General features: G+C 32.0%; 10 protein-coding genes and 1 long non-coding RNA gene across 24 annotated transcripts; 6 read left to right on the top strand and 5 right to left on the bottom strand.

The window, feature by feature from the left end:
- Positions 1-858: 858 nt before the first annotated feature.
- Positions 859-3,161, top strand: LOC126661515 (zinc finger BED domain-containing protein RICESLEEPER 2-like). Its single transcript, XM_050355366.2, has 2 exons — positions 859-3,061; positions 3,148-3,161. The coding sequence occupies exons 1-2, from the start codon at positions 859-861 to the stop codon at positions 3,159-3,161; spliced, it is 2,217 nt and encodes a 738-aa protein (XP_050211323.1).
- Positions 3,162-6,470: 3,309 nt separating this feature from the next.
- Positions 6,471-10,896, top strand: LOC126660297 (pentatricopeptide repeat-containing protein At1g10270). Its single transcript, XM_050353711.2, has 3 exons — positions 6,471-9,349; positions 10,229-10,344; positions 10,688-10,896. Exons 1-2 carry the CDS (start codon positions 6,572-6,574, stop codon positions 10,328-10,330), a joined length of 2,880 nt encoding a protein of 959 aa, XP_050209668.1. The 5' UTR covers positions 6,471-6,571; the 3' UTR covers positions 10,331-10,344; positions 10,688-10,896.
- A 3,721-nt stretch (positions 10,897-14,617) lies between these two features.
- On the bottom strand, positions 14,618-17,755 carry LOC126659446 (glycosyltransferase BC10). The gene is made up of 2 exons (XM_050352736.2): positions 16,526-17,755; positions 14,618-15,570 (listed from the first exon to the last, which is right to left on the bottom strand). The coding sequence occupies exons 1-2, from the start codon at positions 17,060-17,062 to the stop codon at positions 14,929-14,931; spliced, it is 1,179 nt and encodes a 392-aa protein (XP_050208693.1). The 5' UTR covers positions 17,063-17,755; the 3' UTR covers positions 14,618-14,928.
- A 42,934-nt stretch (positions 17,756-60,689) lies between these two features.
- Positions 60,690-64,882, bottom strand: LOC126660899 (uncharacterized). 4 transcript variants are annotated; one of them, XM_050354606.2, is made up of 6 exons: positions 64,791-64,882; positions 62,739-64,065; positions 62,322-62,652; positions 62,228-62,251; positions 61,465-61,558; positions 60,690-61,100 (listed from the first exon to the last, which is right to left on the bottom strand). In XM_050354606.2, the coding sequence occupies exons 2-5, from the start codon at positions 63,008-63,010 to the stop codon at positions 61,472-61,474; spliced, it is 714 nt and encodes a 237-aa protein (XP_050210563.1). In that variant the 5' UTR covers positions 63,011-64,065; positions 64,791-64,882; the 3' UTR covers positions 60,690-61,100; positions 61,465-61,471. The 4 variants fall into 4 exon arrangements, with proteins under 4 accessions (XP_050210563.1, XP_050210564.1, XP_050210566.1 ...); XM_050354607.1 differs by having other exon boundaries at positions 62,739-64,201; positions 64,791-64,877; XM_050354609.2 differs by lacking the exons at positions 61,465-61,558; positions 62,228-62,251.
- Positions 64,883-65,305: 423 nt separating this feature from the next.
- Positions 65,306-68,010, top strand: LOC126660901 (growth-regulating factor 6-like). Of its 3 annotated transcripts, none has more exons than XR_007635461.2 (5): positions 65,306-65,442; positions 66,011-66,086; positions 66,600-66,978; positions 67,196-67,607; positions 67,688-67,800. XR_007635461.2 is itself a non-coding variant. In XM_050354611.2 (5 exons), the coding sequence occupies exons 3-5, from the start codon at positions 66,680-66,682 to the stop codon at positions 67,855-67,857; spliced, it is 519 nt and encodes a 172-aa protein (XP_050210568.1). In that variant the 5' UTR covers positions 65,306-65,442; positions 66,011-66,086; positions 66,600-66,679; the 3' UTR covers positions 67,858-68,010. The 3 variants fall into 3 exon arrangements, 2 of the variants coding, with proteins under 2 accessions (XP_050210568.1, XP_050210569.1); XM_050354611.2 differs by having other exon boundaries at positions 67,196-67,245; positions 67,688-68,010; XM_050354612.2 differs by having other exon boundaries at positions 65,351-65,442; positions 66,036-66,086; positions 67,196-67,245; positions 67,688-68,010.
- Positions 68,011-70,265: 2,255 nt separating this feature from the next.
- On the bottom strand, positions 70,266-75,561 carry LOC126661015 (calmodulin-binding protein 60 D-like). 6 transcript variants are annotated; one of them, XR_007635484.2, is made up of 9 exons: positions 75,193-75,560; positions 75,014-75,087; positions 74,790-74,929; positions 73,954-74,160; positions 73,504-73,606; positions 72,371-72,450; positions 72,115-72,228; positions 71,567-71,762; positions 70,266-70,684 (listed from the first exon to the last, which is right to left on the bottom strand). XR_007635484.2 is itself a non-coding variant. In XM_050354769.2 (8 exons), exons 4-7 carry the CDS (start codon positions 74,143-74,145, stop codon positions 72,154-72,156), a joined length of 450 nt encoding a protein of 149 aa, XP_050210726.1. In that variant the 5' UTR covers positions 74,146-74,193; positions 74,790-74,929; positions 75,014-75,087; positions 75,193-75,561; the 3' UTR covers positions 71,355-71,762; positions 72,115-72,153. The 6 variants fall into 6 exon arrangements, 4 of the variants coding, with proteins under 4 accessions (XP_050210726.1, XP_050210724.1, XP_050210725.1 ...); XR_007635485.2 differs by having other exon boundaries at positions 70,266-70,604; XM_050354769.2 differs by lacking the exon at positions 70,266-70,684 and having other exon boundaries at positions 71,355-71,762; positions 73,954-74,193; positions 75,193-75,561.
- Positions 75,562-77,657: 2,096 nt separating this feature from the next.
- Positions 77,658-81,246, bottom strand: LOC126659932 (uncharacterized). 4 transcript variants are annotated; one of them, XR_007635142.2, is made up of 5 exons: positions 80,829-81,242; positions 80,170-80,272; positions 79,759-80,082; positions 78,807-78,914; positions 77,658-77,878 (listed from the first exon to the last, which is right to left on the bottom strand). It is a non-coding gene; the product is annotated as an uncharacterized LOC126659932 (long non-coding RNA). The 4 variants fall into 4 exon arrangements; XR_007635145.2 differs by having other exon boundaries at positions 79,759-79,912; positions 79,984-80,272; positions 80,829-81,241; XR_007635143.2 differs by having other exon boundaries at positions 79,759-80,275; positions 80,829-81,246.
- A 16,391-nt stretch (positions 81,247-97,637) lies between these two features.
- On the top strand, positions 97,638-103,720 carry LOC126660485 (chloride channel protein CLC-c). Its single transcript, XM_050354024.2, has 7 exons — positions 97,638-98,094; positions 98,886-99,086; positions 99,566-99,743; positions 100,791-101,053; positions 101,365-101,634; positions 102,026-103,154; positions 103,321-103,720. Exons 1-7 carry the CDS (start codon positions 97,904-97,906, stop codon positions 103,408-103,410), a joined length of 2,322 nt encoding a protein of 773 aa, XP_050209981.1. The 5' UTR covers positions 97,638-97,903; the 3' UTR covers positions 103,411-103,720.
- Positions 103,721-110,599: 6,879 nt separating this feature from the next.
- Positions 110,600-121,597, top strand: LOC126660384 (dynamin-2A). Its single transcript, XM_050353855.2, has 22 exons — positions 110,600-110,981; positions 111,648-111,698; positions 111,779-111,899; positions 112,076-112,168; positions 113,021-113,082; positions 113,278-113,395; positions 113,546-113,888; positions 114,009-114,156; positions 114,704-114,805; positions 114,894-115,013; positions 115,504-115,587; positions 115,677-115,804; positions 116,606-116,690; positions 116,791-116,920; positions 117,269-117,345; positions 118,266-118,322; positions 118,734-118,875; positions 118,977-119,125; positions 119,335-119,448; positions 119,544-119,611; positions 120,119-120,294; positions 120,972-121,597. The coding sequence occupies exons 1-22, from the start codon at positions 110,823-110,825 to the stop codon at positions 121,181-121,183; spliced, it is 2,739 nt and encodes a 912-aa protein (XP_050209812.1). The 5' UTR covers positions 110,600-110,822; the 3' UTR covers positions 121,184-121,597.
- Positions 121,598-122,506: 909 nt separating this feature from the next.
- Positions 122,507-127,979, bottom strand: LOC126660273 (uncharacterized). Its single transcript, XM_050353680.2, has 12 exons — positions 127,851-127,979; positions 126,875-127,021; positions 126,599-126,781; positions 126,156-126,238; positions 125,834-126,032; positions 125,625-125,746; positions 125,374-125,440; positions 124,596-124,646; positions 124,351-124,403; positions 124,003-124,213; positions 123,287-123,457; positions 122,507-122,752 (listed from the first exon to the last, which is right to left on the bottom strand). The coding sequence occupies exons 1-12, from the start codon at positions 127,905-127,907 to the stop codon at positions 122,675-122,677; spliced, it is 1,422 nt and encodes a 473-aa protein (XP_050209637.1). The 5' UTR covers positions 127,908-127,979; the 3' UTR covers positions 122,507-122,674.
- Positions 127,980-128,244: 265 nt separating this feature from the next.
- Positions 128,245-128,888, top strand: LOC126660275 (40S ribosomal protein S16). Its single transcript, XM_050353681.1, has one exon. The coding sequence runs from the start codon at positions 128,302-128,304 to the stop codon at positions 128,758-128,760; it is 459 nt and encodes a 152-aa protein (XP_050209638.1). The 5' UTR covers positions 128,245-128,301; the 3' UTR covers positions 128,761-128,888.
- The last annotated feature ends 538 nt before the right edge of the window (positions 128,889-129,426 follow it).

The following is a 129,426-nucleotide window of genomic DNA, read 5'->3' as shown; positions in this document are numbered from 1 at the left end:
TTGAGATCCAACCTAGCCTTCGTTTTCATGTTTAATCGATCCTCTGCTTCTATAATAGTGAGTTTGGTTTATTGTTCTCTGTGTTTCTCTTTCGTTTCTGAGTTACTAGAAGTTGATTAATGATTCTGATGATGATCGTTTCTTATTCTTCCCTTGCATGTTGTTTCTGTATTTAAAAAATTGAGGCTTGATGCAAAAGGTGGAAGCCTGAGTGAAGAAAAGGTATGAAATTGATGGTTTCTGGGTTTAAAGATCTGTATTTGTTTCTTATGTTATTTTCTTTATTTGATGGTTTCTTTCTTCTGATTTTCATATTTATTTTGAAAAAATGGAGGCTTGCTGGTGGAAGCCCTAATCTGGATCTTAATCGATTCAAACAAGGTAATCTCTTTTCTATTGGATCTGTATTATTTCAAGTTCTTGAGACTTGATAGTCTCTTTTACATTTGTGCTTCACTGTTTGATGGTTTTCTGTCTATCCTTTGGTTTTCATGTTTCATTTTGGATGTGGAGGCTTGGTGGAAGCCCTGAACTTGATCTTTGCGTTCATAGATTCATTTAAAGGTAATTTTTTGATAGTTATTTGTTTGTTAATCTTTGTGTTTCTGTCTGTTTCATTTGAATGTGATTTCACTGATTGTTTTGCCCTGTTTGTGTCTGTGATCAGTGGAAGCATAAACTATACCTGGGTCCCTTAGTCACTATCTGCTTTCAAATTTGAAGCTTGGTGGTTGCATCTGTAATCCTTGGTAAGTTATCAAATTCTCACTTCTGATCTTTGTTTTTTTTATTTTGTTTATTCTTTTACATTTTGTTTGTTCTTTGGGGTTGTTAATAATTTGGTTTCTTCTTTTGCAGATGGCTGATTCTGGGCAACATGGGGTTGCTGCCACTGCTTCTGACGATCCCCTGTATGGCCTGCTTGATCCATTGCCATTCATTAGAGAGGAGCAGGAGCAGCAACCTCTTGGTCCTGGTGATAATACTTCACCTCATCCCAATCAGCAGCAGGAGAAGGATGCAACTGAGACTGCCACTGCCACTGGCAATAAGCCAGTGGATAAAAAGAGGAAGCAGATAGTGGTAAGATCTAAGGTTTGGGATCACTTTGAACGTATTGTTGATGAAAATTCTGGGAAATTGCTTATGGCTAAGTGTTTGTATTGTGCTAGAGTCTATCATTCTGACACTAAATTGAATGGAACTTCAACACTTAGAGCACATAGCATTGCATGTTTAAAAAACCCACACAGTAAAGACACTAGACAAGCCCTACTTACTTTGCAACCTGTTGTGAAATGTGAAGAGGGGAATGAGGGTCAGGGGCAGTTAGGAACCTGGAAATTTTCACAGGAAGCTGTTAGAAACGCTGTTGCTTACATGATAATAGTTGATGAACTCCCTTTTAGATTTGTAGAGGGAATGGGGTTTAAAAGATTGATGAATGTTGCATGCCCTAGGTTTAACATCCCATCTAGATGGACTGTTAATAGAGATTGTTACCAAATGTATTTAGATGAGAAGTTGAAGTTGAAAACAATTTTAAAAAACCAAAGTCAAAGAGTCTCTATAACCACTGACACTTGGACTAGCATTCAAAGAGTCAATTACATGTGTGTCACATGTCATTGGATTGACAATGAGTGGAAGCTGCATAAGAGAATTCTGTCCCTTGTCCCTGTTTGTGGTCATAAAGGTGATTATATTAGTAAGACTTTGGAAAATTGTTTGCTTGCTTGGGGTTTGAAAAACATTTTCACTGTGACAATGGATAATGCTGGAAATAATAATACTGCAATTGCTGCTTTTAAGAAGAAAATGATTTCATGGGGCACTGATGTATCTAAATGTCAGTATTTGCATATGAGATGTATTGCACATGTAATTAATCTGGTGGTTTCTGATGGCTTAAAAGAAATGAATGCATCTGTTAAAAAGATTAGGGATTGCATTAGATATATTAGAAACAGTCCCTCTAGGCTTAAACAATTCAATGATCTTGCCCATGAGGCTAAACTTGGTACTAAAAAGTCTCTATGTCTTGATGTTGCCACTAGATGGAATTCCACATATTTGATGCTAGACACTGCTTGTTTGTTTAAGTCTGTGTTTGATTCTTATGAGGAGGTGAATGAATCTTTTAGGAATGACATGATTGAAAATATTCCTAATATTCTTGATTGGCAAACTGCAAAAAAATTTGCTACTTGTTTGTCTTACTTTTACATCACCACTCTTCGCATATCTGGCTCATTATATGTGACCTCAAACGTGCATTTTTTGGAGATATGTGATTTGTCAATTATGTTGGATGAAATGATTGCTAGTGAGGATGTAGAGATAAAACATATGGGTAAAAAAATGAGAGAAAAGTTCAATAAGTATTGGGGTGATCCCCTTAAGATAAACAAACTGATTTTCTTCTCTTATGTACTTGACCCAACTTCCAAGTTCAATGATTTGCTGTTTTCCCTTAGCAATTTGTTTGGCCAAGATCATGGTAAAGTTGTATTTGAAAATGTTAAATCTGAATTGAATGCCTTGTTTGATGAGTACCAAAATGCATACTTGTCTGGTGTTAGTGGGTCTGGCTTTCAATTTAGTTCTAGTCAGCCAATAGAGGGACTTGTTTCTAATCAAATGCCAATTCTGACTATGCCCCCACCTGCTAAGAGGCATACTTCTTTAATGAAAGCCAAATTTGCTGAGCATAATAAGGGGCATGCTGAAACTGGGCCAAGGAAATCTGAGCTGGAAACTTATTTGAATGAGGCCCCTGTTGAGAGTGATGAGGATTTTAATATCCTTAAGTGGTGGAAGCTTAATGCTGGAAGATTTCCAATCCTTTCGAGGATGGCTCGAGATATCCTTGCTGTCCCAATTTCTACAGTAGCCTCTGAATCTGCATTCAGCACTTCTGGCAGAGTGCTTGACTGTTTTAGGAGTTCATTAACTCCAAGAATTGTGGAAGCCTTAGTATGCACTCAGGACTGGCTCAGAGCTGAAAATATTCCTCTTGTCATTGAAGAATGTCTTGATGAGCTTGAGCCTTTTGAACAAGGTTATGAATTCTTACTATTCTATTTATTTTGATTTTTTGTTATTAACTTAGTTTGGTTGCTAATTTCAAATGTTTTTTTGATCCAGATTTGCCAAAATGAAGTGCCTATTCAATTTGGTTTTTTGGTGGAAGCAAACTGTTGCAGTGTTGCTCTGATTTGTGCCTGAATTTTTGGTCCCTACACTGAGTTAACAATTTTTGCCCCTTCTGAAGTATATTTATGGTCCCTGACCCTTCTGAAGTACATTTTTGATCCCTGACCCTTCTGAAGCACATTCTTGATCCCATTCTGAGGCTGAGGACTTAATGCAATCTGAACAAGGTGGAAGCCTTATACTTTTCTTTGTTTATTAACTGTTTTCTACACTTTCTTCTACACTTTTCAAGCTTTCTACACTTTTCAAGCTTTCTACACTTTCTACACTTTTTCATACTTTCTGTTTTTAATAAATCATTAAAAACTTCAACTCTTTAAATTTGAACTTATGAATCTGTTTTGTTGAAGTTTGAACTAATAAATATAGTTTTGAGTTTGAACTTGTCATTTTGTTTGAGGTTTGAACTACTGGCTTTAGTTTTGAGTTTGAACTTGTGATTTTGTTTGAATTTAGAACATGTTTGAACTTGAAACTACTGCTTCTGTTAGTTTGAACTTTGAACTAATGAACTTGTTTGAACTTTTAACATTTGCATTAGTTTGAACTTGTTTTTGGGCAATGATGATGCTTCCACCTAATCAATCACATAAGGCCTTTTGATTTGCATGATGAGGCTAATTGCAACCGTGCGAATTGGATCGCCTTATTTTGATTTGAAAATCTTATTTCTGAGCCCCTTTTTATTAAATATTTTTAGTTTCTTTGCATTGATTACACTTCTGTTATTTTGTTAATTAAATAAACTTGAAAAGAACAATTTTTTTTAAATTTCAGTTGCTGCTGCTGATTGCCTATTCCTGATGCCTTCAGTTGATCAATCTGATTTTTGGATGCTACATTTTACAAGTATGAAACTGATGATTTTTATATCAGTTTATATTTTTTTGCATATAAGTTAACTTCTAACTTTTATTAATTCAGGACACAAATCTTTTGTAATAGTTAGACCTATTATTTTTGCATATAAGTTTGAATGTTTAGCTTGTATAATTGTATTAAAACAGGGTTCAATTTCAGGATACAAAGTGTATCCATAATTCCATATAGTATTTTATATATTGTATGTGATTTAGTATGTGTAATTTGCCAATTTGTAATAGAATAGGGCTTTTAATTCTGTTTATCAATCATTTGATATGTAAATTGTAATAGAATAGATTATCTTTTTTGTATTTGTATAATTGTATATAAATTGTAAGGTCTTGTAATTTAATCAGTTTAAATGTCTTTTAAAACTGATTTTTTGTTAAAATTTTTGTTAAGATTTGAAATTGGACTTTTATTAAAATTTGGGCTTTTGTTAAAATTTGGGCTTTTGCAAATGGGCTTCGGTACAAGCCCAAACCGATTAATTAAACCGAAACCGAACCGAACCGAAATTAATTTTCGGTGAAAATTAATTTCGGTTTTTGATAAATATTAGCACGGTTCGGTCCCCAATATTAATAAGTTTGAAACCGACGGTTTCTACATTTTCAAAACCGAACCGAACCGAACCGACCGATGCTCTGCCCTAACTATATTAGTTCGAATATGGATTCACTTGAATTAGGATACCAAATTTGTAATTATATATCTACCACTAATAGTATGCCCATACAATTGCACGAGCTCAACGTGATATTATTTTTCTTGATTATTTTAGTTTAATAAATTGTATCGAAATGCATTAAAATTCTTGTGTAATTAAAATAATTAGAACTTAAGGAAAAAAATTTAAGTAATTAATTTTTTGACTATGCAAAATAGTATAATATCTTTAGTTGTTAGAGTGGTGTGGAGTGAGATACTATTATTTGCATTTTGTTTAAATGAAGTGAAAATAAATTAGAATTTTATATGAAAAAAATTAAATAAATAATATCCATAAATTAAATTGTATTAATATTAAATAGAATAATTAGTTTATATAAATAACACATAAATTGAAAATTTATTAGAACAATAAAATTTAAATAAATGGTTTAAAATTTAAATAAAATAAATAATTCATACAGATAGGAGTTTATATAAAAACTCAGTAAAAAATTAAAATTAAAAATGTAGTTTGAAAAAAATAAAAACTCGTGAGATTAGTGTGTTTCTCTTCTCAATTACACACACATAACGATTCATAGATATATATAAAAAAAGGCAAAATGTACTTACATGCAAATAAATGTATATTTTAAAATTTAAATTCAGCATAGTAGGAATTTTAAACTTACAAAATCAACACAAATTAGCATATTTTCTTTCAACTAATTCTTTGAATTTGATAAACTTACATCCTTAAAGTGTATAATTCAATACAATTTTTTCCTTAGAATAATAAAATTGATACAAACCAGTTCTTTAGACAACTTAATCTATATTGCTACCGTTCGTTTAACAAATTATCTATATATGGATACTTTAATTTATTAAATGAATGTGTATTTGTATGGCTTAATAAGTGGCTGCTGAGTCCATTTTTATTTTCTTCGCTTAAGAATGGTTCATCATTTTTCATAAGAGAAAAGATTGATTCTATAAATTCTATAAATCTAAGAACTAAATTGCACCGATTTAAAATTTTGAGTATACATATTCTTTTCATTAATAATCTAAGAGCGTCTCCAATGGGATGCTACTTTTTATGCTAAATTTAGCATGAAAAAGTGGTAAAATGCTATAGATAGCATAACATTTTAAATTTTACTCCAATGCACAAAGTTAAAAAGAAATGTTATAATTATTTATTAAGATAATTATCTCTTAATTTTATTAATTGTTAATTATTTAATAATTTTTTTAATTAAATATTTTAAACTAAAATTTATGTAATTTTTTTTTAATTTAATAATGAGCTTCTCAAAAGATATAACTAAAAGAATCGATGAATTATATAAAAATAAATTATTTATTTTTTTTATTATATTGATGTATGGTCTACTATTAAAAAATCAAATCGATGTTGTAAAATTAAATAGAAGCACAAAATTTAAAATGAAAAAAGTTAAAAAAATAAAAAAGTAGGTTAAAATAATAAATGCAAAAAATGACCGTGGTAAAATTGTAATTAATAGTGAATTGTTATTGGTTGTTGAATTTTAGCATATGCTATTGTCTGTGCTAAATTTAGCACGTGATATAGCATATGCTAAATTTAACATAAATTATAGTATTGCATTGGAGATATATTTTAAAATTAAATGCTAAATTATAACATTAGCACTTCATTTTAGCATTGCATTGGAGATGCTCGAAGGATGTAAAGTTAGCCTTTGGCTGGAAAAAATAAGATTAAAACAAACAAGCTTGTTACTCCACTTCGTTAAATCCTACTCTAGGGTTTAAGACTCTCTTTGATTAACTCCGTCCACCGCTGAAAATGTCCATCCACCGCCTCCTCCGCCGCACCACTACCACCACCACCTATCAACCCCTCCTCCGTACCCTCCACTACCTCACTCTCTCGCCCACCACCGCACAAACCCCAAACCTAAACTCCAATTCTAACTTCATTTCCCCGCCCTTTTCTCGCACCTACGCCTTCTCCTCCGCCGAAGAAGCCGCCGCAGAACGCCGAAGACGCAAACGCCGTCTCCGAATTGAACCTCCGCTCCACGCTCTTCAACGGAACCCTAACCCTCCTCAACGTGATCCAAACGCGCCACGATTGCCAGATTCTACCAATGCATTGGTTGGCCCGCGGCTCAATCTGCATAACCGCGTCCAGTCACTGATTCGAGCTTTTGATCTCGATAACGCGTCTTTATTAGCTCGAAATGCGGTATATTCTAGAACTCGGCCTACTGTTTTCACTTGTAATGCTATAATTGCTGCTATGTATAGAGCTAAACGGTATAATGATGCTATTACTTTGTTTAAGTTTTTCTTTGAGCAGCATAATATTGTTCCAAATGTTGTTTCGTATAATAATTTGATTAATGCACACTGCGATGAGGGTAGAGTTGATACGGGTATGGAGATTTATAGACATATAATTGCAAATGCTCCGTTTAGTCCTTCGCCCGTTACTTATAGGCATTTGACTAAGGGGTTGATTGATGTTGGTAGAGTTGAGGATGCAGTTGATTTGTTGAGGGAAATGTTGAATAAAGGCCATGGTGCGGATTCTTTAGTGTATAACAATTTGATCAAGGCATTTTTGGAACTGGGGAATTTAGAGAAGGCGAATGAGTTTTTCACTGAATTGACTGATAGGTGTTTATGGTATGATGGTACGATTAATGCTTCCTATATGGATTGGTGGTTTAAGCAAGGGAAGGATAAGGAGGCTATGGACAATTATAAGTCGTATTTAGATAGAAAATTGAAGATTCCACCTCCAACTGGAAATGCCCTTTTGGAGGTTTTGCTGAAGTATGGAAAGAAGGAGGCAGCAGATGCTATGTTTGAGCTTTTGTTAGATAATCATACGCCACCAACCAATCAAGGTGTGAATTCAGAGACTATTAGTATTATGGTGAACCATTGTTTTAAGGAAGGGAAGTTTGATGAGGTAATTAGTACATTCAGGAAGGTAGGGACAAAGGCTGGGTCAAAGCCTTTTCAAATGGATGTTGCTGGCTATAATAATATAATTGTAAGGTTTTGTGAGAATGAGATGCTATCAGAAGCAGAGAACTTTTTTACAGAGCTTTGTTCAAAGTCCTTGTCTCCAGATGTTACGTGTTATAGATCATTGATCGATGCTTATCTGAAGGTAGAGAGGATTGATGATGCTTTAAGGCTGTTAAATAAAATGGTTCATGAAAATTTGTGGGTGGTAGCAAGTTATGCGACAAAGGTATTTGGTGAGTTGATTAAGAATGGAAAGGCAGTGGAGTGTGCCCAATTATTGACGAAAATGGGAGAGAGAGACCCAAAACCAGACCCTTCTGTCTATGATGTCGTGGTCAGAGGTCTTTGTGATGCAGGTGCTTTTGATACGGGCAGTGATATGTTGGAGCAAATGATGAAATATCGTGTTGTGGTTCCTCCTTCACTAAAGAAAGTTGTAACTGAGGCTTTTACAAGTATTGGAAAGAGTCAAGATATTGAGAGAGTTTTTGATGAAAATAGGTGGAGAAACACATCACCCCCCCCTAGAGTTCAAAGACAGCCTCAAATGCCATGGGGGCCTCCTCAAATGGCAAGAGAGCAATCACCTTCATATCCTGAACAGCAGCCATTTGGTAACCAGCAGATGGCAGGACCGGTGCCATCAGGGTCACCTCAAATTGTTGGACAGCAACCATTAGGTTCCTATAATCATGCAGGTCAACAGTCTTCGTGGTTTTCTCCAATTAGGCAACAGTCATCGAGCCCTCATCAATCTGCAGGGCAGCAATCATCGGGGCCTCATCAATCTGCAGGGCTGCAATCATCAGGGCCTCATCAATCTGGAGGGCAGCAATCATCGGGGCCTCATCAATCTGCTGGGCAGCAATCATCGGGGCCTCATCAATTTGCTGGGCAGCAATCATCATGGTCTTCCCAAATAGGTCTACAGCAGGTGGCAGGACCAACACCATCAGGATCATCTCAAATAGCTGAGAAGCAGCTGTTAGGATCTCATAGTCACAGTGCTGCAGAACAACATTCATGGTGGTCCTCTCCTACAGGACAACAGTCAACAGGGTCTCATCAATATGCAGGGCAGCAATCATCATGGTCATCTCAAGTAGGTCAGCAGCAGATGACAGAACCAATGACATCAAGATCGTCTCAATTTTCTGGGCAGCAGCAATCAGGACCTATTAATACCGCAAGACAACATCCATCTTGGTCCCATCCTATAGGACAAGAGTCATCAAGGTCTCATCAACCTGCAGGGCAGCAACCATCATGGTCTTCTCAAGTAGGTCAACAGCCATCACATTCCTTTCAGATAGGACAGCAGCCACCAATGTACTCGCAAGGTGCAGGACAACATTCATCATGGTCCTCTGAAATGGAAGGACAACATTCATCATGGTCCTCTGAAATGGGAGGACAGCAGTCTACATGGTCTTCTCGTGCTGAAGGACAACCGCCTTTATGGTCCTCTCAAATTGGAGGACAGCAACCATCCCCAGGTTCTCAAATGAGAATTGAACAGGCCTCTGGAATTACAAATATGGTCAGACATCAGCCAAATGAATCTCGTCAAATGTCGGGACAGGTACCATCTTAAACTTAGCAAATTTCAGACCTTTCATTTCTAAAAAATCCTTAAACAGCTATGATCTGAAGAAGTCGTCTTAGAGTAATTTATCTTTAAAAAATGAGATACCTATTCGGTAGTAGGAGTCCTACCTCATTTGTAAGAATGTTTTGCAGTTTATAAGCCTCATTCTTCTTTTCGAAGTGTGTAACCTGCTGCTTATTTCTTTAAACACAAACATTATTTGCCATTCTTCATACTCCCATTCTCCTGCATTGTGGTCAATCGAAGTGCTCAAAGAGAGAGCTTTTGTTAGAGCATTCTAGATATAGTTTTATTCTGTCATGTTTATGGCTATATACTATGCAAATTCTTTAAGTGGGCACTCTTATGAGATATAAGTATGTTCACATATAATAACTTATTCAAGATGGCTATAGCTATTGAAGGTAACATGTTAGTTTACTTGTCAATTTTTGCACTTATCTTCCATTTCATGTTCTTTCTATAACCTATTTTGTTTAGGGATATCTTTAAGTCTTTGGAGTACTCTATATACATCGCAGAAGTGATTTAAACTGGTATACATTGTTGATCACCTGTTAAGGTTCCTTAACAGTTTATAGAGGAATGTTTTATGTTGCAAATGGGAAAAATTTGGATGCTTTGAGGTGTTATAATTCATTGGATAAAAATTTGCATGCAAGTTTTCTTCAAATTTTAAATTTTAATTTACTTTTTCTGTTTCTGTATTCATGGGTTGGGAGACATTGTCGATTAAATTGTAAATTATCTTTTTGTTCATGACTTTTAGACTATGATTATTTGTAATTGTAAACATAATGATTATTGAATTGCTATCAGTTCCCGACTTTCACTCTTTCATGTATGATGTAGTTTGATTCCATGGTGGGACAACAACCAAATGGACCCCAAGAAATGGCAGGACAAAGTTCACCAGAACCTATTGAATGGCAAGCCCGGCAGGCAGCAGTTTGATTCTTTCATTTCAAGTAAATTATTAGATGTTCTCCTCTGAGCTCATTTTTTGAATTGAGCACCCAAACTGCTTAAATCTTTTTACTATATGTGTACTGTGTCTTGATTTATCTCAATTCATTAAAGTACGGAAATGAGGTAATATTTAGGATTCTGATAAACATGGAGCAACTCTTCCACATATTTTTTGCACGACTCTATAAGAATATACAATAATATAATCGTTTTGTACTTTGACAGCCATAATGTCCTTATTTATACATAAAATTACTGCAGAAGTCAGTTTGAATTTATTTAACGGGATACCAAGGCTCTCCTGTGTGTTAGCAATTGCTTGACATTTTGTTGTTTTTACAGTGGAACCATTGTTATCTCTTGCTGGAAGAATGAAGCATAGGATTGTTGAAACAAGAAGTAGGTAATTTATTATAGTAGTAACTTGAAGCTGTAAGCTTCATTCAATGTAAGAATAAGAACTGTTACGTTTTTGTATTTGAGTATTGAATCAACTATTGATGATTATAGTGGTAAATGAAATTATGATAAGATCCAGATGTTTTTGGTAATTCTTACAAGCCTCTCGAGGTTTGATCTATGATGCTAGTTAGTCGCTCTGCTCTATTTAAATTAGTTTGATTATGAATTTCAGTGTAATTTACTTAAATTGATTATGCGTGGTTTATTTATAAGACTAAATGCGAGTTAGTACTTTAATGGTGGATATATGGTTAAATCAGGCTATAGAGTTTTGTCTATTTATGGAGTTGATGATATTCTATGGCGTGCTAGTCGGGATTGCTTGCCCACATGATCAAAGTTGGTGCAACGAGGTCTTGATGTTGTTAAATAGATGCTTTTTGTGTGACCACAGAGATGTATATCACGTACTCTCTTCTTTGGTCTTTTGCTAGTTAATATTGGTTAGAATGTAGAGTTCGGTTTTTTAATATTCATAATTATTATTTTTGTGATTGGTTTTTATACTATTATTCAAAGTTCAGATGGAATGAGCGAAATGGTCACATTGAAATTCCAAGTATCGGTATTTATTATTTTAGAACGTTGCTCGTGTTAGTGATAAGCATAAACTGATGGAACAACCATCTGATGTATCAGCTGACCAGCTAATGGGTAGTTTATAATGCAATCTTAATGCTGTAATTTTTTCATCTGTTTCGGCAGTAGGCGTTGGATTTGTTCTTTGTTATTGCATTCAGTATGTTACAAATAAATGTTAAATTTATGTCGAGTTCTTCAAAGTTTTGATAGTGAGAAGCTTTCAACTGTTTTAGTTGAAGTTTTGTTTTGTTGTATGTAATCAGTTGTATGATGTGATCCCCCCGGATTACTTACAAAGAAAGACACCATGAAAGCTAAGAAGATAGAACACTATAATGGCGAAACTTTGTTTTTTCTAACTGAACAAAATAATGAGCGTCTTTATTTGTTTCCCTGTATAATCCATTGGATTAGGCAACGATCAAAGGAGATTAAGGTTAGCTATATATCCTGGTAGAGACCTTAAGCTGCTGTCAACCGACAAGTGTCTGAATTGACGGAATTGGAGATCAGAATGGCATCTCCTTCAAAAATCATCTTTCTCCATCCCTTCCTCCTGGCCCAACATATTGCTTCTCGAAGGGCCAAATGTTTAGCTATCCCAGGATCCCAAATTTCTCTAACGGTATTTGCAAATTTTCCCAACACCATTCCATCACTAGCCTTAGCAATGCCCGCTAGTGATCCCGATTTAAGCGAGGAGTTGATCCCTCCATTATAGGAAATAAAAATGCAGTCTATACAAGACCGTTTCTTCAATAGACCAAGGAGATTCCTTAATTCTTCGCTTTCCAAATTGACCAAAGGGTGATTACCGTCCCGTAAGAAATTGAAAGTATACTTGGAAATGGCGGCCATAGGCTGGTCTAGGATCAAATTAGAGTTTAGTTGTAATTCAGAAACGAACCACACTCTCCTAGCAAACCAACATCGGAAGAAGAGATGGTGGAGAGATTCCTGCTTTTGACAATGAGAACAAACCAACTCATTCTTGAGGCGGAGGATGAGAGCTTCTGCGACTAGGATTCCTTTATGAAATGTTTCCATAAGAAAATTTTGATTTATAACGGCCACAACTGTTGCCAGTCACTTCTCTTAAGGTGCAGCGGGACAGTCTCATGTTCATATTTTTTGATGATGGCAAATTTTGTATATATAAATGTGTATAAAAATAATATGAGGTTTTATTAAAATTATAATGGTTATATGTCTAAATTAATGTGGGGTATAATTGTCCCCAAAACAAAATCTCAAACAAAAAAATTGTCCCAAAAATAAATATAAAAAGTAATGTCTAGGGTGTTTTTCTTATTAAGTATGAGGTTTTATTTTTGTACTTCCTTACATATATTATAATGGAGTTATATCTCCATTAGCATCTAACTTTGTTATCTGTACCAAAAGAATGATTATAACTGCAGCGAAAAGTAGTTAGATTTTTCAAATTTTATGTGGATTTGAATATAAAATTAAAAATAAAGGGGGGGGGGATACAAAAAATGGAACAAAATTATAAAAATATGTATTTTAAAATAAAATTACATTTAATATCCAATTTTTTTTTTATCAAAGGCTAGTCTTCATTATATCAATATGATCAATACAATGATGAATATGAATGACTCCTCAACAAGTACGACTGAGTCATTCCAAAATGAAATATATTTAAGTAAAATGTTTAAGTAAAATGTTGCCATAAAGTCTTTTTTTTTATTTAGTGCTTATTGATGACTTAATGTACTATTAAATAATTATGTATAAGTGATATGTGTTTTAGTAAAACATAAAATAATAGTTATAATAGCCATTTTTATAAAATAACTATAGAATAGCATAAAATATTAATTTATCGTTATTTTAGTTCTAAATATTGAGATAGTATAAATTTTGAATAGATGCATTCCATGTAAAAGAATAATGTTTTTTTTAAAGAATATAAGTGTTAAAAATGGTAACTTCATGTAAAAGAATAATGTCAAAGTAGTGATATAAAATCACGCCAAAATAGCAAATATAATGATATAAAATCACGCCAAAAACTAGGCAGCACGGACACAGAAAAGACATAAAATGGGTATGGTCAAATGACATTTAAAACATAAAACAAAACAAAAGACACGAAACATGGAAAGAGTGTGTTAATAATATAAATATCAGGCATATTTATAAATATTTAAAGTTACAAATTTATATATACCAGATTTAATATATATTTATGACAATTACTGAAATATATCATTAAAATAGTTTCGAAATTTAAGTTTATATATAACAAATAAAAAATCTTCAAATTTTATGGAAAAAAATGAAGTTTTTAAGTATTTTATAAATACTAGTTTTGTTTTACGTGTTTCACACGTGGCTTGTCAAATTATCAAACATAATTTAAAATAGTAGTTAATTTGTAATAGTTTATCTTGTTATTTTGAATTAATACCCAAATTTTATAATTATATTATATTTTAATAAAAATATAAAATAATAATTAAAATAATAATTTATCGGGATAGTTTGTCTTATTTTGAATTCTATATGATTTAAAAATAATTAGAATATTTTTTTTAGATAGTCAAAATAGTATATTTTAATTAGAAAGTGATTGCTGAAATTCGGGCGGGAACATACACTTTGAATTTTAAAGAGAAGGTTCGAAAACCTACTAGATTATTATCTTAACACAGTAGTTTATTTTTGTTAGGTTTCTAACTTATCTTAACATAGTATTCTATTTTAGTTAGTACTCTAACTCTAATAATTATCTTAATAGTTTTTAATTAATAATTAAATTTATAATGAAAAGGACATTAACTTAAATGTGCCTTCCCCCCATCCGTGCTTTTATATATAGTATAGATAGATTATGAAAATAATAATATGCAATAGGTTTTTATTTTTTACGTACTATATCAAGAGATGTATTGATAATCTATCAAAATATATATCACAAACGTATTTTTTTATAGTAAAAAAGTACGTAAAATTTGTAAAGTTTTTAATTTTAGGTAAAATTGATTATTTTTGACACATATTTTGAAAATTAAGTGATTTTTTTGGGGTAGTTTTGCAGTTATCCCAAACTAAAGAGACTACCTATTAAATAGATATTTTTTAAGAATGTTATAATAATATAGTCTACAACAACATTTGCCTTCAAATTCAGAAATAAATTTACAATATAAAAGACATAAAACACAATGAAGGAATAAGTAAATATTTTAGACAAATAGATAAAAGAATTGATTTCTATTTTAATATTTTTTAAAAATGATTCAGAGAATCATAAGCAGCAGAAAACTATGCATCTGCAAAAAAGTTCTTAAACTAAATACAAAATGAAGACATCAAAAAATGATTTCTGAAACTTTCTGCTTCTCCCTTCTCTTCCAAAATCTTTGCCAATACTCAAAATTTGTTTGACAAAATAGCAAATTCCCTAAGAGGTCAAGAATCTCAATGATGGCCTATGAAAACTAGCTGTACAATGTTCCCAAACAAAAATTTCTTATAGAAATTTCACAGCAGCCCCAGCAAAATGAAGATCAAAATTCCATTACCGTCGATGTGAGGTTCAACAAGGGCTCCAGCGCGCTTGGATGAAACTTCCGAGCGAAAAGGTAACAAATCGATGTCAACTCAGAATTATAAGAGCATAGTGTTCTGTTATTTCTAATATTTTGAATGAAGCTTTCTGTAACATTAATATCCATATATGTTGCTGGATGCGGGCCCCCTATCGACCAATCCACCCAAGTCACAGTACGATTTGCATTAAGCGATCCGTGAAACATGTTCAAATAAGTAGGAATATAGTGCTCGTCGGGGTAGCAGGCAGGCCGGCAAAACTTTTTGAAGATAGAGTAATATGTTGTGTCTGAAAGCATATAAATTGCCAAAGTCCGTTGGATTTCGAACCATTGAGATCCTTTCCTCCATTGATAGAGCTTAATATCAGGAAGCATTTTACGGTTGTAGCGGCCACGTCCATAACGGGTGGGATCATCATATGAGTCAACAAAACTATATTCAGAATGAACAAGGTACCGGTAGACTGTAGGGAAATTATAGACTGGGATGCAGCTTTCGGAGAGGAGAACAAATCGCTCATTGGAGAAGTCTAATAGGGCATTAGCCAGAAGGCGCTTCTCAGCATCAACCAGTGACACTGTTCCCCATTCGACATCCTGCAGAAGATTGTACAAAAAGAAAATAAAAAAGATATATATGAAATAATAGAAACACTACTTCAAATGCTCATCTTTTCCTAATAAAAGACGTAAAGCTGAAAGGTGCAACAAGTTCTCTTTTGCAGGGAGTACCGGAAAATATTGTGTTTTTTAAGAAAGTTCAAATCAAAAGTCAAAACTTTGAGTGACTATACCATTTTTAAAGTAGCAGACCATTTTTCATAAACTATATTGATTGTTAACAAATATTTATTAGTTTACAATACTTGGCAATGTAGCTAGTCCCATTGTTTAACCAGTTTAAATTGTATCAGACATTGTAAATTTCTTCATTACATCGAGCTTCTGAGTCTTATCACAATTAACTCATCAAGTAGACATTCATATATCGAGATTTTAAGTATGTTATCCAATTCAAATGCTCATTTCAACAAAGAACCAAATTCAATCTAGTCGGATGACCTGCAGAGTCTCCATACAAACTAGAACTCGGCTTGATGATGGATAGCAATTCTTAAAACATCAATGATTTTCAAAAATGCGTAGAAATCTTAACATAAATATAACATAAAAGGATCTCTTCCTCCAGCTAGCAAGTACACACCGTTCTCAAAGCATATAACTAAATATCAGAAGCAACCTTTATAAAGAGAAACATGCTGTATTTCATTTTGTCAACAACAAGATAACCACATCTATCCCTTCCTGTAGTTCACAAATTTATTCATTCCTACGAAAATCATAACGGAATATTATTCTACAAAGCAATCATATTGCTAGCTGTACCGATAATCAAACCATGAAGTAAGCCAAATTCAATTCAATCTAGAAAATAGCATATCTAACACACCGAAAACATGTCAACTTCAACTACATTACATATAAACAAACCATACTGTTTATTACTCAAAATTATCACAATCAACCTGAACAACACAGCTAAAACACATACCTGACTTGGAATTTGTCTTCCATAGAATGGAGAATCTCTCGAAACATTAAACACATAATCCCGCGGTGTATGAATATAAATACCAAAATACTTCTCATGACCTCTAAAAAACCTCTCCCACAACGGCAACATAGGCAACGGCCCTCTAGTCAAAAACATAAAAGCCACCTTAGGCACTCGACTATACGGATACTCATCTTTATACGGAATCAACGAAGCCCTCCAAAAAAGCTCCTCATCACTCATTTTATGAGTCAAATTCTTGGGATGAAGAAAAGTATTCAAACTCAAACAATCAACACTCTTACAAGTCTTCAAAATTGTACAATTATCACCAGGAATCTTAGTTGCTGCTATATTGTTAGTAAAAAATAGCCTTGCTTGAGAAGTAAAATACTGATTTATATGAGAACTTGCTGCTAATCCTAAAATAATACCAGCAACAAAAATAACCAAAAAAGATAGAATTTGAACCAGTTTAAGTAAACCCATATGCCTATCTGGTCCATCTTCTTTGTCTCCTCTATACCTTGCCATTACACTTTAAAACAAAACTAAATTCTGATCAAAAGATTATAACAAAAATTAAGAGAAAACCCATAAAATTAATAATTTTTTTGAAAGTGGGTAACAATGGAAATATGAAAAAGTTTAGATCCTTCGCGAAATCAAAAGGATTGAGCGAAAAAAACAGTCAAAATCGATCAAAAATTAGGGCAAAATTTGAATTTGATTTAAACTCCATTACTAAAATATAAATAAAAAAAATAGAAATAGAAATTGGAATCACATAGTGAAATCACGTCACTGACCTACTACAAGTGAACGTGACATCTAACACGACGTCGTTTAATGTTCTTTTTGATTCGCATAGAATCAGAAAAAAATGAAGATGATGATGAAAGTTCAGATTTTGACGCAGTGGGGTTGGGAATCGGCGGGTGACACTTGTAACCCAGTTGGGAATTTGTGTGAAATTGAAAGTTGGAGGAATAAAAAAATTGAGAATGTGTGTGCGTGTGATGATGATGACGATGGAATTTTGATTCTGTGATTTTGTTGTTTTGCTGTGTTATAGATTTGTTTGGTAGTGTGTGTGAGGAATTGGTCTAATGACAATGTGAGAAATCGGGCGTGGGATTTGTGTTGTCATTTTGGGATTGGTGGCATCAAGAAATTGTGTTTTATGGATTAATGCCTATTTTTGGGTTTTCAATTTTGTAAATATGGTGGTTGGGTTCTAAGAATCGAGACGGATTGGTCGGTTTTATTGGTTTTATCGAGAATCGAACGTCGGTATGGTTTGGTAGTTTTCTAAGAATCGAAAATATGAATTAACCTTTATTACAACGAAGAACTCAAAAAACATGAAAATTTATCAACCGAGAAATTGTTTCGTTATTTCTAAATCAAATAAATATGATGGTGTTTATGTTTATTGGTTTTTGGTTAGATCAATAATAAATGCGGATTACGGGTGTGTAAGTAAGGAAGCATTTTTGAATAATAAGCTTGTAATCTTAACTTCATTCAAGCAATTTGTGAGGTTGGTTAATTTTATTACAAATAATCCAATATATGTGGTTAAAGTTAAAAGCTGAATATTGGATTCAAACTCATAAAATTATTTATAAGATGAAAATAAAAATGTACAATAATTTTAAACGTTTTTGCCATTAGGCTGTGTTCCAAACAAATTAGTTCGGAATTTGTCTAGTAGCTATCACATGGTTTTTGTAATACCTACATTGCTAGTTGAAACTTGAGAAAACCTCAAGCAATTACTTCTTTAACCTCAAGCAAATTGACTTAAATAGCAATTTGTCCCCTTAATTTGTAAGCAATGAACAATTAACACATAATTTAATTTTGTTGGCAGATCAATATACGAATTTGGTAATTATGGGCAATTAGCCCATTTTGAAAAATTAACTTATAAGTTAAGGGGACAATTGCCAATTGAAGGAACTAGTAAAATTGAGGGGGCTAATTATCAAAATGGGATAACTTGCCCATAATCACCAAGTTTATGTATTAATTTGCACACAAAATTAATTTATATGTTAATTTTCCATTATTTACAAGTTGAAGGAGCATGTTATCACTGAAGTCCAAGCAAATTTGTTCGGTATTTGTCTAGTAAATGGGCCTTTGATGGAAACTTGGCCCATTTTCAATAGCCTAATTAAAAATATAAAGGTGGGTTTAATAATCACTAATTATTAGTTGTGGTGTTTGATATAGGGATGTACAAAAACGGACCACCAAAAAATTAAAACGGATTGAACTGAAAATATAGACTTGGTTCGGTTCTAATAAAATTCGGTTTATTTTAGAATAGTGGAAGAATTAAACCGACTAAATTATATAATATATATTAAATAGATTTTAATAATCCTCTTAAGGTCTCATGTTCGACTTCAGACAGTCTCACTCTTTATTTTTATTTTTCATTAATTTTAAAATATAGCAAATGACAAGAGTATGTTTTAAACTAGGGACCATCAATAATATTAACTTTAAAATATAGCAAATGACAAGAGTAGGATCATGCCCGGTCTTAAGCATAGGCCACTAAGGCCTATGCCTAGGGCCACAAATATTAGACGGCCTCATATTTATATGGGATCCATTAAAAAAATAAATGTTATATTAAATATTTTAAATATTTTATTAATCTTTTATGTGATAGATGTAATTTTTAGTTTAAAATTTAATTAGATATTCTAGTAATTAGAAAATAAATTTTAAAGAATCCCTTTTTGGTGATAGGTGTTGTAGTTTAGTAATTAAACTATTGAGTAATAACTAGTAATACAAATGAAAATAATATATAATTTTATATTTTTTAATCGTTTAGGACGTATTCTGTCTATGATATCAAATAGAAAGAACAGTAAATACACTGAATATATAGTTTTTTTTATAATATATTTTATATAAAGAAATATTATGAAAATCTACTAACAATTTACCAAACATGCATTTACTAAAAATCTATTAACGATCTACTAAAAAATATAAAAAATTTACTGAGAGTGGACCTTTATAAAAACAAAGTGAAAAAACGTGTTTTGTGAAAAAAAATAAAAAGAGCTTATTTTTACAAATAAATTTATGAATAGATATTATTATAAAAAAAACTAAAAAATTCGCCTAGAGCTTCAGTTCATCTAAGGTCGGCCTTGAGTAGAATTCGAACTAACGACCATCAACAATATTAACTTTAAAATATAGCAAATGACAAGAGTAGGATTTGAACCTCCACTATGCCAAAGAACATGTTTGTATGATTTCATTAAATATGTTATATATTCAGTTACTGACCGAACTGAACCGAAATTTCTTCTTAATTCAGTTCAGGTTCAGTTCAAATTTTAGCTGGATAAAAAACCGACCGGTTTTGATTTTAGGTCGATTTACAAACTAAATCGGCCAATGCACAACTTTAATTTAATAAAATTTAAAAATAAATATGGAATCTTAAATGTTGATTTTAATAATTTATTTGATAACTTTCATTATTAAAAAATATTAATGTTTTGCATTAAATACGTATTTTTGTTTTAACTTTTAACCATTATAATAATATTTGCATTAAAATATTAAGGAAATTATTGAAAAAAAAATCATTCTTTCTTATGATAGACAAATCAAACATTACATGCAAAATAAACCTTAATGTTTGCAATGTGACCAACATGTAATTGCAAAGGTGTTCCTCGAACTATCTTCATTGTGCAAGCTCTTTCTTTGTAAGTACTTCCTCCATTCCATTTAAAAAGTTTTATTGTTATTTTTTAATATCTCACTTAAGAAGTCTCATTATATCTTTTTAGTATAATTTTTTATTTTATCTTTTATCTTATATTAATAACAAATTCCATTTATAAAATCAGTAATGGCATGCATAATTTCAAAACACAATTAATGAAATCGAAATAAAAAAAATAAATTATATTTTATCTCCTCTTAATATGTGAAAAAACAACAACAATGAGATTTTCTAAATGGGACAGAAGAAGTATAAAAGAACCAAATATTAAAAGGTAAGCTGACAATTTATGATTATTGCTAAGATTTGAGGAAAGAATTTTCATCCAAACTCCCCTCGCAAAAATGCAGGAACGCAAGATATGATCCATGTCTTCGATACGGTTGCCACATATAGCACAAGACTCATCATTGGTCATATGATGCCTACAACGCTGGCTATTCATCAAAAGACTGATCTTTTTTGTGAACCAAAGCATGGTACGAATTCTTTAGGCTCCCGTCCAATTCCAAGTAATATTCCATTTAGTGTTTAGTTCCTCTAAATAAGGGGTGCGCTGAAGATTATAAGATGAGCTTATGTTGAAAGTATCAGAGCTAGTAAGGCCCTAATAAATATAGTCAGAAACATCTAAAACTGTAGGAGGTTTCACAGCTGTAATATGAAGAAGCATATAACATGAAACACGACTAGATAAAAAACCCAAATCCCAGGTCTCATTATCCACCCCGTCTTTAACTTTCTTAAGAAGCTCATCGTAACTTAAAAGAGAGGATGCCAACATCTTTAGAGGGCCAAGATCGCCAATCTAATTTTCATTCCAAAAGTTGATTCTATCACCATTACCAAGAGCCCAATGAGTACTAGAGACGACATTTTCCCAAAGGCATGCAAGGCTTCTCCAAATAATATAACAATGATCTTTCAATTTGGCAGGAATGTGGAAGTTGATCTATCTATATTTGCTCCGCAAAACTTGTACCCAAAGAAAATCAAGTTTGGAGATGATAATGAACCCCAATTTCAGCAAAAACACATTATTTTGATTCTTTAAATCCCGAATGTCGTTGCTTTCATTATTGCATGGAGAGCACAAATCTCGCAAACTGATAATGCTTGGTTTACGTGAACCATCTTTAGTTACCCGAAAACAATTGCTCATAAGTCGGTCAACTTTGTCGCATAAACATTTAGGGAGGGAAGTGGTCCCATTCGTGTAACCCTGGATAGACATCAAGACAAATTTTGTCAAGGTTAGCCTGTCGGCCAAAGAGAGAAGGCTAGCGTTCCAACCTAATAGCTTGTTTTAAATTTTATCCAGGATGTATGAGTATGTTGCTTTAAAAATACGAAAATAGGTACTTTCCTAAGTCTTGCAATTTTTTGAAACCCATAATATTACAAATATCATCGGTAGTTTGAGACTCCACATTTAGAAAAAATAAAACTTGAATTTTTCTTAAACTAATATTAAGAATGACGATGTTTGAAAAGTCATTCATAATAGTCTTGATAAATGATGCCATGGTTAGCCTTGGATTTTCCAAAAAAAGAACAAGATCATCTGCAAAAAAAAGTGAGAAAGATTAGTTCCAAATTTATTCAATTAAGTAGGAAACCACTCTTCGCTACGAATTGCCAACCCAATTCAATGGAAAAATTGTTCTATACATAAATTAAATAAATACGAAGAGAGAGGATCCCCGATGGATACCCATAGAAAGATTAAATTCTTAAGATGTCGAACCATTCCTTAACAAACTCATATGGGAAGATAAAATTGAATGCATAATAACATAGATAAGGTTATGTGGAATTATGACATCTAAAAGGATATTCTCAATAAATTCCAGCTCAATCTATCATAGGCTTTCTCCAGGTCAACTTTAATAGCAAAGCAATCTTTCTTCCATTTTTTGTTATTATAGAATGAATGACATCTTGAGCAATGATGATGTTGTATGTAATGTTGCGACCTGCAACAAAGCTCACTTAAATAAGGCTAACAATGTGAGGCATGATAGTCTTGAACTGGTTATTGATAATCTTGTGCAAAGGCTAATGGATCGTAGTCTTTAATAGTAACATGCTTAGCATATTTAGGAATGGGGGATATTAAAGTTTTATTAGTATCACTTTCCATCACACTCCTTCGCTGAAAATTTGATGAATCAATTTGCAAACGGAGGAGCCCACAACCATTCACTGATATCGATAGAAGGTTGTCAGAATACCGTCGATACCTAGGGCTGTCCAAGGATTCATTTGAAAGAAAGCATGGTGGGGGTTCTCTATCCTTTATAGGGATGCTCAGCGAGGTCACCATATGAGAATCAAGAATTAAAATAAAGCTACGGTAAGGATGAATAGACATGTTATTGTTATCCTCCGTATAAAGGTTAATAAAGAACGAAACAACCATGCTTTGCAAGTAACACTCGTCCTAGCACCGGCTGCGATTGTCAATTTTCAAAGTGACAATACGGTTTTTTCTTCTCCTTGCAATGGTTTTAGCGTGAAAAAGTAGGACGTGTTTCTGTCACCAAATGTAATCCAATTGTTTCTTGATTTTTGTAGCCAAATGGATTCCTCACGAAGAAGGATTTCGTCAAGATCTTTACGAAGCTCAATATCCAGATTAATAAGAAAATTGGGGGACCGAATCCCTAGGTCTTTTTGAATGCCGCTAAGTCGAGCCATGGGAATCTTCTTCAATTTAAAAAACATTGCCAACAATGTTAGAATTCCAATATTTAAGTCTGTTAAAGAAAGAACACAAGTTATCTTTAAAAAAATTATTATTATTCCAACAATTCTTAACAAAAAAATAGGGAAATCATGGTGAGTAAGCCATAGAGCTACAAACTGAAAGGGTCTTTGGGTAGGATCAATGTGATTGCTAGTATTGGTCTTGATAAGAATGGTTCTGTGGTCATAATGAATTCTCGAGAAATGGTTAGTAATATCATAGTGGTAATTTTGCATCCAAGTGTTATTGCAATGATCTCTATTAAGACGGTGAAAAGTATTTCCTCGTCTCTAAGAGAAACATGGACCAAAAAAATCAAAATGGGTGAGAGTATTGTCATAAAAAACGATTAAATAAAAGACAAATCAAAATTTCTAAAACCGGAACCCCCCCCCCCCCCCCCCCCTTAATTTGCGCTGAGAATCGCATTGAAATCTTTGCCAAGTGACAAGGACCAGTATTACCACAGTCCAAAGTAGAGAGTTCCCTCCTAAGAATTCTAATGGCGTAATTGACTGAAACATGGATGTATTGACGATGATTATGAAGCACCCTTAAATGGATATCAGAATTCCAAAACAATCAAACGCCACTAGAGAAACCTTGAGCTTCAACGTGATGAGAAAAAGTAAAACCAGATCGCTTAATAATTTTGTTCGCTTGTATACATGCAATTTTAGGTTCAACTAAGACAATCAAGAAGGGGTTATAATAATAATGAAAATATAGCAAGGTACGAAGAAAGCCGATACTAACTTCACCTTGGCAGTTTCAAATAAACAAGTTTAAATTCATAAAAATACATATTAAAAGGGAACAAAATCATACCACCATTAAGTGGAAACAATAGTATCATCGGCAAAGATGCATCTCCATAGCTGAGAACTAGATAGTTTTTTCAATCGGAGAAAGATTGTTAACTCAAACATGGTTGCCCACTTACCATGAAATTTCAGTTTTATAAACTTAATATTAATTAGTAATAATATAAATTCACCAATATCATATTGATATTCTATAGTTTTTTCATCTTCACAAAAATAATGTTAGATATATTTGGCTTCTGTTTTTTTATTTCTTTTATCCTGTTATTCCTTTGAAAATAACAGGGTTGACAAATTCAAATCCTTTAATATCAAGGTAGAAATGCTACTATTCATATTTTCTATCTATTTTGAATGTGGTTAGCCTAACTTGATGGATCTCCTAAAATTTGCTACTTCATCTGGAAATATGCTTCCAATGTCTTGGTTGTCCAAGCAAATCCCAACGCTAGAAACATCCCCTTTTTAACACTTGTAACATTTACAATTTTGAAATTGAAGATATTATCCACATGCTTCTCCATTTCCCCCACTCTCAAAGAACTCAGTTTGCATCTTCTCTGAAAGTTATCTCCTAGAATATGAATTTTTTATCTTTTACAGATTGGTGGTTGCATTGTTTATTATGTTCTTACGAGTGCTAACTTAAAAGATTGGATTTTGCTAGTTTCTTAATATTGATGGAATATTTGGCTATCCATGAACTCATTTATTTCCAGCAAAAGGTCATAGTCACGGAAGAAATCTCCAAAAAAACAATAACCGTTTTTTGCATTTTTACATCACCCCCCCACCCCACCCGAATTTGCTGCTACTCCTAAGAAGTGGCTTTTACCACCTTCTGACAGATTAAAGATGAACTGTGCTGCCTCATTTGACAAAAAAGCACAAGGATGCACAACTCTTGCTTGTAGGAACCATTTTGGTATCCTTCTTTTTGTAGGGCCTCTAGATACTACTGCAGATTATCTCTTGCACCTGAGGCATTTTTTCTCCAAAATGCAATTAGAACTACAATTAACTTAAATTGATCTCAAGTTGATTGCTAATTTGATTCCTCAGTTGTGATTCATCAATGTAAATATAATAACAAAGTTATTCCATGGATTATTCAGTCTGTAGTGGATGAGATTATAACACTTGCTAAGTCTATTTAATCTTGTAAGTTTGAACATATTAGCAGAATCCAAAACAATGATGCAGATTAGGTTAGTAAGAACAGTTCTTTATTGGATAATATATCCACCTCTTGAGTTTAACTGCATTTTGTTCTCGATCAATCTTCTAATAAATGAATTTTTATTTTGATAAAAAAAGTGGTTAGCCTTGTAATTTTGCGGATTTTCTTTCAAGTAGAAATTAAAAACTATCACTGAGCTTATCCTTTTTGAAATTTACTTTGTTGTAATCTATGCTGCATTTTTTTAGGTCATATTTAGTTCATGTAATGCAATAGTATGGAATAGAATATCTATTCCATGAAGAATGAAATACATATTCATTACTTTTTAAGAGGAATAACCAGCGCTAGGGTATGGGTATGGTTGTACCAAAACTCGTAGCTAGCCTTGCGGATAACCAATAAATACATAAACCTGCAAGAAAATCAATGCTCGGGGGCAACCGAGACTTCAGTCTAATTCTATTAGTTCATATTATTCAACATAATTTAATAAATACGCGTACATCTACGAGTCTACAAGATGGCATATATATAAACCACAATAAAAGTATAACATGCCCAAGCAATATATATCCAGTCGAACCAAATCCGACAACCCACTAGAATCATAATAAAGACTTCTAGTTACTACTGCGGTCTAAGAATAAAGCAGTTTAATAACTTTATTAAAATAAATGGAACCTCCGAGGAAAGTAAAAATCGGAGTTCAACTGACTCTCTCCAATTATAACCCTGAAAAAATTGGAATAACAACGGGGTCAGATATACTGAGATGAGTTTATACCACTATTTACATTTATTAAGTGGAAAACTTTTAAAACTCTTTTAAAACATTTATAACAGCATTACGTTTAATAGTTGGAACCTTAATTCATAATACTAGTATAACAGTAATCCAATAGGCCTGGTCCCGAGAGCTGAGTTACACCGAGTTACCACCGACCACTCTTAATTCATAACCAGAATCTCGAGAGATGAGCTACACCGAGTTACTCTACTGGTCCCGAGAGCTATGCTCACACCGAGTTACCACTACATATCACATACCTTGTCTACATCAATACCGGTTCGCACGCAGTCCTAATGATGCCCATTAGGTAGCATGTTCCAACTAGAAGCCATAATGATAAAACAGTTCGAAATATACATACAATATATATTTATATATTAAAATAATAATTTACTTAATAAAGCGGTAAATAGTAAGTACAAACTCATAACTTGCTAATACACGTGATAACTCATGACAAGGAACCTAAACTCGGTTCGCCTCAAAAGCACGAACAGTCGACGAGTCTAAACAATATAAATAATAATTATTAAAACGACCTTAACTCTACAGAGTACTAGACACCACATAGGACTAGCACAAATAACACGTCGGAATAAATCAATTCAAAGCAACACTAAAAATACCCACTAGGTAATAACGTCCAATTAATACAAGTCTATTGAGTTCATACTTTAAAATCCATTTAGAAAATATTATTTAAATAATAATTAATTTCCAAGTAGTGGGTTAGCCGAGTTACCAATAACTACCAAGCTAACCTTACTTGTCGGGTGATCCAAGTCTAACCCGACTCAAACGTTTATCAAATATAAACCCGAATTTATATTTATAAAAATAATTCGATAAAATAATAATTCATTTTAAAAGCAGAACTCAGTAACTTCAATTTCAAGTAACCCAAGTTACAAGTCAAAAACTTAACCATTTTAAGTTCATAAAAGTTTAGGGACTAAACTGTACTTTAACTAATTTAGGGACTAAAGAGTACTTTAGCCAATTTGATATTCGAAATCAATTTAATTATTTTTATTTATAATTAACACAAAATATAAAGCTATTAACCAAAAACTTACTTAAATAAGTTATAAAGACGTTCAAGGGATAAATTGTAATTTATCCAATTTTATGCCAAATTGATATTCGAAATTATATATAGTCATTATAAATCAAAATGAATATAAAGTTATGACCAACAATTTAATCAACTAAGTTTAAAATGTTCAAGAGCTAAATTGTAATTTAGCCATTTTGATATTCGAAAACAAATATAATTATCCGAGTAATTATACTAACCTAAATTTGTAAAACACTTATCGCTTACAATATATTACTTATAAGTTATAATGAAAAGGTAAATAAACTTTAAGTATTTATTTGATTTAAGCAAAACAATTTGCTGATCAAAACTGATAATTAACCATCTTCATTCTTTTAAACAGCAAACACCCCGTCTAGCCATGAACAAGGAATTATTCAATGAAATCTTAATCAAAATCATACTTACAAACCAATTCCAAAAATCCACAACTAAACATTCATGGACATCAAGCTTTCTAATTAAACCCAAGGCAATAATCAATCAATCAACTTAATAATAATCAAACTCAAAATTTTATATTGGCGTAAATCTTCTTCTCGGGGAAAATGAAAACAATGAACGACGTACGGACCGAGGAGACATACCTTAAAACAGAGCTTAAACGATATCAACTAATCATACAAGAATATTTATAATCATAACAATCAAGATCATGGCCAAAGGAACAGAAAACATTCGGTAGAAACTTCAAAACCAGTAATAGTGTTTATAAAATTAAAACGATAAACCGTACGGCGATTAAAACGAGGTCGATTACATACCGTTAAACGAAAACAGGTAGGGAATCGAAGGTACGCGAATCTATAATCTCTTAGATGAAACGGAATTGATTTCGATCTAGAAACGAGAGACAACGATAAAAAAATAATGAATGTCGTTCATAAGCTTAAACTGAATATAACTAAAACGATAAAACGGCTGTGATTGAAACGAAATGGTTTATGTACTGTTCAGCGTAATCAAGATGGGGAATCGTAGATGAATGAGTCTACAATTTTCGGGACAAAACAAAACTGATTTCGATCTAAGAACGACGGAGAACGAATCAATTTACGGAGATGTCATTTTTAAACTAAAACTGAAATAAGGTACAAAACTTACCTCAATTTTCAAAAACAGGATGAAGATTGTGAATGTAAGGTTTGATGAATCTTGAGGGTAAAGAGTCGGCTAGGATTTTGCAATTAAACGTTTGGAGAATGAAAAAGAAATAGAATAGAAGTCATATATATATATAGATATATATATAGGCTGAAAAGAAAACAGAAATAACGCTGAAGCGTTATAGCACGTTTATGCTTGATTAAGTACAAACGTGAAAACCAAAAGTGTAGGGCTTCGTTCGAGACTTACTGTCACGACCCAATTTCATGGATCGGGACCGGCGCTAGGGTATGGGTATGGTCGTACCAAAATCCGTAGCAAACCTTGCGGAAAACAATTAAATATTTAAACCTGCAGAAAACTGCTCGGGGGCAACCGAGACTCCAACCTAAGTATAGCAATTTATATTACAGGTCTAATATAAATAACTTAATTATCCAAAAATGTTCAACAACATGCCTTAACTATAATATTAAAGTAATCCAGGGTAAACATGCTAATAATAAATAATCGATCAAATCGATAATCCCAGAGTGTAATATCAATGTAATATATAATAAACTAGTTCTACTGCGGTCTAAGAGTTTGAAAACAGTAACTAGTTAAAATAACATAAAAACCTCCGAAGAATCAAAAGGATCGGAGTGGACCAGCTTTCAAATCATAAACCTGGAAAATTTGGGAAAACAACGGGGTCAGATATACTGAGATGAGTTCGCAATACTATTTACATTTATTAAGTTTAAAACCCTTAAATCAAAACATTTTATACTAATATAATATGATTATGGAAATACAGTATTGAAATGATCCCAGCGTGAGTATGACATATCATACCGAAAAATATAAACCCAAAGTGGACGGGAACAAATCCTCGTCATATATATATACCAGCGTAAGCAAGACTTTAGTCTGCCGATTCCCAGAGTACTTACCGGTGCACACAGTCTCGATACAAGCCTATCGAGTAGCTCGTTTCAATCCAGATCCACAATCGTTTAAAACAATTCAAAAGCATTTATAATATTAAAATAAATTGCGGTACTTAATAAAGCGGTAAATAGCACTACAAACTCACTGCTTGCTTATCCACGTGAATCTTGACAAACAGCTAACACTGCGTAGACTCCGAAGCACGAGCAGTCGACGGGTCTAAAACAATATATAAGTTAAAAATCCAACCCTAACTCTAAGAATACTAGACACCACATAGGACTAGCACAATACCAAGTCTCACACAAGCATAGCCAAAACAGAATGGACAATTAATCACGTAATGACCCGAGTCAAAAACGAACCACATCGAGTAATGCATTAGTTAAAAAATAAATAAGCCAAGTCTATTGGGTTTCCGCTTTAAAATCCACTCCAGAAAATATTACTTAAATAATATTTAAATAATAACTTAAATCTTTATTTCCTCAAATATTGGGTTAGCCGAGTTACCAATAACTACCAAGCTATCTCTCATGTCGGGTGACCCAAGTCTAACCCGACCCAAAATATTTTATCAAAATATAAACCAGAGTTTATAATACTTAAATAATACTTTTTGATAAAATAATAATTACTACTTAAAATCGAAACTCAATAACTTGAAATAGAAGTAACCAATAGTTACCGGCAATTACTTAACTAAACTAAGTTAAGAAAATAAATTAAAAGATAATCTATAAATTAATCAATTTGGCACACTTAGCCAAAATTTCCAAAATAATAATTATCACCCGAGTAATTATAAAATTATAGGTTAAATAGTAAATATTTAATTTTCATTCATAATAATTAAAATAATTTAAATTATAAATAAAATTAACATTATTTTTAGATTTAAAATAATACTATCAAATTGCCAAATTATAAATCGAAACGAAATCCGAAAGTTAAGTCAAAAACAAATAGCGGTAGATAAAATGTGATTAATTGGTGATTAACTTAGAGAATTCAATTGATTAAAACAAAATAAATCAGTGACTAATTAACCCTTTAGCCATCACTTCCATTTCAAACAACCACTGCCACCAACATACAAATGAAAAATTGACAGGTTATCAAACTTATAACCAAAACAAATTTCCATGTTATAACATATAGAAATAGTTCATCACCATGCCAACCTCACTTTTGAAAATATTAATCCCGCCAACTATTTATCATGAAAACTAAAAATCATGAAATCACCTTAACGTTTTATTTCTCTAATAATGAACAAAACACATGCAGTCGCTACTCTTGAATAAAAAAACAATGGCCAACATTTGAAAGAAGCTATATCGATAGAAGAGTAAGCAAACAACCCATTAATGAATTAAATACAAAACCCGCCAAGAAGCCATAGACATAACCAAAAAAAACATGAACAGCTATAACTCCAAAGCCATACCGCAATATGTTTGAACCCAATCACATGGATCATAAACAAAAGAAGGAACCCCATAAAAGTTATCATAACACTCCTTATTCTTAAGAAATGAATATCAGATGGTCGCTTCTTCAAAACCAAAAAAACGACATTAAGAAATAACACTAAAGCAATTTACTAAACAACAATCTTAATCAGTTTATAGCTTAAGAACATCATAATCAGCCCAAATAGAGAAAGAAAACAATCAGCAGAAAGGAACAAGTAACATCAACCAAAAGTAACAAAAGCGGTGAAACGACGGCGACTAGAACGGACAGAATAACGTACCAAATTCGATTCCGAAGCTTTGGGATTGTAGAGGATTGTGTCTACTACTGCTAAGACGAGACAGATCTCAATTTGATGCTAAAACGAAGAAGAACGAGTCAAGAACCAAAGTATCGATTAAAGAACAAAAACTGAGAATGATCAAATATCTTACCGAGATTTTCCAGAAAAAAAATGGGTGAAGGATGAATGATTTTGGAGGGCTTTGATGATGTATGTGACGGCTAGGTTAAAAAAATGATAAGAATCAATTAGGGTTTAAAACACATGTAAAGTCTTATATAATTAAGGAAGGAAAAGGAATGTTGCAGCACGCAACAACTGAAGTAACCGGGTCACGATGACCAAACAATTCAGCTAGTTGAATCAAGTTTGGTTCAACCGCAACATGGTTGAATCAAAGTTTAGTTCAACCACAACTTGGTTGAACCACAACCCAAAAATCGATCCAAACCCAAGATCAAAAACAACCGGAATCGCAAATCCGCAAACGACCCCAAAAATTACCGGAAACTGGTTGGATTTTTTTTTTAAAAAAAAACGGGATATTACATTCTCCCCAACTTATTTAAATTTCGTCCTCGAAATTACTACAAAACCACAAAAAAAAAAAAAACAAAAAAAAATTGGCAACAACGCGCACCAAACACCACTCCTAACACGCAAATTAAAAATTAACGAATCCCAAGAAGATAGAAAGAACACACAATCGCACTCTCGACAGATTTCTCGCGAATGATAACTTTCACAGCACTGCTCACATACTTCAAGTACTAACCAAACTTGAAAAAAAAAAAAAAAAACTAACTTTTTCTTAACACTACCGATAAAACCCACATTAGGAAAATTCCTAAGGAAAACAAAATCTCGCCAAACGAAAAACTTACCACAACGAAATCTGGGGAAATTCCAAACGAAACAAAACATAAATCAACCGAAAAAAAATACGCCGAAACTATATAGGGTGTAACATTCTTCCCAACTTAGAGAAATTTGACCTCGAATCTAAAACTGAATTGAAATTCAAATAATCACCACACGCATACGCGAAAAATTCTAAATTCAACAATTTGGTACCTCAAACGTCTCTCCAAACACCACGTGTGAATGAATAAGAATTTATTCCCAACCGGAAATATAACCAACACGCTAACTAGGAAAATATTTTAAAATAACATGCTCAAGTTTCAAAGACTACCAAAGTAACACTACAATGTAGGAATAAATCTCAAAATTCACATCGTGATCTTACTAAGCGAAACTCCAATGCTACAAACCGAAACATACAGACACTCTCACTGGAAATAATCTTACATTCCTTAACGCCTACGCACTATATCACTTATTGTGGTCACAACACCAAACACCGCATATCAGAAAATACTTAACAACTATTCAAAATGTCATCGTGATCAAATACGCTCTCACAAAATAACGGTTGTAAACTAACACCATTAGAATCGTTTCGGTTCCACCAACTAAGATCAACTCGATAGTACCATCAACTTTTCGAACCCAGTCGTAAGAAGCACACCAATTTGTAAGGAATACATAATTTAAACTCCTGACAACAAAATTTTTCATTCTCAATTTTTTTTATCGATCATTATAATCTCGAATCCTACAGAAGATCATATAAATCAAATCGCAATTTAATCAGATTATTGGTTATGCTCAAAACAATTTTCCTTAGAAAAACGCTTCTCGTAAAAATAATATATAATAACACCGCCCCCCTTTATTTTGAAATCACTAGTTTCTCAAGTTTAATTTCATTTTCAACCAAAGATAATTGACCTGTTGAAAAATCTTCTAGTTTTGTAAACGCATCAACATAATAATACACTTTCAATTTGAAATCACAACCGAACCTTACTTTCAAAATAAATTCACGATTTCATAAAATCGTTCATTTAAAAAAATCTTTAAAATCCACTTTTAGTCAAAACTAACAAAATTTCACTTCTTTCTCAAAAAATAAAATTTTGCAAATAAGAATCCCTTAGTTTACAGAATATTCCCTTACTGGTACCAAAACTTATTAAACAGAATTTGAATTTGTAAAAGTAAAATTCCTTTTAAATCTTTCAGTGTAAATGAACACGTAGAGCATAACCAATTTTCTTTAAAACTAAAATCCTCAAATTATATACTCTAAGCTGACACAATTCTTTAATCCGAAAATTTTTCCGCACTTACAACAACTAAACCTCGAGTGTAACTTTATAAGCATAGCTTCTATTTACAAAACACAGATACTCCAACAATATAAAACAATTCCTTACGATGCAATTCCTCCTAAATCACCACCGTCGTCACAGAGTATTTGTCTAGATACTAACCGGATAAAAATTTCAAAACCGTTTGAAATTTAACAACCTTTTAAACACTATTTTCAAAATATAACTCGCGAGTTTATAACAAAATATTTTTCTTGAAAAGTCTCACTGATAAAATTTATTTTACATAATTGTGCGCCAGGGTGATGACAGCTCTCATCCCCAAAGAGTTGCATTCAACCCTAATAATTTAATGTCGTGATGAATGTTCTAAATGCATGTATCAATTATTTATTTCTCTTTTAATTAGTGCTCATGCTCAATGCTCAATGCAGTTTTCTATTCGTGACATTTCAAAATGCATGTTCATGACATGTCTGGGCACAATTACGTGATAAAAACATTTCAATTACTTTAACAAGTTAACATTTGAAATCAATTTTCCCTCGAAAGATTTTCTAAACATTACACTCTGTGAGACGTGAAATCGACCATCTTGACATATTTGCCCATTTCCTTTATCCTAGTCCACCAATTTGAATGTCAAAAAAAACGAAATAACCCAAAATCAACAACGAAACTAAAAATTTACCTAACAACAAGTTCCCCCTCAAAATTTTCCAAAGGCAACAAATAACACGACCGCCTTCACAGCTCCACTATCAGTTTCGGTGTTTCACCGATCTACCTAAAGAAAACACCAGTGTATTACTGCACTGATCTACCTCGATTCACAAATTCCATATCTAATTCTAGAATGCTAACAATCATAAATTTCGATACAGCAAATCGTCACAAACGAGCCCGACCTAGAAACGCATAACGTTCAAAATTCCACGCACGAGACAAACACTCACGAGAAGAATTATTCCACGGTACTGAGTAATATAACTCAAATCGCCTTTTTCTGACAAGGACAGATTTTGAAATCGAATGTGAAAACAAATCTTGAGAATCGCTCCTCAAATTTCCTGATAACAAAATTAATCACTTCGATTTCCAGGGTCAAACGCTAGATCCGGCTAATACAATTATAACATCAAAACTAATCGCAGGGTAAAAGAAAACGAAGGTTCAAATCGCACATCGATACCAATACCAAAATTAAGCCAAAGAAAACTAGCGAGAAGTATCCTCACGTGATACTTCACAAAATGAGGCAAACGAGCACAAAACTACCATGGCATAACTTAATGAGAGACACAAATATCGACTTAGTAATATAGGTCAATACTTGTTCACCCATCCGAAAAGCACTTAAGTATCTTGTAGTAAAATATTTACTCATTAGGGTAGCTAACCAATATAATTCCAAAAGATTAAGCATGCAACATTTTATATGGTCAACAAATTCTTACCGACATGGTGACAACTCAAAACAACCCGTAATTGATGAAAATTTAAATCATACAATAACATTTTCAACACATCAACTTCAATCAAAATAATAAAGATATTGGTTAAAAAGTACTTATCAAAATAAAATTTACAAAATAGTTTTCAAGTTCATGTCGAACCCCACAGTTTTAAAAATCATTTTCCGGAAAACCCTTTTTTTTTTTTTATAAAACAATAGATATAATTGTTCCCAAACACCTCAATTTAAAATCATCGAGTTAGCCGAGTGATTACCACTTCCAAACTCAACTCCAAATTTGGGTGACCCAAGTCAAACCCATAATATCCATTTATAAAACGTATGCAACACATTTTCAAATCTGAAAAAAAAAACGCCTTTTGAAAATAAATCTCAATATTTTCAAAATAGGTAGCTCGACGTTACCCAAAGTAATAACATCAACTCATCGCTCAAGTGGAAAAACAATTATTATTATTTTTTAACAATCTTTTCAAAAATACTGGCTTCAATCAAAATTAGTAAATCAAGCATAAGACCAACAACACTAAAGTGTTGACAAATCGAAATATGGTAAAATTACAAAATTATGTTAAATTATCAAATCGGTATCGCCTTTAAAAATTATTTCAAAACAATCATTTTGAAAACACCAAGCTAGACGTAACATTTTAATTTTTAAAATACAAGAATTTCATTTTATTTCAAAATAACAACCCTTTTTCAATCCTTAGTCAAATGTAAGACTTTAAAATAAACAGATTTCATTTTACTGACAAGATATTGAAAATAATATTTTAGGGTGTCGTGTCCAGACTAACCATTTGACCTTTTTGAGTCAAACACCAGTTAGGCAAAAATAATATCCTTAAGGTAATTTAAAACCAATAAGTGGCCAACAACGTAATTCACAAAATGTGAAAAAGATTTTTTTTTTTTTTTCGGTCAAAAATCATTTAACCCAAAACAATTTCAAAGCCTAACAAATATAAATTTTTGAAATCGAAGTTCACGGCAATAACCAGAAGTACCGACAAAATATTTTAACATCAACAACATCCTTAAAGTATAACAGCCAAAATGTATTATCCAAATGAAAAGCAACATCACAAAGATAAGGCAATTTACATCATACTCAAGTATGACATAAAGAAAATTACCAACATAAGATTTCCCGAGAAATCATAAGCAATTAATTCACCCAAGTGAAATAACATCAATATAGTAAAATAAAAACATCAAATCAAAGCATAATTAATGACTGACTTGACGCAATCCTATCGGTGCAGGCAGAAAGTTTTAAAATCAAAAGATGACGTTTCAATGACAAGACGTGAACCTAATTCCGCAGTAGTTCCTATGACTCTATAACAACTTAACAGAGTACACACATAGCAAGCAATGGCCTTGGTTTGAACCAAAGCTCTGATACCAACTTTGTCACGACCCAATTTCATGGATCGGGACCGGCGCTAGGGTATGGGTATGGTCGTACCAAAACCCGTAGCAAACCTTGCGGAAAACAATTAAATATTTAAACCTGCAGAAAACTGCTCGGGGGCAACCGAGACTCCAACCTAAGTATAGCAATTTATATTACAGGTCTAATATAAATAACTTAATTATCCAAAAATGTTCAACAACATGCCTTAACTATAATATTAAAGTAATCCAGGGTAAACATGCTAATAATAAATAATCGATCAAATCGATAATCCCAGAGTGTAATATCAATGTAATATATAATAAACTAGTTCTACTGCGGTCTAAGAGTTTGAAAACAGTAACTAGTTAAAATAACATAAAAACCTCCGAAGAATCAAAAGGATCGGAGTGGACCAGCTTTCAAATCATAAACCTGGAAAATTTGGGAAAACAACGGGGTCAGATATACTGAGATGAGTTCGCAATACTATTTACATTTATTAAGTTTAAAACCCTTAAATCAAAACATTTTATACTAATATAATATGATTATGGAAATACAGTATTGAAATGATCCCAGCGTGAGTATGACATATCATACCGAAAAATATAAACCCAAAGTGGACGGGAACAAATCCTCGTCATATATATATACCAGCGTAAGCAAGACTTTAGTCTGCCGATTCCCAGAGTACTTACCGGTGCACACAGTCTCGATACAAGCCTATCGAGTAGCTCGTTTCAATCCAGATCCACAATCGTTTAAAACAATTCAAAAGCATTTATAATATTAAAATAAATTGCGGTACTTAATAAAGCGGTAAATAGCACTACAAACTCACTGCTTGCTTATCCACGTGAATCTTGACAAACAGCTAACACTGCGTAGACTCCGAAGCACGAGCAGTCGACGGGTCTAAAACAATATATAAGTTAAAAATCCAACCCTAACTCTAAGAATACTAGACACCACATAGGACTAGCACAATACCAAGTCTCACACAAGCATAGCCAAAACAGAATGGACAATTAATCACGTAATGACCCGAGTCAAAAACGAACCACATCGAGTAATGCATTAGTTAAAAAATAAATAAGCCAAGTCTATTGGGTTTCCGCTTTAAAATCCACTCCAGAAAATATTACTTAAATAATATTTAAATAATAACTTAAATCTTTATTTCCTCAAATATTGGGTTAGCCGAGTTACCAATAACTACCAAGCTATCTCTCATGTCGGGTGACCCAAGTCTAACCCGACCCAAAATATTTTATCAAAATATAAACCAGAGTTTATAATACTTAAATAATACTTTTTGATAAAATAATAATTACTACTTAAAATCGAAACTCAATAACTTGAAATAGAAGTAACCAATAGTTACCGGCAATTACTTAACTAAACTAAGTTAAGAAAATAAATTAAAAGATAATCTATAAATTAATCAATTTGGCACACTTAGCCAAAATTTCCAAAATAATAATTATCACCCGAGTAATTATAAAATTATAGGTTAAATAGTAAATATTTACTTTTCATTCATAATAATTAAAATAATTTAAATTATAAATAAAATTAACATTATTTTTAGATTTAAAATAATACTATCAAATTGCCAAATTATAAATCGAAACGAAATCCGAAAGTTAAGTCAAAAACAAATAGCGGTAGATAAAATGTGATTAATTGGTGATTAACTTAGAGAATTCAATTGATTAAAACAAAATAAATCAGTGACTAATTAACCCTTTAGCCATCACTTCCATTTCAAACAACCACTGCCACCAACATACAAATGAAAAATTGACAGGTTATCAAACTTATAACCAAAACAAATTTCCATGTTATAACATATAGAAATAGTTCATCACCATGCCAACCTCACTTTTGAAAATATTAATCCCGCCAACTATTTATCATGAAAACTAAAAATCATGAAATCACCTTAACGTTTTATTTCTCTAATAATGAACAAAACACATGCAGTCGCTACTCTTGAATAAAAAAACAATGGCCAACATTTGAAAGAAGCTATATCGATAGAACAGTAAGCAAACAACCCATTAATGAATTAAATACAAAACCCGCCAAGAAGCCATAGACATAACCAAAAAAAACATGAACAGCTATAACTCCAAAGCCATACCGCAATATGTTCGAACCCAATCACATGGATCATAAACAAAAGAAGGAACCCCATAAAAGTTATCATAACACTCCTTATTCTTAAGAAATGAATATCAGATGGTCGCTTCTTCAAAACCAAAAAAACGACATTAAGAAATAACACTAAAGCAATTTACTAAACAACAATCTTAATCAGTTTATAGCTTAAGAACATCATAATCAGCCCAAATAGAGAAAGAAAACAATCAGCAGAAAGGAACAAGTAACATCAACCAAAAGTAACAAAAGCGGTGAAACGACGGCGACTAGAACGGACAGAATAACGTACCAAATTCGATTCCGAAGCTTTGGGATTGTAGAGGATTGTGTCTACTACTGCTAAGACGAGACAGATCTCAATTTGATGCTAAAACGAAGAAGAACGAGTCAAGAACCAAAGTATCGATTAAAGAACAAAAACTGAGAATGATCAAATATCTTACCGAGATTTTCCAGAAAAAAAATGGGTGAAGGATGAATGATTTTGGAGGGCTTTGATGATGTATGTGACGGCTAGGTTAAAAAAATGATAAGAATCAATTAGGGTTTAAAACACATGTAAAGTCTTATATAATTAAGGAAGGAAAAGGAATGTTGCAGCACGCAACAACTGAAGTAACCGGGTCACGATGACCAAACAATTCAGCTAGTTGAATCAAGTTTGGTTCAACCGCAACATGGTTGAATCAAAGTTTAGTTCAACCACAACTTGGTTGAACCACAACCCAAAAATCGATCCAAACCCAAGATCAAAAACAACCGGAATCGCAAATCCGCAAACGACCCCAAAAATTACCGGAAACTGGTTGGATTTTTTTTTTAAAAAAAAACGGGATATTACACTTACAGTCTCGAACGAGACCAGACACAAATCTCAGGTCTCGTACGAGACCTGAGTTGGATCCCTTTTGGTTCAACCATTATGGTTGAACCATAATTTGATTAGCCCCACAAAATTGAACCTTGACCCAAATCCAAAATATTTAAATGACTCCAAAATGAACTAAGAATCCGCAACAATCATTTTTATTTTCGGAACTCATCGAAAACATTTAACAAAAATTTACGGAATATTACATTCTCCCCAACTTATTAAAAATTCGTCCTCGAATTTCAAATAAAATTACTGACGTAAAACTCAACGAAATGTTTTTATAACAAGTTGAACAAAACGCATCTAACCGTCGTGAAACCTCCAAATATTCTTCCACTAAACAATCACAAAAGCAAAACCATTAAATAAGTTAAACACTATTAAGTTCCATTTAGAACTACAATTAACTTAAATTGGTCTTAAGTTGATTGTTAATTTGATTCCTCAGTTGTGATTCATCAATGTAACCGTAATAACAAAGTTATTCCAAGAATTATTCAGCCTGTAGTGGATGAGATTATAACACTTGTTAAGTCTATTCAATCTTGTAAGTTTGAACATATTAGCAGAATCCAAAACAATGTTGCAGATTGGGTTAGTAAGAACAGTTCTTTATTGGATAATAAGAAAAAGGTATCTATATCCACCTCTTGAGTTTAACTGCATTTTGTTCTCGAATAATCTTCTAATCAATGAATTTTTATTTTAATAAAAAAAAGTGGATAGCCTTGTAATTTTGCGGATTTTCTTTCAAGTAAAAATTAAAAACTATCACTGAGCTTGTCCTTTTTGAAATTTACTTTGTTGTAATCTATGCTGCATTTTCTTTTAGGTCATGTTTAGTTCATATAATGGAATATTATGAAATATAATATCTATTCCATGAGAAATGAAATACATATTCACTACTTTTTAAGAGGAATAGTTAATCCACAAAATCATAAAATAACAATCACGAAGTTATTATTTTATGAATCAAAGTGAGAAATAACTATTCAATATGGAATATTTATTCTATTTCGAATATATTTCATGAATCAAACATGGTCACTTGAGTAAAAAAAATTCCTTTTACCATTCATTTACACGTGTCATATTTTTGAACTTAACCATCAAAGTGTAGATAATCTCATGTCTGTCTCATGTCTGTATTTCGAGTTATCACACCTTATTTTTAGTACATCAAGTAAAGAGAATATTTTTAAAATTAAATGAGTAAATTTCATAAAAAGTCACGACCTTTACACGAATTTTCATTCTAATCACCACTTTTAAAAATTGCCATATAAAACTATGACCTTTCATTTTTTTTCAAATCTATCACCGACTATTTTTCCGGTGAATTTTAGCTTTCAGTTTTTTTCAAATCTATCGGATTATGGTGGCCACGTCATCAAAAATACACTAAAAATTGGTTTGATGATAGATTTAAAAAAAATGAAAGGTCGTGGTTTTATATGTTAACTTTTAAAAGTCGTGATTAAAATGAAAATTCGTGCAAAGGTCGTGACTTTTATGTAACTAACCCAAATTAAATCAAGAGCATATTACTCATATGTCTTAAATATATAATACTTCATATGTCCCATAAAAATAGACAAAATAAAATTTGCACAAAAAAAAACAATGATCAAAGTAGTTATATTTTATTAACTTCCATTTTATTTAAATACTTTAAATATTATTAATTTATATTATAAAAAATATAATTATTGTATTGAAATTATAATTAAATTTTCGACACATTAATTTATTATTAATTATTGTATTGTATAAAATGATAACTAATGCTGATTTATGGAATATAAAAAAGTGGTTGAAATAAATGAAGGTTAACATTAATATTTGATGTTGATTATTCAAATTAGTATAGTAACTTTACTTATATTTTAGATCGCCCAAAAAATAGTCATTTTGCTTATATTGGTGGGACGGAAGGAGTAATATGTAGTGCTTTTTTTTCTTAAATCAAACTATGTGGAAGAATTTTATACCTTAACTAACATATAATATCACTCTTATTTCTAGCTATTAAGATGAGAGTGCTCTAACCGACCGTCTCAATGGAAGGAGAGAGACCTGTAACGGCAGAGACTTCTGATTGTAAGTGAGCAAATGTGTGCAAATCCACTCAAACATGATTGTCGTTCATTTTTATTTTTCAAATAATATTTTAGTCGTTTCTTTCATTTTTAGTATTCGTCACTAAATAAAAAAAATTAATTAAAAAATTCAAGTTTAATTTAGTTTTAAAATTTATTTTTATTATTATAAAATCTAATAATTTGATGACTTTAATTAAACATATTTATTGATGTTTTAATTTTTTGGGAAATATCTTTTACTTTTTATTTTAAAAAGCAAATGAAATAAGAAAATTTTAACAAATAAAAATGAAATTAAAGTAGATTTATTAAACAATCTTATAAAAATATATTTTTTATTTGTATTTGTGTGAAAAATAAGTTTAAGGATGAGATTGAAATTTAATTTTTAGTTAAGTCTTATGACTTAGTTGATTAACATTTAAAATAAAAAAAAGTTATTAACAAAACTAATAATAAAAAACCATATTATTTAATTATTAAATAAAAAAATAAAAGTGTGAATAAGAATATATGTAAAGAGTCTGAGAGCAATTTATTATTAAATCCAATGGGTTTGTCGGTCACCCATTAGTTTTCTTGTTTGAACTTTGAAGTACAGATTATGATAATAAATTAGCTAGGGCATGTATTGTATTACAAGGCCTTGGTGAGAGGACCTACAAATAAATAATTATGGTGCTAAATTAATTGAAGTGGCAGGCCATACTTTTTTGTCATATGGTTGCCAATGGCCATAAGATTATCCTTTTATGCAATTGTAGAGCCCAAATTTAATGGAAACTGAACTGAATGGAAATCAGATTATGAATCTGATCCACCTGAAGATATTTTTAGTGTCTATATTCGGTCTAAGCACAGATAAATCTCCTTTAAATAAATAATTAAATGACCGATCTTAAATTTTGAGACGACATACTATATACCCGGTTCAGATTATAATAGAAATATCAAAAAGTCTGAGGCGACAGATTATATGCACGTCCCAAGAAAAGTCTGAGGCGACGGATCACGATATGCACGGCCAAAATTATAATAGAGATATCATAAAGTATGAGGCGACGGACTATATGTATGGTCCAGATACTGTAATTGATGGTTGTTGATGTTTATGAATTGAGGGTCCAAAGTGATTGAATTTGCATATGAATTCAATATTGTGATCTTTATATCTAATTTATGCGAACTCGTTTAGATTTTGTCTGATCAGTAGTTTCCTTCTATTTTCCAGAAAAAGTGGAGTTGATATTAAAATTACACTCTTAAATGTTTATTTCTCAAAAGTCTTATTGTAAAGAGTATGTGATTTAAAGATTTCATATTACATTATGCAGTATTCTTAGCATTTGACTTTGTATAGGATATGGTGATTTATATATAGGTCTGGCCTATTATTATTGCTATAGTATGGCTTGAGATGAATAAAAAGTTGATTGTTTTAACGGTCGAGCAATATATATATAATTATTTTGAGAAAAGATATTTGTTGCCAGCTTGCACCTTTAAAAAAGAAATATAATGAAATATAGATATATTACGGGTTCAGAGCTATCATTCTCATTTTCTAGTACCGATCTCAGTCTAAATTTTAGGTTGTGACATGCATATTGTTTGATTAAATTTATTAACTTTTTCTGTATATCTTCATATTTCATAAATGCTTAATATTGTTTTTCAAAAATATTCTTCTAAATGCATCAATTAGAGAGGAAAAAAGAAAAAAAATCAGTGTAAAATATTCTATAACTAGAAATTATCAAATAAAATAGGACACTCAAAATAGAAATTAAATTCTCTTATATAAAATGTGACGCAACGAGTAATTTTTATTTATAATACAGTATTTAAAAGAACATTAGAAACACCAGAAAAATATCAAAATTATATAATGTCGGAGTCCAATGGCCGGTCGCCAGAATTTGCAAACAATTTTCAGATCATAGGCGGTCAATAGAGGTCAACACATGGTATGCTTAATGTTGACCATCACATTGTATTTTATGGATGTTTTATTAAAAAAATTAGTGTTTTCAATATAATTTCAGTTTATGTTGATGTATATTTGATTTTTTTTACTGTGATGTATATGTGTCTTTAAGTGTTTATTAGATTTCTTTTAATTATTTTTTGGGTGTTTTTTCATTAAATTAATATCAAAAAATAAATCAAAGTTAATCCTTTTGTTATAAATGATCGGTAAATTAGCTCGATCACAAAATGTGAAAGACAAAAACGCAAACGGACTACAAGACTTTCAGCGGAAAGTAGCAATATTAATGTCTAACAAAGAATTCTAAATTCAAAAAACATCATTCCCATTATAAAAGAAATTAGAATTCTAAAATTTATAGTGATTAATGCCACTTGTAAGATAGAGAAAAGTTAAGTCCAAATAGTCTGTTTTTTCATATTTGAAGATTCTTTTGTTTCTCTCCTTCTAAATCTTCCAAATACAAAAACATTCAAATTGTATTCCAAAAATCTTAAAGTATCATGATTTTCTCATAAAATTTGCTCTTATAACTTTATTTTTTAACCACATGATGCTACTGAACAATTTTAATCAAGCACTTTTCATCATCAGAAGCAACTGGATTTCCGACTTTTTGTATTGCATTAACTCCATATAGGTCTCTAGTCAGTATGTCATACTGTTAAAATTAATCAAATAACAAAAAATAGCAACGTGATTTTTTTTTGAAAAGAAGCATGAACACTTAAGTTATTAAATAAAGACAACTGGAATACAGATTAAAATTAATAAAAAAATCAAGAAGAGAACAGCAGTACTAGGACAATAATAAAATTATCCTATCTTTAACTTTTTTTTAAGAAAGCCTTTAAATAAAGTAAAATTTAATTAGTTGATATTGTTAGTATTTTTTTTATTTGGGTTGACTTTTGATTCAACTTATACTTTTTTTTATCATTAAATCCAACTTGAATTAAAAAAAACAACATTTTTTCCATTTCAAAATCAATAGTAATTATTCATAAAAATCATTTAAAATTGTAAATACTCAGTTATTATCTAAATGGTTAATTGTTATATATTTAATATAAAATTATAACTACATAAAATAGAAGTAAATATGGTACGTTTTTATATTAAATAATTAATTTTTAGTTATTTTAAGGGTTTTATTAAATATTGTCCCTAATTATTAGGTAAAGCCCCTTTTTTTTTTTATCTTTTTATCCTTTTTATGGGAACGTTTCATTTTGTATTTTCTCACAAGGAAAGATGTTCTCAGTTTACATCTCCTCCTCTTCCAAAAAACGTCTCACTAGAGGGGGCGTTGTCTTCCAGGAGAGACGATTTTGGAAGACGTCTTCCTCTCTGGGGAGATGTAAACTGAGAACGTCCCCATAAATTAAAAAAATTATTTATCGGTTTTTTTGAAATATAAACAAAAAAATATATTTGACAATTAAATAAAATTTTAAAATTAAATGAAAAAATTTAAAAATTAGATGAAAGATATTTTTAAAATTAAATAATTTTATTTTTAAAGATAAACAAATTTTTTGTTGAAATTAAATGAAAAAAACTTTTTAAATTAAACGGAATAAATTTTTAAAATTAAATTAAACGAGGTTTTTGTTATTTATTTTTAATATTTAAATGTGAGTTGAGAGGATTTAAATATGATTTTAAAATTAAACAAAAAAAGAGAAAAGGGCAAAAACATAATGTGTGAGAGCGGTGCATAGTAAAAAGAGACGGTTTTTAATAATCCAGTATCTTAATTATTAGTTCGAACTTTTTCGATATAAATAAAAGACCAAATGTCTTAAAAAGATCAAACCTTTTATAAAAGTTTCACAAAAGTCTCGACCTTTCAGTTTTGTCGATTTTGGCCAAAAATAAATTATTTGATTTCAATTATGGCCAACTCTCATATTGATTTCAAGTTGCCTATGTGGCGCCTATGTGACATACTAAATATTGAAAAGTCAAAACTTTTGTGAAACAAATAATTCATTTTGTCCAAAATCGACAAAATTGAAAAATTGGGATTTTTGTGAAATCAAATAATTAATTTTTGGTTAAAATCGATAAAATTAAAAAGTCGAGATTTTTGTTAAATTTTTGTGAAAAGTTTAGTCTTTTTACAACATTTGGTCTGATAAAATAAGCAGAAATCCACCGACTGCAGAAGTCCCGAGTTCGGATGAAGTTGGCTAGGCCCACATTTGCGTCAATAGCATTAGTTCACCCACATATGAAGTATAGTCTTCGCATTGACTTGTATAAAATATGGGTCGGGTCGGTGATGAATGTAATATCCCGTATTTTAAAAAAAAAGTTAATTATAATTTTTGCATTCCGATAAGTTTTAGGTAATTTATTATTATTATTATATATTTTTATTTAATTTTTATTTGAGTTACTCGTTAATTCGATCGTGATTCGATTCGTGTTTAGTGTGTATTATTAAATTTTAAAAGAAAAAAAGGAAAAAGAAAAGGCAAAAGAAAAAGAGATATTAAATTGAAATGTAAATATGCATAGTAAGCCATTACGTTGGCTTTTAATTCAAATGCATGATAAGCCCATATTTTTATCAAGCCCACCACTTTTCTATTATATGAATACATCATATTTTTGTTGCATTTTTAATGCAGCAGATGAAGCCTTTCCTTTCCCCCTATATATTGTTTTCTGCATCACGTTTAACCTAAAATTTCATTCTCTTTTACATAAAACATCAGCCGACATTCCTCCTTGACATCTGAAACTCCATCATCAATCATCAAATTCCTTCATTCGTTAGTATCGGTAAGTTCACGGTTAACTTGTTCGTCGTTTCGATATCGTCAATATACGGTTCTTGAATTCTAACTTATTGTTTTAGATTTAACTTGATTGTTCTTCGACGATTCACATCGACTCAACGATCTCTTTGAATCTCACATATTAGAATCGATAAAGGTGCGTAAAGATTTCTCCATTTATCGCCGTTTCGTATCGTCGTCACTACGTTTATAGTTGCTGCCGTATTCTCGAGTTGTCGCTGCCATTGTTCGTTTTCTGTTTCCTATTAGTTTAGCTTATATGAAACTCTAATTTGATATCCACCGTCAGTCGTATACCATGCCCGATGTCGACTCGGATCCATCGTTGATTGTTGTTCTCGATTTCGTTGGTTCCGTGTTGTTCTTGTTTTTGGTATGTGGAATATGATATTATTAGCATGGGTTGTTAAGAATCAAGAAGTTTGTTATTTGAAAAGCTTAAGATTGAAGTTGCTTATGGTTTGATTTTGTCATGAATTAAAGGTTCTGTTTGTTACTTTTGTTCTTTCAAATTGAATGGTGGCGGGAAATTGTTAATGATTAATGGGGAAGATGGCCAATTGGCAAAATAGTCATTGGATGTTTTAATTGAAGTCATTTGAATTCCTTAAGTTGTGTTATCTATGTTATTATTTTAATTTAAACTTTTGAAATTGGAATTTGATAATTAACAATAGGTATTTTACAACTTAAATTATAATTACTCGGGTGATTATATTAAATTTCGACTAATATGCCAATTTGGCTAATTTACAATTTAGCCCCTAAAGTTTTAAAAAAGAAAAAAAAACTTATTCAAGATAAGTTTTATCTTTGGATCTTTGTTTTGATTTGTAATTTAGTAAATTGAGAATAAATAATTAAATTAATTTCGAATATCGAATTGTCATGGATTTGGCTAAATTACAATTTAACCCCTGAACGTTTTTTATAACTTAATTAAGTAAGTTTTTGGGTTAGTAACTTTATACCTTGTTTTAATTATAACAAAAGTTATTAATTTGATTTCGGGTATCAATTTGGCTAAAGTACAGTTTAGTCCCTAATTGGCTAAAGTACAGTTTAGTCCCTAATTGGCTAAAGTACAGTTTAGTCCCTAAACTTTATAAGACTTATTTGATCAAGTTTTGGTTTGTAACTTAGGTTACTTAATTTGCAAGATATTGAATTCTATTTTAAAATGGATAATTATTTTATTAAATTATGTTAATCTATAAACTCGGGTTTATAAATGTAATAAGTTTTATTTTGGGTTAGACTGTGGTCGCCCGACAAGTGGGAAGAAGCTTGGTAGTTTTTAATAACTCGGCTGACTCACTGGTATGGATTTTAACTTGAGTAAAATTAAATTGTTTAATAAATTACTTGAATTGTAATTTAATATATATAACTTATATGGTTTGATTTCTATAACTCGGGTTATAGTTTTAATACGTTTTAATCTTATGTGTTTGATTATACATTGGCGTGTTGTTGTGTGTACTAGTCCTATGTGGTGTCTATCTTTAGAGTTAGGGTCTGATTTTAATTATGATTTTAATATTTTATTTAGACCCGTCGACTGTTCGTACTTCAGAGGCGAATCAGAGTTAGGTGCTTGTCAAGGTCACGTGGATTTAGCAAGCAGTGAGTTTATATCTCTATTTACCTCTTTATTAAGAAAGTATTATATTTTGTATATATATATATATGTGTATAAACAGCTTTTGAACTGTTTTCGGCATTGTGGATTTGATTTGGAACGTGCTACTCGATGGGCATCATCGGGACTGCGTGCGCACCGGTAATGATTATGGTATTGAGGTAGGTTTGAGATACGTCTCACCTTAGTGAGGGCACCGGTGGAAGATACGTCTCCTGGGCTCACTATTTATTAAGTAATAGTCGGGGATCGGTTATTGAGATACGTCTCACCGACACGACAATGGATTTAGAATTGTGGTTTAGGGTTTCATTGATAATCCATAATGAAAATGTTTTATTAAACGTTTTTAAAGGTTTTTAACTTAATAAATGTAAATGGTTATATAAACTCTACTCAGTAAATCTGACCCCGTTGTTTTCCCAAATTTTCCAGGTTTATGATTTGAGCTTTGGTCGATCTCTGTTTCTTCATTCTCGGAGGTTTTTATTTTATTTTCAGAATAAAAGAGTCGAACTGTTTTAAACTCTTAGACCGCAGTAGTAGTATCAGTTATTCATGTCTTAGTCTTTTATTTATATTTTAGACTATTGTTTGTTGGATTGTCCAACTATTATTTTATCAGATTTGGCATGATTACACTGTTTATGGAATTATATATATTACCATGCTGTTAGACATTATTTTGAAATAAGCGTACTTCAAATATATGTTGTTATATTGTACTGCTAGATTAGGTTGAAGTCTCGGTTGCCCCCGAGCATGTGATTTTCTGCAGGTTTATTGTTTTAAATGTTATAAGTTGGTTATCCGCAAGGCTAGCTACGGGTTTTGGTACAACCATACCCATACCCTAGCGCCGGTCACGATTCATGAAAATGGGTCGTGACAATAATATTGATACATAAGTACTATTGTGCTAAATATTTTTATTTTTGGCTTAAGATTATGCAACAACATTATTTTGGACGGCCAATTCATGTGAAATTTGTTAATCTTTTCAACTCTAATGTGTAGTCTCCTAGTAGGAGTGTAGATTAATATGAATCTAAATGATTTTAAATCTTAATTCAAGTTGAATTTGATGGAATTAGATTTCTAAAATTAATTTTAATTTTAAAATGATAATAAAATATATAGACCAAGTTTGACATTACTCAATCATCAAGAAAGTTATCGTTCAATGTAAAGATTGCAAGAGCCCTTTGTGACGGAAGATCATTTTTAAAGAATTTTTATCATGGTTAAGAAATTGGCTACGCACAATGTCCGTTTTGAAACATATGTTTTACTTCTAGTTTAAGTTTTCTATTCTTCGTTCAAGTTTTCTATTCTTCGCAAGAGAATCGTTTTTATGTTAGTGTCATTGTCAACGAGTGCAAAATTCTTTTTAAAACCCATATTGATAGTTCGTTACATATGTTATATTCAAAAATTAGCGAATATATATAGTTGCTTATAGTCTTATTAGGGCGTCTATTTATATGTTTGATATTTCGGTTTGAGATTCCAATGTACCAAACTTTTTATCTTTACCTTTGTATCCCGATATTTCTAATTAATACAATATAGTTTTCTTTTTAAAATAAATGGATGAATAATAAATAAAACACTTATATAATGAAGGCTATCGACATCGTCTATAACATTATTCCGTGAGGATGACGAAATTATAATAATGTATAAACCGTAAACAATATAAAAGATTACAAATTATAATTTATAAATAATTTATATTTTATTCTATTTTGAAAAGAATAATAAAGTTTTATCTAAATGAAGGCCATCTCCTTCATTTCTTTCTTCAGAAAGAAAAGAATTGAGCTGCTAAGCTCTGAAGACTTCGGCGATTTAGGGTTTCGCGCCGCTTCGTCCGTTTCTCGATTCTAACTCCATTTCTTCAACGATTACTCACGTAATCGAGGTATTATATCCGTATTAAATGTTTATTTTGATTTATTTCGAATATAAACTCGTTTATAAACGGTTACCGTATCGAACTATCGATTTATATGTCCGAATTGTGATTGGATTGAGTATTTGTGAAATTGGACATTTAATAACACGTTTACAGCGTTCCGGGCGTTCCGAGCACGTCGGAAACGCCCCGGAAATCGTGTTTCCGGGGCTGGAAACACGGCTGCACGAACGTGCAGCCATGAGCTGCACGAACGTGCAGCTCGGTAGCTGCACGAACGTGCAGCTGAAGCTGCACGGTCGTGCAGCGACCCGCTGTGCCATGCACAGCAGGTCTGATGCCAAGGGGGAGGAGGACTTTTTGGGGCTCTTTGCCCTAAGAACTTGATATAGTTTCGTTGATTCGAAAATGTTTTAAAACGATAACTTGTGTTGGAAGAAAGTGAAAAGGTTTTATATATTAAACCTAAAGACTTTTAAAAGGAGATTTTAAAAGTAAAGTTAAACGTTTATAATGGACTTTAAAAGAGTTAAAGTCAACGTTTAAACGGTTTTAAAGATTTAGCAATCGGTTTTGCTAAATACTTAGTATATGACCGAGAATTGTTTTGACAATTAGGTCTATACTATAAATGGTTTTCTTTAGGTATTGTGATACCTAAAATAACTTCTAGAGAGAAGTTAGAACGTTTTCTCAAAACGAGAATTTATAATATGGTTTTAAAGAAAACAGACCATAAGTGTTACATGTTTATATGATTATATGTTTGACCTAGAACTGGGTTTATGGACCTAGAAGTGTTATAGAAAATATATATTGATATGTTTTATCTTGTTTGCTTTGTGTGTTTAGTCCGACCAGCTAGCCAGCAGTCTGACCACAACCACAGGATTAAATTCCAGACCTAGCGGTGTTTGTGAGTTCATTTGTTTACTTTTGAATATTAGTTTTCAATTGTTTTTAAATCCATAAATCGCACTAAGTATGATCTTAGCCAAGGAAGATCCACTGAAACGAGCTATCTATTGGGCAACAATAGGACTGTGTGATCACCGGTGTTAATGAAATAGATGAGAGGTAAATATTATAAGCATACATACTGAGATTAAGTTTTAAGCCAGATGCTTGCAAAGCGGCTTAAACCTATTGGGTAGTCCTGAGGTGGCAGTGATTTAAGTTCCGGCCCAGCAACCCTATACAGAGATAAGATGGCTGTGATACATATGTATACAGCTCATCCTGTATTAAACAAGAGTTGTGCATATGCATTATATATATGATAGCATTATAACGTAATCAGGACTAGGGTTTCATTTGGATCGAGGACTGGCAATATTTTGATATTCCGATATTTTATCTATATGCGATTTTGGTATTTAACTGTAAACCTATTTACTCACTCAGAAATATTTATATTTCTGACCCCGTTGTTGTTTATAATTTTCAGGTACCTAGCTACCGGGTCTGGTCGAGCTTCCACCCTTTTTCCATCAAGGAAGCTTCTTCGGTCGTTATGTAAATAACACTTTAAACTCTTAGATGCTGCAATAGTGTATATATGTTTGATATGCCTGTGGCCACGTTATGGTTCCTCTGTCTATATACTCTGATAGGAACCTAACTTTGTCTAGCTCTACTAAGTGGCTACTTAATAGGCATATGGTGTTTTATGGTGTCCCCTACGGGTGGGCCTAGTTTCGTGTCTTTGGTCTGCAAAGACACTTTGTGTAGTGTAGCTGGCCTTACGTCTGTGTGCTTGCTGTGCATGTCTTTAATATGTTTAATATAACGCTTTGAAAATGAAAGCGTTCGATATATTTTATTAAACATATTGTTCGGGTGCGAGGTTTGAGACAGGGCTGCCTGCGAGGCAAGGCACATGAGCCAAGTCCCTGTGCCACCGCACCGGTTTTCAGAAATGCGCGTGGGTCAGAATAACTAGGGTTATTCAACCAGCATTTCTGAAAACGCGATTTCGCCTATATAAATATTTTCAGAATGTGTTTTCCACGTTAAACGGAAAAAAAATTTAACGATGTTTTCTGAAAACGGGTCGTACGCGAGGTACGATCTAGATTTATATTTTGGGTAGCGAAAAATTTATAGAGGTTTTAGACTTGCTACGGGTTTCGGAACAACCATTCCCATTCCCTAGCGCCGGTCTCGACTCGAGTTTCGAGGCGGGAAATCGGGTCGTGACAAATTTTTGTGTTCTAATTCATAATTTAATTAGGATCCAATTTATAATTTAATTAACTCGCAAAAAAGTTAAATGAAAATAAATATCAAAAAAGTGAAAATAAATGACAAATAGTTTACATCTTTTTCATGGGAATAAAAAATTATATCTTGTGAGGGGTTGATTTTTAAAATGAAAAATCATAGAAAAAAAATCCAAAAAGTGGCACACAGTTGGAAAAAAAAAGAATTGTTGGCCGGCCATGTGACTTCCACCTCACAAAAGGAATAGAAGCTATATATATGTAAGAAGATGGAACAGTTAATGAGGGTGGAGGTTTGGACACATGTAAGTTTGAGAAAGATGGCATTAAATGAAAACTAAATGAGTTTTGTACTATTAATTGAAATAATAATGGTAACAAAGAAATATCTCTATCTAAGATGACAATTGGTGAAAAGCGATTGTGATTTATGAGTTTTTTTGTTATTTTTTTTTTTAATGAATAAAGTAGTTTTATTGTGATAATTATTTTACATTTTTGTATGTAATAATGGACAATAATGCATTATGGATAACAGTAATTCGCGTCATATTATAAACTTTTCTCTATATTAAAAATTGTTAGTAAATTCTACTGTTTGGTTGAATCAAAAATATATCTGCTTAAAAAAGTATTTTTCGTGGGAAATATGAATTTTGAAGTAGTAATTTTATTCTATTACAGATTTCACTAATATGTTCATTTTAAAATTGTGTAAATATAATTTATATTAATAGTAACTAAATAAGTGATAATGTTCTTATATAGAAAGATAATCATATTAAAAAACAGGATATTTTATATTATTTGAAAAAGACAACCACCAAATTTTTGATGACAGCTAAGAAATATTTGGAATAACTATTGGTTATTAATTTTTGTTTGTTGCCTACAGAATTCCAAAAATAACTCACAAACTTCTTTTTATATGTATAATTATTAATCATAAAGATTTTTTTTGAAATAAAAATAAAAATACCACCTATTGTACATTTAAAAAGTGGAAAAGTAAAATATTAAACAAATAATACAAAATATATTTCTATTCTTCAATCGTGTTGACATGACTTTTAAAATATATAACTCGTCGACTTGTTTGCTCTATTCAACGGTTTTTTTATATATAAATCGAATAAGTAAATGAATCCGACTAAAAATATAATTAAAATAAAATTCTCATTTGTAAATAATCCAGGCTCCAATAATATTTTTATGAAGTAAATATCACAATTAGTCATGAATGATATGGAAGATTCCAAAAAAAAAAACATAATATCCATTATTGAGAAAAGATATCATAAGAAATAAAATAGACTCATTAATCAATAACATAATCAACAATAGCCAAATTAAAAAAAAATCTCAGGAATGTTTAATAATCCAACTTATTGTTTAAATTAATATATTAAACACTTAATTATTTTAAATTAGTTTGATAATTCAAAAAAGTCCAATTTAATTTATTCAGTTAAAACAAAAATCACTTAAAATAATAAGTTAAAGATTTTAATTTATTTATTTTACTGAACAGATTAATGTTATTTGGACTTACGTTTGTAACACCCAAACAAATTTTATTATATTTAAACAGAATTTTGGACTTTAAAAGGTTAATTATTTTAAAAACAAATTTTCAAGGATAAGGAGATTATTGTTATAATTTATAAAGAATTAATTTTCAATATATGCAACTAAAATTTATAATTTATTTATATGTTTTATATATGACATGACATAATATTCATAATATTTTTAAATATTATTTATTTATATTTAAAGAATTTAAATAATATATAATTTTTATTTAATAAATTGTCTTTAAAATAGTTAATGTTCAAAAATTTAATATATAAATTTAAGGCCTAATCACTCAAAAACCCCTCACCTTTAAACTTTTTATCAATTCCACCCCGACGTTGAAAATTTGTCAATTTTACCCACTTTTGAATTTTTCGTTTTCAATTGTACCCCAATATTTTAATTTTTGTTAATTTTTTTACTTAAATGATGAAATCATTCAATTAATTAAGTCTAAACATGAAATTAAATTCTTTTTTATTCAAAAAAGTAAAAATAAGTTCTTTATTTTTAAAAACTAACTAAAAATCATAATCAAATTAACACTAATTTAAATTTTTAATTAATTTAACTAAATTTAAATAAATTTTATAAATATACAATTAATATATGAGAGACATGGAGAATGTTTTAAATAAATTTCTAAACGCAAAAGACGTTAATTTAATTTTTCAGGGTACAATTGAAATACAAAAATGCAAAATATGGTAAAATTGACAAATTTTCAACGTCAGGGTATGATTGAAAAGGGGCTAAAAGGTCGGGGTTTTTTAAGACATTAGACCTAAATTTAATAGTTTTCAGTAATTGCAGTTATCAAATAAATTTGTTTAATTCAGCACTTAAAATAATCTGTAATCATTATTTTCAGCACTTAAAATTCAACACTTAATTTTCAATTTTATCAAATATCACATCAGTTATAATTTTACTTATAAAGAGAAGAAATTTTACTCTCAAATTTAACTTCTTGATAAAACTTGAAAGAAATATTTTTTTATTAAATTAAAGCGTTCTTTAGTAAAAGAAAAATATAAATTTTAAAGATATCAATGAGTTATAACTCAAATGGTATAAACGTTGGACGGTAAAGTATTCAATTTCTCCCATAATTGCACTTCTTCCCCAATTAAATAAAAAATATTAAAGAAATTATGAAAGAGGTGTGGTAAGAAGATATCAAAATTGTTCAGATTGATAATATTTCTAAATTATGCTACACAAATTCAAGAATTGGGGTATGATTTTTATTGAAGATTGAAACAAAAGATAGCTGAGGAAAAAAAAGGAGATGCTGACCCTCCTAAACTCTATGATGAACCTCTTAAACTCTATGGATCACATCATCTTAATTGAACACATTTAAAAAATGGAAACTAGTTTTGTTAATTTCTCTTAAAAGTTTATCATATATATATAAATATAATTTTATTTTAAAATAAAATTTTAAAGATAAGTTATACATATATAACAAAATTTTAAATTAACAAAAATTAATTTTAGCTGTCACTTAAATATATTTGGCTGAAAAAAAAAACAAAAAAAAACAAAATATAATTAAAAAATTAAAACTTTTACTTTTAAAATCAACTACTCTAAAATTTGAGTCTTCTAATGCTAAATATTTCAAACAAATGAAGTGATACGATGGGAATGAACTTTACTATGGAATTGTTTTTACAAACTTTAAAAGACATGAGTTCAACTAAAGCTTTAGGAAGGAGTATTAAAAGTATTGAGATGTGGTGGGAGAAAATATTACAAATGTATACCTTAGAATTTAAAATGAAGATGAGGAGCCTTTATTATTTATGTCTACTATTCATTTTTCAAGTATAATTTTTTATTTTTATAATAATTGAGTTGAATTGAATTGAGTGTAAATATCTTATTATCATTTTGAAAATATATTTTCATCAAATTCAACTTGAATTGGGATATAATATTATTTAGTTTCACATCAGTCTACACTTCTACTAGGAGCCTACATATTGGAGCTGAAAAGAATAACAAATTTCACATGAAATGGCCGTCCAAGATAATGTTATTATTCTGTTAAAAAGAAAGATAATGTTGTTATATAATCTTAAGTCAAAAATAAAATTAGTAAGTCCAGTTTCTTTATGTAACAAAATTAGAGCAAATTATTATGAAACCCCTCACATTTAATATAATTCACACTTTAGTCTCTCCTGTTTGAAAATTAAACTATATAGTCCCTCACTTTTGGTTCCGTCAACATTTTAGTCCCTCCGTTTATTTTTAGTGTTAGTCAACAAAATCAAAAGACTTAGGGGTAAATTAATTTTCAAAACCCGAGGAACAAAATCGTTGGCAAAAATAAAAGTGAGATGAAATCATTGAGAAAAATAAAAGTAGGGGACCAAATAGTTTCGTTAACTTTGTTGATTAACATCCAAAAATGGACGGAAGGACTAAATTGTTGATAAAAATAAAAATAAGAGGCTAATCATTCAATTTTCAAATAAGAGGAACTAAACTATAAATCATATTAAATATGAGGATGTCATAATAATTTGCTCCCAAAGTTATCATCACCGACCCGACCCGACCCATACTTTATAGAAGTCAATGCCAAGACTATACTTCATATATGTGGGTGAACTACTGCTGCTTACGCAAATGTAGGCCTAGCCAACTGCATTCGAACTCGGGCCTTCTGTCGGTGGATTTCTGCCGATTTAGATTATTGGCTTATTCACCAAAAAATGTCAAACCTTTACGTCTCGAGTCAGATTTAGCCAAACCTTTAAAAACCACCAGATTTAGCCAAACCTTATATGTTGTGTTTTTTTTTTTAGCCATTTTTGAATCGAACCGAATTTTATGCCTACATGTCATCCATGTCACTGCCAACTTAGCAAAACTAGCTGACATGGCATTCCAAATCACTAATCCAAATCTAACCAAACCAAACACTAAATCAAACAAAATCAAATTCAACTAATTCAAATCAATTCAATTTTTATTTTAAATTATATTTAATTAAAATAAATATTAATTATCTCAATATTTTATTTTATTCCGATTAAAATTCACGCCGACTAATAAATTCAGTTAAATTTAATTTTAATTAATTTCTGTATAAATTTTAATTAGTTAAATAAAAAATATAAATCATCTAAAATTAATATAAAAACATTTAATTGCCGCTAATTTTTTTTAAATAATATTATTAAAATTTTCGATGCTTAAATATTTTTTTAAAAAATTAAATAATTTTTTGTATCGAAAAATTCAGACCCACCGTGGTGGTGGATCTGTCAAAAAATGACGTGGGTCTGTTTGAGAACAGACCCATCATTACCGGTGGGTCTGTTCTCACAGACCCACCACCACGGTGGGTCTGTTTGAGAACAGACCCACCATTAATGGTGGGTCTGTTCTCGCAGACCCACCACGACGGTGGGTCTGTTTGAGAACAGACCCACCGGTGGTGGGTCTGTCATTTTTTGACAGACCCACCACCATGGTGGGTCTGTCATTTTTTGACAGACCCACCACCATGGTGGGTCTGATTTTTTGGTAAAAAAAAATTAGAAAAAATATTTAATTTTTTCAGAAATTATATTGAAAAATTATTCCGGCGGTCGGTTTTTCGTATGCGTCTCGGTGGCGGCCGATTTTTGATTGATTAAAATTAATTAAAATGACGGTGAATTTTTTTAATATTATAATGTTGAGATTATTGAAATGTGAGTTTTAGTAATTAATTTGATTTTATTTGGGTTTGATGTTTTTTGGTTTATTATTTGGTTTGATTAAGTTGGGTTAGTGAATGTGCCATGTCAGCAAATTTTACTGAGTTGTAGGTGACATGGATGATATGTGGACAACAATTTCGGTTCGATTCAAAAATGGCTACAATTGACACATAACATATAAGGTTTGGCTAAATCTGGTGGTTTTTAAAGGTTTGGCTAAATCTGACTCAAAACGCAAAGGTTTGGCATTTTTTGGTGAATAAGCCTAGATTATTTTATATATATATATATATATATAAGTTTTATAAAAAAAATTATTTAACAAAATTGAACTCATAATCTAATAAATTTTTATTTAGCTTTTATACTATTTAACTTAAAACTCATGAGTGCCGATTAAAAATGTATACAAAAAAAAGTGGACATCCTAAATATACCCACTAAAAACATCGACATTCTGTTTATGCCAAAAAAACTGTACATCGCAATATCACCCCTGTATACCTATTGCTTCACATCTAGGTGGAGCCAAAAAAAGGTTTATATACTAACACCTTTTTTATAGCTATTGCTTCAAATCCATTTGAAGCAAACGAAAAATAAAGGTTAAACTTTATACCAAAAATTAAAAAACCCAAATTTTATTATACTACTTACTCATCTTTTGTTTTCCCTTTGTCACTAGAAGTTTCCGTACTCTTGGTGTGGCCGCTTGTGATGTCGTTGACTTGAACGTAACAGACGTGGTCTTGCAGGAAGCCGGGTTAGTTGTCGATCCTTGCTGCGATGATATGGCTGCTCGGGCACCTTCGTTGATTGTGAATCCCACATGCAAAGACATTGGTGGTCTGTTACCTCGTCTAGCTGCAGCAGCTGTTGAAACTGCTCAACTAACATATGTGTTTCCATCAGTGGGTGCAAGCTGCAAAAAGGACACAAAAACAACAACTAATTTCAAAACTGCACAGAAGCAACTAATTACAACCAACTGCAAACTAACAACTGCACATAAGCAACTAATTTCATTTCAAAACTAATAAACAGTCAATTTCATAACAAATATAGCAACTAATTTAAAAACTGATAAAACAACCAACCAAAGCAGACACACCAACTCTGTAAACCAACAAACTAACTACCAAAACTCAACACCTAAAACACACCAAAACAAACACACCAAAACTGCAAACCAACAAACTAACTACCAAAATTGGAAACCAAAAACACATCAAAACAACCAACCAAAGCAGACCAAAACTGCACACCAACATACTAACTACCAAAACAGCCAACCAAAAACTCAAAAACAAACGCGCATTTAAAAACGCTCTCAAATTGAAATAATCACAAACATAAACAATAACAAAACAGGACAAAGAGTAACTTTTGAAAAGAACACGAAAAACTCTTCCACGCTCCCCGCACCAAATGATACAAGTAAAAAATCATGGATCGCTCGTTCGTGTACCTGCACAAGTAACACAATAAGCACAAAGGACTTCAGGCCGTTGAAGCCTGAAATGCGCTCCGATGCTTAAGTCAATAAGGGTTCTTTGGAAGTGAATAAGTGAATAGTGTTTAAAGCTATAGAAAACGAATTACCCTCTTAAGCATCCTAAGAGCACTATTTATACGCATATAAATGATCAGAACTGTGCAGGTTATAGAAAATGAATTACCCTCTCAAGCATCCTAGGAGACCTATTTATATGCATATCAATGGTCAGTTACTGTGCAGTAGATCGTGGCTTATACCCACAGTCTATGGCAGTTACTAGACCACGTTTTCCTATAAACTCGGCTAGTGGAGGAGCCGATCATGAGCTTCGCCTTTTTCCTTTAGTCAAGGGGCAAACCTCTAGTTGATGTTATGGCGATATTGTTAAGGGAATCTCTAGAGACCTTTATTCTTGGCGTTTTGGGAGATCTTAGGGTGATCTTAAACATAAGGCGAAGCCTGAGGTTCGAAACTGATAGGAGTAAAATACTCCTATGTATTCTAGTTGTCTTCTATATGCTTTTACGTTGTTTCACCATGCTTTTCGGTTGTTTTGTATACCTTATTACTTGTATGAGTGTTGCAGGGAAAACAGAGAAAAACGAAGTCTTTTTGGCCTAAAGAAGGAATAATTGATAACCGAGAAAGGAAGCAAAGTCTTGAAGCGGCGAAGCGAATAATTTGATACCCCAGATAAGGGGCTCGATCGAGCCCCCTTGGTTTAATGAAGGGCTAGATCGAGCCCTAGAATTAGAGCTCAAAGGAAGAGCTCTTGGAAAGTGGGCTCGATCGAGCTCTTCCTCTTTAATGAAGAGCTCGATCGAGCCAATGCATAAAAGAAGATGCTAAGATTCAAATTTTCACAAGATAAAATGGAGGCTCGCTTTCAGATTTAGCCAAACACAACTATTGTACTAGGAGATTATATTCCTCTTTTGTCTAGACTATATAAGACATTTTATCTCCATTTTAGGGTTATGATGTATTCACTTTTACATCATCAATTTGGGTAGAGATTGTTCCTTTTGTAAAGAGCAATTCTAGGGCTTTGTGCCATCTTCTTCAAGCTATTATTACTCCATTGTTGAATGCTTTTAAGTTATTATTGAAGATTGATTCTCATTTATTATTGAAGTTTTCTTTACATTGAATGTTTATTATTGGATTTTCTACAAAGGTAATTAGTTCTTGTTCTTTAATGCTTTATTGTTCCTTATTTAGTATTGTTCTTGACTTAGCTATAATTGGCTAAGCCCCCTTGTTTAGGGGTTGGTATGAAGCTTGTTAATGCATGATTAGGTTAGAGTTTAGGCTTGTTGTTGTTCTAATCAATGTTCTTAATGCTTGTTTTAGTTTAGCTACCTAAAACATGATCCTAGGTTGATTAAGGCTTTGAGAGAAGGTTAATTAATTGGATTAGATTGATTAGGATCTTAATTGTTAACACCATGAGAGTAAGTTAGGAATTAGGAAACCTTAGAGTTGATTATTAATCGTCAATTTTCTTGTTAATCTTGTTTAGTGCCAGGAGAGTGGGTTAGGCTTGGTTAGTTGGTTTGTTGCGGTTTTATAGCTTTTTGAGGCTCGAGAGAGTAGGAGTTATGTTTTAGAAACGCTCAGTTCACTTTTATTGCCTTAACCCCGATTCCCTTGATTGCATGACCTAAATGTAGTATCGACCTCCAAACCTCTATCTATTAGTATCTCGTTTAGTTGTTAATCGCTTTAATCGTTATCAATTCCATACTTAGTTTGTTAGTTTCAAGTTTGGTTTATGTTTAATTGTTTATTGATGCTTTAGTTGTTAAACAAATTTTCATCTCGTTTTGCTAAATGAATTAAGATTTTTAAGAAAATCATTCTCACTTAGTCCACTATCCTTGTAGGTTCGATAACCCGGACTTTTAGCCCAATCTATATTACTAGTCGGTAATTTTATCAACAAGTTCTTGGCTAGTGGGGAGCCGATCATGAGGTTCGCCCTTTCCCTTTAGTCAAGAGGCAGACATCTAGTTGATGTTATGGTGATGTTGCTAAGGGAATCTGCAGAGACCTTTATTATTGGCGTTCTGGGAGATCTTGGGGTGATCTTAAACATCCTGAGGTTCGGAATATTTCAGGTTGTTATCATAAAGTAAAACATAAAGTCATTTATTAAGTATGAGTAAATACTCACAAAAAAGTATGGGTAAATTTAAAAAATAAAGATTAAAATCACCTTAAATCTCTAAATGGACAAATATTTATAGACAAACAAAATTAGTTGAATGGACAACTAAAAAACAGAGGGAGTAGAAAATAAAATATAATTGATGAGAGATGATTCTAGAAATTAGAAGATTATAGAATAGAAACTAGAAAAAAAATTATCCTATTGTGTATTTATATACATCCATCATCAATAGAAATAAACAAAAATTTCAAATTTACATTCCTACTTTCAACAATCAGAAATATTTTCCTGCAATTGAATTTCAAGGATAGGAATTTGTTCTATATCTAAATCATATTGCTAAAAAATTCTTCAAATGCATGACAAATTTAATTCAATTAAAACTAGATTAAGCCAAAACAATGGCTAAACGTTAGTGCCGTCATAATCGAATCTATCATCCATCCACCGCTTCCATTCACTACGGTCACTAAAGATCGCCTCCACTTCCATCGCCGTGGATCGCCTCTACCTCTACTCCTAACTCTCTTATACTGCCGACCTAATTGAATCTATTATCCATCCACCGCTTCATGTTCTGCCGCCGCCGCTTACTGTAAAGACCAAACAACTCAAAACTAGATAGAAAAGATTTGCATAATTCTGAGAAATAAATAAAATAATGAAAGAGAGAGAAGATAAAAAAATTACAGATACAAAGTATTTAACTTAAATTAGAAAGTAAAATAATAATTAAAATAGGTTATAAAGAAATTATAAAGTATAAAAAGCGACAGTATTTTGTTTTTGTTTTTGCGAGTGAGGTAAATTTTACAAATATCTTAGTAATTTGAGTTTTTTTCTTAAATTTCTCTATTTTTATATAGATTTAAATAATGAAAATAAAAAAAATTAAATTACTCTTTAGAGTAAATACACAAAGAAGCGCAAGAGAGTTCTTTTTTTAAGTTTTCTTACCAAATCATCAATAGTTCAGAAAGCGATGCAGAATACATTTTTGAGACAACAATACTTGAAACTGAGCAATTTTCTCTCCAAACACATCCATAAGCATAGTTATTAAAGGCGCGCCTGAGGCGCGCCTCAGGCGAGAGGCGACTCAGGCGATGGCCGAGTCGCCTCAACTGCCTAAAGGCGGGCGATGTCACAAAGGCGCGCGCCTCAATCGCCTCAGGCGAGAGGCCAGAGGCCAGAGGCGCGCGCCTTTGTGACCTCTATTACCCAGACACTTCAAGAAAAAAAAAACAGATGAAAAAGAAAATGAAGGAAGAAGAAGAAGAAGTGCGGCGGTGCTATGTCTAGGGTTTGGAAAGTTGGAATAGGTTAGGGAAAGAGAAAAGAGGTTCCTTAAAGTCTTAATGGGCCTCCTTTAGCCAGCCCAAGACCAATATTATACATTTAAAGGCTTTAGTCTATAATAAATGGGTTGTTTTTAACATCAATAATGGTTAAGTTTTCAAATGACTCTTCTTTTTAACAAAAAAGGCCAATTTAGCCTTTTAAATGTAAATTTAAAATATTTTTAAGTCCAGAAAATACAATTTATACTTGAACTTTTTAAAAATATATAGAGTTTATATATATATATATATATATATTTATATTAGTTGGTCGCCTTATTTCCAAAAGGCTTTCGCCTCGCCTCGCGCCTTGCGCCTCAGGCTTTAGGACCCCTCGTCGCCTTGGGTCGCCTAACGCCTTTAATAACTATGTCCATAAGAATTGCATCAATAACATGTGAACCCTATAAAGATAGAAAACATGTTATATATCATAATCAATTAAAAATATATTAATTATGCATAATTGTATACCTGCTTCAGTTTCTCTCTCATATGGGTGCAGGTATGCCTCCAACATTTGATCATCTCATGGTTCACAATATTGTCATCAGGAGATGTATCTTTGTAGCGACATCTATGACCATTAAAACAGTCCTGCAAAGCTTTACATCGAGGATCTTTCAGTTTTTTGGTCCAATTCTGGTTAGACCCTAATCGAGCAACTGCTTTTTTGTAGGCTTGTTCCGCATAACTTCCCATGCCTTGGAAAGTATTACTTATCTCATAAAACCTGCGGCCAAACTCAATAGTTTCTATATGGCCCATAAGAGCTATGTGCTTTGGAAGCCAACTCTGGCAACTCCTGTAAATAACACAATAAATGATAAAAATAAGTATAAACAAATATGATACTTTAGAAATTAAAGTTAAAAATGTTTATAAACATACCGAATATTGTTGGATCTAAGCAGATTAAGAAATTCAGTCATTTGTGGTGGTACAAGGGACGATGCAAAGAGATGCATATTCAAAAAATTCCTGAGAGCTACAAAATCTTTTTTCACTCCTTCTTCAGTTGCAAGTTCAGTTCTGAGTTTATAAAACTTTACTTCACCGCCCACCATAACCAAGTTTCGTATCCCAAAACTGACAGCGACGAGATTCTTTTTAGTGTGCAAAGCACATAAAAACTCGACCATAGAAGAAATAATTTTTTTCATTTCATCTGTTACATAGTACACCACTTTACCTACTACTGATGAACTCGTACAGGGGACAGTTGTATATCCACAAACACAGGACACTGATTTGGCGCGTAACCACTCAGAGAATTTGCAATCATCATAGTTATTAAATGCGAAAGGCGACCCGAGGCGACAAGGGTCAAAAAGCCTGAGGCGCAAAGCGTGGGGCGAGGCGAAAGCCTTTTGGAGAAAAGGCGAATAATTAATTAATATATATATATATATATTATGTAAACCCTATGCATTTAAAAAAAAATTCAAATATAATTCAAAAGTTCAAAAGTACTAATCAAATTATTAAAGTCTAAGTTAAAAGATAACTAATTATCAATGCAATAATCGCTTTGAAGAAGAAAGGACCCGTTGAAGAAGAAAAGAGAGTCTTTGCGTGAAGAAGAAGAATTGGAATATGTATAGTTGTGTTTCTAATTTTGTTAATCTAGTATTATACTTATACTAGGTTAAAAAGGTGGCCCAGCAGCTTTTTTAAATGTGTTTAGGGCTTAATTACACTTAAAAAGCCCATAAAAACAGATTAGCATTTAATTTTTTTTTTAAAAAAAAACACTAAACAGCCCTGAAATCACAGAGGCGAGCGCCTCTGGCCTCTCGCCTCCCAACTGAGGCGACAAAGGCGGTCGCCTTTGCGACATCGCCCGCCTTTGGCCATGTGAGGCGACTCAGCCCTCGCCTGAGTCGCCTCTCGCCTGAGGCGCGCCTCAGGCGCGCCTTTAATAACTATGGCAATCATATTTCTGAAACACAATGATTTTTGCTACTTTGTCTATATTCAGTGCTCTCACTAGATTGGCATGAGGCCAGTTGAAGTGTAGATCGTACAAATTGATGTTGTGATCTTTGGTTATGGACTTTTTATCCAAAATAACGTCTGTTCTTGGATTGTTAGTGAATCCCCGGCCTTTCTTCCTCATTTCATACAAAATCGTAGTGCTATTTTGCTGGTATTTTGATTCTAAGATTTCACCTTCCATATCTGTCCAAACCGTCTTTAAAACACAGTTATCTTTAGACTGCACAAACACAGCAGCATATTTAGAAACCATCGTTTGGCTTTGTTGCTAAAACCTGCTTTGATCAATTATATGAGCTTTTGCTCAATCCTATGAGCCATCGTCACATCTTCAAGCAAATGAAAAGATAAATTGCCTACAAATTTAGAACATAACAATAAAATATTCTGTTTGAACTTTGAATTGAAACTTATAAATCCTCAAAAATACTACAGTACGACTAAGCGAAAACTTTGGATTATATGAGCATAAATTTGGCTAAGGCTACATAAACTCTGATTCTCACATATACAGAAACTGTCCCAAATGCAGAAATTACGTTTCATGGCTCGATTACTCTCTATAGATACCGAACATAAAGTTCAATGTAAAAATGAAAAAACATAAGCAAGAACTGCAGCAATGCACTAATAGCAGGATAATAACAATGATTCTGAAACTGACTATTGCAGCAAGAGCAATAAATTAAGGCAGTAATAAAGAACATGTACATTACATTATCTAAAAGCTTGAATTTTCTCTGCTGAACAGTAAGAAAAATTGTTCCAAAAATCAAGTACTTATAGATAACTACATTATAAATAAATACACAAGATACAAACATCATCAAACAGCATACCACCAAATTTAGAATTTAAAATTGAAACAGCCATTCCAACCAACTTAATGAGCGAATTCAATTGAAGGATCAATCCTATAGATTGAATATCAGGAAAGTAACATACCACAGAAACCAGCAGCGGCGCCGGTGTGCGAGATATTGCCGTCCGCTTTTAATGATCCTTGTTCCTTCCATTGTTATTGATTTTTCCTTCCCCTTCGAGCGGTGGCGAGAGGTTTAGATAGTCTCACTGTTATTATTTCCGGAGAATATCCCAATCTTTTAGTATAATCAATTTTAGCCCAATTCAAAGTTGAAAGCAATTATATTTCTTGATTTTATCATTATTCTTATGTTTATGTACTCTGTGTTACTTTATTGTTTTTCTAATACTAGCAATGTGGGATTTTTTATTTCTCCATTTTATCATTGTTCTTGTATAGGGAGCAGTGGCAGAACCACGGGAGGGTCGGCCGACCCTCCTCGCCGGCGAAAGACTGAGGGACCGGTGCTACTCTCGACCGGTCCCCTGCTGTTCTCGACCCTCCCGTGGAACTGGCTTGGCAGCTGATGCAGGCTGCCGGCCAAGAATGGTAGCAGCGCCAGTGGCGCCGGCAGCGCCATCGGTGGTGGAGATGGGATAATGATTGGAAAAATGCCCCTTACATGTAGCTTGTTTAAGGATCGCTACTCCGGTTGATTAGTTGCCGAGAATTGATGCTCAGCTTGCTCAAGGAGTGGAACTTTTATCAATTTTTTAACCAAAGTTTGTAAAGGTAGGATCTTTTTTCGATTTGATGACTTGGGTTGTCAAGTTTAATGAGAATTGGAGTGAATTGGTCGAAAGTTTTAGAATTTGATTTGGTATACTTGAAATGGCTTGTGGGATTTTATGAGATAGGATTTTGAAGTGTTTTGTTGACTTATATAGTCTTTGTTTGGGTGGAGATAAATGCACAGACAACTGATTTCCGAGAAAATTGAAGTTGGAAAGTTTGATAGCCTCTCATTTTGATTGCTTAGTAAACTTATTATTTCTCATTTTGATTGCTTAGTGGATCATTAGGTTTTTGATGTTATTGGTTAGTATTACATGTATGCAAACATGACGAGAGTGTGTACATCCTTCTTAAGAATTTTAAATTTTGTGATTGTTTGCAGTAATTCTCTGATTTTAGCTATCATTGGCAATTATGAAATATATTACAAGTCTTATTATCTGATTTTGATGAGATTCATTTGTTAGAACTTAAAGCTAGAACTGGTGTGTATCTCTATTCTCCATGTTGGTTAATTAATGGTAGAAGCTCTCAGATTAAGTTGTAAGTGTTTTTTGTTTGACAGGATTTTGTTACTATATTTATCACAGGACTAACAGGTATTCTGCTTGCACATGTTGCTGAAACAGTGTTCTTAACAGGTATGTCATTGGAAAAAAATACACATTTAACCTTCTTTTCCTCAGTTCTTATTACTTTTGTCGTTGAATCATCTAAAAAAATCTTTCTTTTAAGAGCTCAGTTCTTTGTCCCTTACATCTTGTAATCTAATTAATTGTTTATATATTGAAACTTCAGATAATATAGATTATTACTCTATACTTAAGTGGTTTTATTTTATTGACCGACACACATACTGAATTGAACAATGTTTGTTTCCCTCTAGTTGGATTCTTGGTTTAATTAGTTTGGATTTGTTCCTTACCAAAAGTCCGACAAAGTTGGATCCATAACAAACATACCTTAAGTTCTAAAATAGATATGCCAATGTATCATACTGACTAACAACAGCAAATCAGTGATAAATGATAACAATCTCGTATCTCTCTCATAACATTTTACTAGTTGTCTGATCCTAGTTTTTTTCTCAAGAAGTCTCTGGTAACTTTTCTGACTTTATTAAATTATTGATGTTTTTTTTTTGGCAAATTTAGTGCCATGGGGCGCTTTCCATCTGGGTTTCTCGAGCAACAGACCCAGAGCCGGGGCGTTGCCGTAGGACAGATGGGAAGAAATGGTGGTGCTCAAGAGACACGGTTGTCAGAAGTACTATGAGCGGCATATGAACAGAGACCGTCATCGTTCAAGAAAGCATGTGGAAGGCCAATCTGGCCATTCTGCTGCTGCTACAACTACAACCAATACAAAGTCGACACCAAATGCTACATTATGCTCCGTGTCATCATCAATGGTGGGGCTCAAGGGCAGCGGTGCATCCAACAATGTCACCATTGCCCAAAATCAGCAACAACAGCTTAAGAACTTGCAGCCAGATGGCTTGTTTAATCTTTTTGCAGCGACTCCCCTTAACAGGTAATGAAAAATGAAGTTATATGCTAGTTTGCCGTTTCAAATTCGCAATAATATGGCGCTCTGATCATCATTTCTTTCTCGTTTGAACTTGGTCAGCATTCTAAGTGCTTCGAGAAAATTGATTAATATGCTTATATACTAATTATAGTTGTATTTAGTCTAAAGCTGTTAATTCCATGTTCCTGATGATTTGTGTACATTGTAATCTCTCTTGCAGAATGTTCTTTAGTAAAAACAATTTGGGTGAAAGACTGCAAGATTCATCCAGTGAGTCCATTCTATCATCCAGTACTGATTTGAAATCTAAAGAAAACTCTTTTTTTTCTTCAAAACAACATAGCTCATATCAGGAGTCTTCACAAATTGAGTTTGGACACGTCAACTCCGATATACGGTCATGCTAAGAATTATATATTTCTTTTCTTTTTTAGAGAACTTTAAAGTATGAGTTTCCAGAAAAAATTTTGCCGATGAAAAACATTTGTACAATTTTTCACCTATTTTGTGTTACTTCTGTGATATATATAGTCATTTGCAGTAGATATATCATTTATCCTATTGTCGTTCAAAAGGTTCCTCCGAGAATTCATGTTCTCTCAAATGCAAAGGTCGACTCGCCCTTGCGGAAGGTTGCCAAAAGTTTTTCATTTTGTAAACTCTGGTAAACATAGAAGAAGACTAACTGCTTATGTTTTCAATTTCCAATCAGGTTTGAAACTGAATTTCAAGCGGCAGTTCAAAAAATATGGTGATGACGAAATACCCATTGGAGAGTTGCTTGAAAAACTGATGAGAGACGCTAATAGAACTGAGATAAACTGGTTGCCTGAAATTTGTTATCGAGACGGGCAGCATCAAGGTTTCTTGATGAAATTGTAACCCTGACCGTGGTGTCCTTATTTTTGGCTTTAAATGCCGAATATGATAATTTTTTGGCTGCTAGGATCTTCATATCATGTAATTTGAAGAGAATACAGGTTTCTTGTAAATAAAAATATTTCAAAGACCCAATTGCACAGTTTTTATTTCAAATCATTTGTCAAATCTCAATTTGGAATTCAACAGGTTCAATGGCTTTATGATTTTTTTTTATCTGTGTGCAACGCCTTTGCAGATTTGACCATTATAATCAACAAATGTCAAATAAATCTAACAAGTCTATAAATTCAATTATGAAAATTCAGTTATGAAAATGCTTATGAAACTCCAGTATTTTATAATTGTAACATATTCTTGTAAAAACTGTTGTTTTTTCGTTTCCGTTCCGTGTAACATAATTTATCATTGATGCCCCATTTTTTACCATCATTCATGTAACCTTTCTGATAATACAGTGAAAGATGCATTTGGTATCTGCTTCCAAAAATGAAAGTAGGGAAAAATTTATAAGTTCCATAATAATTATGTTTTCTTAAAATGTGTGATAAAGGCAAAGTGAACAACTCTATTGGGACGGATGGATTAGTTAAATGTACACTTTGACCCTTGGGCAACTAAGTGATTGAAACTCGAAACAAACGCTATATTAATGATTATCAATATTTATTTATCGATTTTACTAAGATAATAGGCTTGTAAGATTACTTAAGTGGTTAAATATTCACTTTGACCCTTTGGCAACTGTGTTATTAATTTAAAGTTTAGGGGGTTAAAATTATTTAACACTTTCGATTTCAAATTTGTAAAAATAACATTTATAATATAATTATTCAGAGTTCAGTATTAGGGTTTAAGGTATAGGGTCAGGGTTTAGAATTTAGGGTTAAAAACATCAATTATCAAGATTATCGATCTTGAAACGCTCAAAATCTCAATTATCAACATCATCGATCTTGAAACTCTCAAAACATAATAAGATAATAGGCTTGTAAAATTACTTAAGTAGTTAAATGTTCACTTTGGTCCTTGAGCAACTAAGTTATTGAAACTCGAAACAAACGCTATATTAATGATTATCAATATTTATTTATCGATATTACTAAGATAATAGGCTTGTAAGATTACTTAAGTGGTTAAATATTCACTTTTACCCTTGGGCAACTGTGTTATTAATTTAAAGTTTAGAGGGTTAAAATTAACTCTTTAACACTTTCGATTTCAATTTTGTACAAATAACATTTATAATAAAATTATTTAGAGATCAGTATTAGGGTTTAGGGTCAGGGTTAGAATTTAGGGTTAAAAACCTCAATCATCAACATCATCGATCTTAAAACGCTCAAAATCTCAATAATCAACATCATCGATCCACGCTGCTATATATATATGACCCTTTTTTCATTTAACATTATTATGTATATATATGTATCGGTCAAGACTAAGATCAATGAATAATCCGCTATCGCGAAACCTAATGAAACTCAAAACTTCATTTGTCGGGATTTTTAAAAATCATACTTTCTACTCATATATATCTAAACCAATATTTAATAATTGCATCAAAATAAATTTAATTTAATCAGATTCGAAAAAACAGTCTGATTCAATTTATGCCGGTTAGAGTAATTATAAAAATCAATTTCAAAAAAATAAAGCTGATATTAGCTCGGTTTCAATTTAAAAAGATTTTAAATTAAATTTGAATTAGTCAATGAAAAGATATTTATCTAAACTAGTTTCGCATTACGTGTTATGCACGTGACTCGTAACGTAACTCGTCAATTAACATATTAGTAAATTTATTATAGTTATATCAATTTTTTATTTATAATTAATATTAAATTAGTTAAGAATTTTTGTAAAAATAAATATAATATATTTGGTTATTAAATTTTTTTCATACTAAATTTGTTCTTTTTTTGGTTTTCTAATAACCATAATCAAATAATTAACTTAATTTTATTAATAATATCTTTAATAATAATAAGATAGAAATTTAAATAATAATATCTTAACCAAATACAGTATTTTAATTTTGTATTTCAATCAAATTAAAAGATATATATTCCTACTAATTTGGAAACAATTTAGTTATTTTTTACATACTAAAAGCTAAATTGAAGATAATTTAGCTATCTATTCTAATTAGGATTTTAATTACAATAATGATTAATTAAATAACTAATTAGTTAATTACTATAAAACTTTTATTTAGTAGTAAACTGAAAAGGGTTATTCAGTAAATTTCCATGTCCCTCCCATCCCTGCTTTTATATATAGTATAGATGATAAAGATTGAAGATAAATAAAAAAAACAATATTTAGCTATTTGATTCAAATTCAAATAAGTAACTCTTTTTGAATTTGAATAATAAGAAACTAATTCTACTTGAAATTTGAAAACGAAATTTACCCAGATAACAATATTTTCCTCGTTTCTTTTTGTTGTGAAGCTGTTCTCTCAATTAAAATCACTCAGAAAAAAAGTTCCAGCACAATTAGATGCTACAAAATCTTGTTGACTCGACTCAAAATCATATCCTGACACTATAATTAATTAATCTACAAGCAAACTTTTAATCACTGAAGAATCTCCTCCCTTGCAAAACCCCTTCATTTTTGCATATTTCGGAGTTTGCCACCTTTACAACAGAATCTCATATCTCCTTCCTTGGACGGTACTTAGATGTCAGCTCTGCTGTATTTCCACCTTTTGGCAAAATCTTGTTGTATTTTCAACATGTCGCCTATTCAATCAAATAGCATCGGAGCAATACATTTTACAAAAGCTAGATCTACTGAGTCTACTCAACAAGAACTACTACTCCTACAAAGATAAAGGGAAAATTGAGAAGTTGTTCGTCATGTGTGGTAAAACTAACAATCCTATGACATTATATTTTAATGGATGTAGACAATTTTTCAACAAAGAAAACCATGATGTGGCTGAAATTAAAAAGTCAGTTGAAGGAGGATTCGCTCCGAGTATGTATGCTCTAGGTGTTGCCTTGATTTCACTAAACAAACAAGGACTAAACTTATTGAAGAGAGAGTGGAAAAATAATGGCAACAGAATTCCTTATTTCTCAAATATGGTGTTGAGAGGTGTTACTGCAAATTCTAAATTTAAAGTATTTAACTTTCCCAAGGAGCCAGTACGAGCGTTTTGTCAAAATGTTGCTCACTCAAAAAAAGCTATTCAAAACAATTCCGAATTATATTTTCTCACTGATTTTGTTGATTGTATTTTGTGTGAAATTGAATACGACTAAGAGATCTCATGTATGATTGATTTAATGGTCGACAGTTTGAATATTTTAAATTTAGCTTAATAAAATTATCTATGTTTTAGATGTTTCTACTATATATATTTATGAAATTCAGAAAATCGACTTACTGATATGGCTATGAAATACAAGCTTTAAAAAGATTGAAATCGAATTTGACCCATTTATGATCTAATATGCACCCAAAATTTATGAAAAGACGATAACGAATTAGAAAAAGGACAAAGCTTTGTTATGTATATGGTGCAAATGGAATTAATCTGAAAATTAGATGAAGGGATCAACACCAGTACAACCTCAGTTCTGATGTTTAAGAGTTCATCGCTAATCAAGCATGACAAAAAAAGGCAACAACTACAGCAACAAAGAGACAATTTTAAGAATTTTAAACTTTCAATAGCAAGATATAAATAGATTAGTACCTTGCAAATGCTGAATGAAAACAACCAATAGAAGCAAAGAAAAAGGAAGAACTTGCTCAATCCATCTAGCAGCTTGTTGAATATCATATCTTTAATATGAAGAATCTCTTCCATTCCCTCCACTACCATCAGCAGAAACTTTCCCATCTCCACTTACACCCGCACCCTGCTGATCAGCACTGCCGGCACCTTCCACCTTCCCCATTACAACTAAGTAAATCTTGTGTAGTAGTGAAATTTCAGAAGATGCATACTCAGTTAAAAGTAGATAAGTAAACATAGCAGATAAATTTTGTTCACATCAGTTTGACATTAAAAGATATTTGGTTTTTCAGTTTGATTTAGCGTACTTTTAAACTGCACCAAAAACACCAACTGAACCAACTGATTAGCTTCGGCTTTGAAAATTTCAAAAACTCATGTTATATGCTCCACATAGAGAACAATAGAGGCATAAAAGCATGAAGAACCAATCAGCCAGCAATGTGCAACTTTGTTTAGTTTTAACTGAAAATATGATGAAGAATAACCGTCATAAAACAACTTACTTGTGTATAATTATCAATGGCTGTAGCAAAGTCTTTAGTTCAAAATGCAGCATCTCCGTGTTTCTTACAGTTAATTGTTTCCTGTATTTGATCTGTCCACATTCGGAAGGACAACTGCAAACCAGAAGAGAATCAATAAGCAAATATGATTCTCAAAACAAAATTAGTAAAAAAAATAAGACTGTCTATAAACAAATCCTACATTTATTTATTTTTTTAAAAAACAAATCAAAACATTCAAGCCGGTCAAGCTTACCTCAATAGCACGAACAACAGTGGTATGTTCCTTTATTCTAGCAACATCAAGTGCAGTATCATTTCTCACAAGAGCATTTGCTGAAATATAAGAGAAAACTAAAACCCATTACATTCAACAAAAATTAAAACTCACTAAGATCAACGAAACCTCAAGAGCATTGACATCAGCACCCAATTGAATCAAAGTTTTAGCTACATTGATGAACTCAGGTGCCATACAAGCCACAATAAAGCAGTTTTACTGAGATACATGAACTCCAAGTAGAATGAAATGAATTGAAAAGCTACTAATTCCAACTCATTGTTTTAAGAGTAAACTAGCATTGTGATGAGGAAGGGCTTAAGAAGAATGCCATAAGTGTAGTCAATTATGCTTGTGATTATAATGTTCCATTGCTTACACCGAGAAATAAAATTCAGAAGTTAGAACAGATAATTAAACACCGTGTCTCGCACTCGTCTCCCACTAAAAGTTTCAATTTTGAAAAATAACTATATGGCAGAAAAGAACATGACAAAAGATAAACCTAATGACCCATCATAAGTCCAATAGTAGAACTAAATCTGGGGAGGAAATTCTGAGAATGAATCTTAATAAGAAACTTCTATCATATCAAATGTGCACTATTCTGCTCCATCCTAAGCTTCAAATCAAACAAAAAGGTACTACTTTTAATATAACTGCCCTTTTATCTTATCATTTACCTCACACAAACATTATAACAAATTCCTTAGTCCCTGCCAACTTAAAATTATCAATTAAAAAGAAACAAAGCACTATATTCTTTCCCCTATCAGTAGTAATTTTCAGTTACCCGGAAAACACTTGGCAGCAAAACTAGCTTCCTTCTCCAAGTAACAAATTGTCAACAAAATAATCAAAAGTGCAATGCTCCTAATAAATTCAGGAAGTGCAGCAGTTCAGAAAGTAAAGGTCATGTCCTTTTTAACATTTATCTTTAAGCACTATGTGGCTCCTACATACAAATCATAAAACTTAAAGCATATGGCACAAAATAAAAAATGAAGTACAAAAGAACCAGGATTCTTAATAGAATCTCACTGATATCCAAATGACGAATGAACACTGAATGAACTAAGTTTCATTTCTATTTTGATAGAAAATTATACCTGTCAGAACATAGATCAAACCCTCTGATGAGGATGTATCTGCAACTTCTGCAATTCGATTGAGGTCTCTTTGAAAAGTCCTTCCCATGCCCAACAACCCAACCTAAGAAATGAAAAGGTAAGAAAATTCACATTACATAAACAAAGCATATAAAATTTCTTCGAATAAACATAAATTGTTGTGAGAAAAGCATATATCCTCCATGCATTACTTTTAGTCATAATCCACCTCGCAATCCCTCTCAAACTTCCAAATTAGCAAAACTTGTCACCCATTACAATTTCATTTGCTTATCCATGTAATGCAGTTCACATACCTCATTTTCAGCATATACAGTCAATACTCCTTCGACTCACATGATTCCAATACCATATTATATATAATAATGGACATATAATTCATTCATAAAATCTTTAAAAGCCAAATTTAGAGTTGTAAGAGAAGTATGCCTTTTCAGGTTCCGCCAGCTTATCAATAGGAACATATTGGCAGTCTGAGAGTAGTCCGGTTAGTTGTCCCACGACATTAAAGACCACTCCACTTTTTTGTTGAGAACTGGGAGCAAAATGCAAGTATAGTCTCTTATCAAGTACACATGTCCGAGCATGCTCTACCGTAACGTCCCACATTTTGGCAAACATGCCTGTCCCAAGAATCTACGTATAGCCCATGACATAATCATTACCTACCTATTCATGAAATTCATAGATTGAACGAAGAACATGCATAATATAAAACGACATTGCAAGTTAGATCAAATGAAGCCCACACTCAAATTATCAGCCTTTGAGGTGAATCTTAAATCATGGAAGATGTGCCCAGTAGGCCATAAAAAATAGATGCCACTCTCACATTGATTTAATGTGTCCAACATTGGTGAAAGTGCAAGCATAAATAGTTGCGATGTTTAAGGTAGTAAATGTAATGTTGGCTAAAAGTTTTAAAGATGAGCATACCAGTTAAAGAGGTAATGGTTTTCCCTAATAAAACCATTCTGAGATTGATTTTTTCTTTAATTTATTTTTAGAAAAACTATTTCATAAATGCATCATCTTTAATGAGAAATGAACATAAAATATAACAAAGAATCAAAGATATAAACATAAAATGCAATAACACAAAAAGGCAGTGATTCTATAGGGCTATAAACACCACGTAATCCCCATAAGCTTAAACATGAATTGATATCAGAAAGACAGAAACATGCAGCTCGTGTGTTTAACCATCTCAGCAAGTAATAAGATGACAAGTCTACAGTGGAGTCACTTTAATGCTATTCACTTACCATTGCTACTCGTTCTCGCTACTCGCAATTGTTGAATTAAGGACAAGAATTCTACCACAAATTACCGGCAATAAATTGCCTGATCAATATGTGGAGGAATTTGCTTAATCTCAGTCACAAGTTCTTGCTCAATCCTATACCTGTTGGAAAGTAACACACCATTAGATATAAATAACAACTAATGTTCGTGCAAAAGCAAGCTCGAAGGGGAAGACAGATCATACAAGTTAAAGTGGTCTTCATAAGTAATCAAATTCACAGCCAAACCAAGGTGACCAAACCTTCATGATCGACCAACCTACATGTGACATAACTATTCATTAGAAAACATGAAAATAGACAATAAACGAATGATTAGACAGTATTCTACATACCGTGTGAAGACATGTTTCAGAATTCTTACCCTTAGAGTTGTCGGCTTTGGATCCATGTGTCCCCATCGGTTTAAGCAAAACCCATCAACAGAAACATCAGAAGATGTCAAAACGACATTCATTTGATCACCTTTTGAAGCTAACTCAACAATATGTTTGTTTGAGAGCGATTTTCCAAGTGGGTATGTTTCATCCGCTATTTGTTTGCCTAAGATAAGAGAAAGTCTGGCTTTTTTCGAGTTTAGATTGTAAAATTCCTCTCTTGTTTTCCACCTTGAGATTGATCTAGAAAAGAAAAGAGATTTCCAAATTGTTAGGTTAAGTTTAGGGAAGAAAATTAAGAAAGAAGAAAGAAAACGTTTTAGGAAAATGGTTTAATGAGCAAATGTTAAAGTTGGCTAGTTATACGGTACCACTTACCATTTATGTCATTCGCCTGCTATAACCTCATATAGCAGGTAATTTTATCTTTTTTTATTTAATTATTTTTTTAAAACATTTTCTCTGATTTTTTTTGAATTGTTTTTCCTCGCTTCTTTTCTGCTTCGTTTCTTCTTCTCTAGCTTACTCTCCCAGGTTTGCTTTTTTTTTTTTGATTGAAATTGAATTAAAGAAAAAAAGGTATGGTATTTCAATTTTTCTCTTCTTTCAATTATAATTTTTAAGATGCCAACTACTTGACCTAATGAGGTGATTGAAATCATGTTATGAATGTTAGCTTTTTCAGTAAACATTTTAATAACCCTTCCTATCAACAACAATCCTTACTAATTTATAAAATTGTCCATCAAATCTATCAACTTACCCCTATTTTTACAAGATATAATGCCAGGAAATAATTTGGTAGCAAGTTCCAACTGTGATGAATAAACTAATTGCAATTTACTTGTATAATTTGTCTTTCAACATGGAGGAGATCAGGAGATAATTAATTTTCTGGGCTGTATTTGAATTGGATTTTTGAATTACATGATTAAAGTATGACTTCTATTGGTAGAATTGAGATACCAAAGCGAACATCTCTATATGCGTTTTATTATGTTTCATATGTAGCACGAGAACTATAGGACTGGCGAAATGGTATTATTTTAAGGTTTTCTATTTTAAAATTAAAGTTTCATGTCTGAATTGCTAAGTTTCCGGCATATTTTAGAAATTGCGAATGTTGATTGAACAAGTGTCCTTGCTACTTCAATGACTTTAGCTTTTTGTATTCTTTTTATTTGTAAGTCATTGGTATTTGTTTTGCCTGTGAAAATAACCGTTTTTTCGATGTTCTAAGCAAATTACTATGTTGATTTGCAGTCCAAGGGTATCATTATGTGGATGCAGCATTCGTCATCCCTCGGATGCTCGAGTTAATATTCGAGTTCAAACAACAGGTAATCTTAGCCTCTGACTAGCAGGTTTTATGTAACACATTATCTACATTAGCCTTAAGCAGATTTTAACTGATTTTCAGGCTGCATCCTTATCAAGAGTTCAATCTTTTAACTGATTATGCAGAAATTTCACTACTCTTTTCTGTTGCGAGTTCGAGTTACATGGATTTATTTTTTCAGGTAAATAAGGAAGGGAAGTATTGAAAGATACATGCCAGAATTTGATGTTAATGTGCCAGCAAGTTAGGAGCACTTTTATGCGGGATGTTATTGATGTTCTTCTTCCTGGCACATACTGTTATTTTTCCTTATATTTTTCCTTTTATCTCCCAAGTAGTTGAACTTTTTTTGGCCCTCTTTAGAATAATGAGGTCCAAGTGATGATGCTATTATTTATATTACCAATCTCAAGGAAACCATGTTTAGATTCATCTTCCGATTAGATATGCAAAAATGTTTGAGCGACAAACACTTCAAGTATTTCAATATTTATTTTATCTTGATTAAATCATTACTGCTGCTATTGTTGAAATTTGCAGATTTCAAAAGCTGAATATGATCTGTTCCAAAGTGTTTAAGAAAATGCAAACTTGCGATCCAGATACATATGCTAACTAAACTTTTTCTAACATAGATGCTATAAATCACGTTGTACCTTGGTGATTTAGTTGTGATAGTATGGTTATGCATGATCAAAACAATATTTCTGGATTTGGGTACACAGTACACTTAAGACATCAGGGAGAGTTTGACATTGAATTTTAGGAAAGCTCTTAAAAAATTCAACATTTTTTATTTTTGAAATCTTCTGTTTAAGAAAAGAAGGTAAATAGATAATATTTTTGTATCATGGATAATATTGAAATTATCTTGTATCATGGATAATATTTTTGTCTTCTATTTCAGCATTTTCTGCTTCAGAATTTTCAGTTTCTTAAACCATTAATTTGATGAGTTGGTGACACCAAACAGAGCATTAAGGGAACAAACCAGACACGAGTTTAGAATAATCTAATGTTAGTAGAGATATTATGTACAAACACGGAATTTCCAAGTTCAAACCTTATCTCCCATTTGTAAAAAGAATAAATAAATAGAAAGAGAACGTACAATTGAGAATGTTTGATACTAAAAAAATTAAATAATAAATAAATATCGCTGAAGAACATAATTTTGTCGCTACAGACAAATTGAGCTAAAGAACTAAGGTTAGTGCCTGATCAGTTTGTCATATGATTTCACATGCAAACTGTGAATCACATCATTCCATGGAAACCAGTTGAATCAAAGAGTACTGCTTTGTTTTTGCTCTGGTGACGCATCTTGACCTTTCCTGCATTGAGATATAAACAATTAAAATTTGATGTTCCATTGCTTAAATTTCTATTTATACATAAATTATTTACGATAATCAACATATTTTGTTCTTCACAGATGTCTGAAAACCCCTCAAACAGGCCATTCCTGATGATTAATTGGGCACCAAATCTGTATATGGGTATTTTGGTACCAGAAAATAATCGCTAAAGTTCAAAAATCCATTTTAACTATTCAAGCAAAAGACAACCGAGAAAAGCAAAAGACAACAGACAACAATAGATAATCTCAGAATTAAACCAACACTATTTATGTTGAAAAACCAACACTATTTATGTTGAAAACCAACTGTTTTTCTGTTTTATCAAAATCATCATGTTAGATGCAGTTTACATACGTTTTAATGTATAAATAAGAACAATAGTAAATCACATGTGAAAAGAATAAGAACAATAATAAATCCATTTGTTTTTCTCTTTTATCAAAATCATCAAGTTAAATGCAGTTTACATACGTATTTAATGTATAAATATGTATATAAATGTAATAAATATCCAGTTCAGGATGTACAAGGCCTTAAATTATTTGAACAACAAATTAGGCTTTCATGTGCGAATATATTACAAGAGACTTACATCCGATAATAGAGGACCAAACTGGTTCAAAATTTTAAAGAAAAAGTTTGCCGCATATAATGTTTTTGCAGTATTTTTGTAAACAAGTACATAATGAATCAGAAGGCATTTAAATGCACTATAATGCAATAGGTTTACTGATACCAACGTCCCAGCATAAGAAAAGAAAACAGAGAAGCACAACAATGGGACCTTCTCATTATTTCTAAAATGCCCAAACAAAGAAGCGAACTCATGTCAAAAACCCACAAATAAGATTAAAGCACTTCATTACAATAAGTTAGGGCAACAACTAATTTTGTTACTTACATAACTTAAAGCACAATTTCCATATTCACAGTGCTGCTCATGTAGCATCTTCATTCACTAATGCATGATATTTCAGATGCAACTTGTGTTTTGTTTTACAAAACCAACCTGCATTTAGCAAAGGGAACAAATAACAAAATCAATCCACAAAAAAATGGGTCAGTTCGGTTTGAAATTTTTATATAACCTTGTATATTTAGACTAGTTCAATTTGAATTAAAAAAAAAAGGTTTGATTTGAACCTAATCAATCCTAGCTCGAGGTACAACAAGATCATACCACTAACTAGTATAAATTATTACATCATACATTGACCTAAATTCACTTTTATTAAAAAATCTTAATTAATAACTAGTCAATTTTATATCGTTAGCCTAAATGGAGGAACCTCAGTAAACCGAAGAATAGTATATTGTAGTTAAGTATGACAAATAATAACTAGTTAAGTGACCCTGTCAAGTAACATTTTATAATTGTCATAACTGAAATTAATTTGCATATCCAGGAACCTATGGTAAATGGACCAAACACAAATGATTGCAAGCAGAGAGATAGATAAGAGGACAATTATGTCTGTATATGAAATTTCATGTTAAAACACTATGCATTTTCTTATATGCAGAATTGATGCATCAAATTAAATGAGAAATCAGAATTGTAGGAAGCATTATAAGAAAGCACAGCAGGGTTCTGTCAAGAATCTATAACTAGTCAAGTCTGCAAATTAATTTAAAAAGGAAATTAAATTTGCTTCAAGTCTGTTGTAACAAAAAAAGGGATTGCTTTAAAAATGATTGATTTACTTCCCAACGTACTAAGAAGTAGAAAAGGCTCCCATAATAAACAATTAACTATAACTACATGGCTTGAGCAAAACTCAGTTGGATATTTGGAATTAACAGTCACAGGCAATTTCATATAGAAATTTGAACTAAGTAAAGAAAAAGCACACCAGAAGAAACGGGTCCCTTCCAGAGCCAGGTCCAACAACAAGACAATCAAAGCTCTCTAACCGTTTATCAACCTCGGCCGCATCCTTTTCTGATATGTGCTTTTTGTTCCCTTCCCTAAATCAATTTTTATTTCAACAAAGTGCAACGGTATACCTAGGCACAAGGTTCTGTAATCAAAATAATTATGTAGAACATACATTAAAGACAACCAAAAAAGAAAGTACCTAATTTTATAAGACTCTTCTAGAATAGGGTGCACAATTAACTCATGGCTATAGCTTTTGATCACCAGCGCAGCATTATTTTAACATCTTATTTAATCTCTGTAATAGAAACGTTTCGTAAAGAAATTGACAGAGTTTGAAGAGAGAAATGAGATGGGAGGGATGATGATCCTTATCATCACTTACAGTAGAACGACCCTAAATCGACGCTTACAATCTCGAAATTAAGCTTCCTTAGAACGTGGTTGCTCTTCTTAGTTTCCTCGGATGCAGCGGCACCTTCCCCTTCCTGCTATAGACAATATATAGAAATGACTTCTCAAGAGGCACAAAATCAATGGACACTAAAGCAATTTATCAACAGTGATCAAATTTTCCCACTAAAATATGACCACATGCTTCTAGTACAAATCATACCATTTGCAGCAACACAATAAACTATCAAACCTATAAAAGAAACTGAATACTATATTGCTAAGAACCTTTTGATGGTTCAATATGATTCCAATTGGTAATTTACGAATTTAGATCCTACAGTAGGTTCAAATTTCTACACTGAATCAAAGCTGAGATCTTACACATCGCACAAACGGTTTCCGCAATAAAGATAAGGAACTTGAAAGGTAACAATATCAAAACAATTAAGAAAATTAAGTATGTCACCAGCTGAATACAATGGATGAAATTAATCAGAAAAATCTCATAACCGAGATAGAAAACTCAAGAAACAAAAAAGAGTCATTACCCAACATTTAAATTATGCTGAAAATCAAAGAAATTTCAAAATCTGAACTACAATGACATCAAAAAACTAATTGAAAAATTAAAAAAAAGTGTTTAGGTACCTGTTCCAAGTGTTATCAGTGTACAGTTTTGAGAGAACTAAAGGGAGGAATGAGATGGGCGGGACGATCGGAGTCGGCTAGTGAAGAAAGGGAGAAGGGAGAGTGAGAATCTCATGAGAGGAGAGAAGAGAGGGAGAGGATACGGGAGCGTATTTTGGAGGTTGATTTTCACCATGAATACATTGAATCGGAGGAGGTAACGGTTGAAGTTGTGGAGGAATGGAAATAGTTCTTCTTAGTGGTGAAGTTTATTCTTAGAGCAGAGGCATAATTGTGACTGTGATTTGCGTATGTCACCACCTGAAAACATAACCGGTCATGTAATCAACAGAGGAAATTAATCAGAAAATAATCCAACGGTTGTGAATGCCAGTGGTACCAAAGCCTAAGTGGTACAGTAGAACGACCCCATAAAATGTGAAAGACAAAAAACGGACTGTAAGACTTTCAGCTGAAAGTAGTGATATTAATGTCTAACAAAGAATTCTAAAGAATGCCGCTTGTAAGGTAAAGAAAAGTTAAGTCCAAATAGTCTGTTTTTTCATATTTGAAGATTCTTTTGTTTCTCTCCTTCTAAATCTTCCAAATACAAAAACATTAAAATTGTATTCCAAAACTCTTTAAGTATCATGATTTTGTCATAAAATTTGCTCTTAAAACTTTATTTTTTTACCACATGATGCTAATGAAATTAATCAAATAAAATTAATCAAATAACAAAAAATAGCAACGTGATTTTTTTTTGAAAGGAAGCATGAACACTTAAGTTATTAAATACAGACAACTGGAATACAGATTAAAATTAATAAAAAACCAAGGGCTAAATTTATTTTGAGATCCTTAAACTATATATTTTTAGTTCATTAGATCCCTTAACTTATATTTAACTTCTTCGGGTTTTTAAACTTTCATTTTTTGGTTCATCATATCCTTCAACTTTTATTTACCTTTCTCACGTCCCTAATTGTTTATTTTTGGTTTATTGGGTTTTTAAATTGATCAAGGACCTAATGAACCAAAAAACAATAGTTTAAGGACCTGAGAAAGTTAAATAGAAGTTGAGAGACTTGATGAACCAAAAAATTATAGTTTAAAAAATTTAAAAAACCTAAATAAAAATAGAAGAACTTGATAAATTAAAAAATGAAAGTTTAAGCACCTTAAAATGAGTTTAGCCAAAATCAAGAAGAGAACAGTAGTACTAGGACAAGTAATAAAATTATCCTATCTTTAACTTTTTTTAAGATAAGCCTTTAAATAAAGTAAAATTTAATTAGTTGATATTATTAGTATTTTTTTTATCTGGGTTGACTTTTGATTCAACTTATACTTATTTTATCATTAAATCCAACTTGAATTAAAAAAAAAACAACATTTTTTCCATTTCAAAATCGATAGTAATTATTCATAAAAATCATTTAAAATTATAAATACTCAGTTATTATCTATATGGTTAATTGTTATATATTTAATATAAAATTATAACTACATAAAATAGAAGTAAATATGGTACGTTTTTATATTAAATAATTTATTTTATATAATTATTTTAAGGGATTTATTAAATACCGTCCCTAATTATTAGATACCGCCTCTTTTTTATTTTTTTTGCCTTTTTTTATATGGGAATGTTTTCATTTTGCATCTATCGAGAGGGAAAGATATCCTCAATTTACATCTTCTCCTTTTCCAAAAAACGTCTCCCCAGAGGGGGTGTTGTCTTCCAGGAGGAGACATTTTCGGAAGACGTCTCCCCCTCCGAGGAGATGTAAACCGAGAACGTCCCCATAAATTAAAAAAAAATTATTTATTGATTTTTTTGAAATATAAACAAAAAATATTTTTGACAATTAAATAAAATTTTAAAATTAAACGAAAAAATTTAGAAATTAAATGAAAGACATTTTTAAAATTAAAAAAAAATTATTTTTAAAGATAAACAAATTTTTGGCTGAAATTAAACGAAAAACACTTTTCAAATTAAACGAAATTAATTTGAAATAAATTTTTAAAATTAAATTAAATTAAACGAGATTTTTTTTATTCGTTTTTCGTATTTAAATGTGAGTTAGAGAGGATTTGAATATAATTTTTTTTTTTTAAAAAAGAAGAGAAAATGACAAAAATATAATGTGTAGGGGGCGGTGCGTAGTAAAAAGAAGCGGTGTTTAATAATTCAGTATTTTAATTATCAGTTCGAACTTTTTCGATATAAATCAGCAGAAATCCACCGACTACAAAAGTCCCGAGTTCGGATGAAGTTGGCTAGGCCCACATTTGCGTCAATAGCAGTAGTTCACCCACATATGAAGTATAGTCTTCGCATTGACTTGTATAAAATATGGGTCGGGTCGGTGATGATAATATTGATACATAAGTACTATTGTGCTAAATATTTTTATTTTTGACTTAAGATTATGTAATAACATTATCTTGGACGGCCAATTCATGTGAAATTTGTTAATCTTTTCAACTCTAATGTGTAGTCTCCTAGTGGGAGTGTAGATTAATATGAATCTAAATGATTTTAAATCTTAATTCAAGTTGAATTTGATGGAATTAGATTTCTAAAATTAATTTTAATTTCAAAATGATAATAAAATATGTAGACCAAGTTTGACATTACTCAATCATCAAGGAAGTTATCGTTCAATGTAAAGATTGCAAGAGCCTCTTGTGACGGAAGCCATCATTTTCAAAAAATCTTTATTATGAGTTGAGGAATTGGCTACGCACAATAGGGGTGAGCATTCGGTCGGTTCGGTCAAAACCGATCCGAAAATGGCTAAACCGACCAAACCGAATGTTGTAATATTTTTGACCGAACCGACCGAACAAAGAACATTAACCGAATTTGTTTTGACCGAACTGACCGAACAAAGAACATTAACCGAATTTGTTTCGACCGAATTTTTTTCGGTCGGTTTGGTCGGTTTGATTAAATGGGCTATTTATGGGTTTTTATGGGCTTTTTCAATTACATATGCTTTAAAGATCAATTAAGTTTTTTTACAAATTCAAATAATTGAATTCTATGAAAATTAGAAAGAAATCAAGCATTTTCTCACAAATCCAAACAATATACCATAGCAAGAATTAAATTCAAAAAAGTTATCACCCTGCTTTTCATAATAAGCATTCAAAATTGTAAGTATTCAGTCGGTTTGGTTAAAGTGTAAATTTTAAATTCTCAACCGAACCGTTAACCGAAAATTTATATTTTTTTAACCGAACCGACCGAATGAAAATTTATCACCAAACCAAACCGACCAAAATTCACCGGTTCGGTCGGTTTGGTCGGTTTTTTCAAAACTTTGCTCACCCCTAACGCACAATGTCCGGTTTGAAATAGATGTTTTGTTTCTAGTTTAAGTTTTCTATTCTTCATTTAAGTTTTCTATTCTTTGCAAGAGAATCGTTCTTATGTTGGTGTCATTGTCAATGAGTGCAAAATTCTTTTTAAAACCCATATTGATAGTTCGTTATGTTATATTCGAAATTTAGTGAATATAGTTGCTTATAGTCTTATTAGGGCGTCCATTTATATGTCTGATGTTTCGGTTTGAGATTCCGATGTACCAGACATTTTATCTTTACCTTTGTATTATGATATTTCTAATTAATACAATATAGTTTTCTTTTTAAAATAAATAAATAAATAATAAATAAAACACTTAAATAATGAAGGCTATCGACATCGTCTGTAATATATTATTCCGTGAGGATGACGAAATTATAATAATATATGAACCGTAAACAATATAAAAAATTACAAATTATAATTTACAAATAATTTATATTTTATAACTCTTCTATTTTGAAAAGAATAATAAGGTTTTATTTACATTTAATATTTAATGACAAACTAATTAATTATCTTAAATTTAAATATTTTTCAATCAAGTACTTTGATACTTTGTGGTTTATCGATTGATAACAGTCTGTGTGTTATGTGGAAGGAACTGGTGCTCATATAACTATTCATTGCGCTTATGCTTGAAATTTAGGATGCACTTTACTACATATGAACTATGTAGCACGGAAACGGAAACGGAAAACGGAAACGAGACGAAACGGACACGGGGAAACGAAAGTTTCTCAAAATGAAGTACACGAAACGTGGGAGAAACGTGCAAATAACAAAAATATAGGGATATATTTATAAAAATATTATCTAAATATTTACAATAATTAACAAAATGATTCATTTTAATATACTAATATTTAAAATTTTATAAATATATAAAAAAATATAATATAATTCAACACAAATAATTATATTTGATGTATTGTGGGCAATGCGAATGCAAAATTTATGGGTAACTAGTTAGATTTTTTTATTTATGGGTAATAATTTTAATTTTTTTACAAATTTTTAATTTTTATTATTTACGGAAACGGCCCGAAACGTTTCGTACGGGTGTCCAAGAGTTTCCGGTTTCCGAAACGTTTCCGAAACGGGAAACGTAACTTTATCGAAGTTTCCGTGCTTCTTAGCATATGAGATATACTATAAAGCTAGGGTTTTTTTCTTCCTTCTTGGTATGTTTATCAGTAAAATAAGGGTTTTGCTATCCGCCGCCCCCTTTTACTTAGCACCGCACAGGCGAAAGACATTTTTACCCCTTTAGCAAAATTTCAAAAAAAAAAGTTCTCTCAACTCATTCGAACACACTCGAACAACTACGTAAAAAGTCGAGTAAAATGACGGATAACGAGTATAATTCGTCGGGAAACGAATACCGACAGTCGGAAACAATATGTTCCGGCTTTTTCGAGATAAAAAATAATTTTTAATTTTTTTTTTCTGTTTTTCCGGCGTCCCCTCCGCCTGAAAAGGGGACGTCCGGCGTCCCCTCCAGAGGAGAGGACGCCGGAAAGCGGCGTCCCCTCCTCTGGAGAGGACGTGGATTTCCCACGTCCTCTCCTGAGGAGGGGACGAACGACGTCCCCTCTTCAGGAGAGGACGTGGGAAATCCACGTCCTCTCCAGAGGAGGGGACGCCGCTTTCCGGCGTCCACTCCTCTGGAGGGGACGTGAAATGTAAACGTCCCTACTTAAAAAAATTTAAAAAAATTATTTATTTCGAGTTTTTTTTAAAAAAAATATTTATCGGGGGTTGTTTCCGAACGTCGATACTCGTTATCCGATGAATTGTACTCGTTGTTCGTCATTTTAATCGATTTTTTACGTATTTGTTCGAATGTATTCGAATGAGTTGAGAGAACTTTTTTTTCAAAATTTTGCTAAAAGGGCAGAAATGTCTTTTGCCTGTGCGGTGGTAAGTAAAACCGGGCGGTGTTTAGCAATCCACTAAAATAATGTTGCCAGATTTTAGTTCAGTATGGAGGATAATTTGGTTTTTCAGAATTTAAAAGGTTAAAGACAACCATGTTTTTAATCACGAGCATTCGGACAAGCAGAATCTCATTTTATTATGCATTTGTCACGACCCATTTTCATGAATCGCGACCGGCGCTAGAGTATGGATATGGTTGTACTAAAATTCATAGCTAGCCTTGCGGATAATGTCACGACCCAAAATCGAGGGCCGCGACCGGCGCTAGGGAATGGGAATTGTAGTTCCGAATCCCGTAGCAAGCCTGAAATTCACTATAATTTTTTCGCAATTATGTTATAACACGGAAGCATTTAATTATGAAAACATTAATAGTTATTTTGTAAACACTGGCTACGTAAATCTAACATCGTTATAAACATTTTCCAAAACTATAATATTGTCCTAGGTCATGACTGGTCACACAATGTACTACTGCAGCGGTCACGGAAGTCGGACTGTACATGGCAAGACAGACTCCCGGCAAAACGATAGACTTCTAGTCACTCCAAGTCTAAGTACCTGAAATGTTTAAAAACCACGGGGTCAGCTTAAGCTGAGTGAGATATACCTTACTAACGGTATTATCACAAAATAACATCGCAAGTGAAAATCATTTATTCAAACAAACATAATATCATTATATTTCAAACAAAGAATTGATCCGATAGAAACCTTAATCTTAAACTCTTAACCTTTCCTAACATGTATCGTATTCATATCAAATCAATTTGATCCAAGTGGTACGGTCCCGAGATAGTTCAACCGAGTTACTCGTTACCACGTGGCATAGTCCCGAGATAGTTCAACCGAGTTACATCATGCCACTGCTTAATCCCAAGGTGTGAGTCCCGAGATAGTTAAACCGAGTTACTCACCAGATACGGGTCCCGAGATAGTTCGACCGAGTTACCTCGTATCTGCCAAAATTATAATCCTCCTTTCCGATACCCAAACATATTCCATTTCGTAATCATAAATATGATCAACATTAATGAGCTCATATCAAACATTTCTATATACACGTATCTAGACTCTTATAGACACCGGTGATCACACGGCCTATTGACGCCCAATAGGTAGCTTGTTTCTTCGGATCACACATCATTTTCAAGCATAGAACAAATAGCAACAAAACGATATACAAAATTTCAAACATAGAACAAACAATAACAAAACACTACACAATTTGATCCAACACCAAACATGTAATTCATTCTCAAGTATATAATAAATCAATTCACAATTTAACTATCAAACATAAACTATTAGTATACATATGTATATACTCATCTATGTATATATAATAATTCATACTCCGTGTATCTCACGGTAGAATAACCATTTAGTTCATACAATCTCAAATCACAACAAATCATCATATAATGCGATGTGTTTTTATAACTTATAAATAAAATATTTAATAAAATAATTATAGCGTAATAATACGCGAGAGTAAAGTATACTCACTCCTTTATTTCCAATCCAAATCATTTATATGCATTAGTCTTGGCCGAATACTCCTAGGCCAAAACTGTCGATCCCGTCGCCTCTCGGTTTGTCTGTCACAAACGAGGTTCAAAATGCATTTAAATTATATTGGCATTATGAAATCGAAACTACTAACTTACTATGTTAAGTTAAGTCTTTTCTTAACTTAAGCCCATCTATAATACCCAATCAATCCTATAAAACCCGCTCAAACGTCTAAATTCGCTTCGTTGCGTTGTTACGTCAATATCGCCTTTTTGTGTTTAAATCTCAAAATGCTTAACCTTAATATCTTTTCTCTTAGCAAATTGAGTTTAAAACAACATATATCAACCATACAATCCTTACTTAGGTTCACCCTTAACCTTACTCAAAACGTAACTTAACTCATTAAACGTCGCCTATCGATTCTTATTCGATTCTGACACGTTACAAAAGCAACGTTCTACAATTTGTTTAACATGACTATTTTACTAAATCATTAATCTTATAATCAACTTAGGACAGCCCTATTACACCTTTTTAACATAAGTTTTGTCATTTACGTTCTATGTTTAAAGTGCCCTTTTAATGGTTACTCTTTTAACGTTTTAATCGATTTAAATCAGCCTATAACTCAATATAATAACCTATATATTCATTTTTAATCATGCTATAATCTTAAACCAACTTTTTTTTTAGTCCCGTTTAATTATCTTAGGTGTTACAAATATTGAAATTCCTTCTTTAGATTTCAATATCAACTTATCCTCGTCCCTAATTACTTAATTCCTTCGCTAACTCCTTTTTCTAGTCGCTCTTACTATTAATTTAAATTGCGTTGCTCACTTCGGCAACGTCAAACGTACGGGGTATTACAGATAACCAACAAATACATAAACCTGCAAGAAAACCAATGCTCGGGACAACCGAGATTTCAGTCTAGTTTTAGCAATTCATAATATACAACATTTATTATAAAGTACTCATCCAACTCTGAGTATTAAGTATGGCAGAAAAATCCGTATTAACTCAAGTTAATAAAAGAATGTCAAAACAGTAGCAATTCATTGAATAAATTTATAACAAGTATTAGACATATAAGACTTCTAATTACTATTGCGGTTTAAGAATAAAATCAGTTTAATAACCTTATTAAAATAATAAGTAAAACCTCCGAGAAAATAAAGAATCATAGAGCGGCTGACTTGCTCAAATCATAAACCTGAAAAATTTAGGAAAACAACGGGGTCAGATATACTGAGATGAGTTCATAACACTATTTACATTTATCAAGTAGAAAATCTTTAAAATCCTTTTAAAATATTTAAAAAATCACATGGGCAACATGGATGACATCTTCAACGACTATTTGGCTAAGAAAAGATAGCATCAGAATATTTGACAGAAACTTACATGAAAAAAGAGATACTCGTGATTAAGATGAAGATACACAAAAAGGTAGTCTTGCAATTAGAAAATCTATTTTTGCAATCAATTAAACTTATGCGGTATAATTGAGACGCAGAAAAATAATTTTGCAACCTTCTCACAAGAATCGTATACTTTTGAGAATATTTTTGTGCTTTAATAGTGCTCAGTTTAATTTCTCTTATATTTTTTTTTTGAGAAAATGAAACTATATTAATTACAAATATTCGAATATAGAAAAAAGATAAAAAGTCTAGTATAGTCGAATCCTAAACAGAAAGGCCAATTTCATTCTCAAATCCCTCCATGTCAAAATAATAATAAAATTATATGGCTAAAATTGTAGGACTAAATAACATATTTTTCCAAAATAAAAAAATGTCGAAGAAAACATTGGCCCACCACCACTGAAAATTGGTGGCCTTTCCTCCATTAATGGAAGAGAGACCTGGCCACAGGTCTCTCTTCCATTAATGGAGGAAGCCTGTTAGTTTCCTCCATAGAGGAGGAAACGAGCAAATGGAGGAAACCAGATTTGCGTTTCCTCCATGAAGGAGAGGAGCAGTTTTGTCCCCTCCATAAATGAAACGAGCAGGTTTCCTCCATTAAAAATTTTCTTTCTTTATCATTAATCGAATCAATTCGGTATTAAAAAAATCCGATATAAATTGATATTTAGATGAATTAAAATTAAATTATGAAATAAGTTGAAATTTAAATGAATTAAATAAAATTTATATGGGTGTTGAACGAAATGGGGGAGGAAGAAGACGATAACTTGACTAAAATTATGAATAAGATTTTATTTTAAAATAAAAATAAAATTTTGAAATAAATTAAAATAATAAAGTATTTATACATGTAAACTTAATTTTAATTAGTTAATGCTACACTATTAATTATTGGCCAAATATTATAAAAAAGCCAAACCTTTTACAAAAGTTTCACAAAAGTCCTGACCTTTTAATTTTGTCGATTTTGACCAAAAATTGATTATTTGGTTTCACAAAAGTCCCGACCTTTCAATTTTGTCGATTTTAGCCAAAAATGGATTATTTGGTTTCACAAAAGTCCTGACCTTTTAATATTTGGCATGCCACATAGGCGTCACATAGGCTCCATATAGGCAAATTAAAATCAAATTGAGAGTTGGCCATAATTGAAACTAAATAATTTGTTTTTGGCCAAAATCGACAAAATTGAAAGGTCGGGACTTTTGTGAAATTTTTATGAAAGGTCTGGCCTTTTTGAAACATTTGGCCTTAATTATTTGTAAATATATGAACTTATAATAATATAGTTAATTGATTTAAGAAAAATTGGGTTTGATTTTGATTTGTAAACTAAGTACAAAGATTTTAAATATATTATAAATTAAATACAAGGATTCTAAGATATTTTCTGTTTTATTTGAAAATTAAAACGTCATATTTTTTTACATTTTTAATAACGGAGAGTGTAATATATTTTTTAAATTCTATCCATAAAAATGTATAATAATAAAAAAAATTGAAGTTTAAGGAATTTATAAATGTTAAACTAAAATAGAAAAATTTATTGAAAAAAGAATGAAGAGTAAAGGGACCTAAAAATGGTTTGGCCAAACAGAAACATACAAGTATATGAAAAGAAGTCCGTGAGTTATTTTTGGAATGCTTTTATATGGGTAACAAAAACAATTAATAACTAACAGTTGTTCTATATATTTCTTAGCTGTCACCAAATATTGGGCGGTTGTCTTTTTCAATTTGTATAAAATATTTTTCTTATATATTTTTCTTTCTATTTGATGAGAAATTATTAGATATACTCAGTACATTACGTCATTTATAAACTAACTAATCATATTAATCAATGAGCTTTACCTCAAATGATACAAGCACTGAGCAGAAAACTATTAAATCGCGGGTTCAATTTCTCCCACAAGCACTCCCTCCTTCCCAAATTATAAAAAAAACTAATCATATTATAACACGTCATCATGGACTAGACAAAAGTTATCGTAATTTTAATTCTTATTTTTCACACACCTTTTAGTAGTAATATTACAATACTACCATTGTTTCAATAACGTGTTGTAATATAATTGGTTTAATTTGCGGATAATGTGGTAATCTGTTAAAAAATTATCAGCAGAACATTATCACTTTCTTAGCTACTACAAATATAAGTTATATTTACACAATATTAAGTTTAAAAATTTATAAAAATATATTTGTCACATCTTTTAAAGTATTAAATTTACTATTTCAAAATTCTTATTTTCTTCGAAAAAAACTTTTGAAGAAAACTATTATTTTAGTTTAACTGAAAACCCATTTACTAGTAATTTGTGTTGACGATCATTAAAATGTAAATGCAGTTTAATTAGTCGAATCACTATCAAGAAATTTGTCATATATAATGTCTTAAAATATTAAGAAAAGTTGGGTGAGATCAATTCTAACCAAACATTTCAAAAATACTGATATTAACCAATTTTTAATGTAATTTAATTTTAACTAATTACTCATTTTATTTCAAAAAATAAATAAATGTCGTATTGTTTTAATTCTGACAATTTCAGATAATAATATTATATTTGGTTAGAATTAAAAATATTCGCAAAACAATCGATATTTTTTAAAAGAGAATAAATGACTGACAAAAATTGATTAAAATTAAATTTTAAAATATTTAATTGGAATTGATCTCTTTTGAGAAAAAATAAATAAATTAGACATTAGATCATTCAATTATGATCTTTTTACATAGTGACCATAGAAAACTATTTGCATTGTGATTTTCATTACAGAAAAAATTTGTAATATGACTTGAATTATTTTTTATATATAATTTAATATGACATGAATTATCGTTCGTAATGTATTATCCATTATGCATTATTGTCCATAATTATTGTCCGTCATCACATAAAAAATATGAATAATTTCAGAACATAACGAGTTTCTAATATTAAGAATTATTACAAGTAAAAGGTATAAAAGCACCCTTTAAGTTATCTTTGTCCCTAGAGAGAGAAAAATATTTCTAGAGAGAGAAAGTTGGTTTTTCTTCGGTTTCGAGCGCAGGAGGCGGTGATATTCGGCTTTTAGCCGGATATCATCGTCTCTTAGCTCGTTTCTTTTACTGTTTGTGATGTTTTTTCTATAAAGTACTCTGTACTTTGGAGTTTGATATGTTTTTTATGTGTTTGATTTCGCTATACAGTTTGTTTAGTGTAGATTTTTGGATCGTTCAAGCCTTTATCGCCTCATATTCAAATTCTTGAAGATTCAAACGTTTCTATCGTTTGAAGTATACGAGCAATGAAACAAGAGATAAATAGAAATTCCGAAGGTGCAATTGATGTCAGGAAATTCTTCCTGGTTATTTCACACCTGAAAAATTTGTGTCTTTTAATTTATATTATTGTTTCGTTTCTTATCGTGGATCGATTATAGCATTTCAGATTGTTTTTTTATTTTGTTGTAATCTTGATCTACGATGTACTTTGACGATTTAGATTGTAATCTTGCTTATTGCCTTAATATATTAACCTTTTTGATAAAAAAGTTATTTAAAAAGAATATATAAATTCTTTAAATTTTTATGGACCATTTAAGCCTTCAATGTTATCAAATTGAGCAAAAAGGTCTTTCAATTTTTTTAGAAAGAGCATTTAAGCCTTTTTAATTTATTTTTTGGACATTTAATTTCTAAACATTAAGATTTTTTTTATACCTTTTTCCTATATGATTATGAGAAACATAACAATAAACTGTCAAGATCGTGGGTTCAATTTTTCCCGCAAGCGCTCCCCTCTCCAATTATTATAAAAAAAACAAAAAAAAAACTGAATCTATAATAAATTTAAAAGACATGAATTGAGTTGTAAAATTTTCAAATTCATAAACTAATCGTCCAAATAAAATTTGAGAAAATTCCAAACTCGTCACAGTTTTTAGGCGATCTCTTGTAGAATTTTCATGATGGATATCGACTCTTCAGGCCCGCATCGTATGTATCAAAAAATGGCTATAACTGACACATGACATATAAGACTTGGCTAAATCTGGTGGTTTTTAAAGGTTAAATCTGACACAAGATGCAAAGGTTTGGCATATTTTTGGTGATTAAACCTTTTAAAAGACATGAATCAAGTTGTAAAATTTGCAAATCCATAAATTAATCGTCGAAATAAAATTCGAGAAAATTCCAAACTCGTCACAATTTTTAGGCGATCTCTTGTAGAATTTTCATGATGGATATCAACCCTTCAGACCCGAATCGAATGTATCCAAAAATAGACTATGTATGCCGAACCTTTTAAGAGTCGTCCCGAAGCGTTCTCCGATCGATCTATTTATTCAAACTAGCCTTATCTTATCCTAACCAAAATTGCTTGTCTTAATAAGATTCTTATATTGTTCTAGACTATAATTCTCCACTATTATGGAATACAAAGTACAGTAGGATACAAGATAGAAAATTTAATTTTATTCGGGCTCTCATTATTGTATAAAGATGTGAAGTATGTCTATTAATACAAATTATCGTTATTATTTTATAAGTTCTTAATCTGTTTGTTTTTTTGAGAAGTATACTTAATCGAACAAAGGGTCAACGCGCCCCCTGAATTTGTGACACGGGATCATCTAGTCTAATTTATACTTTTTGAGCAACTAACCCCAAAACTCTTCATTTTCGGTTAAATAACCCCATAATTTATATTTTTATTTTAAAAAACAGATTTAGAATAATTTTATCGCAATAATTAGGGAAGTATATAACTACTTTTTTACATCTCTCACCTCCAATTTGTATTTTACTCGTTTTTAAAATATAATTATGAGGTTATTTGACCTGAAAATGAAGAGTTCTGGAGTTATTTGCTCAAAAAAGTATAAATTAGAGACCCTGTGACACAAGTTTAGAGGATGCGTTGATCCTTTATTCATACTTAATCTGTTTGTTAAAGTCTATAATGACTTTATTATTGAAGTGTTCATTAAGGATACTCGTCGAAAAGCCAAACTTCATCACTTCATGGTTGGATACTAGTGAACTCACATAGGATAAAAACCCTACAAGAAGGGGGAAAATGACACTAAAAAATATTTTTTAAAATTTACTACTCCCTCCGTCCCACTTTAGAAGTCCCATTTGACTTTACACACAGATTAAGAAAACATTAATTATTCTTGTCTTTTTATGTTTTTTCATGTTTTGCCCCTATTAATGATAGTGGAATTTTCCATAAAACTCTTTTAAGATAACTAAAATAAGAGTAAAATGGGGTATTTAATGAAAAAATATTCTAAAAATAATAATGGGACTTTTTAAATGGGACATCCCAAAATAGAATATGGGACTTCTTAAACGGGACGGAGGGAGTATTTATTTAATAAGACGAGAACAATTGAAGGGTGGGGAGGTAATTTTTGGCCAAAAATGGCCAAAATCACCTCCCCTATGGTGTGCGGGCGATTGACTGCATGTAATGCTCGTATTTGGCATGTGCAATTTGCATTCTTTATGGTAGCAAATCACGTGTTATTATTTATTGTACTTTCTAATTAAACAATCTCACGGTTATCTAGATAAAGTCAATATTATAACTTTTTTTTATTAAATAAATATAAAACATCGAAAATATAGTTATAATTCCAAATTTAATTTTTTTATTAAATATAAAATAGAGGCTTAATTACTCCAAAAATCATTAACTTTCGCTTATTTTTGATATTTGACACAAACTTTTAATTTTAATATATAAATACACGAACTATCAATTTTTTACATACATAACACGGGCACCGTTTTTAACCTAAAACGACAACATTTTCACCTAAAACGGCACTGTTTTTCACCTAAAACGGAAATTTGGTCTTATATGCAAAAAATCAAAATTAAAAATTCATGTCAAATACCAAAAACAGGCGAAAATTTGTGATTTTTTATGCATTTAAGCCTAGAATATTTCATTTGTTTTATAAAATTTAACCATTAGTATAATAATATAATAATTTGGATTAGTGTCAAAATCACCATCTTTATACGTTTTTTCAATTTAATCACGTTCTTTAAAAAAATTCATAAAAATTACACCAACTCTTATTTTTTTCCAAATTCATACACGGTGCTGACGTATCACTCATTCATTCGTTAAAAATGATTTATACCTCATCAAATTGCACCAATGAATGAGTGTCATGTCAGCAACATGTATAAATTTGGAAAAAAAATGAAAATTGGTATATTTTTATGAATTTTTTTTAAAAAACGTGATTAAATCGAATAACGTGTAAAATTGGTGAATTCTTATGACATCACCCATAATAATTTTGATAATTATAATTCTTAAATTTAATATGAATTTTTCTGTATCAATTCTTTTAATTTAAATAAATATACATATGAAGTAATAAATATACCACATCTATTCCAAAATAATTGTCAATTTTATCAATTTTATACAGTTTTAGAAGCTACAAATTTTTTCATTTTATAATTTTTTATTATTTTATTATTATATTTTGGTAGATACTATCATTAATTTTTTTTTTTGAAATAGTGACAATAAATGGTAATAGTAGTAGACTTTAAGAAGGATGATACAGAAAACTAAATTTTAAAAATTGTGATTTATCAAAAATAAATTATCTGCATAGGAAAAAAGACGATGGACAATTATAATAAAATGGAAGAGTGCTATGTTTTTTATAAAAGAATTAGTGGACTACTATTCGCCGCCTCAAATTACTACCCACCGCCCAACTTTTGACTGAAATGCCCCTAACATAATTTCAATTCAAAAACAAAAAAACAAAAATTCTCTCAACTCAAAAATCTCTCAAACTCAACCTAAAATTCCGACGATAACCGGAGCCGATTTATGTCGGAATCGACGAGAGATATAAAACGGAAATCTCCGGTAATTAATTTTGTTTTATTTTTAATTATTTTAATAAAAAATATTTTTTTATTTTTTTTAAGGGCCATCGCCCGGTGATGGCGATGGCCCTGTGCACCATCGCCTGGCGAATCGCCCCCGAGGGACGATTGTCCCAGTGGTCCATCGCCAAACTATGGCGATAGCGCCTTTGGTCCATCGCCAGACGATGACGATGGTCCATAGGCGCCATCGCCATAGTTTGGCAATGGACCATAGGCGCTATCGCCATAGTTTGGCGATGGACCACTGGGACAATCGTCCCCAAGGGACGATTGTCCCTCTGCACCATCGCCATCGCCAGGCGATGGTGCACAGGGCCATCGCCATCGCCGGGCGATGGCCCTTAAAAAAAGTAAAAAAAAATTCTTTTTTATTAAAACAATTAAAACGAAATAAAATTAATTATCGGAAATCTCCGTTTTTTATCTTTCGTCGATTCCGACTCCGGTTATCGTCAGAATTTTAGGTTGAGTTTGAGAGATTTTTGAGTTGAGAGGATTTTTGTTTTTTTGTTTTTAAATTGAAATTATATTAGGGGCATTTCAGTCAAAAGTTGGGCGGTGGATAGTAATTTGGGGCGGCGAATAATAAACCCCAAAAATTATTTAATTCGAATTTAATAAAAATTAATGCATTAATAAAATAAAAATTATACTAAAATTACAAAATAAGCTAGATTTATTGTTTTTTATTTTAGGATTTATAGGAAAATAAATCTAAATCTTTACAGATTGTTATAATTTTATCCAAATTTTTCAATTTTTATAATAATGTATAATTTCATTATTTTGTTGCAATTTTACCCAATTTTTCTAATCAATTTAGTTGTTTTATTTTTTCGTTGAATTTAATTAGTAAAATATGTTTTCATAATTTTAAAATTTAATTTTTAATATTAAAAAATAAAAAATAAAGTCAAATACTAATTCTAAATTATCTAATTTTCCGGTGGTTGAAGTAAAACAACGAGTTTAAAGTTAAAAATGATAAGAAAAATCAAATAAAGCTAGTATATATATATTGATGGAACATAAATATTATGAAAGAGATTCTTGAAGACACAATTTTTTTAAAAAAACAGGAATCACATTCCTATTTGGAGTCATATTTCCATACAAAAAATATAATTTTATTTAAAAAAGTCATTCATAGATAATATTCACAAGCCAAATAAGAATTCTTTTCCTATTTGGATTCATATGTTAAATAGCCCTTTCTTATTTATATACTCTATGAGATATTCACTCACTATTATTATATAAAAAAATTGAGATATGCCTGAATATAATTATTTTCCTTTAAGTCTAAACTGACTTAAACATAGTTTGATCAACCGTCTATTTTTTTTTACAGGTTAAACGCGGTCGAGATGTCCAAATCCATCAGGTATTGAGGTGGAAAATTAGAAAGATTAAATTGATCGAAAAAAATAACTAAAATTGAAAAGAAATGTAGAAATTTAGATATTATTATAAAAATCAATTTTTTTGGTTTTACAACAGGACGTAAAAATTTAAATTTATTTTGCAATTAGGTGTTTATTTTATAACAAGGATGAATCATATAGAATTGTCTTATTTACTGATGAATTATACTGATGGTTTGGAATTTAAATAGAAACAACAAGTTCTTATCTGTGGTTAGATTTTAAAATAAAGAAACTAAATCTACACCAAATAAACACACACATTAAAAAAAGTAAACAAAGCAATTAGAAGATTCACATTCTTGATTGAGCTTCTTTTTTCCTTTTTAATTATTGTATCATAAGATTTCACATAAAGGTAATATTTTCATATTCATGTAGATTATAAATAAAGCTGAAGATTTTGCAGACAAGAAAATAAATTCATCAGAGAAAAAAAAAGTCAAGTTTTTATTGCAGAGGAGAAGAAAAAAATGGATCAAAGTGGAGATGTTCATGAACATGAACATGGGCAGCATGATATAGAAATTGATGGATCCTTTGGAGAAGATAAAGAATTTAATTCAATGAAGGAGCCATTTTTGGTTAAGAATAGGAAGAATAATACTTCCCAAATTGCCATTGTTGGTGCTAATGTTTGCCCAATTGAGTCCCTTGATTATGAGTAAGAGCTTTTTTCATTGTTTTGAATGTTGGTTTTGTTTTAGATGTGAAAAAGATTTGATCTTTGACTTTGAAGTTTGTTGCTTTTGAAATTTTAGCTTGTTGGGTATTATGGGTTTGCAATGATTTTTAGTTTTTCTTATCATGTAATTATGATTTGAGAATGATTTGTTTTTGTTTTTGAATTCTGTAATGAAATGGTGTGTTTGTGTTGTGTGTTCATATGATGGTCCCAATGATTAGCTGAGTACAATAAACAAAGTTTTGCTTTTGGTCAATTTTATATTTGATCATGTTTTGCTTCTTGAATTCAGGAGATTAAACTATCTATATTGCACGGAAATTTGTCGAATCCTGCATTTCGATTTCATTTCCGTTTTTATTAAATGATCAAACTTTGAAACTTTATATTTATACCTCATTTTGTTGTTTTTCATTTCAGCTTATATTGTTTCAATGTTTTTCGTTTTGCAACTTAGTTGGCAGTTGGAGGTTGTTTTCTTATTAATGTTTAGGAATTGGAGGAAATCATTAGACTGCCAAATATATTGAAATTAACTTTTAGTACTATTATTGAATGCAAATGAATGGATCTTGGATTAATCAAGATTAAACTCGCAATTCTTCTTAACAATTTCCTTTTATTAATTTGTTGTACGACATGCTGATTGATGGTTATGTTGGTAGTATTTCTTTTTCATGATTGCTATGAATTAGTGCTTTTCTTGTAAGAAATTCTTTTCGTTGGTGATATATGATACGCCTCACTTCCATTTTTATTCTTATCTTCAGGATAATTGAGAATGATCTGTTTAAACAAGATTGGAGATCTAGAAAGAAGGTTGAGATATATCAATATGTTTTCCTCAAATGGACGCTCGCGCTCCTTATTGGATTGGGTACAGGGCTCATTGGCTTGTTCAATAACCTTGCTGTCGAGAATATAGCCGGTTTCAAACTTCTGTGGACTAACAGTCTCATGTTGAGGGAAAAGTAAGTATGGCATTTTTAAATATGTACTTTTTTTAATGGTCCTATTAGTATAGTATTTTTGAGGTAACTGATCTGTTTGGCTTTGAATAGCAATTTTTTGGTTTAATTCAGCAGCAAGATTACTTACATTTGTTAACTAAACCGACTTTAATTGAAGTTTCAAAATCACCATTGGGTTGACCCAGCATCTCTTGGACCACACACTTCTGCTGCACTGCAGTTTTAAGTGTTGGTACCTTGAAATGAGCAAGTATTTCTCCATTTAAAAATCGTGGTTTTCTGTCTTCGTCCAGATTATCTCTTGTTCTTTCGTAAAACAAATGCTGATAAATTATGTACACCAGTAGTTTTACGATTTCTGTGCAACCTCCTCCTCATTGTGTTGTAATTGATGAATCCTAACAGTATAATTGTTTCTTATCCTAGTGAAACAACTTCCGTATTTTGTGAATTACTTAAACGAATCTTCTTCGGTGCAGGTATTATCAGGCCTTTGTAGCTTATGCTGGCTCCAACTTAATTCTGGCCATTGCTGCTGGAGCTCTCTGTGCTTATATTGCTCCGGCTGCAGCAGGTTCTGGAATTCCAGAGGTTAAAGCGTACCTAAATGGTGTAGATGCTCCTTCTATTCTGGCTCCAAGTACTTTTTTCGTAAAGGTGAGTAAGTCAGAAACCGTCTAGTCTTCTTTCTCTCTTCCCTATCATGCACACATTCACTTCATTGTGGACATTCTATATTGGTCCAGCATAAAATTTCTGAGGATTCTTGAGCAGTTCATGATAGCTAGCTATACCCTTTTCTGGAGGAACGTGAAACTTACAACTCTTCTGATAAATTTTCAAAACCAATTACTTTCTAGGAACCAAGTTCGCAGCAATTTATCTCTATTTCTCTCTTTTCTGAAAAATGTGAATACTAGGCAGTATTTGATGATTTAGATATGACCCGTTGGCATACTGGAGAGTTCAAACAATATAATCAAATAGGTAACAGAATTGCAGAAACTAGTGAACTATTTTTAATGGAAAATTTAAATTTCTTTTGCATTTTGGATATATTTGTAATTGAATATGCATATTCTTGAATCTTATTTTATAGGCACAGCAAAGTATGTTTTATTTACATATTTGACAAAAACACTGATGCGTCCAGCTGACATGATACGAACATTACTGCCATGACAACTTGATCTCAGTTTAAGTGCCTTCTATTTGTTCTTGTACGTCGTTTACAAAATCGTAGTTGATGTTTGTCTAATACGCAGGTGGTATAGGAATGGTGTTTTTTTTTTCTTTCTTTTTTTGTCATGTCGTCTTTGGCCACAAGAAATAGAAGCACACGCTAAAAGGGATTAATAACTTCGCTTGCCTTTTCTCCAGTTCAGAATCTTTGCCTGCTGCCCTTATATTTGCTGGCCATATCTTGTCATTTTGCTGAAATATCGCTTCATTGTTGCATATGTAGCTGCTTTAGATTTTTGTCTTAAGATTTTAGCTTGACCTTTAATGCTGTTCTTCTCCTTATTACGTGGAAAGATTCTAATGATTAAATTTATAGTTGATGTGAATTGGAGAGATCACAATGTCAGTTTACATAAACCTTTGCTGATGTATCTGGTTAATAAAAGTGCATAGGAGTATGTTTTCTTTAAAGATAAGTGGCGTATAATTTAAAAAAACGCACATAACACTTAAAGTTTTCAGATTTTTGGATCTATTTTGGGAGTCGCTGCTGGATTTGTTGTTGGCAAGGAAGGTCCTATGGTACATACGGGTGCTTGCATTGCTGCCTTACTTGGACAAGGTGGCTCTCGCAAATATCATCTGACATGGAAATGGCTGAGATATTTCAAAAATGACAGAGATCGGCGAGACTTGGTCACTTGTGGTGCTGCTGCTGGTGTAGCAGCTGCCTTTCGTGCTCCTGTTGGCGGGGTTCTCTTTGCCCTTGAAGAAGCTGCTTCATGGTATTTATTTATCCTGTCATCTTCATGACTTGTTATTATCTATGTTGCAAGGAGATTGAAATGTTAAAACAGAAAATATTGAAACGCAACGGTGAAACAATATTTTCCTCAGAAATAAGTTATAAAATATAAAGTTTCCGAGTTTCACAAGCGGAAACGATACGCCAAAATGTAGAACTCGATTAGTTTCTGTGCAGCATAGACTACTATAGAAGGGCCACTAGCTGTAATCAGGGTGATAAGCTGTTTTAGCGTTTGACGTTTCAACACATTGATCTGAGGTGAATTATGTTGTTTCTAATACAATTCAGGTGGAGAAGTGCTCTTCTCTGGAGGACTTTCTTTACAACAGCTGTGGTAGCAGTGGTGTTGAGAGCTTTTATGGGTCTTTGCCAGAATGGAGGATGTGGGCTATTTGGGGAAGGAGGTCTGATCATGTTTGATGTTAATTCAGCAAAAGCCACTTACAACACAGCAGATCTTCTGGCAGTTATTTTCCTTGGAGTGATCGGCGGCGTTTTTGGAGGCTTATATAATTATTTTGTCGACAAGGTCCTTCGCACTTACAGTATCATCAATGAGTAAGTCCCAAATCAAATTCTTAAAGTTTCTCTTACTAATTAAATTAAACATTTGACTGTGTCTATGTTGATATTGACTCATCTAATGGTACCGCCTACAAATAAATTTGAAATTTCCAAAGACGATTTGCATTTCAATCCCGAGTTCAATTACCATACCTATATTGCTTCCTGCTTTACTGTTAATGTTGTTTTATCGTCAAATGGACATGTTTTAAAGATCAAATTTCTGTTAAACATCTCATGGTTGTTGCCGGGATAGTTGACTCAAGCTAGATTAGCATGATTTCTAATTGTGCATAAGCTTTTATCATGCATGAGTCGATGCTTTCAAATAGATCATATAGAAATGTTTTAATGCAAAATTTCTCGTGTTTTGAATAATTTACAGGAAGGGTCCATTATTCAAGATCCTGCTTGTCATCATTATTTCCCTTTTGACATCATGTTGCTCTTATGGTCTCCCATGGCTTGCACCGTGCCTTCCGTGCCCCTCTCACCTGACGGAAGATTGCCCTGCTCATGGTCGCTCGGGTAACTACAAAAATTTCCAGTGTCCGCCACACCACTACAACGACTTGGCTTCTCTCTTTTTCAACACCAATGATGATGCTATAAGGAATTTATTCTCACCGAGTAGTGAAAAGGAATTTCAGGTCTCCACACTTCTGGTCTTTTTTGTGGCTATGTACTTCCTTGGGATCATTACTTATGGCATTGCCGTTCCATCGGGACTTTTCATCCCTGTAATTCTTGCCGGGGCCTCATATGGTCGCCTTGTTGGGAGGCTTCTCGGGCCTCTATCTAGTCTTGATGTCAGTCTCTTTTCTCTCCTCGGAGCTGCCTCCTTCCTTGGTGGCACTATGAGGATGACGGTCTCTCTCTGCGTTATACTTCTTGAACTTACTAACGATCTCTTGCTGCTTCCATTGATGATGCTAGTTCTCGTAATCTCAAAAACCGTGGCTGATGGTTTTAACAAGGGTGTATATGATCAAATCGTGAAAATGAAAGGATTACCCTATATGGAAGCTCATGCCGAACCCTACATGAGGCAGTTGGTCGCAGGTGATGCTGTGTCAGCTCCGTTAGTTTCATTTTGCGGAGTAGAACAAGTAGGCAACATATTACATGCTTTGAAGACAACGGGTCATAATGGATTTCCTGTTATTGATGAGCCTCCTTTTTCTGATGCTCCGGAGTTATGCGGGCTCGTTTTGAGGTCGCATCTGCTCGTATTGCTTAAAGGTAAAAAGTTTACAAATCGAAGGGTGTTGTCTGCATCGGGAATTTTGAAGACGTTTAAAGCCCACGACTTTGCAAAGGCGGGATCTGGCAAGGGGGTCAAATTGGAGGATTTGGATTTCACAGAAGAGGAGACGGAGATGTACATTGATCTCCATCCCATCACTAATACATCTCCATACACCGTACTTGAAACAATGTCTCTTGCAAAAGCCGCTATTCTCTTCCGAGAACTCGGCCTAAGACACTTGTGTGTGGTGCCGAAAACACCAGGGGTAAGACTGTTTTATTATATATTTTTTACATTTCCTAAACCCGAACTCAAATATATGGCTATAGTAACATTTAGGTTCGCGTAGTGAACTCCACTCTTGTACACTTCAGGGAATCCATAGAAAGATTTGGTTTTCGTAGTTTATTTAGTTGTTCTCTCTCTTGCAGAGGCCTCCTATTATCGGAATCCTGACGCGTCATGATTTCGTGCCGGAGCACATACTCGGACTTTATCCGCATATCAACCCTCACAAGTAATGCAAATACAATTTCGTTCCGTGATTGGTTGCTTCGTCACCAAATTTCCGAAAAAGAAAAAAGGTCTATCTATCATCCTGCTATATTAGTTCATTGCTGCTGCAATCATTGTTGCAGTTCTTTCTTATGTACCATAATGTCTTTTATAAAACTATTATGAAATTAAACTGCGTGTTCAGTATTTATAGAGAGTAGAGTGATGAAAGGTAATTTTTACATTTTAGACAGTTTTTGTATATGTGAGAATCAGAGTTTATGTACCCTTAGCCAATTTTCTGCTTATATAATGCAAAATTTTGGTTTAGTGGTACTGAAGTATTCTTGAGGATTGTACATTTATAAGATTCAGTTCAAACAGAATAAAATTATTATTATTTTCTAAAAAAATTGTGTCCTCTGTGTTTATTTTAGGATAAATTGTAGACTTAATGGTGAAAAAAATCAAACCTTTACAACTTGTTGCAATTTAAACCAATTTTTTAAAAATTTTGTAATAATAGCCGAATTGTATTTTTTTGTTGGAATAATAACCAAACTTGCATTTTTTTGTTGCAAGTTCGGCCACCAATTTCGCTATGGATTGAGATTCCTCAAGTTCATTTTGAACTTGAGAGGGTCATGTTCACGATCTACATCGTTCATTTTATAAAAAACGGTGTAGATCAAAAAAAGTAAATTTTTAATCAAATTAATCTATACCGTTTATTATAAAATGAACGGTGTAAATCGTGAACATGACCTTTTCAAGTTTAAAATGAACTTAAGGGATCCAAATTCTTTGACTATTATTGCAAAAAAAAATACAACCTGCTATCATTATAAAAATTAAAAGATTTGATTTAAATTGTAACAAGTTGTAAAATTTTGGATTTTTTTCACTATTAGCTTAAATTATTGGCAAAACTCATGCGGAAGCCCCTCTACTTTACCGGTTTTGTTCGAGAAGCCCTTACTCCAAAATTTGTCATGTTCGAGTCCCTGTAATTGGCAAAATTCTGATTATAACACCCTTACATGGATGGAAAATAGCAAGTGTAATTCACTTGCCATTAATTAAGGGAAAAAGTTCTGAACTTTTGAACTATTCAGATGCCAATTTTAGCTAGTAAATTTCTTGCCATACCCAGAAGTTAGAAAATATAATGAGGTAATCAAGAAGAAATTGGACATGGGTGATGCAGAACAAGCTTATTAACCTATTTGAAAATTCAAGAACTTGGCTTTTTTTGCTGATAGTAATACTTTTGCAGTTTTACTTAAAGCTGCTTGAAGGATTTGTCCGTTTCCAATTGGGTTTATATTTATATTGATTATATGTTTGTCCAAACTGCTATGGTTAATATATATGGAAATTTCCGTCGCATAGCTGATGCTTATAAAGTGTTCGATGTAAAGCCCGCGAAAGATTTGGTAGCTTGGAATTCTATGTCGGAATTCTTCGGTTACGAGCCATATTCTGGGTTTCATGCTAGTGTTCAAGCGAAGATTGAAGCTGGAAAAAAATGAAAGGTAAGAAAAGAAAAAATTGCTTGTTTAAAATGTAATCTGGATTTTGTATAAATTGATCTGCTGAAACCAAAAAAAAAAAAATTGATCTAATGCCTTTAAAGGATCTTTCATCTTTCAATAATATGATTTCTGGGTAATCAAATAGTGTAGAAGCATTTCTGAGTAGGGGTATTTTTGATCAAATGGTAGTGAAGGTAGAGAAAAAATGATTATGTGGTGGTGGAAACAATTCCAAAGAGGTCTTTTAATTTATATGTATTTTATACATTTTTATAGGTATTAAAAATTACAAAATCACACTAATTTTTGATTCACACTCTCAAATAATGCAAGTGAATTACACTTGCCAGTTTCTGTCCAAGTAAGGGCGTTATAATCGGGATTTTGCCAAGTACAAGGACTAGAACGTGACAAACTTTGAGGTAAGAGCCTCTCAAACAAAACCGGTAAAGTAGAGGGGCCTCTACATGAGTTTTGCCTAAATTGTATCACTGGTGTTTGAACATTTATAATTTACTATTTTAATGTCTGAAATTTCCCCCCCCCCTTATAAATTAGTGTTTCAATTTTTGAAAGTTCACGTTCATTTAGCTATTTATGAATTACCGGATGATGTTAGGGGTGTAACTGAACCGAGCCGAGCCGAGCTTTGAAGTGTTCATGTTCGGCTCGTTTAGCGAACAAGGTGTTCATGTTCGGTTCATGTTCAGTCGAGCTTTAAACAGAGTGTTCATGTTCGGTTCGTTTAAATTTTATAATGTTCATGTTCGGTTCGTGTTCAGTTCGTGTTCGTTCGTTTAGCCGCTAAACGAACATGTTCGCGAACGAGCTCAAGAACGAGCTCGATAAGTACTAAACGAGCTCGTTCACGAACAAACTCGCGAACGAACTCGATAAGTACTAAACAAACTCGTTCGTGAGCCCGCTCGTTTAGCGGATAATCGAACGAACACGAACTTTTAAACGAACAAACACGAATATGAGCTGAATAAATTAAAAACAATCTAATCGAACTCGTTCACGAATATGAGCTGAATAAATTAGAAACATAATTATACAAATTAATCTAAATATGAATTAGTTTGCGAACACCTAATCGAGTTTCTAAACGAGCTTGTTCGTGAACTAGATACGAGCTCGTTCATGAACTTGTTTACGAACTCTTAATCGAGCTTGTTCAAGAGCTTGTTCATGAACTCTTATTCGAGCTGTTCGCGAACATAAACGAGCCGAACACCACTATGATCATGTTCGGCTCGTTTATATTAACGAACATAAAATCAAGTTCGAGCTCGGTTCGTTTAGAATACGAACAAACATGAATCGAGTTCTTATCGAACCGAACACCGAGTTGCTAGCGAACGGCTCGATTCATTTACACCCTTAGATGCTGTGGTTTAAAAACCGGATAGGGTCGGCTAGTTAAACCAAGAATTGACCAATGATCCTATCCAAAAACAACAAACAAAACCTGGAATTTCGGTTGAACCGAGTTGAATCGATAATGAGAATCAGCATCGGAAGATTTATCGCTGAATATCAAAATCCATTGCTATGTCATATTTTTTTAATTTTTTAAAATTTCATTGAACCGGTTGGACCGGCGGTTAAACCAATTAAATCGGAAATCTTTGACAACTAGTTCGGGTTTCTAAAACACTAATCAAATGGTTAAAAAGGCCAAAAATAACTTTTGGTTTCACATGTTACGGCCTTTTAGTTTTTTTTTTAAAGATATATCAATTGTATTTGAATTTTGGCTAAATGTCTTTCCATATTTATAATCTTTGGCAATTTTATTAAATATATTTTTAAAAAATAATTTAGACATTTTGAGCCACCAATTTTATAATTTGAGACAAATAAATTAATCTATTAGTTTATTGTTTTATCATTATTTTGCTAATGTGATACAATTTGAGCAAATGTATAATTGTTTTTTTTATATATTGCTGATCAAAAAATATTAAAAATATTATTTAATATGTTTGTATAAATTAAATTTTTTAATAAAAAAAATGAAATGCTAACATAATAGATTAAGAAATATTTTTCTTCATTACATTTACTTTTTAAAACTAAAATAAAATATTATTTAAAAAAAAGGTTAAAAAAATTAAATTAAAGTCATTAACTCGTTAAATTTTATAATTTTTATTTTGTACATAAAAAATAAAATGTAATTTTTTGAAAAATATAAAAGTTTTTTAAATATTAAAGAAAATATTAAGTCATTAACTCATTAAATTTTATAATTTTATAATTTTTATTTGTACATAAACAGTAAAATATATATTTTTTAAAAAAAAATTAAAAGTTAATAAATAGTAAAAATATTAAACTAAAGCTATTAACTCATTAAATTTTATATTTATACATATTAATGATAATAATGTATTTGTTGGCATACCTCTAGTTTTTTTGTAGTGGCCATAAAATACCGGGTAGAGTTAGATTAGAAAGGTAATTTCCTAATCAAGAATGAATGCTAATAGAAAACTACTTTCGTATTTGTCAAGTTTTCTTTAGAAAAGACTCATAACTAGGGTCGGACTTTGTAATGAAAAATTGGATCCAATTTAGGTATGGTCAATTTTAATTCGTAAAACTTATAAATTGGTTCATAAACTTTTAAGATATTGCAATTAGTCTAATTTTTAGACTTAAACTGCAATCTTTTTGGATTTTTATAGGCTATTTGCGGCTAAATACGTTTTGATCCTCTAAGTTTACAGCTATGGGCAGCTCGCTTAGATTCTAACAAGCAAATCGATAACTCGTCACCCGGATAGATTTCTCTAAAAATCATCATTACACGTTTCAGTTCCTTATCACATTTTACTTGTCTAAAAAATGGGTGTCTACATTTAGTTATATATATATATATATATATATATATATATATATATATATCTATACTATATATAAAAGCACGGATGGGGGGGGGGGACAGGCAAATTTACCGAATAATCCTTTTCAGTTTATTACTAAATAAAGGTTTTATAGTCATTAACTAATTAGTTATTTAATTAATCACTATTGTAATTAAAGTCCTAATTAGAATAGGTAGCTAAATTATCTCCAATTCAGTTTTAGTATATAATAAATAACTAAATTGTCTCCAAATTATTAGGAATATCTATCTTTTAGTTTGATTTAACTACAAAATTAAAATATTGTATTTGGTCAATATATTATTATTTAAATTTATATCTTATTATTTTTAAAGATATTATTAATAAAATAAAGTCAATTATTTAATTGTGGTTATTAAACTAAAAGAAGAATAAATTTAGTATGGAAAAAAATTTAATAACCGAATAAATTTACTAATATGTTTATTGACGAATTACGTTACGAGCCACGTGCATAGCACGTAACGCAAAACTAGTATATATATATATATATACACACACACACGCGTTTAGAGTTAGAAATTTATTAATTCAAGAATTAATAGATTCGACAAGTCGTCGAGCTAACGGGTTGGAAGACCAAAGAAATTCACGGAGTCGACTGAAAGTATTTTATTTTGGAAAAAGACGCCTACTATGAGTTTGCATCTTACTTTTGAATATTAAAAATGTATTATATCATTAATTAATTATTTAAATCGCATAAATATAGTATTATTTCATATAGTATTATGAAAATCGATATATATATATATATATATATATATATATATATATATATATATATATATATATATATATATATATATATATATATATATATATATATATATATATATATCCGAGTAAATGTGCTATCATATTGAGCGGCAATATGACTGTATGATCACCGGTAGAAGTCAGTATAGAATAATTGCGTATTAATATGGTAAAAAAAGATTGATTATGGTATAGGTCTATGGTGATGGTCCAATGTGTACGACCTAGACACACCGGAAAAATTTATGGCCATGGTCCTACGTGCACGACTAAGATCTAAATACAGACTTGTGGCAATGGTCCTATGTTTACGGCCTAGGTACTATAAGATAAGTGAAAGTAAGAGACGACGGTCCATAATGAACGGTCCAGGCTCTATCAATTATTGGACAGAGTAATTATCTATTGTGGATTAATGAGAGATTGCAAAATGGGAATCGAGGTTTAAGCTTTCATTCAGATCCATTATCTGGCTATATTTGTATATAAATTTAATATATAGTTTATATTTTAATTAATGTTCAATCGTAACTATATGAGTTTTCATCTTACTTTGAAGAGGTCATACTTCATTATTTTATCCCTGAAGTCGTTTTCAAGCAACGTACTGAAAAACTGTTTTAAAATCTAAAGCTGCAGTAGTTGGTATTTTGAAAGTCTGTTAATCCAATCATTAGTAGTTTAATTTATTTTATAAAACTCTAATATGAAACTAATGATATTTATATATAGTTTTTAAAAGTTGTGTGTTTTTATATTATACGATTAGTTTTCATGTTATTATATGCATGAAACTAGATTATGTAATTATGATATTGTGTTTGAAATATGGCAATTTATGTTTATGAGATAAGAGACGAATGCCCTATTTTTCAGTTTTGCAATACCAATTTTCAAAAAAGTGTTTACAAGAAATAAAGAAAGTATTAATATGGTTTTCCAAAAACGAATATATATGTTATAACGATTTTGAAAGCAAAAAGTTATAGTAATTTCAGACTTATTATGGGTTTCAGAACAGTCATTCTTATTTTCTAGCGCCAGTCTCGATCTGAGAATTTTGGTCGTGATAATTTCTCAAAACCACCGACCTTTTAACCTTTTTACAAATCTATCTTGATTTTGTAAAATTGCCATTTTTACTCTATTTTGCATTGTCGACTTTCAATTGTACCCTAAAATTTTAATTTGTAACAGTTTTCTTATTCAATGGATGAGATTAATAAAAAAAATTCGATGATAAAATTATATTTTTTTACTCGAAAAAAATTCAAAAAAGTCTTCAATCTTTAAAATATATCTTAAAATCATAATTAATTTTAAACTAATTTAAAAACTTAATTAAATTTAACTAAACCTAAATAAATTTATTAAAAATATAATTAATTTTGAAATTTTATTAAAAAATTAAAACCGTCATATTTATCCCAACAATAGTCTTCTTGCAATCCGCCGCCCTCTGACCTACTTCATCTTCCTCCATGGAAGACGAGATCAAGAGAGACAAAATCATTTTCCTCTATGAAAGACGAGTCATATCTGGTTCTCCTTCATTAAAACGAAGTCAGATTGAGTTCTTCTTGAAAAAGACAAACACCTGGTCGGAAGAGGGCGGCGGTAGGATCAGAGGCATTCAAATGTTGGATTAAAAATAAAAAAATTAGTATAATTATTTTATATTAAATAAAACTTATTATTATTTATTTTTATTTTTTGAGTATTTGGAAAATGAAGATTTTTTGTTCTATTTATTACGTTAACGGCTATTTAAAATATATGTCAAATATGAAAGATTTTTTTGAGTAAAAATGGTTAATTAATACTTAATAATATAATTGAAAATTGAAAATGAATTTACGATTTTATAAGGTTAGGATGAAATTAAAAAAAAGTTAAAAAGTTGGCACATTTTGTTAAAATTTAATCATGATGATTAGTGATAGAAACTTTTAATTTTTTTTTTCAAAAATTCGAAATTGGAGTTAGTTTAAAAAACAAGTCGTGTGTATGGCTATTGGTTCCATCCGACACCAAATTTGCAAATTATTGAAAACAAAAAAGCATTTCATTTTCCGAATTTTTATTTAATTCTTCACTTTATTTTGATTTGATTTGGATTTGAATCGCTCCATTATCACCATTTCTTCAGATCCAAATCTTAGGGTTTCTGAATTCGATCTCTTCAATTCGTGATTCTGTACATAAGAAACGAAAAACTTGTGAAGAAAAATGGAAGCGATCGAGGAATTATCGCAGCTGTCGGAATCAATGAGGCAAGCCAGTGCGTTGCTTGCCGATGAAGATATAGACGAAACGACGACGTCTTCTTCATCGTCGTCGTCTAAACGAGCTCCGAGTTTTCTTAATGTTGTTGTTCTTGGCAATGTTGTAAGATTCTCTCCAATTTAATCTGTTTGATATCTGTAATTTGTTTTGATTAGGGATTTTTAGCTAGATCTTTGGATCTAAACGACGACGTTTTATGTTTATTGGCTTGGTAATATTTATAGTTTGAAGATAAATGAATGTCACATTATATCTGTACGACTTTTTGTTCCTGATTTGATATATTTAATGTTGGATTAGTAGCTCTGCGCTTAGTTTATGGCTGTTTGTAACTACTGTTTCTTTTAAATTGATTTGTTTTGTAGTTTGTTATTTATGAGCCGGGATCGTAGCTAATACTAATCGAATACTAATAGAATAGAATTCGAATACTAATAGGATAGAAAATACTAATAGAATGAAGAGAACTGTCGTTTATGTATACTTTTCCCGGTTCCAATGCTACTGCATGCTTTACGAAAACGACCCGATCATATTTAGAATTCATGGATTCAGTTTAGTAAATGCTAGTATTTTTCTTTTGGATTTCGTGGCTATCTTTTCGCATGAAATGATGGGAGTAATATTGGGAAATTTCAAGAGAAAAGGAAAAAAGTTACAATAATATTGAAGAATAGCGAAAGACTTCTGTTATATTGCACTTGTGATGTCGGTGCTGTAAGTAAGATATGTATTTGACATCCTTTATTTTTGTGAATTTGTGAGCAGGGTTCCGGCAAATCTGCTGTCTTGAACAGTCTCATTGGACATCCTGTTTTGGTATGTTTTTCATAGTTCTTGGTTCTTGTTTTTTGAGCCAACAAACTTTTTTTTATTTTTGTTTGTTATGTTTATGGCAGCCAACTGGTGAAAATGGAGCAACTAGGGCTCCAATAAGCATTGAATTGCAGGGAGATAGTTCATTAAGCACCAAGTCTATTATTTTACAAATCGACAATAAATCTCAGCAGGTTTCTGCAAGTGAGGCATCTTTCCATATTTTCTGTATTTTGTGCTGTTTGCTTATGGTTTTATCTGCTACATGATTAACGTATGCTAACAGAACTTTTGCATGTTTGCAAATAGACTTCTCTGTTTGTGGATTGGTGTTGTGATGTTTCTGATTGTCGTTGGTCATTCATATTGGTGCAACACAGGTGCTCTTCGACATTCACTACAAGATAGGCTAAGCAAGGGTTCTTCAGGAAGGAGTCGTGATGAAATATATCTTAAACTCCGCACTAGTACAGGTTTTGTTTTTCACTGTTTAATTACTATAGTACAGCTGTTAAACCAGTTCTTATAATCTTAAGCTTTGTCTAAGAAAAGGAATAAACAATGGCATTATGTTATATCCAGTACCAATATGTTGGATACATGTTTTACAGATAGTCGAGTATGATTTCATTTAATACATTGACCATTACATGGAAATATCTACGCTTGAATGGCTGATATAAGTGATAGCCTGAACATTACAAATCAGGTAGAATTGAGGGTAATTTTTGTCAAAAAACCCTATGAAATTAGCAATACTAAGAAGATTTAGGTTCTTTGCTGTTAGTTGAGGATGGCTTATGTGTCTGAGATATATATTTGGGTAATTTTTTTATTGCATATGATGAGAAGCAAAGTCTGCATATGCCCAGCTAATCAATCTATTCATGGCCAGAATTGTATTTCTAAAATTAGTCTTTTCCCATCCACATATGAACTATAATTTTGTTAATAGACTTGAATTTTCATGTTTGAATATACTTTTAAAACAAGCCAAAAAGGGGGAGCCTGTGATAGGTACCTTGGTCCAATGGATTTTGTAGCTTTGATGTCAAGGAATCAATTTGCATCTCTCAATTATTGCAAGTATGCATAGCTACAAAATATTATCTTTTCAGGTTACCAACATTGCATGCATTGAACTGAAATTAAAGTTGTGTAAATATCTTTCTTCAAGTGGATTGGGGAGGCTTTCGATATTGTTTTCGACTCAATATTGCGAAAATTTGAAATATGATTTTGGATATTTTATAATGTTAACATATGCAAATTTATACTGCACTACTTTGCAGAATTTCTGATAACTTATTTTGTGATTACTTCAGCTCCACCATTAAAATTGATCGACTTACCAGGATTGGATCAAAGAATAATGGATGATTCACTGGTGAGTTTAGCTGCGGAGCTTTTTAGTGTTCATCTTCTAGTTCAAAGTTCTTATTGATTTTAGATTTTTTTTGGACCTGGTAATGAAGTGTATATATTTAGTTCTTAAGATACTTAACCCATAGCATTCACTCTCTTGGTTTATCTTTTTTTTTTTTGAAGCACATCTGATTATTTAATTTACTTATTGTCTCAGGTAAGTGAATATGTTCAACACAACGATGCTATTTTGCTAGTCGTAGTACCGGCTATTCAGGCACCAGAAATATCATCATCTAAGGCCCTTAGAATTGCAAAGGAATATGATTCAGAAAGTGGGTTCATTCTTCAGCTTTCTTCTTCTTATGTTATTTTTGGAAAATATTTAATTTATATTTCCGTCATATTCCGGGGTTCTAAAGTGTTTTGTTTTGGATATTGTTTAATTTTTCTTAATTTGTTAAGTTTTTACCTTCTTATTTTAGGTACAAGAACGATTGGTGTTATTAGTAAGATTGATCAAGCAGCTTCAGAGTCAAAAGCACTTGCTGCTGTTCAGGCTCTCCTCTCGAATCAGGGACCGTCAAAGACTAATGATATTCCATGGGTTGCACTGATAGGCCAATCTGTAGCCATCGCATCAGCTCAATCAGGAGGTGCTTCATCTGAGAATTCTTTAGAGACAGCTTGGCGTGCCGAGAGTGAAAGTCTAAAATCCATATTGACCGGAGCCCCCCAAAGCAAGCTTGGAAGAGTAGCTTTGGTGGAAGCTCTGGCAGGTCAGATTCGTAATCGGATGAAACTTAGGCTTCCCAATATGCTTTCTGGGTAATATACCTATGTTCTGCTTCTCTTTTACAGTTAGAGAATGATTAGGTTAGGGTTTATTTGTACCAGCATGCTATCTTCATTTGACTTATACTCTGTCCTACATTGACAAAATTGCAGTCTTCAGGGGAAGTCTCAAATAGTTCAGGATGAACTAGTGAGGCTTGGTGAGCAAATGGTTAGCAGTCCTGAAGGTACAAGAGCTTTAGCTTTGGAGCTTTGCCGTGAGTTTGAGGATAAATTCCTTCAGCATCTTGCGGGTGGTGAAGTGAGTAGTTTCTATTACCAGTAGCATGTGTTGATATTTTGTTATAACTGCTAGAGAGAATGGTAAATGCCTGTTTCTTTACGTGCCAGACAGTTGCATGTCTTAAAAAAGTTGTCTCTGGAAAGCTTTTAATAGTTTGTGGTTTTATTATCTGACCTGCATGCTGTTGCTGCTATGCATTATTATAGTTTGGATGAAGAAATTTTAAAAATGGAACCGCACATGCTTGAAAAATTACGAGATGCTAGAATGCCCTTTGAATTGTGAATAGATAGCAAGGTTATGGGAGTCGTGTGCAGTGGACATATCGAATTTGAAACTCCATTTTGAAAGAATGATAATGACTTCTAGGATAAGAAATTGCACCTTAACCTGTCTTAATATTTCAAATTAGTCAGACGGTGACAGTTTATTATTTTTTCCCACTTAAGCGGAGTAGGATGCCAAATTTTTTAATCAACTGCTTTCTAGTTATTTATTTGGTCCTTGTACTTGACAAAATTTTCTGCTCGAAAATCGTATGGCACTTAAACACATTTATCTTCAGGGTAATGGCTGGAAAGTTGTTGCGAGTTTTGAAGGAAATTTTCCAAATAGGATCAAGCAGCTCCCTTTAGATAGGCATTTTGACATGAACAACGTCAAAAGGGTAAAGTTGCAGTATAACTTAGTTATGTATTCTTCCTTTTATATGATGTTTCTGGATGCTATTATGATCATTCCTTTCCTGGCATCAGATTGTTTTAGAAGCGGATGGTTACCAACCATATCTTATATCTCCAGAGAAAGGATTAAGGTCCTTAATTAAAGGTGTCCTAGAGCTGGCAAAGGAGCCTGCACGTCTATGTGTGGATGAGGTATTCTTTTTAATGAAAGCTAAATTCAATAATTGTGTTTTTATTTAGGATCTTTGACTCTTCTAGATATGAGAAACATTTTTTTTCCAATAACATATATAATCAATACTATGTTAGTAAATTTAGGGGGAATCATCATATGGAATATTACATTTGTACCTGTCATGACATGTGTGCTTGTTGCATTCTTTTCTAAATTGAATTTAGTATTGGTGTTTTAATAATACATTTACCAACTTTCAACTTCTGTTTGTTATTTGGCAAAATTGTAGATATCTGGTAGGTTCTTGTTAATTTATGGATAATAATTTCATCTGTTTTTTAGAATCTGCAGGTGGATCATGTCAAATGATTTATGGTTCACATGACATGTTTGATGTTTATATAATTTCATGAACATTTAATGCTTAGATTAGATGGATCTTCATATTGTTTTTTCTACTATACTCCACAATGTCTTTTAACCAAAATTTGGTGTACAATAAATTAGGTGCATCGCATATTGGTGGATCTAGTGTCTACTTCAGTAAATGCCACTCCTGGTCTTGGAAGATATGCTCCCTTTAAGAGAGAGGTGCTAGTGGTTTTTGCAAACTTGGGTGCTTTCCATTGGGTATTTTCTACTATATTACTGTGCATCTCAGTCGCTAATTTTTGAATTAGGTTGTGGCAATTGCAAGTGCTGCACTTGACGGGTTTAAGAATGAAGCAAAGAAAATGGTGGTTGCTCTAGTTGACATGGAGCGTGCATTTGTCCCACCTCAACACTTCATCAGATTGGTGCAGAGGCGGTATGATCCAACTTGCAAATAGTGTAAATTAGAAAACTCTAATTTTAGCTCAGACTCTGAAATTATCCTCGCATCTTTTCACCAATTTCTTTTTATTAATAATACTTATGTGTTTATTTACTATTGCATTGCCTTCTGTTTACTATAGGTAGGATCTTAGAAATGTATACTTAGGGCAGTTTATTTTTATATTTCCCTAAAGCCGGTGCTTTGCCTGGCATGTGAACATAGAGGTTAATTATGTTATTAGTCGTAGTTAACTTGTTGTTTTTTATGGCAACTAGAGGATATAGTCGCTTTAAATTTTTAAAAGACCCCGCCACAAATTCTGCAGAATGGAGAAGAGGATCCACATAGCCAAGGCATATCTGAGTATGTTAATGTGACACTAGAGGTGTTTCATTATCAGTTAATTAGATAGTCTTGAACCATTTGCTTGGATAAATCTGGTTTAATCTCTAGTGAGAAGATATTCTGCAGGGATGTAATCATGACATGCTGCACCTTGAACCTGTATTTTTGCTGCCAATCGTAGACAATGTTAGCCGTCTAGAATTGTTCAAGAAGTGTAATATTGTAACCCTTTTTTTATGAAATCTAAGGCTTTTCATAGCCTTCTTTTTTACAATATGTACCATAAAGGTTTATAAAAAATAAAGGGTCGAGAGAAGTTTCTCTTCTCAATTAATTGTATTCTTTTTTCTACTTAAAATAGATTTAGTTCTCTTTTACTTCTACTTTAAACAGTTTGTATGTTTTTTTCTTTTCTTTTGTTGACCTTTTTCTTATTACGTCGACCAGAATGGATAAGCAGCGCCGCGATGATGAAATTAAGAATAAATCCTCCAAGAAGGCAAACGAAGCAGAGCAGTCCATTTTAAATAGGGTGCAAACTTATATACTTTTTTCAAATTACGTTGGTTGCTTTTAATCTCAGAATGTTACCTATTGTTTGCGTTAATCATCAAGTACTTGTCATCTCTCAGGCAACTAGTCCTCAAACAGGAGTCCCGCCAACTGGAGGAAGCTTGAAGTCAATGAAGGAAAAATCTGACAAAGATTCACAAGAGGGACCTGCCTTGAAGACAGCTGGGGCTGGTGGTGAGATAACAGCAGGTTTGTGCTTAAACTGTTTGAATAAGAGCTTTTAAAAATATCTATATTGCATCCTAGCAGGTTTGTGCTAAAGCTATTTTTCTTCATTTCTTACTCGGTTGTCATTTTTCTGCATATTTAGCTATACGGAATGTTAAATCTCAAACTTCAATGGATTCGTATCAATAATGTTGCACTGGATGATACAGGGTTTTGTGATTTTGTCTCTATCTCACTTTTTGTATCTCTGAAAATTTACAATTTCTTTAAGGTCTCAAACAAATAAACATTTTTCTTATGAATGTGATTCTGACAACATTAATGATATAAATGTCACTGGCTCTTTCTGATTCTGCCCTGTATTTGCAGGTTTTTTATTGAAGAAAAGTGGAAAGACAAATGGTTGGAGTCGGCGATGGTTTGTATTGAATGAAAAGAGTGGCAAGGTTTGTTAGTAGATCAAATTCTCTCCCAACTTATAATGAGTATAAATGATTGTGTATATGTTATGGTCTATTGCTGTTAAAATTGTTTTTTCGCCAAGATGAAAATTGCCCTTAGAATTATTGCCTATAGCAGTTTAGCGCACACATTTCCTATGTGACTTGTTACTATTAATATCTTCCTATATTTATCATGGAGGATTTTAGCGGTACATTTAATTTAAATTTTGTGCCTAAATATTTGAAGATGGAAATAATATATCATTCAATGTTTTACCTTGTGCATTTAAATTATCATGATTCAGTATTATTCCTTTATTATAGCTCTTTGGCTATAAAAAAGATGTAAGTGGATGTTTGACAATGCTCTTGGTGTTTGACAATGACCTGGAGCCAGTGTTTGGTTCATTTTTGAAATAGGTAGCTGGTAGTTGTTAGAATAATGAAGAGCTCCAAATGTATGTCAGCTCCAATTTGAAGTTTTTCACCAGCGGCTGCATTTTTTAAATTAATTACTTTATTAAACGCCTTTAAAAGTATTTTAAACCCAATCAACTATATCTCACCGAAAACGTTTTTTTTTAATCTACTTTTCTTAAATCAAAAATTGAGGTGAAATAATTATTATGTTAATTCTTTTTAGACAGTATTTCTTTAGCTTTAAAAATCTACTTAAAATGATAGTCTTGAAAAAGAACTAACTATTTTTTATAAGATCTTACAAGTAATGATATATCACCAACATGTAATCAGCTATCATCTATCAATTATGAATATCAGCTTAACAAACATGCCTAGATATGAAAGCCCGTTGTTCCTTTTGCTCTAAATGTGCTCATTTGCATTACTGCCATCATTTAGCTGGCACTTCAACTTTTATCTTGGTTGGCACCATATCTTATGAAATTTAACTTTTATTGCAGCTTGGTTACACTAAAAAGCAGGAAGAAAGGCATTTTCGTGGTGTCATTACTTTGGAGGTAAGAACCTGTATAGAATAAGAATTAAAGGGATTGACCAATAAAGAAAGGATTTTTTTATTTTTTTTTATGGAAAGCCATAACTTAAATTAAATGAAATGAAGATTTCTATACTATACTTGAACTGCTTTATTTTGGATTTTTTCTATTGTAAATTTATTTTTCTAACAAGACTCATGCTGCAACTTTGTGGTTAAAGTAATCCTCTTTGCAAAATAAAATGCATTCTACGGAATTTGAATGATTACATGGTATGTAGACAGTTGAATTATCATTTTTAGCATTTAACGAATTTTGAGGGACAATAAAAGTTCAAGATAGACATAACAATTTAATAAATAGATTGGAACCTGGGCTGATGATTTGAAGTGAATAGATTTTGCTTTCTAATGGTCGGATTTTATGATTCAGGAATGCAATATTGAGGAACTTTCTGAGGATGATGAAAGCTCATCAAAAAGTTCCAAGGATAAAAAGGCAAATGGACCAGATAAAGGAGCCAATCTTACTTTTAAGATAACTAGCAGGGTTCCATATAAGACTGTCTTGAAAGGTACAAGTGTTTTATTTGGATTTACCTCACTATTTGTTCACATTGCAATCTTGTTTGTCCCTGCTCTCACTGTGCAGCAATTAATTATCCAATTTTTGCAGCTCACAGTGCTGTTTTATTAAAAGCTGAGAGTATGGCCGATAAGGTTGAGTGGATTAACAAGCTGAGAAGTGTCATCCAGTCTAAAGGAGGTCAAGTGACGGGCGAATCTGGTGTTACCATGCGCCAAAGTCATTCTGATGGTTCACTTGTAAGTTCTTCTCGGTTTTGTATTCACCCTTTTATTTTTTTATAAAGGAAACCATAAAATGGACAGGTCTACTTTATTGCTGCAGAAAACTGGGGTTCCATGTATCCCTAGTTGTTTTTTAACCTTAAGAAAGAAGAAACGAAATGTTAGCATGATGAGATGGAAAGATACTGAAGGTGGATATATATTGGCATTTTTATTACTTGTAGGATACAATGACTAGACGACCAGCAGACCCAGAAGAAGAGCTCAGGTGGATGGCACAAGAAGTGCGTGGTTATGTTGAAGCTGTTCTCAACAGCCTTGCTGCCAATGTTCCTAAGGTAGTTCTATTTCTTTTGCCATTTCTAATAGATTTGTGGGCATTAGATATCTCAACTAGTTGTCTAATAAATTTTTCTACTTTTTGCTTGAGCAGGCAGTTGTTCTTTGCCAAGTAGAGAAAGCCAAGGAAGACATGCTTAATCAGCTTTATAGCTCTATTAGGTTTGTAGAGTTTTTTCATCCTATACATAGGGATGTGAAAAAACCGAACCAAACCAAAAAACTGCAAAGTCACAGTGAGCTGACAAGTTCAGTTCGATTTGGTATTATAGAAAAAGCTATATATCTTGGTTTGGTTCGGTTTTGGACATAGGAAAAATTAATTAAGTTTTAGTGCAAACCAAAAAAAAAAAGTTAACCAAACCAAAATGAGAAAATCAACTGAACCGATTAATTCAGTCTGAAAAATTTTAACTCCTGAAAATTCTGGTTCAGTTTGATTTAAAATAAAATAAAATATTAGTTTGGTTCTGTTTGTTTTTTAACCGGATGCGTTGATGTTAAACAATTTGTCCTACTCTTTAATTCATGAAAGATTGTTGGTATGCATTGATATTTCTTACCAAGTCAGGCATATGTTTTCACCAGTATTCTAGCATTTCTTGTTTTTCATTTCAAGTGTTGGATAGTTATTAATGGCCGTTGTGCTTTCTGATTTGGTGGTGGTAGTGCCCAAAGCACTGAAAGAATAGAACAGCTACTCTTGGAGGACCAAAATGTGAAACGCAAGCGAGAGCGTTGTCAGAAGCAGTCATCCCTGCTTTCAAAACTTGTTAGGCAACTTAGCATCCATGATAATCGAGCTGCAGCTGCGTCCAGCTGGTCCAATGATACTGGTGGAGCAGGTAATGCTGGCTTGAATACTGCATTTGATCTGATTGTTTGGTGCTTTGTTTTGTCTTGGACACACAGTTGACTTGCATGTTATTGTCTGCTTTCATTTTGTTGTTCACTAATTCTTTTTTTTTTTGAAGATTGAATATGATCGTTTGTTTTTGCCATTTTGGAACTCATGCTATGTTAGATTTCTGGTGCTGGGGCATGTAGCTAGATATAACTACTTTTCACTCAAAAACCTGTCTCCGTTATTCCTATATATGCAAAAATAAATCGAACCAAACAGGGTTCAATTTGATTTTATTAAAAAGAACTGAATTTTTTGTTCAGTTAGGTTTTCAAACAAAAATTTCTTTTATTCGGTTTTGCTGCAAACCAAACCAAAAAATTAAACCAAATCAAAAATCAACTGAACCTACTAGTTTGGTTCTGTTTGAAAATATCTTTAATCTCTCAGATATCAAGCTTGGTTCGAGTTCTAAAATAAAATTATAATTTCAGTTTAATTCAGTTCGAACTGAAGCGCATCCCTAATTATTCCTTTTGGCTGAATTCTCAAATCTGAAACGGACATGGCCTTGTTTCTGTTTGTTTCATGTAACAGTTGCTTAACGAAAAGGAACCTTTGCTTGAATATTGAATAAAACATCATGATTTGTATTTTACTGAATTGCATTTTGAGCAGAAAGTAGCCCAAGAACAAGTGGAACCTCATCAGGGGAGGACTGGAGGACTGCCTTTGAGGCTGCAGCCAATGGACGTGCTGACTCATTTAGGTCTCACAGTCGACGTAACAGTGATCCATCACAAAATGGCGATGTAGGCTCAACTTCAAACAACAGCCGTCGAACACCAACTCGGATGCCTCCAGCACCACCGCCAACCTATAAATATTAGTTAAAAAGCTTAATTTCAGATTTGATTATTCATGCATCCTTGGCAGTCTGGCGGGCGGGCGTTCGTGTCTCGCTGCAGACGGAGCATCGGTGAAGCTCATATTATGGTATAATTAGCTTTTGTAGAAGTGGTATAGGTTTGTAGATATATATTGGAGTTGACAAGTGCTTGATCCTGAGATGTATCATCATCATTATCATCATGGTGTCCATTAAAATTTTCCTCATATTCCATTTTGTTGTTGGGTGGGTGGGATTAGGGCAATCTCTTCCCAGGCTTTTTTTAATCAGATTCTACAATTGTATTTGTTGTATTGAACATTAGTATAAATTTTTTTTTTCCCTCATAGTTTAGTTGTCTCAAACTCGGTGAATAAAAGGCTACCTGCTTACATGCAGAAATTTTTAACAGTAATCTTACCAATAATCTTAGCTAGGTGGCTTTGCATAAAAATCCTACCAAAATGATCGATTTGGTTTGCTGATATTTTTGTAAATTATTTGTATATAAAATCCCCTTTAGAATTTTTAGCGATTGTTTAAAACTTGACATAAAAAAGTTTAACCTTTATTTTTTGTTTTGGATTTTATAGTCTCTAGTCAATATGATATTATTTCGATCATTAAAAACTGCTGAAATGACATTGTTCAGTTAGGAAAAAATAGATTGGTGCTAGTAAATCCCTGCCCGGTTTTAAAAGTTGTGTTCAAATTGCTATAAATATGAAAGGTGAAACTTTTGGTGTTAATCTGCCTAAATGGTGCTTTAGTGTTGGAGATATCTAAACAAGCTCCAAAATATCAACTAAATTCTGTCAAATTATATAGGCCTAATCACTCAAAAACCCCTCACCTTTAAACTTTTTTTCAATTCCACCCCGACGTTGAAAATTTGTCAATTTTACCCACTTTTGAATTTTCCGTTTTCAATTGTACCCCAATATTTTAATTTTTATTAATTTTTTTACTTAAATGATGAAATCATTTAATTAATTAAGTCTAAACATGAAATTAAATTCTTTTATATTCAAAAAAGTACAAATAAGTCCTTTATTTTTAAAAATTAACTAAAAACCATAATCAAATTAACATTAATTTAAATTCTTAATTAATTTAACTAAATTTAAATAAATTTTAAAAATATACAATTAATATATGCGAGACATGGAGAATGTTTTAAACAAATTTCCAAACACAAAAGACGTTAATTTAATTTTTCAGGGTACAATTGAAACACAAAAATGCAAAATAGAATAAAATTGACAAATTTTCAACGTCAGGGTATGCTTGAAAAGGGGCTAAAAGATCGGGGTTTTTTAAGACATTAGGCCAATTATATATACATATATTTCACCTAATATATGTAAAAGTTAATCTTGTTAATATTATGTACAAATACCCATGAACGAGCACAATTGATAACTGCAATATTAAAATATGCAAGAAATAATAGTCACTAAAATGATTATGTAGACCATTTAAATCAAGAATTTCAATGGCCAAGTAATTCCATTTGTATGCCCTCCTTAAAGGGACCAGATTCATGTATTAGTTTCATTACCAGCTGAACCTGCAAGAGGAGAATTCATCAATCAGTCACATGGCAAAATGTGGAATAATGTAGACAGAATAAAATATTCAATTTCGCGCATATGCATCGTAGCAAGAGGAACGGGGAGGCAATGGATAAAAAGTTCATCTCGCGCAAGTGATTGATAGAAGGCGAACAGGTATGAGAGAAATTCATTAGGTACCAAAAAAGACATTGTGAGAATAGACAATGAGAGCCTCAGGTGTACTTTCAGATTATCTACACATAAATCTAAACGTAATACCCGATGAGACCCGGCTAGGACGACAATACCATTACAAATGTGTATGATTGTACATCATCGATTAAAACCTTACATTTTGCCGACAGGGTGAAAAAAAAATACAAGAATCTACTGCCCTATGCACTTGTTGAGAAGCACAAAATTAGAATTTGAATGCAGGATTATGTTATGCTATACAAATTAGGAGCCCTGATTCATTTCATTAAATAAAGTATATATAACACTGAAATAGAATATAAATCTAAGAGCTGCGGCAGATACACGAGTACCTGAGATGATTCTCGCACTAGAAAATCCCCAATGACTTTTCTGAAAGCTTCATCAGTGAGGTAATGACAGCTATAAGTTGTCACAGGCAGATAACCACGCTGAATTTTATGCTCACCCTGTGCTCCTGCTTCAACTGTACCCAAATTGAGTTCAATGGCAGCTTCAATTGCCTGCATATGAAGTTAGGATATGCGTAAATGATCATTTGTGCATTTTCATACGCTAATTTAGTTCCCATTACTGGACTCTGAAAAAACAGCTAATTCCTATTAAACACAATTCCAATGGAAACTGTGGAGAATTCCTATTATTGCCACACATTGTCCCAATCTAACACCTTTTGAGACCCCACAAGCCTGCTGGACAATAATGTGTCAATTTTGTTTGCCAACTCGACAATACGTAGCATGCCACGTAAGCAAAATTAAGTTGAAACTCAAAAACAGAACTGCAACAAACATTTTGATGAGGGACATTAAAAGATATAGTCGTAATTGATAAAAGACGCAAAAATTTGAATCTAAAAAGTGGTTTAGCCTATACCTTGGAACTCAAATTCACCCTAATACAAATTGTCAACTTTTACGGCTACTCTATCATAACATATGATACCTCGCAAATAGTTGAAACAATGCAAGAACCTCGACTCCATTCATTTCTCCCTCAAAAAAAGAAAATTAGAAAGAAGCAAAAAAACAAGTAATGAAGTCTGAACCTGGTAATAGCACGATTCAAAATGCAAACTTGGGTAATAGGCTCTTGGATGACACCCCCATAATCGCCCATAGAGAGCATCACCACCAATAAGATTCAGAGATCCTGCTACAAGTTCATCGCCTTCTTCAGCGATAACAAGTAATACTCGGTCTCCCATCTTTGATCCCATGATGTGAAAGAATTCTCTTGTGAGATAAGGAGTGCCCCACCTACAGACAATAATACACAGCGGCAGTAACATTCCATGAGATTGTAAAATTTAATAAGCTGATTTCTTACAATTATATTAAAGAATACAAACTTCGTTTGAAAACGAGAATTAAGAGCTTAATTGTGGGGGACCAACTTGTTATCAGTTGTGTTTTTGTAGAAGTTATAGAAGGAATCCCAGTGTCTAGCCTGCCATGAATAACAAAAGGAAGGAGAAAAAATGTGTGAAACTTCAGTCTCCTAGTGTTATAGAAGAAATCATTGTCATACATGAGCAAAAGTAAATTATTGACATAAATTATAAACAGAAGAAAAATAACTCGCACAGCAATAAAAATGGTCAATAACTGGCAACAATTACAAAAACAAATAACCAAGTACCGTTATTTCATCACCCTGGAGCCGCTTCATAGTCAAGTTTTGAGCAGGAATCTGCAATAGAAAGATTACTGAGAAAATGGATAAGCATGCAGTCAATAAGCTAACTGGTCACTGAAGCGCTTAGAAAATATACATAAATTAAATCTGTCCATTTATACTACTATCGAGATTGCTCAAAGATACATATCCAATATAAGCAATCTTATTACTACCTAACCCTTTAAAGGAAAAGCGACATTGTACGTCAGCTTGCATTGTCTTCTTTAATCTTAATCCTGGCAAGCAATTTTGTTGCAATGCATATTTGTGATAAGCATCAATAAAATTTCTCAGTATCGGGTACAATTTTATGGACCAGAAGACAAACATACTGTTACAACAATAAGAGAATGTGATGAAGTACTCCCATTTATTAACATTGTCTTTCTCAAATCAACAATGAGAAACAATCTTCTTCATTAAGTTAACCCAAGTTTTGAAAATGCCATTCTATGAGGCCTACAAGATGTGCAATACTACTAAGAGCCAATGGTTGTACATTCACTCTCTGTTCTCCAACTCAGCTAACCCAAAAATCTCTTCAAATAGTTCTTGAAGATGTCATATGCATGTAGAATGAAGTGATGCAATATTTTAGCATTAGATGACCACATTAGCAAAAAATGAATCAGTTGGTCCTAAGACATAATTGGTTTACACGTTTCATGGGAGTTAAACACACAAGTCGCAGTGCGAACTCATGTAAGAAATGCATGCATGAGAAAAAAAAGAGATGCACCTTCTTGCGCTCTTGGCGGATATTTTTCCTTTTACTTTGCTTCATATCCATCAAGAACTCATCAAAACTGCAAAATATGACACAGGTTTTGTAGCATTTATATCTTAGCAAACATGACATAAGCAAACAAATAGAATTGCATGAGTAGCCCAAGTGGCTAAATTTATTAAAGAGAGGAAAGTCGAACAACAAGAAGAGGAGGTTTGCTGACACAGGCCTATCATCCTATGAACAGCATTCGCTTCACTTACTTTTTATAATTGCGATTTTTCCAGTGGTACTGCATTCCAATCCTCTGCAGAAATCCTTTTTCCTTCAGTTTGGTCCACTCTTCTTCTGAGGGGAAAGTAATGTGCAAAGATGATACCTGGGCCTGTCAATGGCAAAACCCCAAATTTTTTTTATCATTAAACCAAATAAAAACATGCATGAGAGCTACTATATGTTATTTGTTCACTACCTTCAATGCAAGATTCTTCAAGGCAGAAACCATAGAGTCGAAAACTTGATCTCTGATTGACGTATTACGGACTAAAATCCTAGGACCCGTTACAGGAGTAAATGGCACACAGCATTGGAACTTTGGATAATATCTTGATCCGAAACCATAGTAGGCATCAGCCCAAGAATGATCAAAAACAAATTCACCATATGAATGGCTGCAAAACCAAAACAAAAATAAGCGAGACATCACCTAAACTAAAAGAGCTGAAATGAGATGTTCATAAGATTTGTAGGAGCTACAAGAATTTTATGCCTGAACAACATCATGACTAACAAACCTCTTAAGATAAAGTGGAACCACACCTAAAACATTTTCATGTTCATCCTTTGCAATAATGTGGCTAGGCATCCACCCAGTTTCCTGAAACAAGTGGAACAAAAAATTAGGGAATATACAGAAAATTTTAAGCTTATTAGAGAACATAAATTAGAATCACTAATGAAAAATACTCTAAGCAGGATAATTCGTGTCGTCATGAACAAAACATTATAAGGCTTTGAAATTGTTCATACAATCCTTTAGCCTATAGGCTCCCTCAAAGACATATATTAATAAATTCGTGAAATGTTTTCCTTGAAATCAGACTCAATCTAGGAATGGAAATGTTGAAACAAACTGGCAAGCACCAAGCTATCCTCGCAGTGTCCAAACTACACATATACTGAAATGACAATGGACAAAAAAGCATTCAGAAGTTTGCATAGAGCAACAATTCTTAACCTTCACGGCGCTGCCTGATTCTTCTAAGCTTGAAAGAAAACTATGCAACAGAAATGGATTTAGTTTTTCAGGGCCCGTGGAATCCAAATTGCAGGTATCCCAATCATCCGGGGAGACTTCAGATATAGAAGAGATCACTGAAATTGATATTTTTTTTGGTATCACTTGGTTTGCTGAGCCATCCTGAAATTCATTAAACAAACTGGCATAAGCAATAGAATTCAAAGGGAACGGCACTAAACAGTCATAATTAATATGTCTGTCAAATGCAAACACCTCTGAGCCTGACCCTGTTAAAGTGAATTCCTCTAGTGGAAAATCTGATACTCTTGGCTCTGAAGGCTTCTTTGATCCCCAAAATAGTGCACTAGTTTTATGAACCTGCACTTGACTACTGATTCTTCGTCCGGATGCTGATTTTCCCTACAAGTGCAAGAATTACATGATAATACTAACCAGCTATAACACCACATGGAGCACATTCAAAGAGGGAAGAGAATACTACTTATGAATATAGAGGTGTAATTTAGTGGAAATTAAGTCAAGTTTATTTTCAACTTGAGAATTAATCTAGACTCACCTCGACTCATTTATCCATATAAGAAAAAATATAATTTTAGTAAGGGCATTATAATAAAATTGAATAAAAAAATAATTAAAACACAGATTCGGTTTATTTTGGAAGTTTGAGTCGGAAGTTGGTAGAATAATTGAGAACTAACTCTACTAGACTCGACTCGGAAAGTGAGAGTATTCTTATAAATATGGATCAAGAAATTAATTGAACTCGATTAGACTCGCGAACTTATCAAACCAAGTATATAAATTCTGAAACTCGACTCAACAGTTGGTTAGAATAACTCAAACTCAACTTGATTAAATCGAGTCAATTTTGAGTGAATTCAGAATAACAGTAGTTGACTCGACTTGGTTACACTATTATTCCCGACAAAGTAATGAGGGAAGGTTGCATATGCTTATAATGGCTAATTTCACTTCAACAGCTAAAATTTAAGCAATTAATCAATGCGAAGACATTATATTATATCATGCAAAAAATTAAACCTCAACTAACTGTAAATGAACTTGGAACTTGCTTGCATAATCTAATTATAGAACATTAAATCAATTCATTTATACAGGTTCATAAAGCATTAAAACTAAGTATAAAAAATCAGTATTAACACAAATAACAGCATTAACAGAAGTTAGAAATTGATTTTTTTGGCATAAGAAAAGAAGAAGAACTTACAGAGAATTGAGGAAGAAATGGCGAAGGCTTGCAGTAGCTCATTACTACTGCTGCCATGGCCACACACAACACTCTCTCAACCTCAGCTTCAAACTAATTCTTGATTATTGTTTTTTTTTTTTTTGAAATATCTAGATTATTATTTATTATAAATAAATATGTTGAAGTTCAACCGGGCCTGATCCTGGGCTCAGGTCTGAATGATTCGGATTGGACTTTACTGGACCTGATTTTTTTAAGAAAAACATATAAAGTGAGCCCACCAACTGACCAAACGCAGCGTTTCATGCAAGTGGTATTATCGTAAAATAAGTAAAACACACTGGTATTTTAGTAACGTCAATGAACCCTAATAACTAACAAACCACGCACAGTATATAATCCTACAAATACTTTCACCTCCATTTTTAGTTCACATAGCTCACAAACCCTAATCTCCCAAACCCTAACAATGTCAGCTGCTCCAGCACCAGTGGCCCAACCAACCACCGAGTCCGTCCAATGCTTCGGCCGCAAGAAAACCGCCGTCGCCGTCACTCACTGCAAGCGCGGCCGCGGCCTAATCAAGATCAACGGCTGTCCAATCGAGCTCATCCAGCCCGAAATCCTCCGTTTTAAAGCCTACGAACCAATCCTTCTCTTAGGACGACACCGTTTCGCAGGAGTGGACATGAGGATCCGCGTCAAAGGAGGAGGAAACACGTCGCAGATCTACGCCATCAGACAAAGCATCGCTAAAGCTCTCGTCGCATTTTATCAGAAGTTTGTGGATGAGCAGAGCAAGAAGGAGATTAAAGATATTTTGATGAGGTATGATCGGACTCTGCTCGTGGCGGATCCCAGGCGTTGTGAGCCGAAGAAGTTTGGTGGTCGTGGTGCTCGTTCTAGATTCCAGAAGAGTTACCGTTGATTTTCAGGAGTATGTGGTGACTATGTTGTTGAGGGTATTTTGGTAAATGTTGCTTAATTTTGCTCGGATAATATTAGTGTTTGTTTTTTACAGTTGATTTACATTGCAATGAATCACATGTTTGCCTCTCTCTGGATTTATAATTGAAATGTGTGTTGTTGCTTTTTCCGTTTAGAAGGATTTAGGGGGAACTTTTATATGCATTTAACATCTTTATTTCGAGAATTGACTCGACTCGACCTAGAGATTTATGTATGATGCCTTAAATATCAGTTCATAATTTATTATGTTTAGGGAAGAATTGCTCGTAAAACATTATCAGATTCGTGGTTAGCGTAATAGATTTGGTTTAGTTGAGAATTTTAAACATTGTCGTGTTAATGGTTAGATAATGGGAGGTATTTTGAACAGTATATCAGATGTTGGGGAGGTGTTTATTATGTTAAGAAATGGGGATGTTTTGTGGGGTTATTTGGTACTAAGATGAGCATGATTGTGAAGGGTTTCCTGTCATTTCTCAATAGGATTTGAGAGATCATTCTGTGTTGTTGTCGGCTATTATTTAACAGTATATGGGATGTTGAAGAGGTGTTTATTATGTTAGAAAACATGTATGTTTTCTCTGGTTATTTGGTACTAAGATTAGCATAATTTGAAGGTTTTTTT

The sequence above is a fragment of the Mercurialis annua genome, linkage group LG8 (genome assembly GCF_937616625.2).
Source record: "Mercurialis annua linkage group LG8, ddMerAnnu1.2, whole genome shotgun sequence".
In the NCBI taxonomy this organism is placed as follows: domain Eukaryota; kingdom Viridiplantae; phylum Streptophyta; class Magnoliopsida; order Malpighiales; family Euphorbiaceae; genus Mercurialis; species Mercurialis annua.
Note: the sequence above shows the minus strand (reverse complement) of the source record. Positions and strands in the feature narration are given on the sequence as shown.

Bases quoted from the DNA above. Each gene is read 5' to 3' on its own strand.
- LOC126661515 (XM_050355366.2), top strand. From the start codon at position 859: ATGGCTGATTCTGGGCAACATGGGGTTGCTGCCACTGCTTCTGACGAT.
- LOC126660297 (XM_050353711.2), top strand. From the start codon at position 6,572: ATGTCCATCCACCGCCTCCTCCGCCGCACCACTACCACCACCACCTAT. The intron at 9,350-10,228 runs GTACCATCTTAA...TGTATGATGTAG, and splicing joins CTCGTCAAATGTCGGGACAG to TTTGATTCCATGGTGGGACA.
- LOC126659446 (XM_050352736.2), bottom strand. From the start codon at position 17,062: ATGGCAAGGTATAGAGGAGACAAAGAAGATGGACCAGATAGGCATATG. The intron at 15,571-16,525 runs GTATGTGTTTTA...AATCTTCTGCAG, and splicing joins GAAGACAAATTCCAAGTCAG to GATGTCGAATGGGGAACAGT.
- LOC126660899 (XM_050354606.2), bottom strand. From the start codon at position 63,010: ATGAAAAAAATTATTTCTTCTATGGTCGAGTTTTTATGTGCTTTGCAC. The intron at 62,653-62,738 runs GTATGTTTATAA...TGTTATTTACAG, and splicing joins CTTAGATCCAACAATATTCG to GAGTTGCCAGAGTTGGCTTC. The intron at 61,559-62,227 runs CTTATGGACATA...TTAATAACTATG, and splicing joins CACATGTTATTGATGCAATT to CTTATGGATGTGTTTGGAGA.
- LOC126660901 (XM_050354611.2), top strand. From the start codon at position 66,680: ATGGTGGTGCTCAAGAGACACGGTTGTCAGAAGTACTATGAGCGGCAT. The intron at 66,979-67,195 runs GTAATGAAAAAT...TCTCTCTTGCAG, and splicing joins GCAGCGACTCCCCTTAACAG to AATGTTCTTTAGTAAAAACA. The intron at 67,246-67,687 runs GTGAGTCCATTC...ATTTCCAATCAG, and splicing joins AAGACTGCAAGATTCATCCA to GTTTGAAACTGAATTTCAAG.
- LOC126661015 (XM_050354767.2), bottom strand. The intron at 73,607-73,953 runs GCATACTTCTCT...TTCATTTCTTAG, and splicing joins AGCTGGCGGAACCTGAAAAG to GTTGGGTTGTTGGGCATGGG. The intron at 72,229-72,370 runs GTAAGCTTGACC...TCTGGTTTGCAG, and splicing joins CTGTTGTTCGTGCTATTGAG to TTGTCCTTCCGAATGTGGAC.
- LOC126660485 (XM_050354024.2), top strand. From the start codon at position 97,904: ATGGATCAAAGTGGAGATGTTCATGAACATGAACATGGGCAGCATGAT. The intron at 98,095-98,885 runs GTAAGAGCTTTT...TCTTATCTTCAG, and splicing joins ATTGAGTCCCTTGATTATGA to GATAATTGAGAATGATCTGT. The intron at 101,635-102,025 runs GTAAGTCCCAAA...AATAATTTACAG, and splicing joins ACTTACAGTATCATCAATGA to GAAGGGTCCATTATTCAAGA.
- LOC126660384 (XM_050353855.2), top strand. From the start codon at position 110,823: ATGGAAGCGATCGAGGAATTATCGCAGCTGTCGGAATCAATGAGGCAA. The intron at 113,396-113,545 runs GTGGGTTCATTC...TTCTTATTTTAG, and splicing joins AAAGGAATATGATTCAGAAA to GTACAAGAACGATTGGTGTT. The intron at 118,323-118,733 runs GTAAGAACCTGT...TTTATGATTCAG, and splicing joins GTGGTGTCATTACTTTGGAG to GAATGCAATATTGAGGAACT.
- LOC126660273 (XM_050353680.2), bottom strand. From the start codon at position 127,907: ATGGCAGCAGTAGTAATGAGCTACTGCAAGCCTTCGCCATTTCTTCCT. The intron at 126,033-126,155 runs GTTTGTTAGTCA...TTGGTTTTGCAG, and splicing joins GTTCCACTTTATCTTAAGAG to CCATTCATATGGTGAATTTG. The intron at 125,747-125,833 runs GTAGTGAACAAA...TGCCATTGACAG, and splicing joins TGAAGAATCTTGCATTGAAG to GCCCAGGTATCATCTTTGCA.
- LOC126660275 (XM_050353681.1), top strand. From the start codon at position 128,302: ATGTCAGCTGCTCCAGCACCAGTGGCCCAACCAACCACCGAGTCCGTC.